Source organism: Peromyscus eremicus, chromosome 13 (genome assembly GCF_949786415.1).
Source record: "Peromyscus eremicus chromosome 13, PerEre_H2_v1, whole genome shotgun sequence".
Classification (NCBI taxonomy): domain Eukaryota; kingdom Metazoa; phylum Chordata; class Mammalia; order Rodentia; family Cricetidae; genus Peromyscus; species Peromyscus eremicus.
The window spans coordinates 29,777,810-29,921,988 of NC_081429.1; the positions used below are offsets into that span (position 1 = coordinate 29,777,810).

Consider the following 144,179-nt stretch of genomic DNA (forward strand, 5'->3'; position numbering starts at 1 on the left):
ATCTCCATGGGTATCTGCATGCACTCAGGCACATGTACATACACATACAATCAAGTACAGTTTTAGAAAAGATGCAAAGAAAATTAAAATGTAAAAGGAAATAAAAGTTATTTAGACAAATGTCACGTATGGACTTACCTCTGGGGGGGGGGGGGAAGTGTCAATCAGTACAGTTCCCGAAATGGAAGAAATAAATTGCAGCATTGAGTTTTCACTTTATTTCCCTTTCCTCCAATTTCATCCACATGCTTATTTCATGCTTTTATATACCCCAAACTGATAGAAGTTTTGACATTGTTGAGGGGATTAGTATATTTCTGAAATCCTGGGTTAGCACTCAATGCATTTACTCTCCCTGAATTCCCCAGGACACAGTGTGAAATCCAGACTGAGAGCAGAGATGGATTCTCAGCAGCTGATTGCCAGTAATTGATTTTTCTCAAAGCTGCTATGAGATGCACCCAAGCGTGGGTCATTGCCTGCTCCATCCTGCTGTAGTGAACAGCCCACAGATAGAGACCTTTAGTAGGTAAGCTGTGTATGTTCATTTAATTCCATAGCACCTAATTAAAAATTTCCCCTTTGTGCATAAGCCAACATTGCTTAAAGTTTTGTCTAAGTAGGAGTCTCTTGCAACATTGCTTTTAGATGAGGATATTTTTACTACAACATGTTGGTTTGGGGCTTGGATGAGGCCAGAAATCTGTAGTATTTTAATTGCACCTTGGAAAGAATAATTCTCCATGCTTGATAGCTGTGATTGAATAGAGAAGTCCCCAAACAGTGAGCGCTCAGTTAAGTAGGATGTTTATTGCTGTTGTTCTCTTTGAACATGCATAACGCTGTGAAATAAGTACCCTGCTTGTATTTCATAGCACCTTACTATGGGGCCTTTCAATTCATCATCAGTAATAGAACTCCATGGAATCAGCAGCACTGGGAACATGTTAAAAACACAGGCCCTTTGCCTCCCTTCCTAGGATCTTCATTTAAAAAAGATCCTGGGGGTCAGAGAAGCCCCAACTCAGCATTTTTGAGGCTGAATGTGATTTTACAGCTTTTTAAAAATTATCTTTTCTAATCCAAATGGATGGAAGATTTTCATGACAAGAGGGAAAGTTATAAAGGGTAGAGGCATCCATGATTGTAAAACATATTTGTCTACAAATGATGTCTTATAAAGTCAGAAGGCAATTGCTTGCTATGTGATCTTAGGCACCCGTCCCTGCTCTTCTACAGACAGGTCATTATGTCCAAAGAACTCAATACCTGGCCTAATGCTGGGAACGCAAGTAGATGTTCCAAGCACTGGAATGAGGGGAAAAAAATCTGCTAATCACTTCATGAGTTACAGCCACCCTTGGAGTTCAAGCTTGTGGCTCCTCTCCTTCATGGAGATTTTTTTCTTCCGTTTTTCATCTACGTGGGTTCTGTTGCCTGAGTTAATGTCAGGTACTTGATATTTAGCATGAATGTGCATACACACCTTTTATATGCCAGTTATTTTGTATCTCTGATACTAAAGCTACAAGAACCTGCCTCCTATGTTTTGGATCACTTTTGCAGAGGAGGCTTTCAGACATTTGTAACTAAGCATGTATATTAAAATAATAATAGTCCTGCAGTGAAAAAAATGCACAAGTTTTCGTTTTCCTTTCAGCATTGTTCCAAATTGCCAAAATTAATCCTGAGATCCCAATGGTTTCTCTATTGCTGATCCATTTATATTAAGGAACCTGTCTGCCGATAATATAAAGTGATTCTATAATTTTCAAATGAATAGTTATATCTTCACTGTTCTTTTGTTTCTATGCAATAATGTGGACAATTTTGTGATTTTCTTGGTAGCATCACATTCAGGCTATTTTCCCACTTTAATGGTCATTGTAGCTATATTAATCAAATATGCACCAAAGATGTAAAAATTTAGTTCCCACAACCATGACTGTATTCAAGACATTAATATGCCAGTTTAGTTCTGGCAATATTTCTAGTCAACGTTTTAAAATGCAGTTTTTCTGTATTGTTTTCACAAGTGGTCTATAACTGTCCTAGAGATGGCAGCATTGAGCAACTTATTTTGGTAATCAGTTGCTTGCCGGGTCTGAATTTTCTGTTAGGTGTAAATTTTTCTTAGAGAGTATTTCATTACAATACACAAGACTAATTTAGGATAAGGTGACAAGATAATACATGTATCTGCTCAACATGACTTCACTTAGATTCCACAAAAGCCTACGTTCCTATTCTGTATATTCACATAAATCAAATGTGAATTTGCATTTCCAGAGTTATCTCAACCTGTGAATTAAAAAATGTAGAAAACTGAACATATTGTAGTATAATTTAAATATTAACTACCTCTAAGATTGGCAGTAAGATTTGTGTGTGTGTGTGTGTGTGTGTGTGTGTGTGTGTGTGTGTATGTTACTGGGGATCCAACCCAGGTCCTTGGACACTTCAAGATATCTGTTCTGCTATAATAACAATTATTTTCATATCATCAAATCCCTAAACTTTTGTGAAGATGACTTGTAAAAATTTTCCAAATTAAATTTTTCTTTCGGTTGTCCCCTCCTTCAAGAAAATAGTATATTTTCCTCATAGAGGTACATCCCCCCTCCCCCAGCTTTTATTTGTTCTTGGTTGGGGATAGAGGGCAGGAAGGAAGTAATTTAAAAAATGAAAGTCTATGGATTTGGAGTGCTTCCCTATAAAATGGGAATTACAGGCCCCCTCCTGTAAAAAGTCCTTTTGGCCTAATCTAAACCTTGCTGTTGCTATCCAGCAGCTGTTTATTATCTTTCTTTTTTGTTTGTTTTGGGAGGGGTCTTGGGCAAAACCTCCCACTATTACTCTTCCACACTAACTTCAGGCATCTCTGCTTCGCATTCTCCCCTCCCCCTATAGCACATCAAACCTTCAGAACCCGAGTCCTGTTATTGCTGCCTCGGTACCACTTCCAAATTACTTGCTATTTATAGCCTTGCTGTAGTGGGCACGTGTACCCGCATCACCAAGCTGTCAGAGGGAAAAAGGGAGGGCTTTCAATTCTACATGTGTACCTAGATAATACATTAACCAGGTTGAAAAGAGCCTGCGTGATGAAGGAGAAGGTGAAAAGAGACACCCGAGGCTCCCAGGCTTTCGTGAGGGGGTGGCATCTGCAGATGCGGGATACCCCAATTCAATTACCGCAAGCCTCTGAATGGCGCCTGCACCTACGTCTGTACCCTCACCCTCTCTCCCCTTTACCGCATCTGTGCAAGACGGGAAAGACAGGCAACTCCACCAATCAGCAGGCTGCCCCAGGAAACTCACCCCGCCTTCCCCCCCACCCCCGCGTTAGACTGAGGCACGTTCCCCCCGCCCCTGACTCCCCCACTCCAGGCCCCGCGGTCTAGTGGATTGAGCATGCCCAGCACCTTCAGTGCTGCGTCTCCCTGCGAACATCCTGCAGTGCCTGAGAGCTAGAGGCTGAGGGGGGTTCCTGGCGTAGAAAAGGAGGCGGAAACCCAGAACCACCCAGGGCTAAAGTGGCTTGGCTTTAAGCATAGGGACCAACGTCACCTTTGTAGGTCTTTAATGCCAGTTGGATAAGACAGGGACATCCTGCTTGATTTATAGGTCATCTTAATAAAAATTAAAAAAAAAAAAAAGAAAAAAGAAAAAGAAAAACTTTGGGGAGCGTCTGCTTGTGGCGAGACCGAGTAACAGGCTTTGCAGCTAGGCTGCTGACCCGTTTTCATCAAGAAGTACCCTTTTTTCTTGTACAGCCTAACCCCTTATCCTTGTGGTCAAGGTTAAAAATTTATAGGGTCGTCCAGTGCACGTGGAAACTATGAAACAAACATTTGCTAATATGTACACAGTAGGGATTTGGACTTAGGAACTCTCTGAACGTCCTTAACATTTTTTTTTTTTTAATTACGAATAGACTTGAGAATGTGGTAAGGGGCGCCTTTTTTTCTTCCGCCCCCATCCTTTGCCCTAATCCATAAGTATGAATCCCTGTTCACCTGCACGAAGGGAGTGAAACTGTGACATTTACATTTTATTTCTTCCCTAATTGACATGCCGCTGATCTCAATACTGCTAGGCGTGAGATCCCCAGTTTTGAGTCTGAGAGACCCTAACCCAGCAACAGTCATTGCCCTTGGGCATCCCTCTGTGTTCGCTCCAGGTGCTTCACCGCAGTACACCCTGAGATTCCAGGTGGAAGGCTGGCCCACAAGTCCTTCAGAAAACCTTACCCCCCCCCCAAAAAAAAATGTAGGTCTCCCCACCAGGGACTCTCACCTAGAAACCAAGATCCAGCTGGCTCCCGGGGATCGCCCTTACCTGTTGGGTGAGAGGCTGCGGGTCATCCGCGTCCCCTCCTCCCCAGCCCTCCTACCCGGGGTTCTGCAGCGGCTGCACACTCTCCCCCCCACCCCGCCCGCCAACTGCCCCCACCCTCACTCCTGCGTCTTCCCCAGATCGCCCCCTCCCGTTTTCCCAGACTCCCCTCCTGCTTTCCGGTAGCCACCCAAACACGCCCGCCCTCCCGCCGCGGGGATTCCTGCGGGCCGGGGGCGCCATGGGTGGCGCGGGCATGGGAGGCGCAGTGCCCGGGGCTCTGCCGGCCACGCAGGGGCGCTGCCTGAGCGCTGCAGCAAAGGCCCAGCGCCGGCGCCTCTGCGGCACGGCCGGGGGGTGGAGAGGGGCGGGCGCGGGGCGGGCTCGGCCCGGAATGTAGAGCGAGAAGGGAGAGAGAGAGAGAGGGAGAGAGAGACCCTGGCTGGAGCCTCCCGGCCGCGGCCCGACTGCAGAGAGCCGAGGCTCCGTCACGTGTTTTGCTCCTCCGGAGTGAGACGGCGGCGAGGTCTGGGGGCCGGCGCGCAGTGCCAGACGCCGCCGCCGCCGCCGCTTGTTTTGGTTGGGGCTCTCGGCAACTCTCCGAGGAGGAGAAGGAGGAGGAGGGAGGAGAGAAGTAACTGCGGCGGCTGCGCCTCCGGAGGACCGGGCGTCTTCCCCCGATCTCTTCCCAAACCACCACCCCCCCCCCTCGCCTCCCTCCCTCATCCCCTCCCCTCCTCCCTTGCGGACTGGAGCTTGGGGCAGGGATGAGTCTGTCCCTCTGGACCGTCCCCTGCTCCCCTGGCTGCCCAGTAGCGTTGCGCGTGGAAAAGCCACTTTCCCCGCCCGCCGAGATGGGCTCGAGTGCGGGCTGCAGAGGACGCGTCCTCGGGCGGCGGCAGCAGCAGCAACAGCCGCAGCGCCGCGGTCTCTGCGATTGAGCTGGTATTTGGGCGGCTGGTGGCGGCGGGGACGGTTGGAGGGTGGGAGGAGGCGGAGGAGGAGGAGAAGGAGGAGGAGGGAGAACCCCGTGCAACGTTGGGACTTGGCAGCCCGCCTCCCCCTGCCCAAGGATATTTAATTTGCCTCGGGAATCGCTACTTCAGAGGGGAACTCGGGAGGGAAGGCGCGCGCGCCTGAAGGGCCAAGCTGGGACTCCTCGGTCGCCGCTGCGTCCCTGCACCGCACTTGACCAGGGGCGGCGAGGGATGCATCTAAGCTTCTTCTCGGCTGCAGAGACTCGGGGGAGACTTGGTCCTCAGAAGATCGTGCCTGGACTCACCCTAGACACACTGCCTTCCCCTCTGGGCATGAAACGCCCTTAAACTCGGGTCGGGCAGTCTTCCTTGGCGCAGCTACCTCGTCCTTCGGCTGCCCCTCCCCAGCGCCGGGAACAGCGAGGATTTCGGAATCAGGGTTTCTGCTTCCTCCAGCCCGGAGTGCATGTGCGGGGCCGCATCGAGAAGCCTCCCCCCACCCAGTTTTTCGGCACCTCCCTCTGCTCCGCAGCAGCATGGCGAGCCCTCCGGATACCGATGGCTTCTCCGACGTGCGCAAGGTGGGCTACCTGCGCAAACCCAAGAGTATGCACAAGCGCTTTTTCGTGCTGCGGGCAGCCAGCGAGGCCGGGGGCCCGGCGCGCCTGGAGTACTATGAGAATGAGAAGAAGTGGCGGCACAAGTCGAGCGCCCCCAAACGCTCGATCCCCCTCGAGAGCTGTTTCAACATCAACAAGCGGGCTGACTCCAAGAACAAGCACCTGGTGGCTCTCTACACCCGAGACGAACACTTTGCCATTGCGGCAGATAGCGAGGCTGAGCAAGACAGCTGGTACCAGGCTCTTCTGCAGCTGCATAATCGAGCAAAGGCCCACCATGACGGGGCTGGAGGTTGCGGTGGTAGCTGCAGCGGCAGCTCTGGCGTCGGAGAGGCAGGGGAAGACTTGAGCTATGACACGGGCCCGGGACCTGCGTTCAAGGAGGTCTGGCAGGTTATCCTGAAACCCAAAGGCCTGGGTCAGACAAAGAACCTGATTGGCATCTACCGCCTCTGCCTGACCAGCAAGACCATCAGCTTTGTGAAGCTGAACTCCGAGGCAGCGGCTGTGGTGCTGCAGCTGATGAACATCAGACGCTGTGGACACTCAGAGAACTTCTTCTTCATCGAGGTGGGGCGTTCCGCCGTAACAGGGCCCGGCGAGTTCTGGATGCAAGTAGATGACTCCGTGGTAGCCCAGAACATGCATGAGACCATTCTAGAGGCCATGCGGGCCATGAGCGATGAGTTTCGCCCGCGCAGCAAAAGCCAGTCTTCATCCGGTTGCTCCAACCCCATCAGTGTTCCCCTTCGCAGGCACCATCTCAACAATCCTCCACCCAGCCAGGTGGGGTTGACTCGCCGATCTCGCACCGAGAGCATCACTGCCACTTCCCCTGCCAGCATGGTAGGTGGAAAACCAGGTTCCTTCCGGGTGCGTGCCTCCAGTGATGGCGAGGGCACCATGTCCCGCCCTGCATCAGTGGATGGCAGTCCAGTGAGCCCTAGCACCAACAGGACCCACGCCCATCGGCATAGAGGCAGCTCCAGGCTGCACCCCCCACTCAACCACAGCCGCTCCATCCCCATGCCTTCTTCCCGCTGCTCACCTTCAGCCACCAGCCCAGTGAGTCTGTCATCCAGTAGCACTAGTGGCCATGGCTCCACCTCAGACTGTCTCTTCCCGAGGCGCTCTAGTGCTTCCGTGTCCGGTTCTCCTAGTGATGGCGGTTTCATCTCTTCTGATGAGTATGGCTCTAGTCCCTGCGATTTCCGAAGTTCCTTCCGCAGTGTCACCCCAGATTCTTTGGGCCACACCCCACCAGCCAGGGGTGAGGAAGAGCTGAGCAACTATATCTGCATGGGTGGCAAGGGAGCCTCCACTTTGGCTGCTCCCAATGGTCACTACATTTTGTCTAGGGGTGGCAATGGCCATCGCTACATCCCAGGTGCTAGCTTGGGGACAAGCCCAGCGTTGACTGGGGATGAAGCCACCAGCGCAGCAGATCTGGATAACCGGTTTCGGAAGAGAACTCACTCCGCAGGCACGTCCCCTACCATTTCTCACCAGAAGACCCCCTCGCAGTCTTCAGTGGCTTCTATTGAGGAGTATACGGAGATGATGCCCGCTGCCTACCAACCAGGAGGTGGCAGTGGAGGCCGACTGCCCAGCTACCGGCATTCCGCCTTCGTGCCCACCCACTCCTATCCCGAAGAGAGTCTAGAGATGCACCCCTTGGAGCGTCGTGGGGGCCACCACCGTCCAGACACTGATGATGGCTACATGCCCATGTCTCCAGGGGTGGCTCCAGTGCCCAGCAACCGTAAAGGAAATGGGGACTATATGCCCATGAGCCCCAAAAGTGTGTCTGCCCCACAGCAGATCATTAACCCCATCAGACGCCACCCTCAGAGAGTGGACCCCAATGGCTACATGATGATGTCTCCCAGTGGCAGTTGCTCCCCTGACATTGGAGGTGGGTCCAGCAGCAGCAGCGGCGGCGCAGCCCCTTCTGGGAGCAGCTATGGGAAGCCATGGGCAAATGGAGTAGGGGGGCACCATCCTCATGCCCTGCCTCATTCCAAACCTCCTGTTGAGAGTGGTGGTGGCAAGCTCTTGCCTTGCACAGGCGACTACATGAACATGTCACCGGTGGGAGACTCCAACACCAGCAGCCCCTCCGAATGCTACTACGGTCCAGAAGATCCCCAGCACAAGCCAGTCCTTTCCTACTACTCATTGCCAAGGTCTTTTAAGCACACCCAGCGCCCCGGGGAGCCGGAGGAGGGTGCCAGGCACCACCAGCATCTTCGTCTCTCTTCCAGCTCTGGACGCCTTCTCTACACTACAACTGCGGAAGATTCTTCCTCTTCGACCAGCAGTGACAGCCTGGGTGGGGGTTACTGTGGGGCTAGGTCCGAGTCTGGCCTCCCTCATCCCCACCACCACGTCTTGCAGCCCCATCTGCCTCGAAAGGTAGACACGGCTGCGCAGACCAACAGCCGCCTGGCCCGGCCCACAAGGCTGTCCTTGGGGGATCCCAAGGCAAGCACCTTACCGAGGGTAAGGGAGCAGCAGCAGCAGCAGCAGCAGCAGCAACAGCAGCAACCTTCGCTGCACCCTCCGGAGCCCAAGAGCCCAGGGGAATATGTGAATATTGAATTCGGGAGTGGCCAGCCTGGCTATTTAGCTGGCCCCGCGACTTCCCATAGCTCCCCTTCAGTCCGATGTCCACCCCAGCTCCACCCAGCTCCCAGAGAAGAGACTGGCTCGGAAGAGTACATGAACATGGACTTGGGGCCAGGCCGGAGGGCAACCTGGCAGGAGAGTGGTGGGGTTGAGTTGGGCAGAGCAGGCCCTGCACCTCCAGGGGCTGCTACCATTTGCAGGCCAACCCGGTCGGTGCCAAGTAGCCGCAGTGACTACATGACCATGCAGATAGGTTGTCCTCGTCAAAGCTATGTGGATACCTCCTCAGTGGCCCCAGTCAACTATGCTGACATGCGGACAGGCATTGCTGCAGAGAAGGTGAGCCTGCCCAGAACCACAGGGGCCGCTCCCTCTTCATCCTCCACAGCCTCTGCTTCTCCTGCTGCACCTCAAGGAGCAGCAGCTGAGCCGGCTGCTCCCTCTTCCCTGCTGGGAGGCCCTCAGGGACCTGGGGGCATGAGTGCATTCACCAGAGTGAACCTCAGTCCCAACCATAACCAGAGTGCCAAAGTGATTCGTGCAGACACTCAAGGATGCCGGAGGAGGCATAGCTCCGAGACCTTCTCAGCACCTACTCATGCTGGCAACACGGTGTCCTTGGGAGCAGGGGCTGCAGTAGGGGGCAGTGGTGGTGGTGGTGGCGGCGGCGGTAGCAGCAGCAGTGAGGATGTAAAGCGCCACAGCTCGGCATCATTTGAGAACGTGTGGCTGAGACCTGGGGATCTAGGGGGAGCCTCCAAGGAGACAGCTCCAGTGTGCGGGGCTGCTGGCGGTTTGGAGAAAAGTCTTAACTACATAGACCTGGATTTGGCCAAGGACGTTAAACAGCGCCCCCGGGAGTGCCCTTCTCAACAGCAGCCCCTACCGCCCCCTCCCCCTCGCCAGCCCTCAGGCAGCAGCGAGGGCAGCTCCCCCAGACGCTCCAGTGAGGATTTAAGTACTTATGCCAGCATCAGCTTCCAGAAACCGCCAGAGGACCGTCAATAGCTCAACTGGACATCACAGCAGGTGCGTTTTATGGTGGCAGAGTCAGAAGATAAAAGTACATGTACCTGGGTGCTTGAATTCTGTTCTTTAACTCTGTCCCTTTTCACTCCTTCCCACGGTGTCCTTGGGGAGGATACACTTTCAGGAGGTGGGGGTGTGTGGGTCAGGGTACACAGATGCTCACCCCACAGTGACACCTGGCAGAAAATGTGTTGGAGCAGCCACAGAAGGGCTTCTGTATTTGAGAATTCCCAACTGAAGTACCTGTCACGGCATTTTAAAACTTAACATTCTCTAAAACCTGTCCTGAGGTTTGTCAAGAATCATTTTCTTCATATCAAAGTTTTATTTTGAGTAAATATTAAGGCCAGACCTTAGTAGGGACAGTTCTACAAAAATACTTGCTAATACAAAACCAAAAAGCCCTCCTTTAAGATCCTGTCTCAGTGTTCTGAAGGGCAAGCTCACTGAGTGGCTGTGTGCACTTTTGTTCTGTGATTTCACAATACCAAAGCAGTGTAAACAGCAGTGACTTTTATTCAGGCTGTCTTAAAAAGATCCATGAGTAAGAGCTTTTTTAGGCACAAGTATTTAGAAAGAAGTTCTTACCTATCTCAGGTCTCTAAAGAAAGTAATTGTGGGGGACATTTTCTTTTTGTTCTTGTACTAGAATTCATGAAATGTTTTTCACACACGGACCTACCATCTTGCAGGCATGGCTGCTTTTGTACAGAATATGCAATAAACACTATGTGCCTGAGACACATTATGAGTTAAGAGTTATGGAAGTTCACCTCAGACTTTCTACCTTGTAATTCCTTTTCTTGTACTAAGGCATCACACATACCATTTGGGGGCTACTGTACATTTTTCCTATAACATTACTTAACATTTTTCTAGTGAAATGAACAGGCATCATCAAGTCAGGGTAAAAAGGGCGTTTGTTTTGGTGTGTGTCGAATGGGGCGGGGGACTGTGTGGTCTTGATTTGTAGGGTGCTTGCTTTCCTTTTAGTTCATGAGTAGATGCCTCAGAGATGTTGAAAGTTGGCTTTAGGTCATCTGTGGCCAAGGCTGCACTGAAAATGAGAAACATTTGTAATAGGAAGTTAGCCTGTCTTTCGTTCTGGGAGCCTGTTTTCTGGTGGTCATTGTGGGGAGAGGACTGTCGTTCCCAGATAATGTGATGAGTTGGCAAATCAGAACTTTCCAGAATTGGAAGCAGTTTATTCTGACAAACTGATTACCTTGTGAATTTTATATATGCCTCACAGAAAGAGCATTTGGAAAGTATTTGTTTTTCTTAATAAGTCTCTGTTCATAAGAAATTAATTTGTGCCCTGGGCTTTTATCAATAGGAAATAATAATAACAGGGTGATTATGTGATCAAAATGGCCCTGATTCTGCCTCCAAGAACTATCATGCTTTGTTTTGTTGGACCAAATAGAGGCACATGAACATTAAAACTAAGATTTTACGTGATGTTAAGAAAGCATCTATTTATTCAATATGTGCTTTTATCACCGGGGCAGAGAGATTTTTTAGTGTATTGTTGTCAATATAAAATTCTTGGTTATTTTTACCGTGATTTTTGAGGGTTGGGACTCCTATAATACTTGCATTGTAAACTGCTTACTTATTTCATAAGGTAAGAAGAGCCTGAAGCAAACAGATCCAGCAAAAATCAAATTTGGGCTTTACAGGAGGTAAAAGAAGAAAAGAAGACACTCCCCCCCCCCCATTTGCTTTCTTACTTTGTATAGCTTTTGTTTTACAAAGTAGAATAAGCAGTGTTTGGTCTTTTGAAGAAAAAAATGAAATGACCAAACAATCTCCATGGTTTAAAAAGGAATTTAAAAGAAAATCCTGCTTATGTGGAAAACACACACACACACACACACACACACACACACACACACACACACAAATCCCTCCCTTCCTTCCCAAGACTTTAATGCTCAACTTTTCGTTCTTAACTTTCTTAGGGAAAATACGATAATCCAGAAAAATCAGTCCTGTCTGTTACATTGCTGGAATAGCAGTAGATATGCTTTTCCAAATGTCAGAAGCAGTCTTCTACGATGTATATCTAAGTTTTAAGTGTGTGTGTGTGTGTGTGTGTGTGTGTGTGTGTGTGTGTGTTCTTCAAGCAGAGCACCTAGTGCTACCTGGTGCTTGTACACCCTCAATTGTGCTTGCTTTTGCTGAGTTTAAAGGTTTTATTTGCTAGTCAGTTATCATCAGAAGCTGGGCGCAATCAGATCTGCCAGTGGCAAACAGCTTCTGCTCACAGTGAGTTATCAGTTAGCTATTATAACCTCCCCTGCCTTTGCTGTCTCTGCTGCTACTTCCCGTCTTAGAAAAAAACCCTGAAACACGGTTAAAGGAATACGGCTGCCTCAAGGGATGTGTGTGCGTTCTGGGAGCCCCTCTTAGACATCTCAGCTTGTTTACTTTGTTTCAATGTCAGTTCAAGGAGAGCCATTAGGAGAGAGGAAGAGAAGCATTTAGCTCCTGTGCTCAGGACTTGACCGATTCAACAACCATCTTTTCTGTGTCTCCCTGGGTTCTCTGGTGCATGTCAGGGTCACCTCCAACTTACGTACTGAACTGCTAGATTGTGCTGTGGAAAGATCACCCCTTCCCCTGTTCCTTTGTCCCCACCTCCTAGTGCATGGTCATGGCATTAGTACAGTCATTGTGGCCTACTGTATGTACCCAGAGCCTCAAGAGGAGGGCTAAAAGAACCCTCTGGGCCTCAACACGACCGTCCAAATACCTTTAACCAGCATTTGCCTAAGATTTGACTTGACTGTTGTAACTGCAGCCTGGCAGCCAGAGCACACTTTTGCTGACACAGACTGGAGTCATACCTCCCGGGGTCTTTTTTTTTTTTTTTTTTTTTTTTCTCATCCTTTTGTTAAGGTACCCTTAAAAAGAGAATTTTACCATCGTTTCCGACTCTGTTTTTCCTCTAGGACTTCATGCCTCTCTTTACCCCCTCCCTCCATGCTCTCCTCCCCATGGCCTTTGGAGCTGGCGCAGACCCGCGGGCCCTGGCACTTTCCCTCTTCCCGGGTCACCTCCGCTTCCTGCCTGCGCCTCCCCTTTGCTTGGCTCTTGGCCCCCCCTCTTCCAAGCCTCCTTCCGCCCAGGAGTCGGCCGCGAGGAGGTCGTCCAGGCTCCCGCCCCCGCCTGGCTCGGTCCTCCCGGGACACTGGGGGCCCCTTCCCAGGCCTCGAGGTTGGCGGTGGCAGCCGAGCCCCCGCCCCTCTGGCCGGCGGGCCGGACGCCGGACGCCGATTGGCTCTTGTGAGAGCCAATCAGCATGAGTGATGGCCGGGGCGGGGGCAGGCTGGGGCCTCGCTGGGGAAGCTCTCTCACCCCTCCGGGTGCTGCAGAGCTGATCCAGGTTCTCCCGCCCCCAAGCCTAGGATACGGATGCGCTTCGTCTCTAATGTATCTCTGCCAGAATCCTAAAAATGAAAAAAAAGCCCAGCAGCGGGCTGACAGAGGCCGGAAACACCTCACTTCCTCTTTTTTTTTTTTAATTGAGAAAAATTCAGGCCGCGACCATGTGACATGCCCCATTTTGTTTCCCTCCTGTCTTTACTATGGTTTACTACGACGACGCCGTTCCTTCATCCTCCCACTCTAGTGTGCAAACAGGAGCGAGCGGCAGACGGCACGTGGTGTGGGATTGACTGGGCTGGCTCCCGCTTCTCACATTTATGTCTCTTGCTAAAGGGGAGGAGAAAGGAGAGACACAAGCCTTGCTTTGGGGTCATTCTAAGGAAAACTCCTTTGCCTTGAAAGAGCCCGAGGCTCTTTCCAGTAACTAACAATATACACTTTACCGAGCACCTGCCGCTTCAAACGCACCTGAGCTGGATAAGATCAAGGAAAATTGATCCTCCTCACTTCTCTTTTGAGGGAACCCAGAGAGTAAGGAAACCTTAGGCTACAGTTTGCACGTTGTAAGTGTCTAAAGATTCGCTTGAAGAGTACATAGTGTGCTCCTTTACCAAGATTTTGAGGACGAGTGGGTGTGTTTTTCAAACGTTTGGTATTTGACCAGTGACATCCCACCAAGGCAGTCTGGGTCGATTGTTAAGACTTGCTCTAGTTGTATTGCGACCTCAGAACGAAATTTCATGAGATGTGTTGTTATAGGGATGAAAAAGGAAAGAAAGAAAACTATGGGAGTATTTTCTACTTCCCTTACTCCCAAAAGGGTTTCTCAGCAGCCAGCATCCCTCTCCATCACTGACTCATAAGTCACAGGGGTAATGTTTTTCTGAGGTGCCCACGGAAAAAGCACAGGTGAAAAATCAATGTGCTGACAGCTCTGGTATGAAAGAACTCAAATTTCTTGAGATCAGCAGAAAAGAGATACGGCAGCATCTAACTTTTTATTGTCTGCCATTGTTTAGGTTGCCTATATTTTAAAAAAATATATCCCTGTATAATAACCATGTATTTGAACAACCGTAATATTGCCTTACAGGGAAGAACTTGAGCTCCAAACCAGCATGCTACTTCTTAAACTTTTTTTTTTTCCAGTTTATCAGAATTCCTGGAAAATCAGTTTGTGCTATCTCGAATGATGCAATGGAAAAAAACTGTTCCCAGGAGTAAGATCTTGAGTTCTAGCCTCGTGACCTTGATCAAGTCACTTAATTTCCCTTGGTCTATTTCCTCATCAGTAACTGGAGAAGTTTGTTCCACATTGTTCTAATCTTTGCAGCTCTAAACATAGGGATATTTTGGAGCAAATGACTGATACTCTTTAATGAGTCATATGTACTGAGCATTATTTCTCCAGAAGCCGTAGTTGGGGGTCATAGTAAAGTGCACTGGGATGCTCTAAGCTGTGCTGCTCTTACATATGTGTCAGATCCTCTTTTTGTTTCTGTGAGACAAGGTTTCTCTGTGTAGTTTTGATGCCTGTCCTGGATCTCGCTCTGCAGACCAGGCTGGCTTCGAACTCACAGAGATCCACCTGGCTCTGCCTCCTGAGTGCTGGCATTAAAGGCATGTGCCACTGCCGCCGGGCTGTGTCAGATCCTCTGTCTCGGCAGATGGAGGCTTGGAAGGAAGGCTCTTTGATTTAGGACTGGCTTTTGACCTTTCTTGTTTGGAGAGGGCATTTTCACATTTGTTTTTCTCCAAGACAGGATTTCTCTGTGTAGCCCTCAAACTCAGAGATCTGCCTGCCTCTGCCTCCTGAGTGCTGGGATCAAAGGCGTGCGCCACCACCGCCCATTTTCATATTTTAACAGACTTTGAGGCAAACCCTCCTGATAGTATTTATCTAAGTTTTGGAGCCATCTTCAGACTAGATGAGTCTCCTCTTACCTCATTTAAAAAGAACACGTCCTATGTGAATGTAGGTCACCTGCAACTTTTCTCCTGTCTAAAGTCACCCACCAGGAGAATCATACTCGACAGTGTAGATCAGGCTGTAACCAATGTAGGTCTATGACATTGCTCAACATAACTTCTGTTGGGAATCTCCCCCTTCTTAGAGGTAGTTAATTCACGGATAGTGTTTCTCATTTGTAGCCTCAGAATTCTCCGGTGAGATACCTATATAAGTTAGTGAACAGGACAGCTGAGAAACCCCCTGGGGACTATGGGATGTCTTGCAGGCAAAGTGTGCTGCCCCAGGACTCATCTGTGCTGTAGAATTTTGGAGTTCTTAGCTGAGCTATTAGCATATGTATTCTGTTGACCGACCCGATGTCGTCTTGGCTGTGGAGTTGTTAATATATTCAGAGGCTCTCAGGGTATTCGCATCTCTACATAGGCTTCATATATCATGAGAATCATAGTCTGTAGACTTTTCATTTAAAACTATTCACTTCATCTTTTCCCACCTTCCTACTACAGTCATATCTCTTAGCTGAATTGGAGATAAATGTTTCCTTTTATTGTGATTAAGTTGGTAATTCGGTATAATAGGTCTTCATGGTGTTCAGATTCTGTTTTGTTGTTTTAAAGAAAGTCTTTTCCTAGATTATTTCCTCATGCTAGAGAGTTCCTGGAAATAACATTCAAGGAAAATGACTTATGAATTTGGTTTGAAGTCAATTTCTCATTAAAGACTCTGTGACTTTTTTCATACTAGTACTTTTGGGGGAGCTTTAAAAATGATAGGTATCCTCACATTTATAATTATGTATTTGATTTAATATTTATTTCATTACCTTATGGATTCATAGCTATAGGGCCAACTTTAAAAACTCCTAAAATGTTATGTTTGAAATATGTTTGAAAAGCATAATTATGAATTTTTAATGGAATCACATCTTGATGCTGCATAGTTTAATTCTCGTGTGTTTTGGTCTAATATGAAACAATTTAAGACGTGAATAGAAGGCTATTTGAAATGATAGGCTCGTAGGAATCATCAGACGGCACCTACTTTTGTCTTACAGAAGTGGTATCTTTACCAATCTTAATTCACAGAGAAAGGGAAATGATGGAATAGGCAAAACTAAGTTACTGGTCATCCACAGTGAAAGAAATATTTTTTTCATTTCGATAAGATTCTTGCTACAGATTCTGCTATAATCTATTTGTTAAAATAAATTTGGTTGGATGAATGTCATTTGTGCCTTTTCCATGAGTCACTGATCTTTGAATAATAGGGATTTTAAAATAGTATGTTTATTGGGAGAAGGTTGTGCCTCTCTTTTAGCCCTTGTCCTGTCTAAAAAGTCCTGGTGGCAGGTGAATGGAATCCTTGGGTCAGACATTAATGTAGTTGTGACAGTCTTCAGTAGAGAAGAGGTCTAGTGGTTTTACTGACAAGTTGAGTTGCGTCTGTTGTTCCTTTACCATTTCATGTTTTAATTTTGTTTCTTGCAGTTACATGTTGCATGTATATTCTTCTGTTCCGTTAGTCGTCTTGTTTATTTGACCAGATACTCTCTGATGCAAGTTCTCCGATCTGCCCTGACATATTCAGGTCATGTTGCTATCAGTATTGTTTAGTCTTTAGAGTACAATAGTTGTGTTTACTGAAGTAATCAAAGAACTATGAGTTCATTTCAAATGTATGTTGTATTGCAAGCAAATTATGTCTTATGTGGGAAGTTCTAATTCTTGCTTTCAGGGAAGATATAGACCATGTTAAGTTGTTTTTAAATTCAACATTAAAAAAAAATAGCTGTTGGGCCAACAAGATGGCTCAGTGAGCAAAAAAGTGCTTGTTGTCCAAGCCTGATAGATGCTTTGAGTTTGATCTCTGGAACCCACAGTGTAGGGGAGAATTGATTCCCAAATCCCAAAAGTTATCTTCTACACACACACACACACACACACACACCATACACTTTTAGAAAATAATAAAATATAGCTGATATATACAGGCCAGTAGAAGATTTGGTAATTACTGTATAACCCAACTATCTTTCATCTGATCTCCAAAGATCACTTCTCTATTCATTCTCAAATTATTTGGAGGACTCAATATAGAAATACATTTATCTTTGTGTGTGTGTGTGTGTGTGTGTGTGTGTGTGTGTGTGTGGGTGTGTGTGTGTTTGTGTGTGTGTGTGTGAATAGAAAAGTCTGATGTTGGGCATCTTTAAGGGCTCTCCATCTTACTTCTTGAGACAGGGTGCAGCTCACCGAGTCAGCTAGACTAGCTGCCTAGCAAGCTCCAGGGGTCCTCCTGCCTCTCGCTCATACATACTGGGGCTCAAACTCGGGTCTTCACTCTTGCACAGCAAGTTACTTTGTCGAATGAACTATCTCCCAGCCCCAAATCATCAGAAGAACTGTAACAACTCCAGTGTAGTCTTGGAAACTATCCATTTGCCAATTTCAACATAAAATATTTGCTGTTGACCAAATGGGCCCCGAGCCACATTTGTTCTTCCTCCCTACTTTCTCTTTCCTCAGTCAACATCACTGAGCACTGTGATGCTTCAAATTGTTCACCTTCTATTAGAAGAGATTGAAGCTAGATGCATGGCAATAGTGTAGAAAATGGGAAGGAGAAGTCCCCAAAGTCGTTTCCAAATTTCTCATGACATACTTCATCTGGGACAAAGAAAGATTAAAATCCAGAAAGTGTAATCCATGTAGGTAGCAATTTTCATAACTCCTAGGACAAAAGTATGAAGCTACCTTACAGTTGAAGGCCTTTAAAAAAAATCAAAATAATCATGACTTCCTCCCTGACAGTAAAACCAGATACACAATTAGTTGGTGAGGTTGTTGAACTTTCTCATTTGGAAGAATGGCCCATCTTCGGACAGCTGGGAGGAAAGCAAGAGGCGGGTATCTTTGGTCTGAAGGAAGCAGGAGGGAAAGGGGACAAGCCTGAGATGAATAGAGCTTGAATGTAGGATTCCTCATTGGTTGGCTGGCATTAGGAAGCATGAGGACTACGAAAGCAATTGATAATCTTTCTTTGTATGTTAGCTTTGCTATTAAGGGACTCCTCTCCTTCAGGTGGGTTTATTGTATTGTTTGTTTGTTTTGTTCTGTTTTTAGTTCTGAAAGACTGTAATCCTTGGAACTATCCCTCCTTCTGGTTGGGAATGCAATGTCCTTTGAGATTTTTTTCATCACTCTATTATTTTTAAATATGTGATAGTTTCCTTAAGGAACTAAAAGAAAACATGTTTCTTTTGGGCTACCAAGTTTTAAAAACATCTCTGAATCTACTCATATGATGTTTTACTTTTATCTCTAAAATTTTTATGCTACCATAAAAAGTATTATTTCATTGTGGCATTTGCATACATATATATGATTATACTTTTTTTTTAAGATTTATTTATTTATTATGTATACAGCATGTATGACTGCAGGCCAGAAGAGGGCACCAGATCTCATTACAGATGGTTGTGAGCCGCCATGTGGTTGCTGGGAATTGAACTCAGGACCTCTGGAAGAGCAGTCAGTGCTCTTAACCTCTGAGCCATCTCTCCAGCCCTATACTTTGTTCTTATACATCTTCTCCTGCTTCCCTTCTTCATCCTCCCTGGCCTTTCTCAAATAATTCCCCTTCTATTTACATGTCACATGTTTTCCATTATGTCCTTCTTTCTCCTCTCACCTCTTTTAAGGTCTGTTTCTCCGCCCTCCTTTCGCTACTTCTTTGACTTACACACACACACACATCAAGAAGTTGGAGCGAGGAGGGGAAGAGGTCTGGGGAGGCACTTGAATTTGTCTTTCTGAGTCTGGCTTGTTTCACTTAGCGTTATGATCTGCAGTCCCATCGTCCATTGGTCTGGTGATAGACATCTATGGTGGTTCTCATCTTTCGCTGTGGTAAATAGTGCAGCAGTGAACATGAATGTGCATGTATCTTTGTGGTATATTGACTTCAGTCCTTTGGGTTTATGCCCAGGAGTGGATATGGCTAGGTCATATAGTAGTCTTATTTTTAGTTTTTTGAGGAACCTTCAAACTGACTTCCATAGTGACTGTATTGTTTTACATTCTCATGAGTAATATATATCTTTCCTCTTTTTCCACATCCTCATCAGTGTTTGAGTCATTTGTTTTCTTGGTGGTAGCCGTTTGGACTGGCAGAGATGGAATGTCAATGAAGTTCTGATTTGCATTTCTCTGATGGACAAGGGTGTTGAACACTGTTTCAAATATTTATTGGCCAGTTATATTTCTTTCAAGAACTGTCTGTTCAGTTCCTTGACCCATTTATTGACTTAATTCTTTTTTGCTGTTTAAATTTTGCAGTTCTTTATATAGTCTAAATTAATTCCCTGTCCGATTATAGTTGATAAAGTCCTTCCATCCCTCATTTTGTAGACTTTCTTTTCACTCTGATGATTGTTCCCCTTGCTGTGAGTCACTGTTTTTAAAATTGAGACCTGCTGGAGCAATGCCTCCTCTCCTGGAGGAGCTGGGTTTGATTCCCAGCCCCCACACGGTGGCTCACAACCATCTGTAACTCCAGTTTTAAGGGATCCGATGCCTTCCTCTGGCCCCCAAGAGCACTGCATGCATATGGTGCATGGGCATACATCTGGCAAAATGCCTGTATACATTAAACTAATTTTTTTTTGAAAATTAAGATATGCCACACATTTCTATACTTTAATTTTTAAGTGTTTTTCTTTTGTTTTGAAGGTGGAGAGTGGAAAATGAGTCTTCCTTCCAACAGCTTCATCTATGGTCTCTTCTCACGGGCCACCAGTACCATGGCCTCTTGTTTATTTTCCAGAACTGAACTATCTGTATATTCTGAAGCTTAATAATAGAAAGCTGATTAAATGCTCAAGTCTTCTATGGAAGAATATACTCTTCTTCCAAGTTTGGGTGCTAAAGAAGCACAGCAGATTAATAGACCCGGTGTAGCAGGCTCCCTCTTTTTTGTTTTGTTTTTCCCATAAAGGGAAAAAGAAAAATAGACTCCTTTGAGTTTTTAGGTACAAACAGTTGCTAGAGATTGTGTATATAGTCCAATACAAATGAAAAGACATTAGTTAAGAAATGATCAACAGCCAGGAATGGTGACACACGCCTCTAATCCCAGCACTCAGGAGGCAGAGGCAGGCAGATCTCTGAGTTTGAGGCCAGCCTGGGCTACAGAGAGAGTTCCAAGTTTCCAAACACTAAAATTGCAAATGTTATCACTTTTCTGTTTCTCTTTACTGGGACGGTAGTACTCATGAGTCCTTGCTGCTCCTTAGATGGAATGGATTATAATTCTTCATGTAATGTAGCAGGACCAAGTATAAAGGTTAAGAATTCTTGTGGAGTGGAGGCTTTCTGGGCACCAAGGGATCCTGTTTCTGGGAGCTAGAAAGGCTTGGTACTTTTTACTGGAATTGGTTTTTCTGGGAGCAGTGTGTTTTCAGCACACAACTGTAGACACATAAATTCCTTTACCTTAGTGATCCTGTCTCACTTAGGATCTCCACAGGATGGGAGTGGAATGTAGAGTGTCTCTCCCATCCCCAGTGGTAAACTGCTCAAACAACGTCTAATTTGAACTAAAGTGAGACCTTCTCTAGTTAGTGCTCAACACATAAATGACTGATGTCCTTTTTTTTTTCCCCCTGAGTGTGGTTCAGGATGATTATTGTGGAAATGAGATGGCTCCTGATACAAATAGAAACTTTCAAGAATTTGAGAATGTATAATATTGATTCAATAGTCATCAATGTTTGCTCATTTTTGATGATTTGCCCACAAAATTATACTGGTAGTAATCGTGTCCATTTTTTTCTAGTTATCTGCAGTAATAAGGAGTGAAAAGTCTTACATGTGAGATTATGAATTTTTTTAGATATGATATATGTATTGTTTAGCCTTTGAAGTAAAACAAACCATTCCAAAACCAGATTTGTTAAAATGCCAACTATTCATTAAATCTCAGTTCTGTGGGCTGGTGTTTTGAGCAGGGCTCTCTTGGGCAGTTCTTTTCTGTGTCTGCCTGGATTGTCTGAGGTGAGGTGGAAGTTGTCCTTCTTCATATGATGGTCCAGATAGCACTTGCTTCTGATATGTTCCCAGGAATGGAGCCTGGACTTCATATGGTAGTAGGTGGATTTTACAGACAAGGGAAGCAATACTTGGGTGTAAATACTTTCTAGCCTCTGTGCCTATCACATTGGCTACTGCTCTGTTTACTAAAAGCTTAAGTCACACAGCCATGCCCAATTTTTAAATCATTTTTTTGGGTCTGTATAATATGTATGTACATATGTGTATGATGTGTGCATGTTCCTGTGTGCAGTAGTGAGTGTGTAGAAGTCAGAGGGTAGCCTCAAGTGCTAGTCCTTACCTTTCTTGTTTGAAACAGGGTCTGTTTGTTCTTTGCAGTGCATACCAGGCTAGCTGGCCTATGAGCTTCCTGACTTAGCCTCCCATCTTGCTTTAGGAGAACAAGGTAGCTCTGACTGCAGCTATCCAGTACAAAATTATATAATTATTTAAAACTTAGGAGATTTTTTTTCCCTTTGGTAATTTGACTGTGCAGTTATACAACATGAGCTTTGTAGATGACGACTTGTACGTCACCATGTCAAAAGGTTGAGGTCAGTTGTGCCTGGTAGAGAGGAACATGTTTGCTGATAGCACTCAGGTGGCTGGCATAGGACCCAAGAGCCAAGGTATCAGTGGAAGGGAACCTAAAGCCAGAAAACATCTTCCCACCATCCATTTCCCAGTGGCTAACCTGCAGACTCAGCAAGCTGGGCCCGGTTATAACTGCCTGGGTGAAGAACTAGACTGTGGGGGGAGAGGTGGGAGGCAAGGGATGTAAAGGAGTGTGGGGCTTTTAAGTGGGTTGGGAGACTGCCCCCACCTGAGTACCAGGGAAGGTACTGGCAGCCCAGAGGTTTTGTTAAGTCTCACCCGGGGCGAGTACTTTACTGAAACGCTGCCCAGCCCTCCCCATGGCCATTATGCATGCTTTTCTCTTACCAGAATTACAAATGCCTTAAATGTTCCTGAGCTCAGAGAACAAAACAAAACAGGGCACTGTATAAAATACAGTGGTGGGAGGGCAGGGTGGCCCCTAAAGTTTTATGCACAGCTAGTGAACTGGTGCTATTTATGTTGTGATTTTGGTGGCTCCTATCCACTCATCCCTCCCATGTGCCCCCTACTTGCCCACCTGCCCCCCATTCCCAATTTAAACACACTCTTTGAACTGCAGCTAAACAATAACTTCCTTTCAAAGCGGATCCTATGCCCTCTACTTAGGTTAAGGATTATAAATAAATAGCTTATTTTTAAAAGAATGAATAATGAAATAATTTCTGCAAGTGTTAGTGGAATACCCTGGAAACCACTGATAATGCAATTAAAACATTTTCTTTTGCCTAAACTTCCCCACTCATTTGTGTGTGTGTGTGAGAAAGAGAGAGAGAGAGAGAGAGAGAGAGAGAGAGAGGAGGGGGAAGGGAGAGAGGACGAGTTTGTTTGGGGGTTGGGAGGAAAGTTAAGTTAGGAGGTGGGAACTGGAGTGTAATGAAAAGGTAGCATTCCTAAAACTGGGTCTTTAAAAATATTTTGTAGCTTAAGCCTTTGGTCCCTCACAAGTCCCTACAAGGGACGACCTTCAGAAAGAGCGTGTGGGCTTGTTGTCTCTCTGCCTTTGAACTGGGTGAAGAATGTGTCTGGAGATGGAAAAATGAATGGCTGGTGCTTTTAGCCTGCAGCGTGAAACTCACTGGAGGAATGTCTATGTCTTCAAAGCCCGCTTCCTACTGCATTGTGTTAGATGAGCACTTGAAAAGTGTTCTTGCATTGTCAAGAGTCACACACACACACACACACACACACACACCAAATCCAAACCAAACCAAAAAAAAAAAAAAAAAAAAAAAGACATGCCACCCAATTCACTGGATCCTTTAGGTAGAATTTTTTAATGAATGGACCTCCTTTGTAAGAATAGAGCTTCATTTGGCTCCTTCTCTACCCCACTGATAGGATTGTTATTCATAGATCAGGGACTTTCAGGCTCCCTCCCCCACAACAAGTGAAATTTTTTTTTTTAAATAGTGACAGAGGTATTTGGAAAACATCATAGATATAAAGAGTTCTGAATGAATTTCCAGCATATGTAAATTGTGTTTATAAAATATAAGATTTTATATATATACGTATATATAAAATTATATATATTAATTAAATATATTATATATATATATATACATATATTTAAATGACCAGAAAGGCAAAGTAGTATTTTATGTTCCAGGTTCAAGCATACTTAGCCCCAGCCTCTCTTTCAGAAAGATCATCTTTCCTGAGGGACAGTAACAACACTTATTCTTATGTGGCTGCAGGCTTCCTGGCATTCTTTTCTTACTACAAGTTGTGAGCTGTGTATTAGTGGGCTCCATTGTCCAAGTTGGTACTCATAAAACCCCGGTTAAATTGAAAACTTGTCATCAACAGTTCACAGAAGAGCCTTTGATTACAGAAGGAAAAGGGTTTAGGAAAATCCTCAGCAAAAATCAATAACATGAATATGTCTTAGGGAACCTAAATCATTTCATTTGTAAAACATTAAAAAAAACCATAAAATTAGATTTAGTAATATCATATGTACTCAATATAGGCAAAATTATGATAGTCTTTATGATCTGATATAGATATGAATGTGTGGGTAAAACCCATTACAAATGTCTCGTTCTGAAGTTACAATGTTTCTTGTGTGTGTTGGGGGTATGTGTGTACAAGTCCTTGAGTGTGTGTGCCTGTGAGTATGTGTGTTCATATGTGTGTGTGGAGACTAGTGGTTGAGAGTGAGTGTCTTAGTTGCCACCCATCTTATTTTTTGAGATAGGGTCTCTCACTGAGCCTGGAGCTTGCCTATTTGGGTAGACTAGCTGGCCAGCAAGCTCCAGGAACTCTTTCATTTCTGCCTTCTCAATACTGGGATTCCAGACATACCCTACCTACCACGCCTGACTTTCTGTAGATGCTGGGGATCCAAACACTGGTCCTCACGCTTGTGTGGCAAACATTTTACATACTGAGACATCTTCTCAGCCCCTGCAGTGTAGCTTAAAGTCTTGGATACTTCTCCTGTTCCCCAAACCACTCATTTGAAGATTGACAGAAATTCCACTGTGTTGTGACAAGATTTATTTCTCAGCCCCAACAGCGGCTCATCAACTTGTATTCTATTAATATAGTTCTTCTGATGTTAATTGTAGCTCACTGATCTAGGTCACAGCATAGTATTTTCACTGAGGTTTAAGATATCAAAAGCTCTGGGTGTGGTGGCACATGCCTTTAATCCCACCAGACTGGAGACACAGGCAGGTGGATCTCTGCATTGGATGCCACCTTGATCTAAATAGTGAGTTCCAGGACAACCAAGGCTACACAGTGAGACCGTGTCTCAGAACACAAACAAATAAAAAGACATCAAAAGCAAATTTACTTAAAAAGTAAGTAAGAAAAGAAAATTACTTACAAAGTAACTATGTATCAGTTATATCTATTTTTAGAAAAGGCCGATTATTCAGTTTGTGATTCATAAGCCCCCTTCTAATGCGTCATTTCACTCCATTCCTCTTGGGTATTGCCAATTAGACCCTCAGTTAAAATATGTGGGGAGGGCTGGGCAAAGCCATTAAATTTAAATGACTCCATTTGGCAGTATGGCCATTTTTAGCAACTCTGTTAAGTGTCTCCTAGGTTCAGGAAACTGATCCCAATTGCTAAGATGTGAGGCTTTCCCCTTTGGTTCCCTAGAGATCATTTTAGTATTTGCTTTTGAAGTCAGTTAGTATCACGTCCAAAGTAATGCAATGTGTAGTCTAGGCTTAATTACCAGCTGTTACAGCAATTCTTTTCTGAAACATCATTTGATGGCTGAGTTTGGTGGTATGTGCCCAAATTCCAGTATCGGGGAGGCAGAGGCAGGTGGACCTCTATGAGTCCCAGACTAGCAAGGGCTATCTAGTGAGACCCTACCTCAAAAATGGGAAATAAATAGCATTATTTGACATTTCAAATATTAAACCTGAAGGTAAGCTCCAAGTAAATGTATATATAACAGCAAAAATGTTTACTTTTTACATAAAAGTCTCCAACGCCTCAAGCTTGGAAATACTTTCCAACAGGTATGTATCGATTATTAAGGGAGGTGGCTTCTCTCTCTGGCCACATTGTTGGTGGCTTCAAATACTTGGTGGAATGAGCTTGGCATTTGGTAGATCCTGTTTGTGGTATCCAGGTATGAAATGAATGGATGTTGCACCATGTTTCAGTATGGGAAATATTCAGGCAGGTTATCATCTGTAAACTAGATCCTACCTGTTGAGCATAGACATTTGCTTAAGGACATTTTTTTCCTGACACCATATTTGTCTGAACATTGTCTTAAATATCTCCACTTCTTGCACATTAAGCTTTTGTATTTTCTGTACGCAAAAGTTAGATGACAAAATCAGCTTTCAGAAGATTGTATAGTGTGTGGTGGGGAATTTCTAAAGACTCAAATATTTGCAGACTGAGATAGGAAGGAATACTCTGGTTAATGACTATAATGAGGCGTTAGTGAACTATTGCATTCTAAAAGTGGTTCTCTGGAGTGCACACTTCAAGCCCTGTTAAACAGGTCCTGAGAACAGGTCAAATGAGAGAGCTATAAAGGGTCAGTTTCCCCAGGGGACAAATAAGATGCACTGAGAGAAGGCACAAGGACTTCTGACCCTTTCCATGGACTGGAAGGCTTGACCATAGACACTAGTTCCCAGTTTCCTTATAAAACTCATGACCCTGTATACTGCATGTATATAAGTATTTCATCACCCTTGTGTGCTTGTGGCTTTAGCAACCATGATTAAGGCTGTTTCCCCATGAAACAAAGTCAGGGTGTTCTGATGTCATAGAGATATAGAATAAGGATATAGAAGGATATAGAACAAAAGGAAGGATCTAGAAAGATAAGGATATAGAATAAAAGTAAGTAATATTTGAAATCTGTGTTTCTGCTTGAGAGAAATTGTCCAAGGTGAAGAATGATCTGAAACAGGTGGCAGCTGGGAACACCAGTGCATATTAAACCACATGTTCATGGAGGTCATGAACCCTAGCTTATGTTCCAGGGTTGGATGTTAGGAATTTTCAGGGATATTAAGTTTTCTTTTAAAGATTATAGTCAAAACTGATAATCTATATATTAATCCTTTTCCAAAATTTTGTTTAAAAAGTAATGTGAGAAAATTATTTAACACATTTGCTTTCCTCTGCTATATTTCATACACAAATTGGAAGGAAAGATTAATGTCTTGAAATCTGTCTTATACAAGAAACTTTTATTTTGATATCACTATGTATTTTACAAGTAAAGATCTTCAGGAATATTTCTGTTAAATCTGTACCTGGCTGGAGAAAATATTGCAGCTTTTGAGATTATTTTCTGTAGGGGTCACAGCTGCTATGCTAGGACATTCCTTCTGACATGACTCATTTTGATTTTGTTAGTGTTAATGCATGATATGCCTGGCATTTAAATTTTTTGAATTGAGGCCTTTAAGTCATCATTTAAATCAAGAAGTTCAGACTATGTTGTATGACAAAACTTTCCCTGGGGAGATGCAACACACACACACACACACCTACTCGCCCCGGATGGGATCCTATGACCATCCAAAGAAAGTACAGATATCACCAAAGTCCAACTTGTTGAAACAATGAATTTTATTGGGATTACTTACAGGAGCAGAAATTACTGAAAGACAGCTGTATCACCAAGGCCCATTGTTGGAGAATATTATTTTAAGACGTGTTACATTTGTTTATGCTGTGGAACATTTGTTTTAATGATGCAAAGATGTGTTGCATTCTTTTATGTTGCATTTGTTTGACACTGTGAAGCTGTGTTACTTTGCCTGTCTAAAACACCTGATGGTCTAATAAAGAACTGAACAGCCAGTAGCAAGGCAGGAGAAAGGATAGGCGGGGCTGGCAGGTAGAAAGAATAAATAGGAGAAATCTGAGAAAAATGATTGGGAAAGAAGAAAGCAAGAGAACAAGGAGATGGAGGATTCTAGGGGCCACATAGCCACACAGTCACACAGTCAGCCACAGAGTAAGAGTGAAAGTAAGATATACAGAAGTAAAAAAAGGAAAAAGCTCAGAGGCAATAGGTAGATTGGATAATTTAAGTTAAGAAAAGCTGGCTAGAAATAAGCCAATCTAAGGCTGGGCATTTATAATTCAGAATAAGCCTCTGTGTATGATTTATTTGGGAGCTGAGTGGTGGGCCACCCAAAAGAACAAAAGAGCAAAACAACCAACTACATTTTGGTGCCCAACGTGGGGCTAGAGTAAAAGAAAAACAAACAACAGCCCACATGACTGTGGGAGACAGCTCACAAAAGGTGGGAAACCTGGAGAACACTGCAGAGCCTGAAGGGAGCACTGAAGTCTCAAGAGTGTCCTTTCCAAGTGACACTGTTCTAAACCTTTCCCAGGTAACTCTGCTGGCTTCTGCTTCTTCCGAGCTGCTGATCTGGTCTCAGGGGCTTTTAAGCTTTGCTCTTCTGAGAGTCTTCTTTGCTTCTCTACTTTCTTCCCTCTGAGGGAGAACTATCAGCTTTTATTGCTTAATCTGTCAGGGAGGGGCTTAATGAATCTGGTCAGTTTCAGGGACTTCCTGAAGCTATTTTGAGTTGTTTACCTTCCTGTTTAAAGGGCTTCCCTGTGGGATTGAATTTTCTATCTTGAATGAAACGATTGCACTAGACCTTATGATTGTTGTTAGTTTATATTCCTGAGAAGCAAGTTTAACGACTAGAAGTCCGTGCTGTGTACGTTATCATTTGCTTCTATTCTCATGAACTCCCTTTTCCCTTTAATTTCAAGTTACTCAGGTCAGCTCTCACCCTACCTGCTTCCTTTAGTGAGGTCACTTCATGTATCTGCGATATATTCTGAGTCCTTTGTCACATTCTGAATTCCATCCCAAGGTCATTGAATTTGCAAAGGATTTATTTAAATCTGCATTCACTTGAGATTCTCTATGCTAAGTGCTTAATGTCTTGTGTTCAGTACTAGACTGCCACACAGAGTAATTTAGTCTTAAGATTTTCCCCTATCAATATTTAACTCTCCCCAATCTTACAGCGATCTGTGTTACTTCTATGCTATGGTAATTGTTAATGTATGTTAGTTACTTTACCAGACTGACTCCTTTTACTTAGCAGTATATGCATCATTCATCTGTATCTTTCCATGGCTTGGAATGTACCCTTTGTTTTATTGCTGATTAATAACCCATTATGGCTGTACCACAGTTTGCTTGGCCAGTCCTTTGGCCTTTTATGACATGTTTCTTTTTACATGTGTTTGAAGACCCTTGTGATGCCAGCCATCGGTTTTTCCTTCATTTTAATCATTTTTAGTTTTCAGTCATGGCCCTTCTCAAATTTCGATTAACCCTGTGGTTGTTTCTGCATAGTTTTCATGTCCTGCATTGTTGTATGCTGTTCCCATTGTACACTGCTTCTGACCATCCTATGCTCCCATTGGAGATTGCTTCCCATTTCCTGTGTCTCCTGACTTTAATATCTTCTATGTCAATGTTATTTGTTTACTGACTGCAGAACTCTGTGGATTTATGGGTCATCTTATGGTAACTGTGATTCTCAGGGATCCAGGGTAAAATTTTTTCTACACTTTTTGGGTAAGATGGGGTCAGAGGAGACAGAGGAGAGGAAGTAGGGAGTCGCCGGGGTGCACAGAAAAAAGTACTACAAACCCCAAGCCATCCATTTGTGCTCGCTAGTGCAATTCCACATACTCCCCCGTTTCCCTTTGAAAACACAGAATTTCTCTCCACCCCCTCTGAAATGGTTTCAGATGGTTCTGCAATTCTAGCAGTAAAATTTCTGACATAGTAGATCATAAAGATTATAGCTGGCATCTCTTACAACTGTGTATGCGAGAGAGGGAGAGGGAGTCTCATATATTTTAACCTTGGATTACACATGTAGTTCTTTGGACACATTTCCTTATGATCAGTTTTGTGCTATATACTAGTTGACTGGAAAGTTTGTTTTCAATAGCAAACCCAGAGTTTTGCTTTGTTTTCTCTTTTCTCCCTTCCTTCCTTCCTTCCTTTCTTCCTTCCAGTCTTTCTTTCTTTCTTTCTTTTTTTTTTTTTTACAAAGCCCTTTCACTAAAATTAATCACTTGGTCAAAGTTGTTTTTCTTTAACTAAACATCTTAGGGTCTCTTGTGAGCTGTGTGCTGAAAATAGGAATGTATGTCTCCTAATGGCTTGTATTTCAAAGTTTCCTGAAATGGTCTACATGGAGCCCCATAGGTCATTAGCTCACAGGCATTTGTGGTATCCTCTATAGCATTTCCATCACTGCTTGGTTGTGCATATTCCATATTGTCACCAGAGTCTACAGGGATCTGTGTGACTGGGTTGTGTTTGTGTGCAGAGTGTACCCGATGCTCAGGAGTACATATGCTGGGCTATTTATGAAACGATTTCAGCTGACAGCTAAAGATCAGAAGATTCTATTTGGGGGAGTGTCCTAACTGTTGAGTTTCTGCGGTGAAAAAAAAAAAAATACAGATAACACATGAAACGGCTGCAGCGGTAACTTATTGCTTCCTGTTTTGTTGATAAGGATACTTAGAGCAGCTTAAGTCTTGAGTTCTGCTTTCCTGATCCAAGAGTTCTTGTAATCATCTTCTGTAAGAGGATTAGCAATTTCAAAAAAGTGCCTGTGGAGGGAAACAAGAGTTTACCTTCGTTTTTTTTTTTTTTTTTTTTTTCCCGTCTTGATAAGATCCCTCCATTTCCTACCACTCATTGTCCTTGTTAAGTGAAAAACTGATTGCTGATGTCCACTTATTCCCTGACTATGTATTGTGACTGGAGAGTACTGACCGACCAATTCCATATATAATGCAATACCAGGGTGATTGCTATAGGTTAGCGGACCCAGTGACAGAATTGAACCAGCGTGGTCAGAAAAAGAAGACGTGTGGATTTTCTCCCTGCTCCTGTCTCCTCGGGGAAACCTGTCATTCTTTGACCTAATTTTCTGGTTCATAAAACTGGAGGAAGCAATATTTCCCCAATCCATCTTCCAGTGTTGTCTTGAGGGTCAAATGAAAGAATTAATGAAAGCATGTTTGTAAGCTGCAAATTGCCTGTGGAGGTTGAGGTTCATAGTGGTCTGCATACATCCCACCAACTCCTTTTCACCTTCAGATCACAAGGAGACTTGGGGTGTGTGTTCTTTCCTTATTAGAAATATTTTCCAAATTCAGCTGGCTTGCCTGATTTCTTGGCTGCAGGAGTGTATCATGATTGAATGTGTGAAGAGATGCATCGCTGTTGATTCTGCAGCTCAGATCTTTATTTCACGGAATGAGCATGTTGTTCTGGTACATTCTAGGAAATTGGGTTGCATTCATTAGCATGGCATAGTAAAAAAATAAATGTGCTCCATGTGAGTTAAATTATTTTATAAGCTATAACTATGTTAGGATTAAAGATTGAAACATGTTTATTAAACTTAAAAAGATGTGTGTGTGTGTGTGTGTGTGTGTGTGTGTGTGTGTGTGTGTGTACAGTCTATAGTTCCTGTGGATTTAATTACATATTATCTATGGAAGATAAAAATAGTACTGAGTGTTCTTCCTTTTACAAAATACTTGGTGATAAATATCTGTGCTCCTGACTCTCAGTTTTCCTCAGTGGGGAGATCCCCTGTTACAGTCTGGGCTGGGCAGAAAGGAGGACCATCTTGAAGAGATGGATAAAATAAATACCATAGTTCACCTACTTACTAAGCAAGCTAGATCAGCTCTTCCCTGTTGGCCATAGAATCTAAAGTGTACATGTCCCAACAAGAAGGATCTGTGGGGAGCAAGAACTAGCCAAACAACCCTCTGCAATTCTATGCTCATTGTTAGAGAATAACAGATAGTGTTGGCCATGTTGGTTGTGACTTTCAGATGTGCCCTGTTTTTATCAGAAGGGTATACATTATGTACAGTTGCATGCTTGTCAACATCAGAGATTTCCGAAAGGATAATGACAGCATGCAGCATGGGTGTTGAGGGTGTCAAAGCAGAGCCCCCTTTTCTGTGCTTAGGTGCTTGGTGTTTGGCAGTTGTCCACTAGCTCCCTCTGCTTATTTGTGTTTCAAAGTTATTTCTGGTAACTTCACTAGACCGGGAAAGGAAAAAAGAAAACAGAATGAGTATGAAGGGAGGAACACTGCTAGATGTGGTGGGGTTCATAACATCAGGTTTACAGGTGAAGCATGGTTGGTTAATGATGTATAATCTCCTAAGGGTCAGGATTTAGAATTTGTTCTTTCTGTCCTTAGTGAGTGGGTTATAAAAATTGTTGACCATGTCTCTTAAATTTATTTTGGAAAATGTTAGAGCTAAAAGTGTCCTTAGAGGTAGTTAAAATGTTTCTATTCCTAAATAGACTCGGGGTCAGGGATGTTAAGAAACTTGCTCAAGATGGTACAGTCATCTCATGGTAGAATTAGAGAACCCTAAAATTCTGTTGCTGGCTTCACAGTCCCTCTCATGCTTGGGCTTCTAAAGGGATGCTTGTTTCTTTGATAACTCTGCACTCCTGTGCTGTATAATCACATGTATGTGTCCAATGAGAATGTGTTATAGGCTTGCTTGTTTCTTCATTTATTCCTCAAATGGTTATAATGGCAGACACCATTTTGGATGCTGGACACATTGCTGGAAGAAAGAGTGTGGTTATTTGTAGCTGGAGTTTTCCTGCCTGGCCCACAGTCAGGATAAATCTCTCTCACCTGCCAGTCCCACAGCCTCAGACCTAACCAAGTAAACACAGAGACTTATGTTGCTTTCAAACTGTATGGCCGTGGCAGGCTTCTTGCTAACTGTTCTTATAGCTTAAATTAATCCATTTCCATTAATCTATACCTTGCCACATGGCTCGTGGCTTACCGGCATCTTCACATGCTGTTTCTCATCGTGGCGGCTGGCAGTGTCTCTCTGACTCAGCCTTCCATTTCCCAGCTTTATTCTCCTTCTTGTCCCGCCTACACTTCCTGCCTAGCCAATGGCCAATCAGTGTTTTATTTGTCGACTAATTAGCAACACATTTGCCATACAGAACTTCCCACAGCAGTTATTTATGCCTGTAATGCCAGCACTCTGCAGGAAGGACAATGTTGAGTTCAAGGCCAGCGTGAGTTAGACTCTAAGACCTTGTTTAGAAAAAAAAAAGAACTTGTTTCCTGCCCTCTTAAGAGTTTATGTTCTAATGGGAGAAGCATGTAATAAACTGATGACATTCTTTCAGATAGAGGCGGCTGCTCAGCCAAATGCAAAGGTAGAAGAGTTAATGGTCAAAATGCACAATCTTACAAATTTTTCAGAGAAGCTAAGAGGACCGCATTCAAATGTATTATTATTATGGTGATTATTATTTATGTTTATTCGTTTGTGTGTGCATATGTGTATGTGTGCTTGTGTACGTGCACTCTTGTGCACCCTGACGCAGGTGAGGGCAACCTGTGGGAATCAGTTCTTTCCTTCTACTATATGGTTTCTGGGGATGGAACGCAGGTCATCAGGATTAGTAGCAAATGCTTTTATCTGCTAGGCCATCTTGCCAGGCCTTTTAATTATTATTATTATTATCATTATCATTTTAAATTTAGGTTTAAGTTGATGTTTTTTAAGTTTCTTTTGAAAACTTTTATCAAGTAAGAAGCCATTCAGGTTTTCAAATGTATGGTTGGAAAAAAATAGTTTATAAGAATAATTAAACGAATTAAAAGGTAGCTTGTTAAATGATGTTTCTCTTTTATATGTAGAGTTCTTGATTATTAGTTTTACCTAACAGTAATTTGTGAGCACTGGTAATTATCTGTCTATGACTTAGTCAGCTTTAACCATGAAGTTTTAAAACTGCATTTATGGTTCATAGGACTTCATTAGTGTCCTTTTTTAAACCTTCTGTTTCCCTTCTGGGAGATGAATGGACTTCTTGACTGCTTATCAGATGGTGAGTGTTGATACTGGGATGTTATATTCTATAAGATTGGAAATGCCGGACCTTCTACAATAGTGAGGCAATCCATGGTTGGAGTTTATGCTCAGTGAAGAATCTAGATTCATTTAGAAATTTTTGAAGCTTCTATTCTACTTGATTATGATTGATTGCTCATATACATGTTTCCTGGAGCCTTGATACAACATTTTCTGGCAGAGAAGTCCATTATCTTAACTGTTCCCACTAACAGGATAGTTTTGCTAAACTACTCTGATATCATAATGACAGGTCATGGTAGGTCCATAAACTACTGGTTGTCAAATGGAACTTGTTTCTAAGACTCCTTTGAATGTCTTAGGAAGGCAAAAATGACATCACTAACATGTCTAGGTTCTTCCATACATGTGCTGATTGGCTGCAAGGACAGATCCAAGAATAGCTCTGTGCTTCCATAGAGTTCTGGAGGCTTAGTTACTTTTGCCTAGCCTTCCTTAGAACTCATTGCTTCTGACGACAATCCAGTTGTTTTTCGTTCAGCTTTACCTTGCCCTTTGGTCCCTGAATTGTTGAATCTGGGTTGCCCTGAGTTCGGGGTCCACATACTGCATTGTTAGTGACTGTCCTTGGCAAGGCAAGGGGAGTGGCCTGACTTGTCTTCTTTTTTTCCTGATGTCCGTCACAACTCTTTTCCGATGGTGCTCAGGGGACTGTCATCATCCCCGTGCCTTTAGAGCATTTAGTGGGAACTCACCCTCAGAGTGATTCAAGGCTAGCTGTCCCGTTGACGTTGTTAAGGTTCTATGACCAGTTTTTGTTCTCAGTGTCTCCTCAGTTGCATGACACAATGCTGAAGTACACTGAGCATCACTGCATGAACCATAGTGACTGTGAGCGGCCTCGCGGTGGAGGTGCTCCCTCATTGTTTTTGGAGAGTGGGTCACATACTAGGAAGAATTGAAAGTTTAGTAAACCTTCAAGGCCATTCAAATTGGCTTTATAACAATAAAACCAATGGATCCAAATGGATTTTAAAGTCAGCAAATACAGGGGCATGCTCACTGAAGTCTTGGTAGCTACTGTTGCATACAAAGAATTAAGTTTTTGAGTAGCTCCCTGGGTTTATTTCTTTTCTTTCATATATATTTGTAAAGGGAGAAAGAAGAAAGGATAGGGTGGGCTATTTTTGAGAGAGAAGGCAGATTTAAGCAAAAAATATGTGTGTAGTTGAGGCAAGGAGGTAGAGCTGTAACTGTATGCCGGTGAGATGGTTCCGGGGAGGCTCAGTAGCTGCAGTAGGTTGCAATGAGAACAAGTCTGACATTTCCCAATACATCTGGAGGAGCAGGAGTGAAAGGAACGGAATGATAGACTTGGGCCAGACCTTGGAGAGACTGTGAGACCAGAGTAAGTTAGGTTTTGTTCAAAGTATGATGGAGAAGGTTGGCAAATGTGCCAGGACCACCCACCATGCCATCAGGTGCTCTGGTGAAGAGAAGCGTGGTTCTACATGATCTGTTATTCCGTGTCTTCATGTTGACACAGCTCATGAGATCCCAGCTAAACCTAGATGTAAGCTAAACCTACTTCTGATCTAGACTGCCATCAATTCGTTCGTAGAACTAGCCAGGCACATGCTAGGTGTAGCTTCAGCAACATACTGCCCTAGCCTCTGAACTGCCCATTGGCCAACCCAGGCCTGTTAAGAATTGCCAGTAGAGTTTGCTCTTAGATCTAAGCCTACTTGGACACTGGGCCACTCTGGAGTGACTCTTGACACATACCTTACCAGACATACCTGTTCTAGTTTCTTCAGGGTTGGATCGATGATGAAGAATAGCCAGGTCTTTACTTCTGAGGTCAGATCATTGTTTTAATCCTCCAAAAGACATATACCAGCTATAAATAATTTGACCCAGTTTTTAATATGTCTTGAATTGGTCCTTTTTATTCTGGAGTCCTTATCACCTGATGTGACCTGCTCACTTCCTGGCCCGTTTTACCCCATGCCCGTATTTCAGCACTCTTTTTATTGGAAGTAGTTTTTAGGTTATGGGATCTAAACTTAGCCTTGCTGATAACACTTGGCTACCAGTTGACTGGCACTGTGTGGAAGTCTCATTATGTTTTAGGAAGTACAGTGTTAGTTCATTTTAATCCTTTAATCATCCCGTGTGCTAGATAATAGCCAGCTTCAGCTTCTACACCTACATTTCAAAGCATTTTTTTCCCCCTTAATATTTAAAGCCCACAGTAGAAACATGTAGCACCAATTAGGCATGGTAGGTTTACTTTGGTTTTTATTGTTCTCTATCCCTCTCTCATTCTCAAATCCTGATACTTCCTACTTTCTAGAAAATTACGTTGGTTGAATTAACTTTCAGTGGCTTTTTTGAGTGCGCCATTTGTCTTTAGGCACTAATTCCGTGGCTATTCCTGTTTTGAGCGGCTGTAGACAGCTGTTACTAGGAGTTTCAGGGAGGCATGCTAGAGGGGGATGACACGAAATCCTACCATATGGTGGGGGGGGAGGGAGAGAATGATCTTCATTACTTGAGTTCCTGCAATTGTAAGGCTCTAGCAGGGACGCAGATATAAAAATATTCAGTAATGACCTAACCATTCTTGTCTTCTTAGCTCACTCTATTTAATAAGTGGTGTCTATTTCTCCATCCGTTCGATTCCGTGGGAAAAGGGGACATTTTGAAAACCTGCCAGACTTAATTAAAGTTAGTGAGAGTGACATTGGAGAACCATGCATTTCACAAAGCGGATGGCAAGTGTTGGAACTAGCATAGTCAGGTAAAGCACATAGGGAGGCAGGGAGGCACAGAGATGGCCACTCTAGTGCTTCTGATACCTGAGGGCGACTGGGATTAGGATCTGTCACAACTTTTGGATTACCTTCATGAGATAATTATTTAAGTATCAAGATGGATTATTTGTAGCTTAACTAAGACAACAGATTAGGGGAATTCCAAGCTCATTATCTACACAACTCTAGTTGTGTTCAGATTTAGTACCCAGATCACATACAATTTAGTTTTATCTTGAGGAAGAGGAGTACTCGTTGCAATTTCATGTAGGCTTTACTCCGTTAAAGGTTGGATAAGAAGCAAAATTTTCAAGTACAGGTGCCTATGGACTGGAGTGGAGAAGGTGGTCGGGAAGAATTATTTAAAGTATCCATCATGCAGTAGGGTTCTGAGGTGCTTTTGGTTTAGAGTGGCTAACTAAAATCTGCAGTCACATGGTCTGTGCATGGCACAGTTTTGTGGTGTAGTTGGTATTGACACAAACAGAGGCGTACATAAGCATCCCCTGAAGTTGCGTGGCCAAAAACTTTAGTTACAACAACAGCTAGGTTGCATTCCAAAGCAATTATGTTGTCAAATACCTGGAGGGCTGGATTTTATTAGTCTGTTTTGCTCATTAAAACCAATAGTTAAGAATTGAATTCTCTGAGTCGTCACATTCCTGCCCACAGTGTGTTAGGTGGTAAGGCTGGATATAGAACCCAGTTTAATGTCTTAAGTTGAGCCTGGCATCCTGAGCCAGTAGGGTTGGTTTGCACAGAAGCAGTGTGGAGAACCTTAGCAGTTCCTAAATCTTTACTGAATTGCATGTATGGGGGTGCTGCTCTGAGAAGAAATGAAGTGTAGCCTTGGGTTTCACACCATTACTTTCACAAGTTGGACTTTGCATTATACATGTTTGGTTCCAAGGCTTCTAATGGGCTGTGATAAAGATGGCACCTTGAACTTCAGACAGCTTTGATCACAAGTTTTGAAGCTTTGTTCTGCAGAATCTTTCAACAAAGAATAGCATTTTGTATCTGATAATGGTACGGAATTCCATCTTTTAAGAAAGCATATGTCTCCCCTAGCATTATTGGAAAATGAATAGAAGTGGGTGCTAGGGGATTAAAAGTTGGAGCCATGTGCATACATGGATAAAAGTGCTTGTCCTCATACGTGCACAAGTTTTTGCCAGCTGTGTACTTTTGTGGAGGTGGAGGAGCCAGGGTTTCCTCCAACGTGGAAACATTCCAGATGGACAAGAGTGTAAATGCCAGGTTACATTTTTAGGGGCTTACTAATGGAGCCATGAGAGATTAGGAGGTTACAAAAACATGGCTGTGTATATTTGTAGAGAAGTGTGGACTGGATTAGATTTGCTATCTGTGAGATCTAGTTTATTGACATTTTATAATTTAATTGGGTATTTTCAAAGGCTGGCTTTTGAGAATAGTATTTCGAGCAACGTTTTAGTAAAGGCACTTATTGAATCCTAGTTTTTAATCTTGTCATAAAGTGTAAAATAAACCAAACAAAATTCATTGTTCCACATAAATTAAAAGTCTTGTTTGGAGGGTGGGTGAGCATTTTCTTCTCCCCTTTCTTCTAGCAGAGTGTTAGGAGGTGAAGTTCCTGGATGTATTTTCTTTATTAACTCTGCCTATTTGACTTCTATTGTGACTTTTAATACTCCAAGTTTTCTGTGAAGGAGGCAACAGGTTTTAAATTGTGCCCCCAAAAAGGTTTTAATTATATTCTCTTCATAAGAAACTTGGAATCAAATTTCTACTTTGTTCTTTATTCATTTAAAAATTACCTTTGAAAGTATGTATCTGCTTTGATCCTGAAAGTTCCTGTTTGATTCATTTGGCTTTTGGGAGGACATGTGTTTCCTCGCATGCCAGCATTTATCATGCTATAGAAAATAGTAGGTTTCGGAATGTGCCTTGATTCAGCAGCTGTTTGGTGGTTGATGGCTCAGGACATTTGCCAGCTGCCATAGTTCTTCCATGGTTTATCGGAACTGAGCCAAAGCCCTTGAAGTTTTAGGTTCCAGAAGCCAGTACGTATGTGTCCTTTTTTATCAAACTCAAGTGCTATGTTTAGAAATTTGTTTGCTGAAAAAAAAGTCCCTGTAAAAGTTTTTCTCTGAACAAAACATTTCGTTTGTAGAAAACACTTTTCCATCTCAAAAACCTAGCAGTTGTTTCTCACGGTTACATACATAAGCCTTTAGAATTGTCTTTCAAAAGCACATGGGTACCTAACAAATATTACTTGCTGGTTGTAATATTTATTTGTGCTATGAGCCTATATAATTCCCCTTCTTAACTGCAGTTTTGGACTGTGGATTTTGTGTTTTTGTTTTTTTGTCATTGTACTTCATGGGCCTCTTAAATCACACTCTGGCACAGACCAGAGGGAATGTATAATTGCAAAGCATGTCTTATTCCACAATATCTAGATGAAATCGTTTGTAATGTGGAAGCAACATTTTTGCTAGAAGATCTTTTAAAATCTCTTCAAAGATAATATCAGTATTGTTGTCCATCAAGGCTTAAAATTTCCCCCTTTTTTTTTGTATATTTTAGGACTCTGTGATTGGACTGTGTCCTACTTAGCTAATTATACCATTGTAACCATTTGTGTCTGATCAGTTCATCTCAGTTCCCCATCACTATGCCCTTTATGGTTCAATTTTGTCTCAACAGTGGAATATAATTTAGGGGTATAAAGGTGTCTTCGAAAATATTACATATCATCCCAAACAAGGCAAGAAGTGAAAGAGGAAATCAAAACACTAATCTGATTGACTTTAATTATTTCTGTGTGATATCCGTTTCCCTGAAGATTTAAGAGAATGAATACCCTTCCCGCCATCATATACTTGGAGGAAAACAAAAGTCATATTTAGAATTCTAATTTGCCACTATTCAAGAGATTAGAATGCACTTACTTTCAATTGTCCTATAAATTATCCCAGGAAAATATATGTATGTATGAGTGTGAAAGACAAGTAGCTATTGGGTATTTTTCTTTATCGTGCTCTGTCTTACCTTTTGAGATAAGGTCTCTCGATGTTTCCTGATTCTGGTAGACTGGCAGGCCAGCAGGCCCTAGGGATCTTCCTCTCTCTGCCTCCCCAGTGCTAGGGTTACAGGTGCACAGTGTTAGAGCTTTTTTACGGGACCTTGGAGCTCCAAACTCAGACTTTTGATTGTGTAGCAAGCGCTTTCCTGGGTTGAGTCATTTCCCTGGCCCCCAAGGGCAGCTTTTCATTAGATTAGAGTTCTGATGCTTGAAGGCAAGAATTTTAACAAGAACAACAAAAGCAAAAAGAGGTGGTTGGTATGAGGCCACCCAGTTTTCTAAACCTGATCATCTGACATGAGCTGACCGTATTTATGGGCGGTACTAATTGAAAGAATGCATTAAAGGGAAAGGAAAAAGAAAAGCTGAGGGGAAGGGAAGAGAGAAAAAGGAAGTAGGGGGACAAGGGACGAAAAGACAGTGTATCAGGTAATGTACAATCCTACCTAGGTTCACCTAGACCAGACCACCCCTACGTAGGCTTTCCAGCCAGGGTGGCCTCAAGCTTATGTTGCTGAGAGTGACCTTGGGTTTCTAATTCTCTTGTCCCTCACCTTAGTGCTGGGATTCCAGGCATGCACTACCATGTCCCGTGTATATGGTGCTGGAGAGCAAACCTAGGACCCCAGGTATGCTCAGCAAGCACACACTCTGCCAACTGAGGCACATCCCCAGCCCTCACTCAGACCTGAGAGCACAGCACCCAATTTCAACCTGAAAAAGCCTTTTTTTAAATTATTATTATCTAGACGGGTGGCTGGAACTTAGGCTCATGCCAGATATCATTTGACAGTGTCATAGGTAGTTTTCTTTTATTTTTCTGGAGGAGATGATTAGCACACTTAATTATAGGTCTCCATTTGATCCATTCAGTTCAGTTGCTGCCAACTAGAATATTCTGCATAAACTTAGCCCCGTTTATGTGTAAACTGTGTAGTAGTTTAAAGCTAACGTCACTGCTTCCCTCCTCTCTAAGCGCAGCATGTTTTGATCTACACAGGGGATATTTTTAAAAACTGGATGTCTAAGAATGTAAACAATTGGAAGGGAGATGCAGCTGTTTATAGTTTACTTTTTAATCTTATGTTCTTTTGTGGCCTCTGATGGCGAAGGACTTTTATTTACCTATTATAGTGTATGGCTCATGACTATATAAGTATAGTTTCTCTGTTTTTTTTTTTTTTTATTTTAGCTTTCTAAATAAAGGAGAGAAGGACTGAAGGAAAACTACTGGATAAAAATATCCCCATGGCCACTAGGTCTTAACCAGAAGCAGTGGGGGAAGCATAGTTGGGCCCCTTACAGGGAAAAAAGGATTCTCTCTTATGGGGTCCATAACTGGCAGACCTCAATCTTTGCCCGTGGCTTTCCTTGTGCTTGTTTGTTGGGATCTGTTAATCACACTCCATTCTTGTGTCTGCCACTGTCTCGACTCCCCAGAAATGAGGGCATTGCATTTTCAGTGCCCCTCCCTAGCCTTTCCCACCCGCCACCCCCTAGAACACATAAGAAGGGATAAAAGCATGCCTTGGCGATGGCAATCTCATTTGGAGACGCTTTCCAACAGGGAAGGTATTTCTGATATGCAGGTGCCTCTGCTGTGGACTGTTGTTTTAGTTGCTGTTTATCAGTGTGGCATTTCAGCATGTAATTTCTCATTACCCTCTGTAAACACGAAGAGTACCCTTGGTTTCCTTTTATAAAAATAACTTTGTATATTCCAGTGGACTCTATTTAGATGAAAGGTTTAACAATGCTTCCACCCATGCTTTTTATAGCATTGTCTATGAGTTTGTGGCTAAAAGCATAGGGTTTCCCTCCCAGTCGCCCTGTATCCTAGCTGTGAGATCTTGTGGAATCTTACTCACCCTTTCTAATCCTTCTTTTACTTGTTTTAAAAACAAAACGGTAGTGTAATCTCAGTGCTGTTGTAAGGATCAAATAAAATAATGTACATTAAGACCTTCAATTGGACTTGGCATGTAACCACTATAGCCTGCAATGTTGATGGAGAGTCCAAATTGCTTTATATATGTTTATGGGCAAGGCTGGATTACACTTGACTCCCTTTCCAGAATGGGAGGGAGGAGGATATAAATATAAACTGAAAACAGTTATCCTCAACATTAAGATTACTTTATTTTCTTAATCAGAATTCATGGTTTGTGGCATTAAAAATCAGAGTTTTTTTTTTTTTTTTTTTTGGTTTTTCGAGACAGGGTTTCTCTGTGTAGCTTTGCGCCTTTTCCTGGAACTCACTTGGTAGCCCAGGCTGGCCTTGAACTCACAGAGATCCACCTGGCTCTGCCTCCCGAGTGCTGGGATTAAAGGCGTGCGCCACCACCGCCCGGCAAAATCAGAGTTTTAAAGAATTTTATTGAATTGAAATGGCACTGGGGGCCACTGCTGAGAATCAAGCACTCTTGTAGGCTAGTCAAATAGTTACCCCTTAGCCATACCCCAAACAAATCCCTGTCTTCAGTTACTGCCAGCTGTGGGGGTCTCTTTCCCAAAAATTGAAGCCTGTTACTTTTGCCTTAGCTGAAATAACTTAACCAAGCCGCCTGGCCCTTAGGATAAATGAATGAGTACATAAAGATTTGTCTATATATGCTTGTTTAGGCGGCAAGCACTGTTAGAAGGTTAGATATAAGAAACATAAAAAAACAGACTAACAAGGGTACTCATCAGTTGCAAGCTTATTTCCAGCTTCAGAAAATTATATGTTATGGCATTGTTGGAATATTGTCTGAATCTATAGTGCCTAGACATGATTTTGTCGTCTGCATAAATGAAGTAGAAAAACATTAGTTCTACAAATAAAGGTGCTTTAGAATGTCTCTTTTAGTTTAAGGGTAGTGCAATCCAAATAATGGTTCATGGATACACATGATGGGCTAAAGGCAAGACAGGAAGGACCCTCATACCCAGTGATAAAATGGTAAATTAAAATAAGGTCTGTTATCCTATGATGTGTGTAATTATTTTGATGCTTTGATTATTTTTTTTTTTTGAGGCTCTTTACTCTGCAAACATGTGAAATTGCCAAGAGACAAAAGTTCGTGTCAAATAAATGTCCCTTTCCATCTCCTTTCCCTTTCCAATATCCCCTCTCTTTATGATGGTGTCTAGCCTCGTGCTAATAATACATTACTTGTGCTATAATTGCTGAATTGTCAAGCTCCATGCTTCTTGATCTGCAGTCCCCATCTCTTTCCGGCCACACTTTTATCCCTGTGTTACTAGGATCTCACAGCTGATTGAAACTAAGCAGCTGCCTGAGGTCCACTAACTAGTAAGTGGAGCTGAGGTCTTGCAGTGGATCAGTCAGTGGCTGTGGCTCACACAGAAGGTGTCTTGCGGGTGGCTGACATTCCTGTTGTATCCCACAGTCCTGGATAAAAAGCATTTTCACTCTGCCCCAACTTGTTAGGAAAAGAATGCATGGGAATTGCTCGACATGTCAGTAGCACAGGTCGGCAGTGGTTTGGGAATCAGTATCTCTAGCCACATTGTCATTTTCCTACCATTTCCTAAAATCTTTCAAAGTGTGTGCCTTGCCTAGATTTTTCTTCCAGACCGACAAAACTGCACTTCTGATAAAAACACAGACACAAGCCTTGTGGGGGAAATCGCCATCAAACCACGAACACCTGCCCAATGCTGTAAAACCTCTCTGTCTGGAAGACAGACTGTTATTGCTGACATCAGAATAGGTCTGGAGAGCAGGGCTTCCTGCTCTCCTGTAGAAACTGGGATCAGTTTGTCACTTTCTGCTCGTCTATATGGAGTTGGTGTGCAGAATAAACCTTGTCTGTTTGCTTTAGTGTTTAATCTTTGGCATCTTTGCATCCTCATGATGTTATTGCTTCCCCCAATTACAAAACAATATGTTGCTTCTAGATTTCTGTACAGTCTGGGTCCTAGGCACCTACACAATGAATTGTCTTTGCCCTTAAGAAAGATGGTGACTGGTGTTCAGGGAAGAGGGGAGCCTGTTTTGATATGCACACCTGTGAAGTTTCAGAATTGAAGATTGTAGGTATTTAATTGTTATCTCCTAGGCTGAGGGTAGGTTGAGGTTGAGAGAGCTTATTTAGAATGTGAGGCCTAGGGTTCAATTCCTAGGACCACAAAATCCAACCAAACACCAAAAACCTAAACGAATTGCTCATTTGTTATTTCAGTTCTGCTTAAGCTTTGGATGAACCCCAAGTCTGTCTCTTATGACCTGCTAGTCTCCTTGGATTATCAAAGTGTGGTACTGAGAGCCAGACTCATGTGGTTTATTTGGATACAGATGACCACAGTGCAGACTGTATGTATCTCACTGAGTGGTGGGCAATGTCTGCTTAGTTCTGCTTCTTTTACCCAGCAACTCATGCATAAGCCAGTCCTCAACTTCTCTGAGATGAGGCCCTCTGATTCTAAAGCAATCTGCGTTCACTTTGTGAAGACCAAGATGTATTGAGTCACTGTCTTAGTCAGGGTTTCTATTTCTTTGAAGAGACACCATGACCAGGGCAACTCTTATCAAGGAAAGCATTTAACTGGGGCTGGCTTACAGTTCAGAGGTTTAGTCCATTGTCGTCATGGCGGGAAGCATGGTGGCACACAGGCAGACATGGTGCTGAGAGTCCTACATCTGTATGGTCAGGCAGCAGGAAAAGAGAGTGACACTGGGCCTGGCTTGAGCGTCTGAGATCTCAAAGCCCACCTTCAGTGAAATACTTCCTCCTTCAAAGCCACATCTGCTCCAACAAGGCCACACCTCCTAATAGTGCCACTCCCTATGGGGGCCATTTTTATTCAAACCACCACAGTTAACCATTTTCACTGCTCTCCTCTGTTCCAATTTCTTCAACTTTAGGCATTTTGTATTAGTCTGAACCCTAAGTAGATTTATTTTATTTTAGTTTTTTTTTTTAAAGTCTATATGAAGTCTTTTTATTTATTTAAATGTGTTACCATAAAAGAAAGGAGAGAGTGGGCAGGACTGGCTGATAGAATGCTTATGACATGTACATAAGAAAGAAACTCTTTCTGGGTTTTAGCTGAAGGGTGATTCTATGTATTTAAACAAAAAGTCAGGGTCACAGCCATAGAGAAGACTTAAGATTTGAGGGTTGGATCTATTAAACTGTCATGTCTGCCAGTATCCAAGTCAGAAAATCTACTTGAAGGTCCATTATATGATTCTTGATGGAGATAAAAATTAAGAGACTGAGGAGGTAACACCTTAGAAATAGACTTGATCAGCTTGACATGGGAAGAAGGGAAGGGGGTAAATAGAGAAGGGAGTACATAGGAACAGGAAGAATCAAGCTAGTATGTTCTGGAGAATTCTGACTTTTGACCCTAGGATGATCTTCAGTCATCTAAGTCTGGGCTGTTCAGGAGTTCCCAAGAACAAAGATTTCCTCATTCTTTTCTAGTCAACACTTCTAGAACCTTCTTGGAGATTTTTTTTTTTGTTGCTTATGTCTCAGTTGAGCACTCTCTGCCACTGAAGCTCATTTTCCTTTTGGAGGTAGGGAACATGGAGATGGCTTAACCCTCTTATCAGCCCTTCAGCTGGGCCTTCTTATTCTTCCAGACTTTGCAGAGGGGGTTTCTCCCTTCCTTGTAGATCCCTCCCTCCTTTGCCACGAAGTGGTCCTCCCACCAGTATCCCTGGCTCCCATTGGATGCTGGTTAGAGATGATGGAGAGACTTGGGTGCTGCTTCAGACCTGCTCAGTGGAATCTCTGTTTTAACAAATTCCTGGGGTGGAGGTGCGAGTAGGGGTGTGTTTGGGGTATTCTGATGTGCTTTAAGTACACTAAAGTGTGAGAAGCCTAGTTCCCTCCATCTTCATGACTTATTTTCCTTGTGGTTTCTCCATTTTGACTTAGAGGTGAAGACCCAAGCTAATTGTGATGTCCTAACAAGAGCTCAGAAAGTACCAAGTACAGTGGACAGATTTTTGACTAAGTATTTGTCTTGAAGCTCTGTTCATTTAGTGCCACCAGCGTTACAACGTTGTAAACTGTGCCTGTGAACAGTCTTACAGCATTCTCATCCCCTTTCCTCTGTAAATTTACCTTCATAATAATCCCCGTTTTGTAATTGCTTCATTTGGCTGCTTGAAATTTACCCTGCCCTTACTGTGACAATCGCACTGCCTTGTTCCCTCTCTCAAGATGGTTTTACTTTTCTGTACAGCTATGCTGGTAAGATTAGTGTACGGCTAGAAAGTGCATTGCTTTGGGGAGCAACCGGACTCCTCGTCTTCCCCAGGGTTAACTGCCAACCAGTGCCATGAACTTGAGCAACTCATTTAATGATTCTAGTTCTGCACAATATGACACAATCGAGAGTGTCCCCAACAGGACTGCTTTGGTCGTTCCTTTCATATAGCCCACGAGCTCTTAATATGGTAGTGTGGTCATTTATAGAAATAAGAGGGAGACATTTAAAATGAAAGTTGGAATCAGTGTCAGCCACATTCCTTTAGTGATTGTGCTCATGCGCGCGCGCGCGCGCGCGCGCGCGCGCGCACACACACACACACACTTTTTTTAAAACCATTTTTTACATCATTTTCAAATGGGAAAAATACGAAGTTAAATTTTATTGAACTTCCCTTTTATCTCTTGGCTCTCCCCCTGCAGGAAGTTCTAGTAAACCACTAAGTGATCAAAGGCAGAGAGGAAAGGCCATGAGGAAGGGTCTCAACTTGTACACTAAGGTCACATGGCCCACTGCACTGGAGGCAGGAAGTGAGCCACATTGGAGCAATGCCAGTTGCTCTGTTTGGGAGCCTTTGGGAAGGAGATCCTGTATAATGGGAATGTCTGGAGATCCCAGAAGCTGTGGTGAAGGTTCCAGAAGGGCATTGCTTATAGGGGAGGGGAGTGAGGCGTGTTGCAAAGATGATGATCATCTCCAAAGAACCAGCTTGTCACGGAGATTGACCAATCACAACTCTTCCTTCTATCTTTATGGGAGGAAAACACCAAGAGACCACATGACCAGGAAGGTCAGTTCCACTAGTGGCATGGGTTTAGGGCAGAAACCTCAGGTGAGTTCCTTTTTTTTAAAAGCAAAATTAAGGAGAGCCTAGTTTTGGGTTCTTCATAAATTATTCATTACAATCCATTCATTAGTGCTTGATAATAAGGCAAAATTGTGTGACATTTTGTCAGCATTCTGGGCTACAGTCTGGAAAGAATAGAAGCTGTCACTTTCTTGTTATATGCTGGGACCATGGCAGCTCCTGAGGCCGTATTTAAGGAGGATCTATTATTACGGTTATTACCTTAGGGATCAGCCTGAATAGCTAACTGTTTAATCATCTACGAATCAATTTATTCTCTGTGTTTATTGTTTTTGTGTTTGTGTGTTTAGAATGTTCAGCCCTTCCTAGTCTCATCAGGGATGCTACCTGAATGCTCAGCCGTTGACTCCTTTTCATATTCTCCTTTAAGAGAAGCTTAAAGAAAACAGACCTGAAAGTGCCTTCCCAGGCAGAATATGATAGAGCAACTGGAATTCGGGTCTCAGTCTTACATAACTCTTGTTTGCTTGTTTGTTTGTTTGTTTGCCTTTGTCTTTTGTTTTTAATAGTACTTCATCTTTCTAGGTGGATACTTTGAACATCTAGGTCACAGCATTCTGATTTAGATGTAGTCTAAGATTTAAGTTGGAACGGGGATTGATTCTAAAAAGTCAACTGATTCTGGAACAGTGAAAATCTAATTCACAACTTTATTTTTACTCCTAGACACGTGAGGACAAAACATAGAACTAATAGTCACAAGTGGCTTAAATAAACCATCTCTTTGTTCCCAGTATCCTTCTCTTGTTATCTCCCTGCATCTGCATCTGATTGTGGGGACAGGCATTTTCTCTTCCTTACTGTGGAAGCAAATAGAGGCCCTGTTCAAGACTGGTGAGTCAGTACAGGTTAAGCTGGGTGAAGACCCAGACTTGGGAGGACTAAATGTATCTCCTGGTGGAGTTCCCCTCTTTTTTCTTGGTCAGGACAGGTAGTCCAGTACTTCACCCTGCTCCTCTTCCCCAGACTCTGTGGCCCTGTCCTCTGGAGTTAGTGCTTTGCTATATGATACTGCATCTCTAAGTTTCTCTGGAGGAAGAGAAGGGAACCATAGCTTTGGACTGATTGGATTAACTAGCAGTCTTCTAGCAAAAAAAAAAAAAAAAAAAAAAAAAAAAAGGTTACTGAGGAAACAGGACCTAGCACAACAAGTTAAGATGTAAGCAAGCATAATAGTTTTGAATAGGGTCTGGGTATAAGGAGGGGCATATTGGGACTCTAAAGTAGCATGCCAGTGGTGGGCTCTAAATGTAGGAAGTCCTCAGACCCGGAACTGGCGAGGCAAGCACCTCATGCTCTTTCTGAGGGCTTCTCAAATCCCAGAAGCAGTGCACAAGCCACATTTGGATCACCCACCCCCCACTTTTTCGGCTGGAGGCAGCAGCCCCAGGGCAGGATTTCTCAGGCAGTACTGGCGTTTTGAAGCCAGAAAATTCTTGCAGTTGACTGTTCTGTCTATGGTGGGGACATTTAGCAGAAGTTGTGTCCTCTACCCAAGAGAAACGAATAGCCCTCCCCCCACCATACCCTGTTTCAGTTAAGACAACCAGAAGTGTGTGCAGATATTACCAAAGTCCCCCGTGAGCTAAAAAAAGTTTCCCACCAACCCTGTCTGAGAACATTAGTCTAGAAACTGAGTGAAAGGCTGGGAGATAAGAAGGTAGCTACACAGAGATGATATCAGCCTCCAGTGCATGTTTCAGCTGAAGCACAGAGGCCCCTGGTGTGGATATCAGTGGTCTAGAAGGCGACCACGCTTCTCTTCCTTGTTACTGTGAGTTCCTCAGAGTTTCTGTCTTAAGTTCTCGCTAAGGTACAAAAGAGAGTGGGTGGCTGTAGACTAGTTACTCATTTGATCGCTACGACAGAACACCTGAAGAAATAAGAGAAGAATTGAATCTGGCTTATCGCTACAACAGAACACCTGAAGAAATAAGAGAAGAAGAATTGAATCTGGCTTATGGCTCCATAGTCAGTCACGGTGAAGCAGGTATGGTGGCAGAAGTTGCTCGCGACTGTGGCGATGGACAGTGATGGTGGCTGATGGCATTGTGTCCGTGGCCAGAGTGTGTCACTAGTCAGGAAGCAGACAGGCTCCTGCAGGAGTGCCGTCAGACTGACACCCCAAAGGCTCTCCTCCCATTGACCCACTTCTTCCAGATCTGCCTTACCTCCCAAACTAGTGTTACCACGTTCAGACCAAGTGTCCAAACACATGAGCCCACAGAGAACGTTTCCATAATGGTGGTTAAACAAGACATGCCTGGTTCTCACAGTTCTGAAGCCTGGGGAAGCTGAAATCCAAGATACTGCTGATCTCTTGTCTCGTGAGGCCCTTCTTCCTGGTTTGTTGGTAGCCTCGTAGGCCACAACAGACAGCAAACTCTCGTGTCTTATATAGGTACCGTTGTTCCTTCGCCTTCATGATTTAGTGACAATCCTAAGGCTCCGTTTCCTAATACCAGCATGTGAAAAATATAAAGGAAGCCACAATTTGTCTATAACACACCGATGCAGCTCTATAACAATGTCACCGCCTACTTATTAAGAATTGGGCACATTAGTCCTCAGGGATATTTGGCTCAGCCAGACCTCCCAGCCAAGTAACTTCCAAGCCAAGGACTTTTCCAAGTTAGAAAGAACAGGGGCCTGGGGAAATAGCCAGGTTAGGAAGGTGCTTTGGAAAGCGTCCGAACCTGTTCAATCCCTCTCAGAGCCAATGTGAAAGTGCTGGGCTTGGATCACACACTTATCATCCCGGTGCTGGGAAGGTAGAGACGGGTGGATCCCTGGGGTTCACTGACCAGCCAGCCGAGCCTGTTGGGCGAATCTCAGGCCATTGGGAGACCCTGTCTCAAGAAAACAAGGTTCATGTGGTGTCTGAAGAATGACACAAAGTTGATCTCTGGCCTACATATGTATGTGCATGCAAGCAAGCAAGCGCTTGCACACACACACACACACACACACACACACACACACACACACACAGGTGCGAGAGGGCCATTCTCTAGAACCAAGTAGAAGTGAGACTTGGAAGATGAAAGCAAATGCAGACACAGGACCTTTGGAGTCAGCAGGTGAAAGGTCACCCACTTTGCCAGCAGAGAGAATTTTGCTTCTTTGTGTGAGACAATAAAGAACTGTTTGCAGTTAGACAGGAATCTACACCAGCGTCTTCTTCCAAGGCCTGGGAGTTGCAGGCAGCCATGTATGCATTATCAACTCTTTCAGATTATCTTTCAAAGCACCCCCCCACCCCCGCCCCACTCCTCCAGCTGCCAATGGTTAGACTCCACTGCATCTGGCATCGACTTCAGCTTTTCAAGTTGCTCAGGCAGCCCTGACTGGTCAGGGCACTGTCCTGTTCAGTTCCTTCAGATGAGAGATTGAAGGAAGGAATTTAGAAACCCAAGCCACCCAGTTCCTCCCCCACAATGGTAAACATGCTTTAGAAACTAGAAACGCATTAAAAGCACCTCCGTGAACACCCCTCAAAGCTTGATCTTGTAGTTTCTTTGTGAAAGGCTTTATTATCAGAAAGGGCAAGGGGCTTCCAGCTTCTAATTTCTTTAAGCAGCAGAAGTGACCTTTTGCAGATGGCATTAAGACCTCAAATGAGTGTGACTGTTCTGCTTCTTTAACTACTGCTGTGCCCCGTCCATATATAGATCATACCACAGGGCATAGTGTGAGCGTCTCTACTGCCGTCTGCCTTTCTTCTCTGTTCTGTCATTTCCCATGCTATCTCCCCTTCTTAGTAACTGTATCTCTCTTCCAAAACTGCATCCTGCTTCTGCCTCCAGCTCTAGCCGGTCGCTGGAGTGTGGTCTCTGGATCTGTTTGTGCTTGCTAGTTCCATAAGCTAGGCTCAGCTGGTATGTTTTCAGCTATCATGAGGATATCTGAGTGCCAACGATTTCTAGTTCTTAGTCAGAGCAGCCACAAAAGAGTCACAGATTAAGGACTTCTGTGCTGTGCATAATAAGAGGATTCCATGTATCACCTCACTATAGCTCCATGATAACCCTATGCAATCGTTATTGTTATTTCACGTTGTAGATGAAAATATTTAAATGTCAGAAGAGTAAGTAACTTGCCTAAAATCACAGAGCATAGAACAAGGAGAGAGGTAATACGCGTCATCTTAGTTTCCATTTCCATTTTAATTTGTGCATAAGTTTGGAGTTAGACACAACGATCAGTTATTAACAGACAGCAAAGCTATGCAATAGCTCAATTTTCATTCTCAAAGTATCCTTTGGCAGGTCGACTTTCTAATGCATTTTAGAATTTATTTCTATGTAAGTTACTCATTTATCTCTGGGGTAGTGGCAATCCAGGGTGTTCTTGTTAATGTTAACTGTCAACTTGACACAACCTAGAGTCACTTGAGTAGAGAGTCTTAAGAAATTCTCTAGATCCAGTTAGCCTATGGCCAATATCTCTTGATATTGACTTAATTGTTAATTGATGTCAGCCCGTTGTGGGCAGTACCATTCCCTAGTCAAGGGGTCCTGAACAGTATGAGAGAGGAAAAAGCTGAGAACAAGCAAGCAGGCAAACAAGGACACATGCCTTTGTTTCTTTCTTGACGGTGGATGTAGTATGACTTGTTTCAAGTGTCTGCCTTCACTTCCCCTCAATGATGGATTGTTGCCTGGAATCGTCACCCAAATAAGGCCCTTTCTTTTCTAAGTTGCTTGTTGTCAGTGTTTTATTGCAGCAGTAGAAATGAAAATAGAACACCGGACGAAGTACCCATCACTGATTTATTGTGAGGAATATCTGTAGCTCATCTTTAACACTACCCATTCCATACGAGTCTTAGATGTGGACTTGTGTTTTCGAACATGGGTGGTGTGCTTTTCCAACTTCCCTTATTTCGTTTACGCTCCATCTTAGCTAAAAGGCCAAGGAGTGATAAGAGTCTGTTTAAAATTTAGCCTCATACTCCAAAAGCTTGTTAGCTTGTATTTCCTTAAGAATTCTTTAGTTGAGATCAGTGAGAACTGTGGGGTTTAATGCATTTGGAAATAATGCCATATTCTTATGTACTTTCAATTAGTTTCAGAAAGAAAGTGTTCTTTTATTAGTTCAATTCCCACCCCCCCACCCCCATTTTTTGGAACTGTTCACTTAATTTCAAACAAAGATCAAATTCACTACAACATGTCTTTCCCCACCCCGGCAGTCTCCTCAAAGTAAGAAGGGAGCCAGGGCCACCCAGACAAACTTTTTCCTTGCAATTTGACATCAGGGTTCCTGGAGATGTTAAACAGATAGATGTGTGTAGTGGGGAAAGCAAGTCTTTTTCCTGACATTGAACTCCCAGGAACTGTTGGGAGTGGTGCTGTCTTCTGGTAGACCGGTTTAAACCACCTTCCGTGTGGGAATCAGGCCACACTGCTGAGGTGCTCTGTGGTTCCTTTAAAAGTCTCTTGTTTGGCTCCATAGACTTTTCCTGCATTACCAAAATCTTTCATAAAGTCAACCACAAGCATAATACCGGGGACTCCGGCTCACATTTGTGGCAATCAAGAAGTAGATTAAACACAGGTTTTCCTATTTCTCCAGCTGCCAGAAGTGATGTCAGTTGTGGTAACGATTGTTACCTCAGTTCCCTGCAGATCCAGGGCCGTCTGTGTGAATGTATGCTCTGGGCCCTGTTCGCACGTTGTTATGGAAAAACTGACGATGGTTGGGAAACAACTGGGTATCCGGATGCTGGGAAACAACTGGGTATCCGGATGCCCACTCACATGCAGTCAGGGGTTTGCTTTCTTGGAGCAATCAGACTCGAGGGACAGAGCACACATGAGAAACTTATTTAGTGATGAGAGCCAAAGAAAGGTTGTGGTCTTAGGTCTGCCTCCTTCCCTTTTGTCCAATTACAGAAACTGTGTTGCAAACACTTTTTATTCTCTCTACACCACATTGTAAAGGAAGCCGTGATGTAATTTACATCCACTGGTTTGTATCTAAGCCAGACTTATAAATTCCGTGTCTTGTATTCTGACCATTATAAACAAAATAAAACCCCAAACCCAAAAGTGACGTGATGTTACAATATAAATTTCAGAACTAACTAGACTGTAATTCCAGTAAGAGAGAATATGCTGTCGAAACAACCCCCACGAGTGTGAAAGACTTCCTGCCCCATGGCACTTATGGTCAGCTATGGGTTGTAGAAGAATTTTTCTAAGTCTTTCTCCTTTGATTCTGTCATATATGTGGCCGTACATATTACTTATTTCATTGCTCTGACAAAGGCAGCTTGGGGATGGAAGGGTTTATTTAAGGTCATGATTCAGGGGTACAGTCTATCATGGTGGGAAAGTTGCCGCAGGAGCAGGAGGCAGCTGGTCACCTGACGTTCCCAGTCAGGAGGCAGGGAGAGATGGATACTGTTGCTCAGCCCACTCTATGGTTTTCATTCACTCCCAGATCCACGTCCACATTTAGGGTGGGTCTTCCTGCCTCAGTTAACGTAATTGAGAAACTGTCTCAGCAACGCACACAAAGGATTGTCTCCTGGGTGATCTAGATCTGTCAAGCTGACAAAAATGATTAATCATAGTAACATATGGTCTTGATGGGAACATCGAAGGCATTTTGATTTACCCGTTTCCAGGGACACTGTGGTGCCCTTGATACCATTTCCTTTATTTTTGTGCTCCCCCTTAATTAATTAAAGGAATGCAAAATTACTTTGGTTTAAGAGGATTTTTAAAATTAATTTTATTTTATAAGAATGAGTGTTTTGCCTGTATATGTGTATGTGCACTACATGCGTTCCTGATGCCTACAGAGGCCCAAAGAGAGTTCTGGGTGCCTTGGAACTAGAGTTACAGATGCTGTGAACTGCCATATGGGTGCTGGGACTCTGGGTCCCTCTGGAAGAGCACCTAGTGTTCTTAACCCCTGAGCCATCTCTCTAGCCTCAGTTTAAAATATTTTTGAATTTTATTTAAATTTGTTATTGACAACACACCTTTACTTATTGGGAACTGAACGTCTTCATTTATTTTTTTTTTCCCTTGTCCCTAATCATTTTGAGACGTTTCCAGAGCACAGTGGCAGCCAGAAAAAGAGGAACCCACAGTGGGGCAGCATTCACCCCAGCAGGCCACCAAGGAACCAAAAGGCTCCGTTGCCTCCTTGGTAGATCTTGATTTCTCCTTTTTAACACAGCTTGCCTTTCTTCGTTGGTGGTCTCCTGAAGTCACCAACCCTGCTAGAAGGTCTTTTGTGGGCACAAAGGAGGAATTGGAGCGAGATGGCCTCTCACATGTTGGCACTTCATCCTGGATTTTCTCCCTGGCAACCCTGTGCTCATGGAGGTCTGGCCAGCAACTTTGTTATTTTCACCAGCTCTCCCCATGTGACTGGCACCAGGCACGAGCACTATTTAAGCAGCTCCATTAAAGCATGCGTTTGGTCTGGTTGGTTACCCTTTGCCATTTAAGACCACGAAACCCAGTCTTGCCAACCCAGTCTTGGCTAGTTTGAAAAGAAGTTTTCTTTCTTCAGCTTAAATGCCTTTCCATGTTTCAGCGTCAGGTAACAGCTATCTAAGTCCTTAACTAACTTTCATTCAGCCCTAACTATTTTGGTGTGGTCACTGGGAGGCACTGAAATAGACAGTACTTTCTTACTATCTAGTTTCACCTCCTTCCAAAGCTTCAACTTGTCATAATACTTCTTAACTCCACCTTCTAGAGACCAGATAAATTCTCCTGTGCCCCAACCTTTCGAACCTCTCTGGACTTAGCTTTCCTTTTCCTTAAGTGGACAGTTGGTAGGGTTGGCAGAGATGACTCTCCATCTGACTCATATGTTAGAGCTCTGTCAGTTACAGGATCCTGTTAGTAAGTGTTTCACGATCTACCAAGTAGATCGGTGCTCCCATTTCTTCATCTAAGATTGTGTAGTAACAAATGTTACAATTAAGGAATATCTGTTTATTGCAGTGTGACAACATTTGCACCTGGTGTATCTGGTTTTTGTTTTGCTATTCTTCCATTTTCTAGGTTCATCTACTAGATTGAGGAATGATTTTTAAAGTCTTCTTGGAGTATGTTATTAATAGATCAGCATTCTAGAAAATATGATATTTAAATTAGTAGTACCAGGAGTTATTGCTGTAGCAGCACCAGGGAGAAAGCTGGAGGAGTAAATGACAGTGGCATGAACTTGGATGTAACTGTGTGGAAATCAGGACACACCCCTTTAATCCCAGCACTCAGGGGGCAGAGGCAGGCGGATCTCTGAGGCCAACCTGGTCTACAGTGTAATTCCCAGGACAGCTAGGGCTACATCTCTGAGGCCAACCTGGTCTACAGTGTAATTCCCAGGACAGCTAGGGCTACACAGAGAAACCCTGTCTTCGAAAAGCCAAAAACAGACAAACAACGAAGAAAACAGTAGACCTGCAAACCCAGGGAGATGTCTCCCTGATAAAGTGCTTGCTCTGCAAGCACAAGGATCTCAGCTCAATCCCCAGAAACTCTTTTCAAAAGCTGGGTATGGTGGTGTGTACAAGTAAACCTAGTCCTGGGAGGCATAGGCAAGAGGATCCCTGAGGCTTGCTTGCTGGGCAGCCTGTCTGGCAGAATCTGTGAGCTTCAGATTTAGTGAGAGACCCACTTAGAAATATGAAGTGGAGAAGTGATGGAAGATGATACTGGATGCTAGCGCTAGCATCACAGCTGCATCTTGGACCAGAGACCAGTGCCCAACAGGAATGTTTGAACTCTCAAACTTCTACTTCTTCCCTCTCCGTTTCCTAGTCGGGAGAGCAAAGCCGGGGAAGCATCAGCCTACCCAACTTCCAATTACAAAAAAGTGAATTAGGAAGACGAGAAAAAGGATAGGACGCAAGAGGGACTTTTAAAACGGGCCAATAATTCCACATGACTCCCTTCACATGTTTGCAAGACTGAGAAAGTGCGGAAGGATGACTTGAATGTTAGTTTTCTCTCTCTCTCTCTTTTTTTTTTTTTTGGTTTTTCGAGACAGGGTTTGGTTTTCTCTTTTTTAAAAAAAACATATTTAAAAATTAATTCAGGGTTGCAAAACCTCAAACCTTTCATGTAAATTGTGAAATTAACATGAATTAACAGTTACCCATGGGTGCCCAGCATTATAAACAATGTTTTTTCCTTCTTTAGATCTCCCTGTATTTTGTAGTGTTCTGTGTTATAACTTTTCTAAAAACATGTATTTATGTTCAATGAAAAACTAATGTGCTGTTTAGACACTATTTTTGACATTCAGTGGATTGAATTCAGGACCTTGTACATGCCAAAAGAACCAAGTATCTCTCTTCTAAGCAACATTCACAGACCCTGACACATTTAAGTAGAGGGTTTAATTGATAGGAAATTGTCTTGCTAAATACACAGTGCGATTGCAAACAGCCATCTCCATGGAAGGAAACTCAGCCCTTGCAGACCTTTTAAAAATACCATTAGATGAGGGAGGGTTACTTTGTGGCCATTTTTTTTTTTTTTTTTTTTAACTCCTGTTTCCTAAGAATGAAGACTAGTAACCCTGGTCAGACACTTAATACTATTTTGCACTTGACTCTACAGAATGGCAACAAGTTTCAAAACATGCCAGCTCTGATTGAAAGTGGGTTGCTGGAAGAGTACAGACCCTTCCCCTGCTCTTCTGTTTCAGCTGCATGCTGTTTTCAACGATCACAGTCAGAGCTGATCAGCCGGCCAAAACAATGTGAAAGGAGGCAAAAGCTGTGTTTGTTTTTCAGCCCGACTAGGCCTAGTTTAAGTGGGTATAGTTCCGGAAGATGTAAATTCTTTCTGGATGCAATAATGCAATAATCTGTTGGACTCAAGTGGCATTGCTTAAGTGTTGACTTATTTGATAATGCTTTAAAATTACATTTTTCATTTTCTGGCAGCAGGATTAGGTGGGTTTTATCTTACAAGAAGATACACACAGGAGGGCACAGTAGATGCTGATGTGGTGATGAAATTTTGTCAAAGTGTAATTTCCTGCTACTAAATCTCATGACAGGTGCATAACATTTCTGGGTTCAGAAGTTATTCCCCAGAGATGTGACTGGAGAGAATGTATGACAGAACATCACCACTTGATATTTGCACAGTGTCTTCTGCTGAGGAAATGTGTTGCATTTGGTTTCCACGTTATGCATAGGACCAGTGAGCTCTTGCATTTGGAAAGCAGAGTGACCACATGGTATGGGTGACTGGTGTCTGCCAGTAGAGGCTGTGCAGATCAAGGACACTGCATGTACATATGGCTGTGCCATCTCTGTTGTTGCTTACTGTGGTCTCTGTCATTGCATTTATGTTTGTCAAAGATATTTTATTGAATTGAATGATGATGAGAATCCAATGCGGTTATCCTTTTTTTTTTTTTTTTTTTTTTTTTGAAACATATTCCTAAATTCCAAAGACATACGCACCTAGAGCTTACCCTTTCCTTTCCGGTACATTGGGTGTTGCAGGTTCAGTCTGTTTAGATTGCAAGAGTGTGGTGATAAGGATGTGGAAAGATGAACATAAGTCCCATAAAGCCTTGGAGAGGTCTGTCTGAAGTGTGTAATCTCTACCTGGTGTACAAAAAGAGCGAAAGCTTTTGAGCTTCAGTCTTGAAGCTCTCTGGCTTTAGATAATAGGTCATGGGGAACCATCAACCCTGCTTATTCGCCCCCCCCACCCCCCGCCCCTTTATTCACCATATTTGGCTATGAAAGCTTTTTTGGCTGTGTCTAAAGATCAACTGTGCTTTCCAAGAGCTAAGACTGGCTGCTATAGAGACCATGGGAAAGACTATGCCTGAGATTGAGAAGGCAGTTGCGGAGAGAAAATGGGAACTTGAGAAGGCATCCCACGGGTACCACTGCAAACAATGGCTGCATGATCGGAATAAGTATGCCGCCTCCAAAAGGACCACAGCGAAGGACGGTTTTCACTGGCGTCGTCTGTGTCGTGACCCGGTGGCTACTTGCCTTTCTGTGCAGTCACAGGTTCACACCACTGTGCAAAGCCAGGCAGGTGTGCGCTTCAGACTCCCTCTGTTCCGTCCTTCCCACATCAACTCCCGTTTTCACTTTTCCCTGTACTCGTAAGTTGGCGTCACCAGTAGGTGATACTTGTAGCTGACGTGTGTGTTGGTAGGTTTTATATCCAAGACTTTTTAAAGCAGTGGGCTATGACTTTGGGAGGAAGCTATTTGATGAAGGTATATGTTCTTCTTTTATTTCCTGCTTTTTGGACATGCTTATGTAAAGTTACAAAACGGGCTCCTGGTGGTGCAGAGCAGTGCATTTAAGCATACAGCAAGGCCGTCTTTGTGTCTCCCCTCCCAGGGTCCCCTAGTCTCTGCCCTATATACCCATGATGCAGTTTGGCATGTGTGATGATAAACCTGGGTACAGTTTGTTCCCAACCTAAGCTGTTCGTCAGCCTTCTGGAGGAGAGCCAGATATGAAATGAAAAACATGCTGTATGCCCTTCATTCCCCCACTCCCTCTGCATTGTATAGTTGGCAGTTTCTTTTCATAGGTTGTTTAATAGCGTGTGGCCCACCTCATTTTAGGCCCAGAGCTGTGAATCTCTGTCTAGCTGTCTCTTGATATTCTGATAGGAGTTCAGAAGAAATTGAAAAGTAAATGAGAACCCCAAAACTTGGCTGTGAGTATCATAGCCCAGCTGGGGTTGTTGGAAGGATGGACTGGCCTTTTATCCCCATGAAGTAAATTCTATCTCACTGCAGTTAAAGGGAGAAACTCAGGACATTTTTATTTGTTTGTTTTTACTTTGGCATCTCTATGCTGGAGTCTTTATTAGTAAGTAAAAAGTAGCTTGTCTTTTAGAGGCAGAGTTAATATTTTAAAATAAATAGAAACCTCCTCATAAAATTAGAGTCTTCGTTTGGTAAACTTGGACTTATCTGAAATCCAGTATGTAAATAGTAAATGTTAATGGATCAGAGTCATAACCAGCCCCTTAAAAAGGAGATAGAGGCTGGGCTTGGGGGTACACACCTATAATCCCAACATTGGAAAGGATGAGGCAGGAGACTCATGAGTTCAAGGACATCCTGGGCTATGCAGCAAGACCCAGTCTCAAAAACAAAACTAGGGAGAGCCGAGGGAGAGAGGGAAAACAAGTTGTGTTGGTCAGTATTTATGCGTGTGAGTTTTAGAGAGCACTGTCCTCCTCCTTGTGTCTGCTGGACCTCGGCCTTATCTGAAAGCTTTGCCTTTGTTATCCCTGTAATTAGATAAAGACCTCCTGGACTGTTCATAGAAGTTTCCACCATGTACCTGCCCTAGATCTGGATATTTACCTCTGCATGTTCTTTACCTCGGCAGTCCTTCTTATGGCCTACCCATTGCTGGTCTCTTACCGCCCTGAGCCTTGTTCTATCATGTCTTCAATGGCAAGTCTGTGGCGTGCCTGCCCTTTGTTTGGCTCGCATTTGTTAAGCCCCTGCTACGTGGCAAGCCTTGTACAAACAGTAGGGTGACAATCCCTGTTTCCACATCCCCGGATTATCCCTTTTCTTCCAAAGGCAGCCAAATGTGTCAGTGAGGTACTTAACTAATGTTCTTAGCTAGAAGCCCTCTTCCTCTCCTTTGTGCACCTAGAATGTTCCCTGTGTGCACCTGTTGTGAAATTCACCTGTTTGCTTCACATTCTGTCTATTTATAATGAAACTCTCCTGCCTTTCTGAGACTGCTAGATGGCAAACTTCAGCACGATTTAACTCTGCATACTCCATGGCACTTAATGTAACCATTTTTCTCATTCAACAAGTATTTATAATAATCCATTCTGTTGCAGACTGTCTGGGCGCTCTATAAATATTGATAAGTATAGATTAAATTCTGAGTGCATGAAAAATAGGTACTGTCTGATGTAAAACTTGAAAGCAAGAGATGTTTTCAGGGGTTCATAAAGGGTCTCCTATCAGAAGGAGAATGACAGATAATGCCCCGCTGTGGTGAGCTTTCTTGAATTGCAGAGAAGAAATGTAATGCTTTTCCTCAATAAATTTCTATTACACCTAAATGGGAAGTTTGAGTGTAGGCTCCAACTGTTTGTTGTGTTTTATAATATTTTAAATGAGAACTAGAATGTACATTTTTGCTTCAAACATAACCCCAAAGAATTGCTAAAACTCTGAAATGTATGGATCACATTGGTTTGTTGGCTGTAGTATTGACTACTTTAGTTTGGGACTGCTGTAAATAAATACTTGCATTTTGAAAGAAAACTTATATACACTGTGTTAGTTTTATGTAGGTGCACACTACTACTTATGCCTATAATATCAGTTGATCTCATACATTCTTCCTTCTGAAAGGGTTGAGCCTCCCATATTGTGATTGAATACACATTTTCAGGTGCCTGTGATAACGTATTTTTTTTTTCCATTTCCTTTCCAGAATGAAGACCTAAATGACCTCAGAAAATCCTCCTTTAACTCATGGGTACCCAGACTCAAACTATTTCACAATTCACAAGCAGGACCTCACGTCTTCCTCTTCAGTAGATGGTACGATGCATCCATTACAGTTTGTTTACTTTGTACAATCCTTAGGAGTTCATTGACGGAACTGCACGTTCCATATTGTGCCAAGCAACAAGAAAGCACTGTGACACTGGGACGATGAGTCTGCGTAAACTTCGTCTTGAACCTTAAGGACTTAGCTGGCCACGATGAGCTGGTGTGCCCACCATCATGCCGCAAGAGAATGGGTTTATTCTCGTCGCATCTACAATGTACGTTTCATCGACTCTGAAAGCGTGTTCCATGAAGCACCACTGTAAATTATTTCATACGGAACTGTTCACATTGGGTGGAGAGAGATTATTAAATATTTAACATAGGTTTTGATTTATATGTGTAATTTTTTAATGAAAATGTAACTTTCCTTACAGCACATCTTTTTTTTGGATGTGGAACTGAGATATTCAGTGTTCTGTTGTAAAGAGTGGAGCAAATGCTTAAAATGAGGCTAAAAAGAGTAGTCTAGGGTATGATCCTTGTTTTAAAATTCTAATTCAGAAAAATAATATAATAAGAATCATAGTGCCATAGAAGGTTCTGTACTGGATAGTTATACTTGCTGATACTGTCTCTTGTAATATAAACTTGATGTTGAGATGAGTTTCTTTTAAAAATTAATCTTAGGGTTTTTTTTGTTTTGGTTTGGTTTTTGTTTTTTTGGATTTTTTTTGTTTTTCGTTTTTTGTTTTTTGTTTTTTTTTTCAAAATGGAAGGAGGATGTATTCTACTGGGGTGTTTTCAATTGTCAGCTTAGAGTTGGTAATTGAATGGAAGCAAAATTGTAAGAAAAGGAAACCACAGGTTTTCATTGTATATACTGTAGAGAGAAGGAGACATGAGTGATCCCTTCAAGTCAAAAGCTCTCTTAGGAATGAAGAGTGTGGGTGTTTTTAAATTCTGGAAATGTCTTTCTGTTCATAATGAACTAGACACTGTTGATCTCCCCCTTCCCCACTCCTATAAGCTTTTTCCTCCCACCCCCACTATTTTTTCTGTGTACACATCATGTTTCATTTCATACATTGTCTTGAAAAGGCTGTTACGACAAGTGTGTTCTTGCTAGCTGGAAATTAAAATTCCAGACTCACTCTTTCTTTCTTTCTTTCTTTCTTTCTTTCTTTCTTTCTTTCTTTCTTTCTTTCTTTCTTTCTTTCTTTCTTCTTCCTTCCTTCCTTCCTTCCTTCCTTCCTTCCTTTCTTTCTTTCTTTCTTTCTTTCTTTCCTTCCTCCCTCTCTTCCTTCCTTCCTTCCTTCCTTCCTTCCTTCCTTTCTTTTTTAAGTCATAACCAGGGCTCTATGTTATGTTCCCTAAGACACCTATCTTATGTGTTTTAAGAACTTCCAGTGTTACATGTGTGTTTTAAATGAATGCAATTGGCCCATTTGCCCTGGTGTTTGCTGGCCTTTTAGTGGTTATCTAATAAAATGCAATTTACAGAGAGCACATAAAAACATAGTGACCTGCTGTTGAGGCATCTAGCCAGCAGTGAAAATATTAATCCCTTTCCTTGTTTGGAAAGTCTTGGAATTTTTCCCTTATCAAATAGAAATGGCAATGAATATACCTGAAGATGTTTCCTCCAGAATTATAAGTTATCTTGCCATGAAATTTCCAGAAGGACAGTGAGTTAATGCAGTGATCAGGCTCCCTGTGAGTCCCTATAAACTCAGCCCTGCTGTGGGGGAGGAGCAACTCTACTTCTGGGAAGGGTTGAGCTGCCTGGGTGGGGCTGCCAGGAAGGAGCAAGGATTGAAAGGCACTGCAGTGACCATTGCCCTGATCTACTGGTTGGGGACCCTTTGCTCTATTCAAAGAGATAAATAGACACCCCCCCCCCCCGACTGCTGAGGCCAGTGTTAGTGCTCAGTCAGCCAGATGGCAAGTACCTCACAGACTGTTGTACAGTGTTCATTGGTGCAGATCTTAATCATTTGCATGCTCATCAGTTTCTAAGGTAAATAGGTCTCTAGTCATAAGAATACGCTGTTTTCAAGGAACTTGCTGAATGACATCATTTGCTGTCAGTAGAAAACCCCACTGGCTTTGCAAATCTGATGTGAAAGTTGGTTTTTTTTTTTTTTTTTTTACAAATGTGTAAGAAAAGACTCATTTATTTTTTAAGCATTCTGACTCAAACTTTTGCTAATGTAAGAAGAAAGCAAGCTGCTTGCTCTCTCTATGCAAAGATCTGAGTAACTAAAGAGAGAACAGTAAACAAAGTCAGCCCCAACCATTTGCCTGTAAAGCCGGCTGTCATTTCTCATGGAGCCTAGGTGGGGTTATTGACGTTTGGAGTGAGAACAGAAAAGAGCAGACTGGACAATCGTCTCCTAGTTTCTATATCTCTTGCTTTTTATTGAGTCAATCGTGCAAAGGTAGACATGCTTAGTTCAGCTTCTTCTAGAGTTACCTGAGCTGGGTTTGATGAAATGTAGCTGACTTGGAACTGGAAGTTGCTGGTACCCAGGCTGAATCCCCACGCTCTGCCTCCTTGAAGGGTTTACTTTAAATGCATCAGCTGCTAATTTCTTATGTTCAATTCCTATTTAAGGGAGTTGGCTTTTCTCTATTTCCGAGTATTTGCAGGCCAACCAAGGGCTTATGTTAATGGGGCTTCTAGTGGCCTCTGACTAGTGTGGATGTTAGTGGCTTTTTCTTTATGAGACCAACCTTTCAGAGCGTTCTTTCTTAAAGACATGTTAAGACAGCGTTTTAAAATTCTCCTTTGTGAAAAGAATAAGTATGTTCCCTGGCTATGATGATACCTTTGTTTTTGGGCAAAAGCTTAGCTCTAGAACCAGCTGGAAATGAGGGGATTTCATTAATGTTCAACCACCTGGGTCAATAATGACAAATCAGGACTGATGCATGGCTATTTCTTGCTAACTTTCAAAGGTCAGGGCCACCCTTGACTAATCTAGCAACTACAAAAGTGGATCTGCTCAAGAATCATCTAGCCAGAAGTAGAGAGTTTTAGCCTGTCTTCCCTTGGCTTTCATCTTCTAGCTGTCTTTTATATGTGAGACAAAGTGTTAAGAAACAATTTTACTGTACTGTAAGAAACAATATTTTATAGTGCGGAAGCCCTATTGGATTCAATGGTACATCCTGAGTGCAATAGACCATGTAGTTGGAAACATCTTTAAAACACGTGACTTAAAGATAGGGGAAGGCGGCTCACCACGTGATGACAGTGAGAGCCATGAGGGATAGTACAGTTGTGATGTGCTGTGGCTGTGGGTGATGATGATACCATGTTTACCTCAAGATGCCTTGGCTGAGCTCTGTAGGTGAGATGGCCATACAAAGAGGCCCTCTAACAAGATACCCAGGCATTAACACCAGCACTGGGGAGACAGGGCTTCTTTGGAAGGTACGTGGAGGACAACTGGGGGAAACAAATAAGAAATAGTTTCTTTGTAGTGACAAGACAGGAGGGTTAGTGCTGCCAGGACAGGGTTATGTAGCAGGAAGTGATGCTATACTCATATGTACGGGCTGCTGAGAAATGTGTAGTAAGCAGGCTGTTCTTCCAGGGGTACAAGCAGGCACAACCTTGTCAGTCTACAGGAGGACATCCAGGCTAGGCTGTGGGTTTCACTATGGAGAGCAAAGACAGTCTTCCTTGTAGTTAGTAGAACCAAGTGTTAAACACCGGGCCTTTGGTTAGCCCAGAGCCAAGCCTGAGATTGTGAAGGTTCTACTGGAGCTCTGTCCATTGGTAGTCTCTGTGTGCCTGCAGAAAGTGTGGCTCAGCTGACGGGTTGGGTATCTGTCACTCACTACTTGCGATGAGCGCATCAAATAGATGCTGGAAGGAGACTGAGAGGTGCTGGAGGTGTTTGGCCCGACTCTTAATTAAGAGCCTATAATTAGCCAATATGATTTTAAAATGTATGACTTGGGTAAGGCGTTATCTCCCTTCCCTAGCTTATCAATGACTTGGCATTTGTGATGTCTACACCAAGAGATGGTGTGCTATCCCTTTGCCATTCACCTGCTATTTAAACCTCTCTTTGTTCATTTGCTGTCTCTTTCTCCAGTGTTAACCATTATGCCATATCATAGAACAAATTCACTACCCAGGACAATGTGTCTGTTTGCATATCCATCTGTAGTGCTAGCATTTTTTTTTTTAAGTCCATTTTAGAACTTTGCCACTGGCCTAAGAATATAGTTTCCAGAATAATCTTTCTTGTGTAGTTACTTTCTTTATACCTCTTGGCTACAGGGTGGGCCAAATGAATGCCATCTAGCTTTCCATTTGCTATGTGTGGTTTGGTTTATCATCTGAAGATGGTGGTGCTATTGATGGTGCTACTTCATCTGTGTACAAAAGACCGACGCATGGTCTCTGTTGCTACCAAAACATTTACTGTATATATGTGTATAACGTATTATGTATATACGTAATGGGTACCAGGCCAGGTTTATATTTTTTTTTTTCTTTAGAAGTGTTTCACTTTTCCAAGCTTTCTTTATAGTGTTATGCTTGTGTTCAATGCTTTTTACCCCCAATTCTGTCTGGTACTTAGAACTGTAGTGTCTTCATCGTTAATTAAAGAAAACTGTCTAAATGAACCCACGGATGTGCGTAGTTGTCATTCTTATTGTCCTTCACTATGGGACCTGGAACAGACATGGGTCACTGGTTGGGTATGGGCAATTGACACTGTGACCATGCTTCCGTAAGTGCTCATCGGGACAGGTAGTTTTCTATTTCTTTCTTGGACTGTATTCAGTGGCCGAGTGTATTAAGCAAAAGAGCTCTAGAAAGATTTTTAGCTGCTTGATGGCTGGTGGTACCAAAAGAAATGTGGAGAGGAAAAGAATGTGTCTTCTGGGACACCGTTGTCAACCTTGAACCTGCACTCAGATCCCTCTGTTCAAATGGAGGTTATGGCCCCAGGAGCTGAATCGCTTGTCCCAGTAGACAGATGACACTGAGAAGTGAGACAAAGATGCCTCTTAAACCTGGCTCCATATCATCTGGGCAGATTTCAAAAAGTAACCATGGCTGGAACAACTCTAAAAATGATGGTCCACTGGCCCTCGGGGTGCTTTCCATGATCCCTGGGAGATGCTAGCAAGCCGTCAGAGTGAGAACCTCCGCTGGGACTTTTTGCCCAAACTTGTCTGCTCATTAGAACTGCTTATTAGAAATACCTCCTGGAGTGCCGGACCGCTCCAGGAATGTGTACTCTTTTTTTTTTCCCCCTTAGTATGTGGCTTTTCTGATGGGCAAGTTTGGAAAATCCTGATTTCTGTATTGATGGAAATTTTGGATTAATTTTGCCACTAGAAGGCTTAACAGTACTGTATTAGTTACTTTTCCGTTGCTGGGATAAAATGTCGTGACCAAGGCAAGTTAAGAGAAGGAAGAATTTGCTTGTGCTTATAGTTCCAGAGGGATAAAAGTTCATCACCATCATGATGGAGAAGCATGGCACCTGGCAGACGTAGAGAATGGAGCAGCAAGGTGAGCGTTCACATGTTAAACTGAGAGAATGCACACTGGGAATGTCCTGAGGCTTTTAAACCTCAAAGCCCACCTCCAGTGACGTACTTTTTCCAACAAGACCAAACCTCCTAAGCCTCTCCAAATAGCACTGCCCATTCAGGACCAAGCATTCAAAGGTCTGAGCCTATGGGGACATCTCCTTCAAACCACCACACACACAGATCTAGAACTTTGGGAGAGAATTATCTGGGTTGCCAATGTCAAAGCAGCCAAGTTCTTTTCCCTGCTCCTTTGATTATTCTTGCTTAAAAACATGAGAGAGAAGATCACTTTCATAGCTTGTTTGTCAGGGCTAACTCAAGCTACTGACTGACATGTTGGAAACAGATTCAAAGTTAAGTTGGTTTTTTTTTTTTTTTTTTTTTTTTTTTTTGGTTTTTCGAGACAGGGTTTCTCTGTGCAGCTTTGCGCCTTTTCCTGGAACTCACTTGGTAGCCCAGGCTGGCCTCGAACTCACAGAGATCCACCTGGCTCTGCCTCCCGAGTGCTGGGATTAAAGGTGTAAGTTTTTAAATGCATTAATGTTTTTTTATGACCATGAGGCTCCAAAGACTTATTTGGTACAGAGGCTAGAGAGAGCTGCCTGACAGGATAATTGATATTTTCGTTGTTTAAAAGCAGCACACAAAATTGACTTAATACATGCTTGAAGTTGTAGTTGATCTTCATTTTATATTGCTTTCTTCCATTTATATTAAACAAAAAACCAAAACAATTCCCTTGTAATGGAATTGCAGAATAAATAGCACTTTATCTCCTATTGAAATCACATCTGAACATCACTAATTAGCATTAATTAGAGGAAAGTCTAGTTGGAATGCATCAATGGTGTAATTTATAGCAGAATTGTCTTCTTACCTTTGCACACAAACGAAGTATAGTGAGTAAACTGTTGCCTACAAAGACCATTGAGAAGTAATAGCCAAGAGAATTTGTAAGGAGCTCACTGATACTATTAAAATCAGTATCAGTGTTTATTATACACCAGGATTTGCATCAATTATCTGGTTTCTGACAAACCAGAGCGAGACAAGGTATGTGTCTGGTCACAGGTTCTTGAGAGGTTGAACAGCTTCTCACTGAGCACTGTTTGTTGGCATGTTTTATGTTCTCACTGATAGCCTCCTAAACCTCTCATTTGCAGGTGCTTGAAAACTATGTTTCAAATATCGAAAACACTACTGAAATAGGCTACAGTTCAGTGACAGAGTGCTTACCTAGTATGCAAGAGGCCCTGAGTTTGATCCCTAGTAACACATACACACACATACACACACACACACACACACACACACACACACACACACACCCCTCAGCGTTATTCCAACTGCCTTGTATTAATGACTTTGCAGAACAAATATCTGATTGCACTTGAGGTTGAAAATGAGGCTCTGTGCAGCATATAACTTGCAAGACCTTGGTCTTGTTCTTTATGTCTAGTTTAGTCCATTCATGTCTATGGTAGTTTCTTGCTTCTCTTGCTTATCTCGCCTCTTTTTAGCAACAGAATAGAAACATCTAGCTTTATTTTAGGAAGGCATAACAGCAGTGAGTTAAATGTGAAAGCTGCATGCAGTTTGAGCTGCATTTGTGGGGATTGGCTTTTACACATCACCTCCACTAAACCATCCTAAATGAGAACTATTAATTAATATTGTCTGATAAGGGAACTGATAAATAGAAAAATAACCAATGCTGACAATGGGAAAAATGGGGAGGCCGATGCCAGAGTCATCTGGGTTGGAGAATGAGTCCTTACCACTTGAGAATGGATGATTGATGCTCATCACAACTCAGAAATTTCTCTTCTCTGATAGATGACCAGTGCAGCTCAAGGCCTAAACTGGGAACAGCCATGATGGGATTCCCAGAATTATTATACAGATTTAACAAGGGCCACAGGAAGCTCTGTTAATATCAAAGTGGTTTCCTAGCATCCACACATGTAAGGTAACCTGAACCCCAGTTTTATAGGAATGTGTTACTAGAGTTCATTAGACAATATCCTTTCTGTTCCTTCTGAGTGTAAGCTGCTCTGAATCTCAAAGACCAATGTCTCCCAATTGTAAAGTCAGAGAAGAGATGAAATAGTTGGAGTTCTTCATTGCCCTGATACCAAAGCTGATTTTTAAGATAAAAATCAGTTAAATCTACCTAAATTTATGAAGAAATTGAATGAAAATAAAGGTATCTGGAAGATCCATATACATCATTACACAACATTACAACACTTTACACAGATGCACATACACACAGACATGCGTACACACAGACATGCGTACACACATGCCTACCCCTCATACACAAATGGGAGACTGTGTTCCAAAATACTAAGAATGAATATGTCCGATAGCATTTTGTGTGGTTTTTCTGTAAAGTTTTGCAAAGATTAGATCTCATTTTTGTAATGCAAAAGAAAACAATAAAATATTTAAAATATAAAGGATGTTAGATGAGAATCTTATTAATGAATCCCCACAGTCTTAGCACCCCATGGTCTACAAATCAGAGGTTGGCCACCTATGGATGGAAGTTTCAAATCCAGTCTGTTCAATATTTTTATTACCAAAAGTTTCATTGGGGTGTAACTGTGCTAGTCCAATTACACAATGCCTGTACTCTTCAGCAGCACGGTTGAGTGGCTATCACAGAGTCTCAATGGCCTATGAAGTACAGTACTTACTACCTGGCCCAATGTTTCTCAAGTGGGAGAACTGGGATGTGAGGCAGCACCCCTGCCCTGGGCTTCTGAAATTCTCCAGCTCCTACTATAAACACTGTTAGAGTAGATGCTGAATCTGTTGCCACAGTAACCACAGTTACTACACTGTTGGATGGAGTTCACAGTCCTTGATGCATCTCCATGCCATTGACTGGTGAAGACCCTTCCAAGCAGCTTTCTGTGTAAACTAAAATACTACTTTATAGTTTGTCAAGTAACTCGGAGTGAAGTAGAGCTAAGACGGTGCTTCTGCTCGCTGCCTCAATATTTACAGAACAAAATATTTTAAATGGTAGAAATCAGTTAAAGGCTTTCTTTTCAAGTAGAGGTTGGATTTCCTTGAAGGCCAGGGTAACTTCAAAGGAGACCATGGCATCCAGAATAGGAAGACCTCAATAAAGATTAGGTATAAGCAACAGTTTGCTAACTTGCCACCAACTACAGAGTGGAGGACAGGTGTATCCATTTTGGTTGGGGAGATATCTGGTTGCCTAGAGGATGAAGATAAAATATGTGAGGATTATTAAACAAACAAACCAACCGTTGCTCTATTCTGGCATTAGATGAGACGGGAAGGGCAACTCCTCTGCATTTTCTCTACACTTCGATGTTCAGTGTTGTAGAGGAGCTGCTGTAGGTGAGGTAGGAGATTTGTACCACAGAGAAACTGCTCTGTGGCTTTATTTTAAAGTCATCAGCTTAGTTAAAATGTATCTTGGCTGGGCGTGGTGGCACACGCCTTTAATCCCAGCACTCGGGAGGCAGAGGCAGGCGGATCTCTGTGAGTTCGAGGCCAGCCTGGTCTACAGAGTGCATTCCAGGATAGGCTCCAAAGCTACACAGAAAAACCCTGTCTCAAAAAACCAAAACCAAAAACAAAAATGTCTTCATGCCCTCCTCTCAGCCAGTTTCGGGGATACCTGCCTGGACCCAGTATAAAGCTAATATACAGATTTAAGAAGTCAACTTCTGGGAAGTTGCTAAAGTCAGTTAGATAACCAGCCAGATATAGAGAAGACAGATTCTTCACTAAAGGACCCACAGGCTGAAATGAAGAGAAGTAGAGGAGGCATGACGGGAATGTCCTACAGGAGATGTTTCCAGGGTCCAAAGCATTGGAGACTCCCACATGCCTTCTTTTGGGTAGACTCTTCTATTTGTCATCAGGTGTAACTTCTTATTCTCCTGTGAAGACAAGAGGCAGAGGTCACCAGGCTTGTTTGTGTGTTCAGAAGTTCTTTCTAGATCAGATATTGTGAGCACCCAGGTAGCACTCCCAACTCATCTTTTTTTTTTTTTTTTCTTCTAAATCTTTGTCATGCTACTGTTGCCTGCAAGGAAGCAGTTCAAGGGTTTTCCAAATAAGCCTTCAGCTCAAGGTATGGAGAAGCCATGACACTACTTTAGGGATTCATAGTTGTCAAATGGGATTCTAACTCAGATCCATTATTAATGGAAAGGCATGGGAACTGAAATAAAAAAAAAAAGAGACACATCCTTTGAAATCCTGATGAACATTAATAACATCTGGAAAGTTTCATGTTTCATACTTCAGATCCAGTCTGCTGTATCTTGCCAGTTTCTCACCCTTGAGTCCAGCTTCCTTCTCTAGTCCTTTTGTGGTTAAGTTAGGACAGAAATGAGTCTTGCTGTCTTGTAAGCTCAATTCTTAAGGGTTTTCCCCATTGAGGTCAATGCAGCTTTCCCTGCCAAACATATGCAAATGCACACACACATACCCCAGCTCTACTCATGCCTTGCATTCATAGCCCTCATCCTAGCCCCTATTCCTGTCCTACCTTGCCCATAGCCACCCTTTCCACACACATACACAATGCAAGGAGGAAACAATGGTGCATTTAAAATAGCATTTAAAAAACCCATCCGTAGTGTTCTCTACTTTAAATTTAAATTCTTTACTTAATTTTACATCCTTCTCATATCCCCATCCAGGGTATCTCTTCCAATCTTCAGGATTCCATGCCCCACATGTGGGGAAAAAAAAAAAAAAATCCGAGTCTGGTTTACGTCATCCGTTGAAAAACAGAATTGGTTTGGCCAAGCTAGACAAACTTTTTCCCAGAGTCTAGCAATCTTCCCATTTTTATTTGCAGAAGTGTCTGACCGCTGTGAGTCTAATTTCTTTCCCTGACCATGTGAATTCTTCTGTTCTCATCTTGGTCTAGTAACAAACTGTGTGACTTTGGGCAACGTTCTCTCTGGCCCTCTGACTATTTGATGGCAGGAGGTGAGGAGCGTTAACTCCTTTCAACTCGGGACTCTGAAATTTGTCAACACCTCCCAAATCAAAGGCACTGTGTCTGCATCGTGGTGTATGTTTTCTGTTCCTGAGGAAAGGGTTTATAGTTTATTATGGTATCTACTAAAGGTTCTGTGATGACCTTAATAAGAAATGGTCCCTTTAAGTAATCCTTGGAGCCAGAGGATGGCTCTGTGTGGGTAAAGTGCTTCCTGTGCAAAATGAGGGCCTTAGTTGGGATCCCCAGCACCTGTTAGATGTGGTGGCACTAGCCTGTAATCTCAGGCAGAGGCAGGAGAATCCCAAGGGATTCTGGCCAGCCAGTCTAACCACCTGTAAGCTTCGAGTTCAATGAGAGACCATGACCCAAAAACTAAAGTAAAGATAAAGAAAGACATCCAATGCTGACTCCTGGTCTGCACACACATGAGCACATTCATAAACCATTTAATCACATGATTTTGTCTCTCTAGCTTGTGTTACAGAATCAGGCACTGGCCTAGGACAGAGTAGGACAGGAAGTTGAGCCTATTTCTCCACTTATGGCTAGGAATTGGTCAAGGGTTGACATGCTATCAAATGTTTTCATGAGATTGGGTCTTCCTGGAAAGGAGAGAACATGATGATTTTATATTTGGGAAGGTCTATGAAATTAATGTACTAGTTCCTGGGAACATTTGCCTCCACAAAGAATAGTCTCCCAATGGAAGGAGTGACATTTTGGCATGGGGAACAGATTGTTCTTGGTGGCACTTCAGAGATCATTGCTTTAGTGATAGAATCTGACCAGATCTAAAACTTTCTAGGAACAGGCTCTGAGAATCATGAAAAGATCATCCTTTCCCTTGTATGTAATATGCCAAAAAAAAAACCCTTTTCTTTTTAAATGGTATTGAATTTGTATATTTACTAAGTGAAACACTTTTTTTCTAGATATTTTTTTCTGAATCATTTTAATTTATCTGTATAAACACATCTAAGATTTTTTTCCCTCAAAATTTGGGGCAGAAAATTGTGGAGGTGACTGATTGCCTGGTGATATCATGCACAGCCTGACTCAAGCTCCCAACATCATCCTCTGTGGATGACTGTTTCCCACCAGCAATACAGCCTTGGCTCTGACCTACTGAGACAGCCTCTCATACTTGTGTTGGCTTGAAAAGAACTAAATCAGAAAAGGAATTGACTCTGTCCATAGCAGGTCATATTTGCTGCTATTAATGGGAAGTCTGTCTTTTACTCTTCTCTGTCCTCAGTCAGGAGTTGATTTTTCAAGTCACAAAGATGAGCTCAGTCAGAAATGTGGAGAAATGTGCAACCCCTCACAGACTATAAATTTAAAATATATTCTCTCAAAAGCTACACGACTATGTTTCAGGTAGGACCTCGGATCTCTGTATGCTTGTTCTTTGTGTGAACATGTTAGGAGCATGTAAATGCAACCAACCAACAACTGAAGATTTTCTCCAAAGATAACCAGGAAATAAAAATCTGCTGCTTAAGCTTTGTGTGTGCACATGTGCACATTTGTGTCTGTGTGTGTGTGTGTGTGTGTGCAAGAACACCTCATTTCCATATATGATTGGTACTCAGGTGTCATTCCTCAGATACCACCTACCTTTTATTGATTTGTTATTTGTTTGTTTCAGACAGAGTTTCTGTGTGTAGTTTTGGCACCTGTCCTGGATCTCACTCTGTAGACCAAGCTGGCCTTGAACTCACAGAGATCCAACTGGCTCTGCCTCCTGAGTGCTGGGATTAAATGCATGCACTACCGCCGCCCAGAGATTTTTTTTTTTTAAAGACAAGGTCTTTTACTGGTTTTCAGTTTGCCAAGTAGGCTAGGAAGGATGAACAATGAACTCCAGGAATCCACCAGTCTCTACCTCCCCTATGGTGAGATCACACAATCTTAGGTCCTTAAGTTTGCAAGGCAAACATTTTACCAACTGAGGTGTCTTCCCAAATCCTTCCTAAAGCTTTTTTGGTTGGTCACAAGGAAATGAGTTTTTATTTTAGAAAATGACTTTGGCATTGGAATTAAATAGCCCTGGGCTAACCTAGAGATTGCTAATTTGCTGAGAACATGGGAAAACAACTTAAGTTCTAAGAGCTGTAGTTTTCCTGTCTGTATTCAAGGATGCTGTTGCTCACAGTGCCGTTTGATGCTTATTGGGAGCAGGCTGTGCTTCGTCCCCAGTTTACACACTGTATGTCTAGCCTTGGAACTCAATTCTAAACATCTTCACAAAGACCAGGCAGAGTCTCTTACCCATGACAAATGGTGAAGTTAAATGACTTTCCAGGAGGGACAATTCCCCACTGAAGGTCCCCCTCCTCCTTCCCCTCCTGCCTCTGCCTTCTGGTAAAATAAAGTTGTGTGCTGAAGACAAGTTTAGAATTAAGCCAAAGACGGGATCTTGTCATGGGTGTGTTGCTTTTCAGAATGCATTCCTGAGACTTCCTGATCTGCTGTCTCCCCCACCCCACCCCACCCAACCCCTGTCCATGGGGAAAGTGAATGTGGGCAATAACAAAGCTGGTTCTACCTCTCATTCCAACTACTGCATTTCTCCCATAAGAGCAGCTATTAGTAGAAACTCCAACTGAATCCAACTCCTTTACCTTTATGTTGGATATATATGTGGTCCCCAAGTCTAGCACCTTCACACTTCTGGATCATCCAAATGCTGCTGTTTTGTTCAGAAGTGCAAGCAATTGTTTGAAGATGTTGGTTCAGGAGTGGACATCTTCTAGACCATTTATTTAGGTTATCGTGGCTGGCTAGGTTTGAGTTCTGTGATTTTTTTTCCAATTAAGATTAAAAATTTAAAAGAAAAAATATTTAAGGATAGACTGCTTTTCTTCTTCATTATGGTCTGAGTTCTCTCTTCCTCCTTCTTTCACTCCCTTCCTCCCTCCCTCCCTTTCTTCCATTTTTAAAGAGCAGAGGGTGTACAGAGAAACCTTGCCAAATCAGACTCTATTGCCCTGCCTGGAGAGATGAAATGTCTCCCAGACCACAAGGAGTTGGAGGTCCTGGAGAAACACTGTGCTGAGCAGTTCTTAGCCTGTCTTGAGTGTTACCTGCTCCTATTGCCTCCCAATCCTCTTTCTCTCCATTTTTTTGGGGGGGCTGAGCCAACCTTGGCAGCATCATTTTTTAGTTTCCACATGGTAACAGTCACTTTTTTCTCTCCTCATTCTTGGTTTTTTTTTTTTTTTTTTTTTTTTCCTTTCTAAAGATGGATGATGACTCTCTTGCTTGTGTGATCAAGGGTGCCAGGGACGCTGTGTACTTCACTTTAACCCCTTCCATTTCCCCGAGGTGCTTTGTTCATTCAATTACACATGAACTTTTAATTCTTTCCAGGCCTGGGTGTTTTGTCCAGATTTCAGCCTCTCTGGAGCTTGGCTTGCCTCCTTGTGTAAAGGAAAGCTTGCTGCTTCACAGTTAGACCATCTGACAGTTGTTATCTGCGACCTGAGACACCGAGCTGGCAGTGACGAGTGCCAGAGACACTGATGAGCAAGACCTCCTGGTTTCCCAGGCCCTACCACCATCTGGGTCCACCCCAGGAAAGAGATCAGTAATGACAACAAATGTTCACAGGAGTGGGGGAAACCCCCCACCCCCATTGCCAATCTCATTGTGAACTCCAGTCCCCGAAAACCATGAAATCCATCCGTCTGGATGTCTCCTCTGATATTCCCGCTTTCCGTTTCAGCTCTTTTTCCTTCCCTTTCCCCCCTCCTCCTTCCACCTCTGCTTTGCACAGAATCCTGAGTGCCAGCTGCTGGGCGACATCTCTCTGGGAGGCAGACACAATGGCAGACGTAATGCAGAGCACACCCAATGAGCCATGCTTTACCAGAGATCCCCCAGGTCCAGTGGGAATAGAACCCCACGCTGCTCATCAGGCCAGCTGGGCCCTGCAGGGGCGGAGCACTTTGGTTTCAGAGTCCCTCACAGGTGTTCCCTTCCTAGCCTGTTCTCAGCTCAAAGGCTCCCGCCGGGAGTGGCCCTCTCTTCATCCTTGGACCTCCTACAACTCTCCACCGTACGTCTTGTTTTCAGTTTCTCTACAGCACTGTCTTCCTCTGCAGTTATCTGTCTCCGTGTATTTGCTTATTCACCTCCCCTCTGTATATCCAAAGCTCCCTGTGCTTGTTTCCATGTGGTCCCTGCTGCCTGGTATATAACTTGCAATCAAGACGTATCTGCCAAACAAGTGGATAAGTAATTAGAGGATATAAGAAATAATTAAAATAACATCACCAGTAACAATCCAAATAATGATACTCATTGCTTTCTTCCTTTTTGCATTCGACCAAGCGCTGCTTTATGTATATTATTGCGAATTCTCAAATCAGTTCTGAGAGAGAGAACAATTTTGTGTTTTGCCAAAACAAAAAGGGGAAGCTCCCAGGAGTTGGTGCTTTCCCAAGGCCACCCACCAAGTGAATGATGGACCTGGGTTCCATCCTCAGATGTGTCCGCCTCTACAGCTTTTGAAACGGGCTTTGTTTCTTCTTATTCTCCCTGTACAATAACATAAGCAACTGTCACATGGGGAAGAAAGAGATAAGCTCCTTGAGAGACAGAGATGAAACATCAGGGTAGTTCAAAGGAGAAAGAAGTGGGGTGGGACTGGACAGAGAAGTGTCTGTGATGAGATGGCTGTTTTTCTAGGTTTTATTGGAAGGCCACTGGGACAGCTAAAAGGGGAACAAGAAATTCCAGGACATGGGGCTTAGGGAGTTGGTTCAGTGGGTGTGAGGCCCCAAATTTGGTTTTCCAGAACCCACAGAAATCCAGATGCTGTGATCCCAAGCTTCCCACAGTTAAATGCGAGGCAAAGGCAGAAGAATCCTGGGAAATACATGGTGTAGAATACGGTGGTGAATGAGAGAACCTGTCTCAAGGATGGTGGAAGGTTAAAGCCCATACTCAAGGTAGCCTCTGACTTTCACACTCACACTCACACAGTGCATGTACACACACACACACACACACACACACACACACACAGAGAGAGAGAGAGAGAGAGAGAGAGAGAGAGAGAGAGAGAGAGAGAGAGAGAGAGAGAGAGAGAGATCCTAAGACACATTGTGGGAAAATGATAGAATGCTATCATGGTAAGTGAGTGAGTCTGTGTGTACATGTGTAATGTGTGTACATCATAGAATAGGACAGAAAGATGAAGACTATAAAATGAGGTTCAATTCAATTCAAATGAATTAGTGTTTGGATAAACAGTTTCTTCTTTGTTCAAATCCTGACTTCAGTTACCAAAGGCAGATGTGCGCATCTGTATGTACTGTACAAGAGCTCCATATGTGCACAATGACCCCCCAAATTTCTGCTCAAAGAAACCTCACTGTTTATCTATGGAAAATGTGTTTTGCCATCAAGTCACATTTAATTTTAGATGTTGTCTAAATGTTCCAAAACTCATCTAACCTCAGGGTCACCATGACCACATTATTACTGGAACTATTTAGTGATTCAGTCTCCTCACTGAATCAAGGAAGCCCCTGAAAGGCTCTGCCCTGATTCTTTTGCATCTTCAGGGCACGTTGGAGTATGTTTGCTGGCAAGCCTGGCTTGCTCTGCTCTACCATTATCATGCTGCCGGTACCCACTTTCTGCCTGCGGGCAATGCTATCTCCACAGTTTTTAGGCTTCTGCTTTCAGCCTAACTCTATCTGGTTTCTCCAAAGCTAAAGTCCTAAGGTTCCAAACTGGCTACATTCCTCTTAGTTCTCACAATCATGGGTTCTATATGGCATTCTCACAGGATGGCAAAGGTGTCTTCATTTCTAAGCAACACAACCCATGAAGGAAGGCTGGACCCAGATTGAAGGGACAGCTAAAGGATAGACACACACAATGGAGTCAGTGTAGACCAATAACGGTGTTGCAGAACTGAATGGTACTTCTTTGATCTCTTGGGTAAAGAGGTGAATTGTATCACTTATAGATGATAAATCAATCCATAGAATTGAAAGTGTGTTTAAAGTGTAATTAACAGATTTTATAAACTAAAATTGAATAGCAAGGAAACGATGAATAGGAAGGAAACAATTATAATAGGTCCTGTCAACTGAGCATCTTAACAACTGTATGAATCCTTTGATGTCATGAAGAACATGATTCAGAATGAGGATTTAACAGTTGGGAGTGTACTAATGCCGAAGAACAGAATGTCTGCATGCATACAGAAAAATATTTAATATAACAAGGCATGGGTGGCATATATTTTAAGAAGAGATTCTTGTGTATTTTCTTAGTTCACAGTAGACCTAGGTAATAAAAAGTAATGTAAAAAAGTAGAATGTCTAAAGAACACAAATAACAAGGGAAATCTCATTAGTGTATCCAGTCAGCCCTCTCATTCCTAAGTTCCACATTTATGCATTCAGCTACTGATGGATTGAAAACATAAGAAAATGGAGAAGTTGAGCTGGTGCTTTCCTATAACATTTCACCCCTACAGTATTCATTATACTGGAAGGTTCTCTGCATGCTACCAAAGGAGAAAGGTAAACACCAACCCAGCTACAAACCCTTCGGTCTACAAGAGTGACCTGCCTTCAAGACATGCTGTTGCAATAGTGGCACAAAGCATGTGGGAGTCACCAACCAAGATCTGATTTGAGTTAAGGCCCATTCCATGAGATGGAACCCACACCCAACACTGTTTGTGTGGCCAAGAGCCTGAGACTAGCTAAGTCAGGGACCTAGGGGAAAGCTAAAGACTACTGTTCTGCTAAAGGAACATGGCAATAAAATGACTCCTAATGATATTTTGCTATACTCATAAATCTATCTATTCCTTGCTCAGCCATCATCAGAGAAGAAGCAGATGGGAACAAATACAGAGACCCATAGCCAGAAAATATGCAGAGAATGAGAGACCTTGGAACACTCATCCATAAAAGAGATGTCTTTATCAAATCCCTCCCCTCACGATTTGGGGAACTCTGCAGAAAAGGAGTCAGAAAGAGTATAAGAGCCAGTGGGCATGGGAAACACCACAAAAACAAGACCTTCTAGACACAGTGGGACTGATGCACATACAAACTCACAGAGGCAGTGGCAGTATACACAGGGCCTGCACAGGTCTGTACCAGTTGGGGTCCTAGAGCTGAAAGGAGAAGTGGACACCCCCACCCCCATCTCTAAGCCAGAAACTATGGTGGTATTTTATTCGTACTGAAATGTGATTTTAATTGTATGTTAATAAATAAGTTGCCCGGGGGTCAGAGCTAATAGCAAGCCATAGCAGAGCCAGGCGTTCGTAGCGCACGCTTTTAATCCCAGCACTTGGTAGGCAGAGCTAGGTAGATCTCTGTGTGTTCAAGGATACAGCCAGCATTGGAGACACATGCTCCAATGTGTGTCTGGAGGTCTGTACAGACAGGCAGTGATGAGGCAGTCACATGGTTGGGTTTACAACCAATGAGAAGGCAGAACAGAAAGTCTATATAAAGACAAACAGACAGAAAGTAGGTCTCTTTCAGAGAGGTCTCTTGGCTGAAGAGGATAGCTGCAGCAGGCAGGTAAGGCTCTTAGCTCTGATCTCTTGCTTTCTTCTTTGCATTGGTTCTGTGTTTCTTATTTAATACGATGGTCGGTTACATCTACAAGAAACTATTTACAACAGATAGCCACTAGCAAATGAAAACTTAGTTTTCTCCAAAGGAGTCTCACTGGGGAAACAAACCATTCTTAAGGGCAGTTCCCATGCCCAGAAGTATATATTGTATGAAAAAAAAAACTATTTTCAATAAAAGAAAAATGCAAAAAAAGTCTAGAACATTCCAAAAAGAAAACTTTGAGTTTGCCAAATGCCAAGCACTACGTTGAAGCCAGATGAAGTTCTGTGTGAGAATACAAAGCTGTAACCTCTGATTGTTCACAATCCCTAATCTCTCTTCAGCACCCCTTTGAGCATTGTTTGGCTCATGTCTTATTCATGTACCATATAGTTAGAGCTAAGAGGGATGCTTCTGTCCCCCAGATGAACAAACAGTCCTTAAAAATACAACATGACAACGGTTTGCCTACCTTTAACATTGCATTAGGTACTGTAAGTAACCTAGTGGTGACTTAAATTATGGAGAGGATGTGAGGAGACTATGCGCAAATATTATGATGCTCCATAAAATGGACTTGAGCTTTCATGGACCTGTGTCCATGAGGATGCTGAAAATGTTCAGCAGATACTAGAGCATGGTGACATTGAAGATAGAATATACATACATATTTTCCCCTGTGGAACACACACAATATAGCCAAATATTAGGACACAGAGACAAGAGAGTTAATTTCAAACAGAATTTATACTAAAAACACCCCATAGTGTAGACGATTTTTTAAACAGTCTTATTAAATAAGAAACACAGAGCCGAATACAGAGGTAATGGCCAAAGAGATCAGAGAACTAGTGAAGAGCCACGACTACCTTATCTTACCACCTCACCGCCATCGCTTCCCCAGAGAGCTTTTTCCTGTGTAAGCTGTGTTTTCATTGCCTTTCTGTTCTGCTTTCTCATTGGCTCTAAACCCAGCCACATGACTTCCTTATCACTGCCTGTCTATACAGACCTCCAGGTCTCTATGGTTGGTACTGAGATTAAAGGCACGTGTCACCACACTTGGCTGTGTTCTTGACTACTTAGAGACTCTGCCTGCCATGTGATTGGATTAAGGGCATGTGCTACCACCGCCTGACTCCTGTTTATGGTTCACTAATGACCTCTGATCTCCAGGCAAACTTTATTTATTAACATACAAATAAAATCACATTTCAGCACAATTAAAATATCACCACACCATAGTCATTTAATTGAGAAGCTTATAAAAAATGAGAGTACCACTCAGTTGGAAAACATTTTATGAGTCTCATGTAAGGTGGAAAGAAATAAAGGAACATCACTATCAACTGTAAACACTAGAGTGCCTATACACAAGCATGCGTGCACACACACACATACACACAAACACACACACAAAGATCAGAATACTTTACAAGGTTATGTCTTTTTGTTAAGCATCTAAACTTTAACAAAAATAACTTTAAGTGAAAATACTTTCCATGACTGGTACTTTATGTATATTATGCCCATAAATAAGACTAATACGTTGTTATGAAGATTTTTTATAGAAATTAATTATTAAGAATTGGAATATCTCAAATGACTTTAAAAAGAATTAGTGCTTTATTGTTTTCAGGTAAAAATAGCAAGTCAATAATTCATTCCCTAATAAGGATGATGAGGATCTCTTCTAATACCTAAGGATGATTTGTAGTGTATGTGAAAATGGATATTTTAATAGCTATTTTAAAGTGCACACAGCATTTTTCTTTGTTAGTATAGATATTCTCTTACTGCAATTTAGTTACAAGAGTATTATTGATCTACTTATGCAACAAAAATGTCAAGCTGGGGGTCTTCTTTTACATTTAAAAATCGATTATATTAGCATAATTAATTATATACAATAATGGGTCCCATCATTTTCATACATGTTATACATGCACATAATATCAATCATATTCATACACCCCCTATATTTCTTGTCTTCTCTCTCTCATTAATCCTCTTCTTCCTAACTGTGCCTAATTATAACTATCTCTCTCTCTCCCTTTCCCTCCACCCCCCTGTGTGTGTGTGTGTGTGTGTGTGTGTGTGTGTGTGTGTGTGTGTCCCAATGAGTTTCATTAGGGTTGTTTATGGGAGCATAGGTTAGAGTCTGTTTACAGGAGCATGGGCACTTTACCATCGCCTACACACTGAAGAAAATGTCTCTCTCTCCCCATCAACAGTGAACTAGATCTAAATGCTGAGCTAAACATTTGAATGTTATCATGCCAATTTAATTTGTTTATATTTGTGCGTGATTTGTCTGCATGTGTGAAGCTCCCCCATTAGAGCCAAGAAAGAAGTTACAAGGTGACCTGTCCAGAGGATGTTGTGGGAAGTTTTACCGGAAATCCTTATTTCTTTACAGCTTGGGGTGGTGGGGGTACTTTCTCCTGTTTGCTATGTCTAATATCACTCAGAGGGTTGTGTTCCACCCCAGAAGTTAGCATACTGGCCAAGCGCCATATACAGATCTAAGCAAACCTGGAAGGTCCTGCTAGAACAGACGCGACTTGGTACAGGAGGCTCCACTCCTGAAAACTCATCTTCAGGATGTGCAAGCAGTAGGTCTTGAAGAAACGCCCCCTCGGTGAATCACGGATGAGGGAAAAAAGAGTTTGGAAATTCCCTTAGTCCCAGAGAGCCCCATCACTCTTCAGTAGCATCGAGTACATGGGCACTTTACATCTGGCTACTTCCTGTCCCTTCTGCTTTGGTTTTGCTGAGGCCAGAAACAGCAACTGGTGAGGCAGGAAGGAAGTAGGTAGAGGCATCTGAGTCCGCATTTCATGAAGTTCCAGCATAGATATAGGGAAATAAGTGGCTTATTTGTGGTCTTCTATTGGATACTGTGGATAGTTTTGGGCAGATCTGTTCTGCAGGCCCTTGAGTCCTGTGACTCCTGGCAGTTTATTTAGAACAGTCAAGAAAGGCAAGACAATAATGCTCTACAGAAACAAAGGCAAGATGTTAAGGAGTCAGGAAGGAAACCTTGGACAAACCCATAGACTCACTCGCATCTCCAAGCTTCTGGGCCCAAATTCTTGTACACAGAGGGTCTTTCTAACCCTCCAGTCTGGCTTTTAGAAGTCAAACACTTTCCTCCTCAAAGATGAAGAGGAAGGAAGCCCTTGCAGTGTGAATCACACAAAGTCAACAGCTTGATGGCCTGTGAACGCACTTTCTACACAGGTTTAGGATGGTAGGGATATTCACTGATAAGTTCTTTCCCACCTGTGGCACCTGTGGACTGAATTCGTTAATTCTGTTCATAGGCGGCAATCAGCACTTTCCACAGAGTGTCTCGATCTTTAGAGATGTTCCCGGTTTATTCTGGAAGGTGCTTATACACAAGAGTATGTCTCAATATTTTCTGAAAAACTTTATACGGTTCACTAAGGCTCAGTGAAAGAGTCAACAAAGCAGGCACGTATTTCTACTTAATGAGGAGCTTTAAAAGAAGAATGATCCTTGGTTAAACATTTGGTGAAATACCATAAGACATCAACTATTATAAATGTGACAGGTACCATAGCAGCTGGTATTATCCTGGTTGCTTTCTTTAAATACTCCCTTTAAAAATAGCGTCTCCAATTTAGAATTTGAACAGCAAACGTTCTACACATTTTGCTCACCAAAAAGATTCTTGTCACATATATAGTCTAAAACGGCAGCACAGTTTCTAAGCTATACATTATTAAGCAGTAATGTCTAAATATTTTGACAGTGCAGGCAAGGCAATCAGTAAATAGATTTGGCTTGCATATACTAATCTAATCACCAAGGGCAGTGTCAAGTATCAAAATGGGTTCATCTAGCCCTAATACCAACCTATTTTTTACCAATCAGCATTCCAAGAAGAGCCCAAAATGCCTGGGATGTGGCCAAACACTGTTTATTAAATACCTTGAACAATTTTCTCAAAGTTCTAACTCAAAGTAAGCTGGACTCCCACAACAGGAATGGGTCCCAGTGGCTGGCTAATCTTGTTCTATATTGGCTTTCCTGCCCTCTTATTGAAAAAATGAGTGGGCAGAGTTTTACATATTTCTCTTTTTGTTTGTTTGTTTGTTTTTGTTTTTGTTTTTCAAGACAGAGTTTCTCTATGTAGCTTTGTGCCTCTCCTGGATCTCGCTCTGTAGCCCAGGCTGGCCTCAAACTCATAAAGATCCGCCTGCCTCTGCCTCCTAAGTGCTGGGATTAAAGGCGTGTGCCACCACCACCCGGCTACATATTGCTCTTGATGTGTGGACAGCACTATCATTTTGCCCTCTCCACATTTACCTGAGGTAGCAAGGCAGGCAAGAGGTGGTGTAAGGATGTGCAATCCAGTACAATGATGGGTGAATTTGTAGTGTTTCAATTTATTACTGCTTCTGAGGGAAGAGAAGATCTTCTAAGTGTTAAGATTCATGGGTTCTATTGACTTCTGCCTTGTGTTGCATTGATACCTACTTCCAAGCCAATGCAGTGACAGTAGCATTTGACTGGCCAACTGTGGCCACTCTTTGTTTTAGAAGTACCTTATCAGTTACTAAACAATTAAGGAATGAGCTGTTGTTATTCATAAATAGGCATGGAGACACATATATCTTGCTTTGCTGTAGATGCTAAAACAAACTTCATGTCTTAAAGCAATGCACACTTATTATTTAACAGTACCAAAGGTCACTGGCCAAAATCAGAGCGTCAAAACAGGGAAGCGTCAGTTTTCCAGGGAAGAACCTATTTTCTGTGTTTTCTAGCTCTTGAAATATTCTTTGTATTCCTTATTTTGGACACTCCCTCATCTTCAAAACTAGCACATTCTACCTCACTCTGGTCTTCATATCATGTCTCTACAGTCAACACCCCTCTCTTTGTTTTTTTTTTTTTTGTTTGTTTGTTTGTTTGTTTTGGTTTTTCAAGACAGGGTTTCTCTGTGTAGTTTTGTGCCTTTCCTGGGACTCACTTGGTAGCCCAGGCTGGCCTCGAACTCACAGAGATCCTCCTGGCTCTGCCTCCCGAGTGCTGGGATTAAAGGCGTGCGCCACCACCGCCCGGCAACACCCCTTTCTTACAAAGATATTTGTGATTGCACTTAGGTCCCCTAGACAATCCAGGACAATCTCCCCATCTCACCATCTTAATTGCATTATACTTACAAAGTCCATGATGCTGTATAAAGTGACACTCACAGGTTTGAGGGCATATTAGCCAAATCCTCTTCTGCATGGCCAGTTAGATTCGTCCTGAAAGCTTGTGTCAAAAAGTAAGTAAACCAAAACAAATCATATTTAAATTTTTTTCCAGACAGGATATTTCTGTGTGGTTTTGGTGCCTATCCTCGAACTCACAGAGATCTGCCTGCCTCTGCCTCACAAGTGCTGCGATTAAAGGCATGCGCCACCACCACCTGGCCTATTTTAAATTTTTTAATGGCATTTCCAAATGATCACATTATTGCAAATTTAAGAAGCAAATCCTAAAACAGCCTTTATAGCGATCTCAAAAAAAAAAGTTATGTATTGTTAAAAGAGTAACAGTTGGCTGCATAGATACATACCAGAACATTAAAGTTTTGTATATATGAGATTTGAGGCAGCAATCGTTTCCAGCTATGGACCTGTTTCTCACAATAAGTATGTTTTAGTAGGTATTGGGGTTGTGTTAAGAAACACAACAAAGCAATTTGTATTGGCCCACAGGAAAAATGTGTATTTGTCATGACAATAAATGAATACAACTTGCTAGGGAAGCAATCTACGTGCTGATCCTTTCCCTCTGTCCAGTGCTCCTTGCATGGTGCAGGTCAAACTATTCAGGGAAATGGAACCTGTACTTGTGAGGGAGGGCAGCCTCCTTCCTGCCAGCTGTCTCCTGTGAATCGAGGCCCATGTGGCACCTGCTCTGCAAACTCTCTGACGCCACGATGCTTCCCTAAGCCTGGCTTGTTCATGTCTATAAACTTGTTGGTCCTTGAAGCTGAACAAGTTTGGTTTCCCTGTAGCATCCAATTTCGAGCAAACTTGCCACAGTAGTTCCTAATCCCTTCCTGTTCTTCCAGAATGGCCTCTCTCTGTGAGGCCCCTCGTTGAGAGGGCAGCAAGAAGTTGTAACTGTGTGTTCGACAATTGTTGGAGCAGTGATCCAGACTGTAGTAAGTAATGACATGCCAGCTTCTCCTTTCCTGTAGGTATAGACCCTGCCCAGAAGGCTAACGCTCCTGTTAGACCAAAATGTTGAACATAGTCTGCTTTGCATATGAACAAAGCATCTGAGATTTACTTTTCTCTTCAAAGTGTTGATTAATCCATTCTAAACACTTCAGAAAAAAAAAATGATACCCAATTTTCTCTCTACCCTGTATTCTACTTCCCCCAAACCTACTAAAAATGGTTCCATTATGTTTCATCCATATATCATCACTATTGCTCATTTTGAGTGCTATTATTTTAAGTTACATTCCTCTTCTTCAGGTTATTTTTTATATACATATTTAAAATACATACACATACAGGCAAACAACAACAGATTAATTAGATGTGACTATTCATTTGGTAAGCCATTTCAGGTTTTAAAAGTAAGACTCTATATTCAGATTACATCATGAATACTTACTTATACATTATATATTAACACACACACACACACATACACACACACACACACAGCCTTGATTTTCAAACAAAAATCAGGACACATGACATGATATTTTTCTCCCTAGAATTTAAGTATGGATTTGGTTAAAAAATAATAATAGAATATTTAGTTCAAACATTGGCAGTATTGACAGTAAAAATGTTGTAGAACCTGTCCAGTATCCAGCTCCGTGTGGATATATATATATATATATATATAATCCTGTATGCGTGCATGCACAGACACATATATGTATTGTATTTACAAATGCTCAATCTATTTTGTATACAAGTAACATTATACAAATAATTTCATGGGTATTAAAATACGTAATATCTCAACACACAGTTTACACTTACCATCAGTTCGTTCACTTATCATCCCAAACATAGTTGACAATGAGCAGCCACCAGTTACGGCAGGAGCTGCTTGCTGTTCTTGGCTGCTGGATAAAGCAGCGCTGAAAGGGGCTGTGGGGACTGAAAAGCCCAGACTTTCAAAGGAGCATAGACTCTGGATAGAACGTTCAAGGGTTCTTGCAGCTCTAGTGTGGGCATCCCTCGCTGTTCTATTTCCTCTGCTGGTTGATTTTCTGAGTATAAAGATCGTTTACTGGGGCCTGTGAGATGGCTCAGCAGGTGAGTGGGCTTCCCAATGAGCCTGAAAACCCGAGTTCATCCCAAGGTTCCACACAGTGAAAAGAGAGAATCCATCCCAATCCTGCAAATTGTCCTCTGGCCTCCACATACGTGCTGTAGCTCATACACAGTTGTTTTTTTTAAAGTTTATTAAACATAATTAAAAAATAAAGTGATATGGAGCCCCAAAAATGACTCAGTTTCAACACCCAGATGATTTCTACTAGATTTTTGACTCAGTAATTTTTCTGTAGCCACATGAAGTAGGTTATATAATTTTGTCCTTTAGAGAAGTTTTTCCATGCTCTTATTATATACCTGAAAAATGTCAAGAGCATATATTTTGAATTGTATAAACTCTTATAAGGAAGAGACATCTTTTTTTGCTACCTGCTGCATAGTTAGCAAAGTGATTGGACAGCGCAAGCAACACATATTCTGGACAATGTAAAAATATGTATTTGTTTTAGAATGTGCTTTAATTGACTTATTCACTCCTTAGTAATAGGTAACCTTTTAACAAATTTTATTGTGATGAACACATTTATAAATCATTAGCTCTAAATATTGATTTCCTAACAGTATAAGTGTCCAGTCAAATAATGCTAATATTTTTATGGTCTTTGATGGAACTGTTTTTCAGCTGCGTAGTCAGCTTCAAGAAGGCTAGGTAGAGATTACAAAAGAAACTCTACATCTGGGTCATTGATAATCAGTTAATAAAACAAGCAAACCATGGCTCGGCTGAAACAACTTAACCAAGATAGCTTAGTAATAGGAGTTTATAGGGAACGGTTAAATCAGTGGCTTTCAGTGTTGACAACCTATAGTCAACACTAAGAGGGTTTATTCATGTAACTAATAAATACACTCTGTTATGTTTGGGGGATAAGTGTTGGCATTCTGGCCTGTCCCTTGGGGACCTGCCCTGTGTCCTGACATAATGCCTCCTTTAAGAGGAAATACCCCTCACCCTCTTTCTTCTTCTTCCCTTCTCCCTCTCTCTTCTCCACGGGCTGCGCATACCTCTGCTTTTCTTTCTTCTCTCTCTCTCTCTCTCTCTCTCTCTCTCTCTCTCTCTCTCTCTCTCTCTCTCTCCTCCCTCCCTCCATGCCCTCTCCCCCAAAATAAACTTTCCATGTGGACATGTGTCTGCATGGTGTGGGTGACTTTCCATCACTGCCCACCGCCTCATCTGCATGGCATGTCTCCTTCACCCACTCTGGGGCACCTTGGCCCAATCTGCCAAGGCCTCCCGCGGGCCATATCATAACAATAAATTCTCTGTGTGGGTTGATTTTAAATGTCTACTTGACACAACCTAGAATCATCTGAGAATAGAGCCCCAGTTGGAGGAATTGCCTAGATCTGGTTGGCCTGTCTGTGGGGGCTTGTCTTGATTGTTGATGGGTGTAGGTGTAGACTCAACTCATTGTAGGTGGCGCCACATGGCCCTGAGCTGTGTCAGCTGGCATCAGCTGGAAACCAGCATTCTCCATAGTTCTTGACCTGATTCTTTGACTGTGAAGTGAGTTCTTTGCTGGGATGTAAAGCCGTAGGTGGAAAAGCAACTAGTCTTGCCTTTAAGTTTCTGCTTTGACTTTCCTCAAAGGACTATGATCTGAAATGGTAAGAAAAGTAATTCTTTTCTCTCTCGAAGTCGATTTTGGTCAGCATGTTTTAGCATAGCAACAGAAATAAAACTAGAATACGTAGTTCTTCCAACTAGACACAGTTCCCTTTTTAGCTTTTGATCCCCCTGTCTATATCTCCTAAATGGTAGGATTACAGGCTTGTATCACCATAGTGGACTCAACAAAGACATGTCCATACTACAGAATGGAACAAGATGTACGGAATGGATTAGCAATGAGAGGGAGAAAGAACAGTGTGGATGGGTATCTGTATAACAGCTCTTTATAGGCATCTTATTCCTCTGGGGATTGACAAGGATTACCATTAAGAGCAACAACTGTTAAATGACCATGTACTATTAATAGGAAGCTGGTCTTCCCTTACCGTACAACTCCTGGTTCTGGAGCGTGTGTAATGGACCCCAAGCCATACTCTCTCCTCCTAAGCTCTTGGAAAAACTGTGAAAAGGCCACAGTTAGGTTTTGAATGATACCACATGAATGGTCTGGGCATGCTGTACAGAATGTAATTAGAGTAGATGTTATGGATTAGAAGAAATTTCCTTACGATCTTTTTTTTTTTTTTTTGCCAGGAGTCTCAACAACAGGGAAATTGGTGTCCTTTTAGGATCTCCAGTGGTTAGTTGCCTTTTCTCTAGCCATTCTGGACAACACCTGGCTTCTCTGGCTTGGGGCTCTAATAGTCAAAAGGGAGAGAGGATAAGAGAAAAAGAAACTTCTCCACCATGATTGGTGTTGGAAGAAACTGACATTCTCCACATTCCTGCCTATAACTTAACACAAGGAAGAAAGTTCCACCTCTATACCATAGTTACCCAGGGAGATGGTGGTGTGATCTCACTTGTCTATGGGCATGTGGGTGACTTGAATTCTACCCTTTGTTCATGTTAATAATTCTAGAGCCAAATTAGCACGGTGTGTGCTAGTTGGAAACTCTTACCCAAGACTGTGCCATGTCTCTTAGCACTGGCTGTTCCTCCCTTACGGGAAACGGTTACCCAGTTTCAAATCCATATTTGGTGAGTTCTCCACAACCCAGACAGAAGTGCCAAAAGAGGCAATGGGGGTCTGCTGTTGTAACTTTTAATGAAGTATTTAATTCTTTACTTCAGAGGAAATTTGCCCAGTGTTTATATTTTAAGACTTAAGTATATCTACACACACATCATTTGATTTGAATTAGTATAAGCTATTTTCTGAATTTAGATGGGATAAATTATTTAGCCGAATGAAGATGAATTCAATATTCAGCAAACATTTATTGACTTCTAACTCTCAGCCAGGAATTTTGTTAAATGCTCTGAGGTATATATTGATAAAAAGAGGCAAGTCCTGCTTCAGCTAATTCACACTGTCTTGAGGAAGACAGATGAAAAAAACCAAGCATGTTACACTGTGATTCATATTTAGTCATACATATGTGCAGGGCGCTTTGGAGCCACCCCAAGGGCTCCAGAAACAGAATCTTAGGCTTAACATTGAAATGCCAAAGACTTTTGTGAGGACTCTTATTCCAATCGGGCCTTTCAGATTCTCTCTCTTGTTTTTCATGCCTTGGTAATCCTTTTTTTTTTTTCTTAACTATTTCTTTTTTGCTTGAAATTCTCCCCATTCATCCTGTTTGTAGTTGGACCTTCTGCCCAGGCCCATCCCCCAAGCATCTTCCCTGCTTTATCATTCACACAAAACTAAGACTGTATCTATGACTTGTGCATGTTAGCAATTAGGCGGTTTCTAAACAATACAAATTTAATACTCACAGGACCAGAGCTGGAAGTTCAAGATCACAGTGTCAGCATGGCTGAGTCCTGATGAAGGTCCTCTTAGGGGTTGCTAATTATGGGCTTCTCGTCTCATGCTGTGGGAAGAGAAGTCAAGAGAGTCCTTCCATGTCTCTTTTATGAGGGCATTAATCACTTTCATGCAGGTCCTACCTAATACGGTCACATAGCAGGTTAGGGGTTTTAGCATGTTTATGGGGAATACACAAACATTACTCTGTAAGAAACGACTAATCAACCTTGGCTAGGAATTGAATAAAGTTAGGCTGCTTGATCAGGAAGGATTTCCTCCAAAATGTAGAATTTGATTGTGGATTCAAGAGAAAGACAAAAAAGAAAAAAACCCTCTGTGGGGCAGGGGTGATGGTGATGGGAGCTAGACAGAGGGCATGTTACTGATGTGTAAAGCTGTGGCACTAGGAGAAACACTGGCTATAGAGTGAAATAGACTTTGGGAATTCACAAGAAAGGTCTCTTGGGAAGCTATGCACCAACTGTACTATCTGCCATTCAGTCCTTTTGAGATGGCTATTTTGGAGTTCTCTTCAGAGGCTGACTCCTTTGTATTTGGCATTTCTTGTCATGGGATGTTGCAAAAGCCAATGATAGTTTGAGGCTGAGTTGAGCCAATAAAGATCATGCTAGCCAATGTGTGGGATTCAACTAGAGTATGCTATTTAAATGAATGGGCTAGATTTTTCAGTATGCTTCAGGCACTAAAATGAAGGCATCTCCAAATTAGGGGTTTTCAGGGATTTAAAAGCATTTCAATTCTATGTATAAAAGAGACGACTGATAATTTGACATTGCAGTTTCTTGAAATTTATTTTCATAGTGGACCTTGGTTCGTTCTTTCTTTCTTTCTTTCTTTCTTTCTTTCTTTCTTTCTTTCTTTCTTTCTTTTCTTCCTTCCTTCCTTCCTTCCTTCCTTCCTTCCTTCCTTCCTTCCTCTTTCTTTCTTTCTTTCTTTCCTTCTTTCTTTCTTTCTCTCTCTCTCTTTCTTTCTTTCTTTCTTTCTTTCTTTCTTTCTTTCTTTCTTTCTTTCCTTTTGTGGTTTTTCGAGACAGGGTTTCTCTATATAACAGCTCTGGCTGCCCTGGAACTCGGTTCATAGACCAGGCTGGCCTTGAACTCACAGTGATCCACTTGTCTCTGCCTCCTATGTGCTGAGATTAAAGGTGTGTGTCACCACCGCCCAGCTTCACCTTGGTTTCTTAAGGACAAAATTCCCTGTGTTTTGTTTCACTCTCCAACACTTTTATGGAAGTTTACCTGGGACTGCTTTGAAAGCTGTTGTTCATTTGAATGGATAATTATTTTAAGAAGTCACCAGTGCTATTTCTTCATTAGTCCCTCTTAACAAATGTGACTTTTGACTCCTTCCCATTTTTTTTTTTTCTGAGTTCCTCCTCCTATCTCTTCACACATAGAAACGCTTTTGGGGCTTCTGTTTGTGTCAGAATTTCCACCTTTGGATTTGGGTGAGCTCTGAACGTGAGAAAAGTTTTCTCTGACTTAAGAGCAGCATAGTGCAAGGAGGGTAACCACAGATCTTTGACACCAGTATTTGGTGAGCCCCAGTTGGAGTTTTGCTAGACACTAATTATTATATGAGCTTTATTGGTATGGTCAAAGGAGGCATTTAATCTTGACTTTAACCTTAATCAAAGTGAGCAAGGGTGGTAAGTGGCTCTGTCATGAGAATAGGAAATTTGGGGACAAGCAGTGGCCACTTCTCCTTTGCCAGTGTGGTCTACCACACCCAACCATTCTCAAGTAGACCTTGGCTTGAGTTCTCAATATGCAGGTGATTAGTTTCATCCACAGACCTCTAAGCTTTGCCTTGGCTTCATGCTGTATCTGAGTTCTTTGTCACTTTCATTTTGTTTTATTTTTGAGTGGGAGAAAGATTTAAATTCCTAAAGGTTTTCTATTTTACACATGAATGGGAAGAGCAACATTAGATTTCACATTTACAATCCATAAAGTATGTTTTCATGATAGAAACATGAAGCTCCTAATAAGACAAAATATGAACATATCCATTATTTAAAAAGGCAGACATCATCACTGTGAGATTTGGATATCATCCACCTCCATGCCTGAAACTCAGTGTGGACTGTGAGAGCTAAGTGATATCAATTGGGATATCATTTCATTAGCTGCTGACAAACATGTCTTAAGAGCAAGGGATCACTTGGTAAGAATGGGCCTTGTTAAAAGTGACAAGGTCAAGTTTTAGGAATGGCAGTTTAGTTGACACCTCAGCACTCACCATCCATGGCTCTTACAGTCTGTAAGGCATAATGGAGCCGCCTACTTAGACTGCCTTAAAGTTAACTCCTAAGGCACTAGCGTAGCACTAGAGTAGGACGCATTCATTTCTCCAACTTTACAATTAAATATCGAAAATTTGTCATTGCTGCTTTACCTGGTATAGGTCTGTCCAGGTTACATTAAATTTAGAAATAAAGTGTTTGTACTTGAGTTAACAAGTACTGGAACAACTGTTAACTACTCACGGAAATGTCTGCTGGATTGCTATGGAAGCTTGCTATTTGTAATGGGCTCACGTCGGGTTTCACAATGATGGCAGAAATGTGTTGAAGGAGGAAATGAAGGAGATAGGAGAGTAAGGTAGACACTGCCACAGGCACAGCAACAAGAGGCAAAGTATTCTTCGGTAGACTTTTTGGCCCACTGTAGCTCCCGTAGCACTGCAAGTTGTTTAGGTTGGTGGCTTCGACTCTTTGTCTGTGACTGCTGTCTGATCTATAATTTTAAAAGCAGTGTACAAACTGGTATTTAAGCAGGAAAATTGAGACTGCGGTGTTTGCAAGGAAATGCAGCCGAACAGGAAAACATGAGTAGCTGGTGCTTTGTAGGTCCTTATTACCCTTGCTTAATAAAGTAATAGATACTTCAAAATCGCTTTGAAGTCCTTGCCAGCTTCTTCACAGTACTCTGAAATCCGATCCTCCTGCCTTTTAACACTGTGTGAAAGTGCAAACGGTAATGCTTGTGAATTCATTCATCCGCTTCCAAACTGTAGTGTGGGCAGGGAATGAGAACATGAAGAACGAGAAAGAATGGGCAGTGTGGCCTCCACAACATTCAATGGTGGGACCTCAGATTTGGCTGGTTTTCAGTTAAGCAGACTTGAGCTTCCAGAGATAAACAGTGGTTTCCCCAAAGGTTATAAAAAGAATTAAAGGAAGACAGTTTGATTTTCTTAACATTAAAAAAAAAATTTTTTTTTGACAAGCGTAGGGCCAAGTCAGGTGGAAGGTAGCTCAATGTGCGTTGAGTTGAGCACTTGCCAGGATATTAATTTAATAGATGTATTTAAGAAGATAGAAATTGGCATTCAAACAATGATGAGGGGGCATGGAGAGGTCAGGACTGAGTGTGTTTGGACTGAGGGGCTTAGCATAGAAGACTGGCCCTGCCATCAAAGGACAGAGTTTTGTTATCTGCTTCCTCTTCCTGAGCAGGTGATCCATGGGCTGAAGCTCTTGGAAATGTCAAGAGACATTTTTACAAGTACCATAAATGCCATACAGGAAACTAGGGAAGCTTTATCCCCAGCTCTGTGACATGACCTTGGCTGTATATACGTAATCCCTGTTGCATTTAGGGAGACTGTGATAACTAGATCTTAGGTCTTGCCCAATGTGCCTGCTAATATGTGGGTTAGAACAAAGGTTGACTCCCTCCTTGCCTGCTGGATTGTGTAAGAGAGAAGTTTGAATCTGTGCCTTTTCATCTTTTGGAGGCAACAAGGCACCCAATCAGAAAAGCAGGGCTCTGACTTTCCTGAGCTCACATTGGGACACTTAAGATTTGTGTGGTGAAATGCAGATGTCTTAGTTGGCACATTGGCTTCAGTGAACACTGGTCAGTGGGCTTTCAAAGTGTAGGTGGTTCCATTTATTGCTCATGAAGCAGCAATGCCAATTATAAAAACAAGGCTTGTTTTTGAAAAACAAGGTCCTTTATAAAACAAGACAAAAATAGAAGAATGAAAAGGAAAGGAAACAAAAAAAATGAAGGCTGCAAGTGTTTCTGGAGAAAGATGGATGATTATTGTCTGACCAAATATTTTTTTTCTGATGAAAAATGGTACTGTCTTGACAAGATAACCACCCTTACATTATGGATCACTTCTGGATGCTGGGTTCTTTTACCATTACCAGTGTTGGAGAGCTGTTTTCTAAGCTATGTCTTGAGGAGGCGGGGGAATAGAGAAGAGACCTCAAGGTATCCATCCACTCCCTGAGGGTGAAAACAGAAGCCTGTAGATTCACATAAAACTGTCCACCTTGCGAAGCCCTCATGCGCCTGCCCTGTAATACTACCCACACTAAGTTGAGAAGCTGATGAGATGGGGGTCGGTACTCTTTGCATCCTTTTGAGAAGGGTAAAAAGAAGTGCTGAAGCCGGGTTGGACAGGTTGCAGGTACTGCAGGCAGAGAAGTTTGGAAATGAGTTCTGGTTGGTGAGGAGTGAGATAGGATTGGTGTCAGGGCAACTAAGTACTGGCAGCATGTCCTGGGGGTTTCACGGGCCTGGAGTTCCAAGCCCATGGAACACTTCTCTTGGCTCCAGTGTTAATAAAAGAGGAAGTACTTGAGATAACATGCAAAGGTCAACCAGGCAGCATTGCTGGGAACGTGCTGGGCAGTTTGGGAGATTTCATCTCTCACCTTTTTCATACGTTCGCTTCAGTGAATGCTCTCCATGTGTAGTTATATAACCCGATAGTCATTCAGCGTGTGGTAGCTGCTATCTTTTGCCATTCCTTCCACTTTCTATGAATATTTAAAGAGCTTCTGATATGTCTTGTGCATTTATTAGTGCTACTAAGTGTGAATATTAGTTCCCCATACTGGGCAGTGTCTTCCAAAGGTTGTATTCATGTGACTTCTTATTGTAATGCAAGGCTCCCCCTCCCCCGGCTTTTTGCCACAGTTTTGTGTGGTGTTACAACACTATTGAAAACCCTTGTAGTATATTTATAACTTCCTCTAGATGTAGAGCTTCATGATAGTGGAATAGAAAGCTAAATATAACCTGTGTTGTTTGTGTTTTTCCTCAGAGGCCCTTTGGGCCTTAAAAAGGAGGGAGAAGAATGTGAGCTTTGTGGAAAAGGCTTTAGTGTGAATGAGCAGCTGTATGCACCTCCGAGAGAGAGTTTGTTACTAAAAATAGAGGCTGTCTAAGGATAGCAACTCAAAGCATTTAATACGCAGATTCTGCATGGGCAGAAATAAATTCCAGAAGAGTATGCGATTAAGGAATGGGACTGTGGAAATAATCAGAACTGTGGCCTCACAGCGAGGCTTGCATAATCCCACACCAGCTTCAAGCAAATGTGCTTACTACCGGCACACCAGCCTTTTCTAGTCTCACCACAAAAATTGGGGCTAGGTGTAACAATGAAACTAAAAAAGAAAAAGACACCAACAGTGCACAAAGGGTATTTTTAGCGCCCTAAGCCAAATTGTTATTCAAATAAAGAAAACTGAGATGGGAGAAGAGGAGGAAGGGAAGGAAATGAAATTGCTCAAAACATCAAGAAGATGTAGACCGTTTGATGTGTAGTAAGAGTTAACTAAAGCAGCAAGGTAGTTCAGAACAACTTTCCCAAGATTTAATTTAGAAGGTTTACACTGGAGCTGGGAAGATAGCTTTAGAACTCACATTTAAAAACAAAGCAGGACTTGGAGGCTGAGTCCCCACAATGCCCTTGCTGTGGCAGGCAGATCCCTGAGGCTCACAGACCAGCCAGCCTACCTTACTTTACAGGTTCCAGGCTAATGAGAGACCCTGTCTAGAAGAAAGTAAGGTGGACAGCAAGTCGAGTGGTACCGGAGGTTTTCCTCTGTCCTACACACACACACACACACACACACACACACACACACACCCATACATATTCATACATGTACACACAAATTGGTACACATAACAAAGAAAGGAAAATAATATCCATTTACGTATTTTTAAGAGAACTTACCTACTTTTATTTGCTGTATATGAGTGTTTACCTGCATATGTACACTACTTGTGTTCCTAGTGCCCTTGAGGCCAGGAGAGAGCATAGGAATTCCCTGTAACTGGAGTTACAGATGGTTGTGAGCTGCCATATCAGTGCTGAGAACTAAACTCAGTGTCCCTTGCAAGAGCAGCCAGTGCTTTTAACTGCTAAGCCATCTCTCCATCTCTCCATCTCCCATTTCTGTATTGTGTCATTTGCTAAACTAAGATAGCTGGGATATAATGTCCAGTTGCTCTCATTTATCATCTGTTCAATTAAGATCTCCAGGGCGCTCTAAGATGTCGTAGGCCCAGGGACACAACCAATCCCCAGGAACCCCCACTCAGCTCTGCCCCAGTTGCCAGGCAGCAGGGAAAACTCCTGAGGGCAGGATCCCCCACCAAAACCCCCCATTGAACCCTGCAACCTACAAGACCCATGCCCTATCCCAATACCCATCCCCCTGTGACCCCAGTGGCTTCCAAAGGCATGGAATCTGCCAGCTCTCATTGGACCAAGAGGTGAATGACTCTTCTCCAACCCAGAGTCCTGCCTCTAGGACCTAGGCCATGGGACACAACCAGTCCCTGGGAATTCCCACCTATCTCTACCCCAGTTGCCAGCCAGCAGGGAAGACTCTTGTGGGTAGGCTCTCATACCCAAACCCCCATCAGACCCAGCAATCTACAAGACCCATGCCCTATCCCAATACTCATCCTCCTGTGACACCAGTGCCTTCCTGAGACATAGAATCTGCCAGCTCTCATTGGACCAAGAGAGCCTTTCTGAGACACAGAATCTGCCAGCTCTCATTGGACCAAGAGAGCCTTTCTGAGACACAGAATCTGCCAGCTCTGACTGGACCAAGAGCCTTGATAAGACCAAGAGCAGCTCCCTGAGATACAGAATCTGCCAGTTCCAATTAGACCAAGAGCTAAGACTGGACCCAGAGGGGCCTCCTGAGACAGACACAGCAAGCACAGGTTGGACCAATAGCAGCTTGCTCAGACAGAGGCACCTTTTGCACCTATTGGAAGAAGAGATGGGTTGATGCCAGTTCAAAAATATATACAACAACATAAAGAGCAATATGACAGCACCAGAACCTAGCCCTTCTACAACAGCAAGACCTGAACACCACAATGTAGAAGAAGCAGAAGAAAGCAACCTTAAAAATAACTTCATGAAGATGCTAGAGTCCTTTAAAGAGGAAATGAAAAATTCCCTTAAAGAAATTGAGGACAAGACAAATAAAAAAATGGAAGAAATCAATAAATCCCTTAAAGGAAGCCAAGAAAACCACGAAAAAGCAATTAAACATGTGAGGAAAACAGTTCAAGACTTGAAAAGTGAAATAGAAACAATGAAGAATGCCAGGCAGTGGTGTTGCATGCCTTTAATCTCAGCACTAGGGAGGCAGAGCTAGGTGGCAGCCTGGTCTACAGAGTGAGATGGGCACCAAAACTACATGGAGAAACCCTGTCTTGAAAAAACAACAATGACAAAATAATAAAAAATAAAAATAAGTAGATTTGTCAGTCAAAGAAAACACCAAAGCCAAAAAAGTCATAACACAAAATGTCCTGGAAATCTAGGATACCATGAAAAGATCAAACCTAAGAATAATAGGGATAGAAGAAGGAGAAGAATACCAAATCAAAGGCACAGAAAATATATTCGACAAAATCATGAAAGAAAACTTTCCCAACTTAAAGAAGGAAATACCTATGAAGATACAAGAAGCGTATAGAGCACCAAATTGACTAGACCCCCCCCCAAAAGTCCCCATGCCACATAATAATTAAACCACTAAACATACAGAATAAAGAAAGAATACTAAGAGCAGCAAAGGAAAAAGGCCAAGTAACTTATAACGGCAGATCCATTAGAATAACACCTGACTTCTCAATGGAGACTTTGAAAGCCAGAAGGTGCTGGGCAGATATAATGCAGACACTAAGAGACCATGGATGCCAGCCTAGACTAACCCAGCACAACTTTCAATCACCATAGACAGAGTGAACAAGACATTCCAAGACAAAACCAGATTTAAACAATATCTATCCACAAATCCAGCCATACATAAAGCACTAGAAAGAAAATTCCAACCTAAGAAAGTCATATACACCCACAAAAACACAGGCAATAGATAACCCCACAGCAGTAAATCCCAAAGAAGGGAAACACACACACACACACACACACACACACACACACACACATACACACACACATACACACACACACTACCACCAAAAGATAACAGGAATTAACAATCACTGGTTATTAATATCCCTTAATGTCAATGGACTCAATTCACCTATAAAAAGACACAGGCTAACAGAATGGATAAGAAATCAGGATCCATCCTTCTGCTGCATACAAGAAACACACCTCATCTTCAAAGTCAGACAATACCTTAGAGTAAAAGGCTAGGAAAAGACTTTCCAATCAAATGGACTTAAGAAGCAAGCTGGTGTAGCTATCCTAATAACTAACAAAATAGACTTCAAACTAAAATCAATAAAAAAAAATCAGGAAGGATCTCTTATATACTTATACTCATCACAGGAAGGATCCACCAAGACAAAGTTTCAATTATGAACATTTATGTCCCAAATACAAAGGCACCCACATATGTAAAAGAAACATTACTAAAGCTTAAATCACACACCAAACCCAACACATTAATAGTGGGAGACTTCAACACGCTACTCTCACCACTGGACAGATCTGCCAGACTGAAACTTAACAGGGAAATAAGGGACCTAACAGATGTTATGGCTCAAATGGATTTAATAGATATCTACAGAACATTCCACCCTAACAAAAAAAGAATATACTTTCTCAGCACCCCATGGAACCTTCTCTAAAATCAACTACATACACAGTCACAAAGCAAATCTCAACAGATACAAAAAATTTGGAATAACCTCCTGTATTCTATCAGACCACCATGGCTTAAAGTTAGATTTCAACAACAACAAAAATTATAGAAAACGTACAGTCTCATAGAACTGAATAATGCTCAACTGAATCACCAATGGATCAAGGAAGAAATAAATAAAGAAATTAAAGGCTTCCTAGAATTCAATGAAAATGAATGTACTACATACCTAAACTTATGGGACACTATGAAAGCAGTGATAATAGGAAAATTCATAGCACTAAATGTCCACATAAAGAAGTTGGAGAAATCTTACACTAGTAGTGACTTAACAGCACACCTAAAATCTCTAGAACAAAAAGAAGCAAACTCACTCAGGAGGAATAGATACCAGGAAACAATCAAATTGAGAGTGGAAATCAATGAAATAGAAGCAAAGAGAACAATACAAAGAATCAATGAAACAAAGAGTTGGTTCTTTGAGAAAATCAACAAGATGGACAAGCCCTTATCCAAATTAACCAAAAGGCAGAGAGAGAGAAAGAGAGAGAGAGAGAGAGAGAGAGAGAGAGAGAGAGAGAGAGAGAGAGAGAGAGAGAATCCAAATTAACAAAATCAGAAATGAAAAGGGAGACATAACAACAGACAATGAGGAAATCTAGAGAATCATCAGGTCATACTTCAAAAACCTGTACTCTACAAAATTGGAAAATCTAAAAGAAATGGACAATTTTCTGGATAGGTACCATATACCAAAGTTAAATCAAGATGAGATAAACAATTTAAATAGACCAATAACCCCTAAAGAAATAGAAACAGTCATTAAATGTTTCCCAACCAAAAAAAAAAAAAAAAAAAAAAAAAAGCCCAGGACCAGATGGTTTCAATGCAGAATTCTACCAGATTTTCAAAGAAGAGCTAATTCCAATACTCTTTAAATTGTTCCACACAATAGAAACAGAAGGAATGTTACTAAACTCCTTTTATGAGGCTACAGTTACTCTGATTCCCAAACCACATAAAGATGCAACAAAGAAAGAGAATTACAGTCTCCTTCATGAACATTGATGCAAAATTACTCAATAAAATATTGGCAAACCGAATCCAAGAACACATCAAAAAATTATCCACCATGATCAAGTAGACTTCATCCTAGAGATACAAGGATGGTTCAACATATGAAAATATGTTGATGTAATACACTATATATACAAACAGAAAGAAAAAAAACCCCACATGATCATTTCATTAGATGCTGAAAAGACCTTTGACAAAATCCAACACCCCTTCATGATAAAGGTCTTGGAGGGATCAGAAATACAAGGAGCATACCTAAACATAATAAAGGCAATTTACAGCAAGCCAACAGCTAACATCAAATGAAATGGAGAGAAACTCAAAACTAAAATCAGGAACAAGATAAGGCTGTCTGCTCTCCCCATATTTAATTGAAGTTCTAGCTAGAGTAATAAGACAACAAAAGGAGATCAAGGGGATACAAATTGGAAAGGAGAAGTCAAATTTTTACTATTTGCAGATGATATGAAAGTATACATAACCCAAAAATTCTACCAGGGAACTCCTACAGCTAATAAAAACCTTCAGTAATGTGGCAGGATACAAGATTAACTTAAAAAAAATCAATAGCCCTCCTATATACAAATGATAAATGGGCTGAGAAAGAAATCAGAGAAACATCACCCTTTACAATAGCCTTGTATAGCCTTTATTTTACAATAAAATACCTTGGGGTAACTCTAACTAAGCAAGTGAAAGGCCTGTATGACAAAAACTTTAAGTCTCTGAAGAAAGAAATTGAAGAAGATATCAGAAAATGGAAAGATCTCCCACGCTCATGGATAGGTAGGATTAACATAGTAAAAATGACAATCTTACCAAAAGCAGTCTACAGATTCAATGCAATCCCCATCAAAATCCCAACACATTTTTTCACAGACCTGGAAAGAACAATACTCAACTTCATTTGGAAAAACAAAAAACCCAGGATAGCTAAAAGAATCCTGGAAAATAAAACCACCTCTGGAGGCATCATCATCCCTGACCTCAAGCTCTGCTATAGAGCTACAGCAACAAAAACAGCTTGGTATTGGCACAAGTGACATGTGGACCAATGGAATAGAATTGAAGACCCTGACATTAACCCACACAGCTATGAACACCTAATTTTTGACAAAGAAGTCAAAATTATACAATGGAAAGAAGAAAGCATCTTCAACAAATGGTGCTGGCATAACTGGATGTCAACATGTAGAATATTGCAAATAGATCCATATGTATTGCCATGCACAAAACTGAAGTCCAAGTGTATCAAAGACTTCAATATAAAACCATTTACACTGAACCTGATAGAAGAGAAAGTAGGAAGTAGTCTTGAGGACATTGGCACAGGAAACTACTTTCTAAAGATAACACCAGTAGCTCAGACACTGAGAGCAACAATTAATACATGGGACCTCTTGAAACTGAAACGCTTCTGTAAGGCAAAGGACACAGTAAATAAGACAAAATGAGAGACTACAGAATGGGAAAAGACCTTTACCAACCCCACATCTGACAGAGGGCTAATCTCCAAAATATATAAATATATAAAGAACTCAAGGAACTAGACATCAAAATAATGAATCATCCAATAAAAAATGGGCTATAGAGCTAAACAGAGAATTCTCAAAGGAAGAATCCTTAGTCATCAGGGAAATGCAAATCAAAATGACCCTGAGATACCATCTTACACCTATCAGAATGGCTAAGATCAAAAACACTGAAGACTGCTTATGTTGGAGAGGATGTGGAGCAAGGGGAACATTCCTCCACTGATGGTAGGAGTGCAAACTTATACAGCCACTTTGGAAATCAGTATGCAGTTTCTCAGAAAATTGGGAATCAATCTTCCTCAAGACCCAGCTATACCACTCTTGGGCATATACCCAAGGAATGCTCAATCATACCACAAGGAAACATGTTCAACTATGTTCATAGCAGCGTTATTCATAATAGCCAGAACCTGAAAACAACCTAGATGCCCTTCAACTGAAGAATGGATTAAGAAAATGTACATATACACAATGGAGTACTACTCAGCAGAGAAAAACAATGACATCATGAAATTTGCAGGCTAATGGATGGAACTAGAAAATATCATCCTGAGTGAGGTAACCCAGACTCAGAAGGAAAATAAGGTATGTGCTCACTCATAAGTGGATACAAGATGAAAAGCAAAGGATAACCAGACTACAACCCACAACTCCAGAGAAGCTAGCTAACAAGGAAGACCAAAATGGGATGGATGAATTGCCCTGGGATGGAGAAATAGATGAGCTCTCCATGAGTAAACTAGGGATGAGGAGAGGGTAATGGAGGATAAGGGAGGGGGGATGAGAACATAAGGGAAATGGATGGTTGAGATGGAACAGGGAAGGAGTGGGAAAGCAATGAAAGAGATTCCATGACAGAGGGAGACATCATGGGGACAGAGAGAAACCGGGTGCTAGGGAAGTTCCCAGGAATCCCCAAGGATGACCTCAGCTTGGACTACTAGAAATAGTGGAGAGGGTAACTGAGCTGAACTGGTTTACCCGAGTGACCAGATCAGTGAATACCCTGATTGTCATCACAGAACTTTTCTCCAGTGACTGATGGAAGCAGATACAGAGATCCATAGCCAAATACCAGGCAGAGCTCCAGGAGTCCAGTCAAAGAGAGAGAAGAGGGATTCTGTGAGCAAGTGCACCAAGATCATGAGAGGGAACCCTGCAGGGACAACCAAACCAAACTAGAGGGAACTCATAAAAGTTGGATCAATGGCTGTGGAGCCTTCATGGGACTAGGCTATGCCCTCTGCATGGCCAGACAGTTGTGTAGCCTGATCTGCTTGGGGGCCTCCCTGGCAGTAAGATCAGAATCCATCCCTGGTGCATGAGTGGGCTTTTTGGAGCCCACTACCTATGATGGGATACTTCATGCAGCCTTGAGGCAGGGGGAGGGGCTTGGACTTCCTTCTACTGGATGTGCCTCCCCATGTGATGCTTTGCCTTCTTTTGGGGAGGAGTAGGGGGTGGGTTTGGAGGAGGAGGCTGGGGGGTGGGTGGGATGAGGGAGGAGGGGGATCTTTAATTGGTGTGTATAATGAATAGAAATATTTTCTTAATTTAAAAAAATGTGTGTGTGTGTGTGTGTGTGTGTGTGTGTGTGTGTGTGTGTGTGTGTGTGTGGTGGGGGGAGATCTCCAGGGCTGGTATATACCAATGGTAGAATGATTGCCCACCCTGATGGTCAGCTGTACTTGTCAGCTCAACATTACCTGGAATCACCTGGGGAGTCTTCCTGAAGGATTGTCTTTGTTGGGTTGGCCTCTGTGCATGTCTGTGGGGGATTATCTTCATTCCCTTAATTGATGTGGGAAGACCCACCTTAAATGTAGGCAGAACCTTCTGGTAGCAGTCCAGATCAAAGGACATGAGAGAAGAAAAACGTCACCATTTTGCTCAGCTGACCTTTCCACTTGTTGATGAGTTCATCATTCTGCTGCTGCTGCTGCTTCTGCTGCTGCTGCTGCTGCTGCTGCTGCTGATGATGATGATGATGATGATTCCTTTGCTGACATTGGAATTTAGCTTCTTTAGACTTCAAACATGGACTGAATGAAGATCAATGTTTTTTTAAGAATCTTTCAGGCCTTTGGCAGATTGAGACTGATAAGACACATAGTCTTGTAGACTGAGCATTACCAGGCTCTTGGGTCTGTGGTGTGACATGCCATTGCCAACCTTGGTTTAGTAAGTCAATCTAATTATCCTCTTTTAGTATCTAGTCACTGTATCATTTCCATTTCTCTGAAGAACCTTGACTAATATACCTACCTAAGGAAGGGCTCTGAGTTCTTGTCTATCCCCCCCCCCCCCGTGTGCCACTGAAAACAAAATAATCTAGAACTCTGCTTTCTGTGATGAGTTCTGATATCTATGACTTTTATTTAATTATTTAACTGCTACTTCAGATTGAATTGTGTTCACCCTCCAAAATTGTTTTTAGACCCTAGCTATACCGATGTGATGTTTGTAGAAGGTTGCCTTGGAAACCAGTAGGTTCCCATGAGGTTGTGAGGTTTAGATTTTCATGCTGGGATTAATGGTTTTACAAGTAAACAAAAGAGTTACAAGAATGTCTGTTTATTTCTGCTTCTCTCTGGTCTCTCTTTACTCCTTGCCTTTCCTTATTTTTTTCTTTCTCTCTCCCTCTCCCCATTCTTCTTCCCTGAGCAGGTACAGTGAGAAGACAGGTAACCCAACACTTTTATATCTTGCTCCCAGCCTCCAAAAACTTTGGGAGAGTGGACATGTGTTGTTTCAGCTGCTTACTGTGCTGTATTTTGTTATGGCAACTTGGGCAGACTCATATAATCTCCATTGCCACAATTGTGTGGAAAATAACCACAGCATAGTAATGACTTAGTAACGAAAGCCCAGCCAAGAGAGCTTGTTTATTCCTTTCCATATTTGTTTCCCTCTGTAAAAGAAAAAAAGACTTATTTTATTTTTAATTATACGTATGTGTGGATGTGTGTGCATGTGAGTATAGTGCAAACCAAGGCTAGAGGCATTAGACCCCTAGAAGTGTGGTTATAGGAGGTTGTGAGCTTCCTGATGTGGGTACTGTAAACTGAACTCAGGTCCCCTATAAGAGCAGTACATATGGGCTCTCAACCAGCTGAGCCATTTCTGAAGCCCCATCCTTTCTCTCTTTAATTAAAGATAACAGTGGTTTGAAGATGTCAACAGGTGATGGCATTACCCTGTCCATTCCCTGATCCTAATTGACCTGATATAATAGTTAAGGCATTTACCCAATGCATACATTTAAAATTTAATCAAAAGGCGAGGTCAGAAGTGCCAAGCATTTTTGCTATATTGCAGTTCAGAAAAAAGAGAGAAAGTTGAGGGCTGCTGATATTTAAACTACTCATGGTCACACTTTGGTTTTGAAATAGTAAATTGTTCAGATTTGGGTAATGGAGGAGGATCTAGGTCCATATATACAGGCAGATACATGAAGGAAATATGACTTCCCAAATTGAACATACTTATCATGGGAAACTTACAAAGTATTTGGTTCATACCCTCCTTGTGATGAAAATAATTGAGATAATGTATAAATTAAAATTATATATACCACCCCCAGTGCTAGGATTTCAGATAGGCCTAGGATCATAGCCAGCTTTCTACATGAGTTCTGGGGATTCAAACTCAGGTCCTTCTGCTTAGGTAACATGCAGTTTTTACCTACTGAGCCATGTCCTCAGCCTCTAAACCAACCATTCCTAAGCTCTGTGAATGAACCTTTTTGTGGTGATGAAGGACCCAGAGTGGAGGTTAAAATTCATTCTGAGGTGCATGGATACACACAGGTGGAAACAAAAGGAACATTTATCACACAGGATGTTGTTGGATTCTTCTTCATTAAAAACAGAATGAAAGAAAGTAAAACCATGTGGGCCACCTTCATCCCTTGCTGGCAGACTCAACCAGTAGCTGGATTGATTTTTGTCAGTTGATTTCCCAGGGTGTTTTAATGCAAGACATATCATATTAAGTTACAACGTATGAAATCATTGCTTTTTGTGGGCCAGAAATGGTCAAATGTTGGCAATTTCTTATGGTCATATTTATAGATCTAAATTGCCTGGGGTGATTGAAAAAAAATGATCAATAATGATTCAAGCACTTAAGCTTTCTCCACGTGTATCTCCATCCCTTTTATTATTATTATTCATTGATATTCACAATTATGAAAAAGATTTTCTCCCTCACCAAACTCTAGCCAGTTGAACTAAGGCCTTGCCTCAATGAGGTCTTGACCTTGGCCTATGAAGATTGCAATAAAAGCTAACATAATCTCTAAGAGCTCAAGGCCAGATCCCTAAGATGGCTCTAGCCTCCCTGAAAGCACCTGCCTTGAACACTGAAGGCTACCAAAGGAATATGTGATCCACACCCCAACCAGTGCCTGAAGGTAGACTTCATGCCCCCCTAGCCTCTATGGAAGGCTAGAACCCTAACTAAAAGGAGCCGGTTAGGAAGTCTAGCTTGGTTGCACACCTGCCTTTCTTGTTCGGGGCAAGTTTTCACTTTCCTGACTTGATTGAACACCACTCAGTCTGATACTAAAATGCTGAGTTACCTCTACACAAATAGAGGTTGAATTCAGTCTATTACTAGTTAAAAAATCTGTCTGAAGCACAGGAATAGTCTCTATCTTCGTTTTTCTTTCATACCACTCATACTTACTGGTCATTCAAAGCACAGATGGGTCTCATTGCAATTAATATTAAATATGTGGCCACAGAGAAATAGGCCACTAGTGCAAGGAGGTATATAACTGAAGCATTCATCTAAATTGTTCTATTATTAATAAAAACTCAAAAGTCAGATATTGGAGTAAAAACTTGATAGATCAAGAAAGTAGAGGAGGAAGGACCAGCTGATCTTCTTTCTCCACACTTCCCAGATGGAAGGGACCCTGGAATCTTTCTAAGGCCCTCCCTGCTCTTTCCTGTGCCTCTCTATCATATCATATCCTGTGTCCTCCAAAATCTCAATGGCTAATTCTGGCAAGCTAGTCATTGACTCTGTCCCCTGCTTCAAGGTTAACTTTATTAACAGTCTTGGAGGGTGACAGAGCAATCAAATCCTGCAACACAGAACTCCAAGATATGGGATTCCATGAAACTCTCAGAAAGGGGCAGAACTAGCGTCTGAGAGCAGGAGTCCACCTGGCTATGAGTTTCCCCCAGATCTTCAGTAAGAAAGATCTGTTAGGAAGTAAATACTACATCTTCATTGTATTGTATTTGTGGTTTGTTTGCTGGGTGTGGTAGTGGTACATTGTGTGTGTGTGTGTGTGTGTGTGTGTGTGTGTGTGTGTGCAAGCCTGCGTGTGCATGGTTATATTAGTCAAATTTCTTGTTATCTCATAGTGTAGATTTTGACACTTTTAATGGATTCTTTATAAAGTCTTGGGTTAATCAACCTATTCAGATATATGAATATCTGTAACTGTTTGTGTCCACTGGTAAGCTCATGAGAATCCAGTCCTTCAAGGAGGATGAGCAAACTAACAGTTCCCCTCCCTGAGTATGTTCTGGGTAAGGTTACTCCAGTCTGGGTAGATCCATGTGACCCCAACTCAACCCTTTACATTTGCTAGTGGTCATGTGCTCATCGCTTCTGGTTGGCAAAGAAAGGAGAAAAAACTCATTTACATATACTTTTCTTTTTGTACTCAAATCAGATATCCAGGAAGGGAATACTCCAATTCAGGTTTAAAAAAATAGCTATATAAATGAGCAAAGTAAATAGCATGGCATGATGACTGAAAGGGGATAAAGACTTGAATCTTGGGATCAAATACTTGGGCTTACTCACATGGAAAAAATAAAAGCAAAAAAGCAAGGGATGGTTGGAGACCCCTCTTCAAGAGTCTGCTAGACTAATAACATATATGTGAATGTTTATCCCTGTGTTAGCATTAAATCAAGTTTTTCTTAATTTAAAAAAAGATCTCATACATGTATACAGTGTTGCCTGGTTGTATCCCCTCCTCACCATCCTCCTTCTGATTCCCTCCTCAAGACATCTCCCTCCCATTTCATGTCTTCTCTTTATAACCCTGTGAGTTGAACCATTGCTGCTCATATGCAGATGGATATGATGTCATCCACCAAGGCATGGACAGCCCACCAATGGGCATCTCCCCACAGAAAAGTGATTCTCTTATTCTCAGCAGCCATCAATTTTCTCCGTTAGATAATGAGAAACTAATCTAACTCGAAAGAACCACAAACTCTGCTCCATCTTTTATACTTGGAGAAAAAAAATCATATTTGAGCCCTACCAAGAGTTCCAAAAGGTGGCAGACCAAAAGGTCAGACACAAAATCTGAATCTAGTTGGAGAGAATTTTCTTTGTTTAATCATGTAACTCAAATATGGGAGTGGTATCTAGAGCAAGCATGTGGAGTCTGTTTTTCATCTCAGAGGTGAAGCATCCCCACTGTTGGAAGAGATGGTTTCTTTGCTGTCTCTCTGGGAGAGAACCCTTGCCTTGTGCCTGTTTCTCAACTGAAGGTGGAGCTTGAATGAGAAGTTGGGACAAGGACATGGGCAGTTATAAATGGGTAAATAGTTAATCACTGAAATCAATACTAGTGCATTTTGAGGATCCCAAAAGACATCATTTTAATAAGCCCCAAAGTGTTTTTTAGAACAATACAAAGTAAAAATACACAATATACATTTCACACTTTTTCATAGTTCAAGGATTTTATGATTAAAGGCAGTCATGATAGAAACACACACAGACATGTACGCACACACATGCACAAACACAAACTTATAGGTCTAACAAAACATTTCTGTTGAGCAGCCTGTATCGTCAAGATGTCTGACAGAGAGGTATGCCTACATTACCAGACGGGAGGGAGACACCCAACTAAAGAAATGAATAATGTAGTGACATGGAAAAAACTTTTAGGGCAGGACATTGGGAGGGGGGATTCCGTTCCTATTGATCCAGTGTGCAAAGGTGCTTATGTTTTTAGAGTTTCCTTAAAATACTGGAGAAGTTTACAAACTTCTCTGAATCACGGTTTGAAATGCTTACAATACATAGGATTGCTGAGAAAATTAATTATAAAGAGAAGACATGATCAGGACACTTAAAAATCTAAGTTTACAATGGTGTGTATTATTATTATTGCACTGAATACCAGGATCCATTTGCCTTTTTCTCATTTTGAGGTATCAAAGCAAGCTTGTGAGATTCCAGACATTTCATGGTTCTAAGGAGGCAGGACAATTCCTGAAACTTCTGTTGCCATCAGTCACAATCCTGCCTGGCTTATTGCCTGCTTTCATAACCGGATGTAAACCTCACCTAGAGGTGAGTAGGCCAGATAGACGTCAGTGGCAACAAAGAAGCCATTTTTTCCCCTGTCCAGTTTCACGCCCCCGAGTTTTCCTGAGGGACTTCTTGTCTTACTTTCTTTACTTCTCCCTGAACTCTAACCAGTGGTGTTGAAAAGACACTCAGCTCAGCTTAGCCTCTCTAGGACTCTTCTTTCTGTGAAGCCTGACTACGCAAGGCGCTGCTCCAGTCTACTGTCCATCTTTCAGGAATAGTAGGTGTCCACGGGGCCACCTGCAGTGGTCTGGTGGTGCTGGTGACTAAATGGAAAATCCACCCCCTCCGGGGATGTCTACAGTCCTTCAGGATGGTACTAAGCCGTGTGTTCCAAGTGGCTGCCATAATGATCTCCGGATATCTTCTGTGGCTTGCTTCCTGCATTGATCTGCCAGGTACATCCCTAAAAGTTTAAAGCTTCTGCTGGAAAAAAAAAAGGCAGTTTATATGACACCTGGACTGTGGTGAGGGGTGAACTGACAGCTGGCTAAACTATGTTTCTAGGTAAGTCTGTGAGAGTGTCTCAGGAAGAGATCAACCTTTGTGTCTATTGGCTGAGTAAGGATCACCTTCCCTGTGTGGGTGAGTGCCAGCCAATCTTACTGAGTAGACTGAAAAAGTGGACAGAGGGCAAATTTCTGTGTGCTTAGAATTTCCATCTTCTTCTGCCCTTGGACGTTGGCACTACTCTTTTGGGCTGCAGGCTCCTAACAAACTTATAGGATCCTACTGCTTCTCACTGGTGTGGGGGACTTCCAGTTTGAACCAGAATGACCCCAGAAGCTTTCCTGGTCTCCAAAGTGAAAAAAAGCGACTGTGGGACTTTTCAGCCTCTGTAATCATCCGAGTTAGTGTTTCATGGTGAATATCCTTTGGTCTATCTATATGTATCTTATTGGCCCACTGTCTTTTGAGAACCCCGACTTATAGGTGCACAGGCTGTAAAGACAGACAGTTTGAGTGGAAAACCAGTACTGCTCATCACATGCCTGTGGCTTTGGATGAGGATGTTTCTTCATCCCAGGCTTTTTCATTGATAAAATGAGCAGATGCTAGCCCGTACCACAGGAAATTATATGAGACTCTAAAGTCTTCAAAAAATATTGGCAACCTAGAGCATGCTTGATAATGATTACCAGTTTTGAATGAAGTGTGGGGAAATGTGTACTGTTGATTGAGCACCAATCATAGTAAGTTCTAGTTATGATTCTAAACATCTGGTGGTCTGCATGGGCAAGTAAGCTATGTACCTGACAGGTAACACCTATGTATGCAGGATACAAGTAACTAGAGAGCCAAATCATGCCCATTTGTGGAGAGAAACTATATTTGATTTCTCATATATATATATATGTATATATACACACACACACATACATACAAACTTATATACACACACATACTGATATGGCCCAGCAGGGTATTGAAGCTATAAGATACCAAGTAATACTGTAGAAAGTGACTTTGGAAAGCCCTAAATGGTTAAATATTAGTGATTTCCTGTAATTTAACCTAATAGTTGCATCATAGCTGTTAAATAGCCTTTGACTTCTACTTGCCATCCCCCAAGAATCTCTAGAACTCTTTGGTCAATAAGACCCTAGGGATCTTGCTGTGGGGCCAAAGCTGTTCAGTTCCTTACTAAGGGGAAGGTTTTTTTTAAAGAGCCTATTGATTATTTGTTGACTTGTCTTAATGCTGAGACCAGGCATGGTCCTCTTATGGTTTGGATCCAGTGTTTTTGATCTGTCATTTTTATAAAAGTAGGATTCAAAGCCTACTTTGAAACATGGAGTCATTTGGGATATTTCTTAAACCTCTACGTTGTGTCCCTAAACTTCTAAGTATCTCTTTTTTGAAATGTATGAATTACTGTCTATTTCTCTTAGGAGGAGCATTGAATGAGGACTGATTCAGCAGAGGCCCTAAGAGGATTATCAGCAGGCACCTGGCTCCAAATACCCACCAGCTGTGGGCAGCCTCTTTGGGCTATGAAGTCCCAGTGTCCCAGCTAGGGGTGAACAGACTGAACAGGGAATCCTGTCATAGTGTTATTTCCTGGCACTGTGGTAGGTCATCTCATACACACAAATGACCTGACAGCCAAGGTCGGGGGAACAGAACACAAAAGAATAATTATTTTGGTTTTTAAGTCTCTCTAGGATTTGGCTCTGTTCCCTGTTCTCTTCTCCAGCAGACCCTCCCAGCAGCTTTCCACCTCTACATTTTTAGTAGAACTCTTATCCACTCCTAAAGTATTTTTTCCTTTCACTGCTCCTTGCTGAGTTATACAACCCAGCCATAATGCCAGTCCTTTTAAAGTCACATAAGGGTGGCTAGACCACCACACAGACTTCTTTCATATGGACGCACAGATCAAAACTTCCTTCTTTGAAAGGTTACAGCTGTACGAGGAAGAGGCTTGATAAAGATAAACGTGAATCAAGGCCCCGCTAAGAAACTCATGCTTCTGGGAAATACTGCTTACCATTCACAAGGCCAACATTTATTTGCCAGGAGTGGTCGAGGCAGTAGAGAAACAGTCCCTGAACTCTAAGAGACAGTCCTAAAGCTAGAACTTCCTCTTTGTTTATAAAACATGATAAGGTCTCTCTCTATGTAATTCTGACTGGCTTGGAATATGTTATATAGTCCAAGCTGGTCTTGAACTTAAGAGTCATCATGTGCCACCACAGAAGGCACAACATATAGTTTTATAATTTTTTTTTTCTTGAGACAGGGTCTCAGTACATAACCTTGACTAGCCTAGAACTCTCTTTGTAGACCAGGCTGGCCCTGAATTTACAGATCTCCTTCTGCCTCTGCTTTCCAAGTGCTGGGATTAAAGATGTGTGCCACCATAGGCAGCATGAAGCATGACTTTTATAGCGATGTTGTTTGCTATTGTGGAGGGATAAGGTCGTGCATAAAAAAACAAATACTTATGAAACGAGAACCAGACATATTTATCTCACTGGAAAATTTCCTCCTCCAGATGAAGAACTGTAACTCTTACTGTTCCCCCTACCAGGTATACACTGGTGTAAGACAGTAGGATCATAAAAACAAAGAATAATACTGGAGCCAAAGGAACATGCCTCTGTTTTTCTCTTGTTACTCAGACCCATATCTCCATGGGCATTGAGGAATAACACCCATGATAGCACCAAGCATTTGTCACTGGGCCACAAAGGCGGTGCATGTGCAAGGAAGGCCACCTACTTGGAGAAGACTGCTTAATTTACCAGCCAGCATGCGTAGATAGGGAAAAGGGCCAGACTGAATTCAGTAGCAAACTCACTCTCAGAGAAGTGAGGGCAGGTGTCCTTGGGGGCATAGACAGCTGCGCCAGAGGCAGCTAGTTGCAATCTCACAAACAGTGTACAATCTGCTTCTTGCTGTCTTTGGGGCCTGGGTCCAGCATAGTTCAGTGGAATTATAACACTCCTTTGCTGAAGGGAGAAGAAAAGCCCCGGCTTACTTTTTGGAGGCACGGTAATTTTATTAATGTAACTGGTTTTGAATTTTATCGTCCCCGAAGGCAAGTGGGATTCTTCTGGTTTTGCCTAATTTTGTGCCCATTTTCATGAAGTGTATTTTATGAGTAAGCCACTGTCACATATAAATAAGCAGTTCCTTTCTTAATGAAGGGTGAATAACTGGTGTTTGTTGCTATGTGGATTCCTTACATGTGAAGTATGCTAAAGACTTTGGGTCTAAAGATATTTCAGGTTTGAATTGAAACGCGAGTGCAAAGTTGGCATTTAGGTGAATAGGATAGTTAAAAAGAATTATGCATATTAATGTAGTAATTCCTAATTAACAAAATGACTTTCAAATAAGCCATTGAGCTAGGTGTCTAAGGAGCAATATCTTTAATTGCCCCAAGATAAACTACAAACAGAACCCACAGCAGAGTAACAGATAGCAATAAAAATCTGTCAATAAAACAAACATTGCTCCACTTCTTCGGCTCTGCTCCCTTGTCAGAGTGCTGCGAGCAGAGTTTTAATGAAGAATTATTTAAAAGACACCGAGGCATGCTGGGACACATTTCTGCTTATGTACGGTGTGGTGGAATATTCTTTTAATCCTTCAAAGCTAATCATAAAGGAATGTAAAATATTTAGGTAAAAGTTGCCTCCTTTGAAGACTTACGTGTCTACAAGAAGCCGGCCAGGATTATCAGCCTTTGGATCAAACATTTCTTGTGCCGGTTTTTCATGCGAACACTGTGTACCAACTAACTGTGATTACCATCTAATTAGGCCAGACATTGCTGGAAGTTAGTAAACACTTTCATCACAGATGTGTTCTTGGTCTTCTCTGTCATGTTTATTCTTAAGCAGTTTTTAATAGTAAATTCACTGAACTCTTAAATTATCTACTAGGTGATTTTTAAATCTTATTCTGATATGAGTGGATGGGAATGACCATGGTCATATCTTATAGCATGATTAAGGGTGGGACCTCCTAACCTATTTCAGTTACCTTTCCTGAAGCCACAGAGTAAAGACTAAGACACACAGGATGAGTAGGACGGTGGATGAGAATTTTGGCCTCTTGGTGTCATATATTTTCCAGAGTCCTTCTGATAGAAGCCCCCGTTCCTATTTTGGTGTCAACTCTGCACATTTCAATGGGACTGGAGGTTGTGGTGGGATCCCTGTCATGGCCAAGGTCTCTCACTAAACCTGGAGAGCACCCATTTGTCAAGTCTAGCTGATGAGTGAGTTCCAAGGATTCCTTCTGTTTCTACTTCTCCAGTGCTGAGATACAGGATTGTCACCACACCTGACTTTCTATGTGAGTGTTGGGAATCTGAACTTAAGTCTGTATGTTTGAACAGCAGGTAGTTTACCAACTAAGCCATCTCCTCAGCACCCACCCCTGAAGAATTTTAAACTCTACTTTCACATGATTTCTCCTCAAATGGGCACTGGATAGTTATACAGAATTCCTTCTGGGCAGAAATAGTTGATTCAGTTTGTGAGTATACATACAAAACAATATAGAGGCAAAATGGAAGACACCCCTCCTCCTTTCTCACTTGGAAGTCATAAATATATCTCAGTTGACCAAGTCATGTCTCAGTATAGGTTACAATCTTCAGGCTTTCTACAGCTCTTCCTCATCACCTCTTGGACTCTAGCCTCACTTGATGACCTTCAATCTCTAAGCTTGATCAGCATTAACATTTATCTTGTCTTTACTTTGAATCCCCAGTCTTTGGATTTCTTCTTTCCAAACCCTAACCCAAGTTCTCATCTCTCCCTCTAGGCTGGGTCTGCTTGATTGACATTCTTATGGTTCAGTCATCCTGTACTGGCTTATACTCCAGGACGTAAGATTCTCTTGCAACAACATTGGAAAAATGTCCTTGACTCCCCAGTCTCACCTCTATTATCTCTAGGATACGACATGATAGTGTGGTAGAGGCACATTGTGTGTGTGTGTACATAATTATATTAGTCAGACATCTATTGTATGCTATATTATACACATGTATAATGTTTGTCACAAATAGATCTCTGAAACACAAAATTTCAATGATTCAGTACTGTCTTATTTCCTCCTTAAAAAATACGTAGACTTTGTAGGGAAATGCAAGGTAAGAATTCTCTCATCAGTAACGCCCACATTTGAGCAGACCAAGGAAAAGAGTATTGCTCTATTTGACTCCACAATAGCTCTTTCTATACACCTCTGTGAGTACAGTACAGGGAAATAGGAAATGAACTCAGCCTCAGCAAGGAGGGGATCCTAGTCAGCATCTGCTGATTAAGGTCATTAACATCCTTACTGAGGATCTCAGAATAGGGGATGGTGTACATAGTTTATCAAAGGGATGAATGCTGTATGTTGGTCCAAACCACAGAAGGAAGTCCTTGATCCCATGGCTTGCTACAAAGCAATCCCCCAACCCCTCCCTAGGCCTTTTCACCTCATCACATCACTTCTTAGGCATGAACAAGAGACAGAGGGCCTTCACTGATATATACACAACCATCTTATAATCCCACAGGAAAACAGAAGTTGTGTTTTACAGCCGAGAGGTGAATTGAGCCTGAGTGTTTCTTGACATTTTCCAGTTACCATGTCACCCAGCCCTTATCAGGACTCCTAGATAGGCCAGTCACACACATTCTTTGTTGTTTAAAACCCCTGGATCAAAAAACCTAAGTTAACCAAGATGCTGAGTTCATTTCATTTTCCTTCCGAGCTGGGGATCAAACCCAGGGTCTCTGCACGCTAAGCAAATTTTGCTATTTATCTCATGCAATGTGTTTATTAGTATTCTTTTGTGTAATTAGGTTTTGAGTAGTGGAGAATAAACAGAATAAAATGGAAATATTTCTCAGCTAAAGAATGAAAAGGGTCAGTGTCTGAGACGGTGCTAAAAACACTAGAAATGTACTTTTCTTATTTCAAAGCATACCTGAGAGTCAATTATCTGAGTGTAAAGGAGCTAGGATTACTTTGTCCTCTTGATCATGGATAAGAGCCCCTTCTCAGAAAATTTCCTTGAATCCTTTCAACTGGTACTATGGGGATGCAGAGATTCCTGTCTCTAGGCTAAGATCCTAAAGCCCAACTTCAAGTCCAGGAGCAGATAACTGAGAGCTATCATTAACATCAGAAAGTCACTTCCTGCTTCCTGAGGGCAGCCACTACCTGATTCCATCAGAGCCTTAGAACAATTCCCTGGAGTCACCTGTTATCTTCAGACGAGGCACACATGATTCTGGGCGAGGCAATAGGTAGACTAGAGACATGCGGTTTGTAACATCAAATCCAAGGCTAACTGGGGAGCCCAGACTCTCAGGCCACCCCTCCTACCCCTGTGCTGTTCCTCATAGTCTCCACCTTTTCCTGTATAGGGGTGCTTCCTCTAAAGTGACAATCACATTTCCTTATTGGCATCTCTCTGGGAAAGAAGCTTCTGGTGCTTCCTTATTAGTCTGTGGGTTTTAGATTTCTCATATCATGAAAAGGGCTGTATTTCTTGGCCTCTACTTGGCTTCCTGGTCCATTCCCATTTCTTCCTTACTCACTAGGCTTTCTGTTGGTTTTGAGTTATGGACCCCCATCCTCTACAACTGGAGTTAGTTTCTGCATTTGCTTGAAAGGCAACTCGAGTGAATGAATTCTTTACAGTGGTGAATTTAATGAAACATTACATCTTGAGTCATTCCCAAGAAACGAGATGACTCTATGGCATACTTAATCCTAAATGACATGAGCTGAGAGTGAATGAGGTCTCTTTTTATGATTTATTCTTTATATATGGGCTTGTATAGGGATATTTGTGTGTGTGTGTGTGTGTGTGTGTGTGTGTGTGTGTGTGTGTGTGTGTACAGGGGAGTGTAGCTGGAGTTTTCTCCAGTCCTGCCCAGCCCCATGGACCCCACAACTACTTATAAGAATCATTCAGAAGCTCACATTGATTAAAGTGCTCAGCCGTTAGCTCAGGCCTATCACTGTCTAGCTCTTACACTTAAACTCAGCCCATTTCTGTAAATCTATATGTCGCCACATGTTCCGTGGCTTTACCTGCTGCCTTTACATGCTGCTCTGGACAGCAGGCTGGCGTCTCTTCATTCAGCCTTCCACTTCCCAGAATTCTCTTCTCTGCTTGTCCTGCCTATCCTATACTTCCTGCCTGGCTACTGGCCAATCAGCGTTTTATTTATCGATCAATCAGAGCAACACATTTACAGCATCCCCAGCAGGGGAGTATGTGCATACGAGTGCAGGTACCCATGGAAGCCAGGAGAGAGCTTTGGATCTCTTGGAGTTGGTGTTACAAGGGTTGTGTGCCATCCAGCATGGATGCTGGGATCCAAATTCTGATCCTCTGCAAGCCCAGCACATGCTCTTAACTCCCGAGACATCACTCCAGCCACCTGTCTTGTCTTTTGTAACTAGCTGGCAGCCCTGTTTGTTTAGGGCATTGATGAATACATAGAACTCCAGGAAAGGAATATGGGACTTATCCTACTTTTTTTTTTAAGGTGAAGATGGTACTTAGAATCCAGGAATATGAAAACAAACCAACAAACAACATAATGGGGGAATGTACCTTCATAATTTCATTAACAGAGCTGTGAGAGTTGCTGAGGAAAAAAAAAAAACCAATAGTTGGATTTGACACAAACCTAAATTGTTAATATGTAGAAGGCATTAGAAAGAGAAGATTTTAAGTGAGATAACAGAGTGTTGAAGGGTTGCTAAGTGAGGACTGACGTCTGCAAAGTTTAGACAGGTATTCGGTTATCAAGCTGGACATTTGTGTAGTAGAAGCTAGTTAAGGGATCAGAAACCTTCATATGCACATTTTAAGTGCTATTTAGCAGTTTCCTTCCAGGGCATGTTGGTACCTGGAGCAGCGCCACACATTGCGCAATCATTCTGAATTTGCATCCACGCAGGAAATGGTTTGGATGTCTTTGTTTGCCTTTCCTTCTTTTGGACTCTGTGATTTCTACCTGACTACCCTTGTGTGCATTTGCACACTGTAGCTCAACTGGGGAGGTTCCCCTACCCCTTTGTCCAGTCCAAAGTGAAACTTGGAGGAGGACTGGATAATATTAGCAAATCATTATTAGGGGCAGAGGACACGAGCAAGCTGAGCTGCTACCTCACTCTATTTACAGTGACTCTTCCTGAAGGCTTCTGGTCTCTGTGTGTTTGGCAATGCTGAGACAAACAGAGGTCAGAGGTCATCCTTAATTTCTGTTGCAAAGGAAATCATAGGCACAATAGCCACATAAGTACCCTCCTTAGTGGCTAGAATATAAATGAATTTATACTATTATCTTGCTTTAATCCTTTCAATAACCTAGGAAGGAAGGTAATATTACTGTATTTGATAGGTAGGGAGAAAAAGGTACATGAAAGATAGGCAGTGATCTCAAAGCTGCACTGTCTGTGAACGAAAGAGTCACAATTAAAGCAGATTTGTCGCTCTGTGAAGCACGTGCTTTTGCTACTCTACCCAACACTCAAAAAAAAAAACCCAATTCATTTATTTTTTATGTGTATGAGGTGTGTATTTCTCAGTGCATGTATGTGTGTGCAGGAGCAGGAGAAGATCCAGGTCTTCGGCAAGAGCAGTATGTGCTCTTAACCCCCTTAACCTGTGAGCCGTCTCTCCAGCTTGGGCACAGCACCATTTAAAAAACGAGATGTTGGGAGGGCAGGGATGAGATGGGGGATGTTCTCCCCTCCCCCTAGTGCATGTGTGTGTGGAAGGCAGTGGTTGACATCAACTGTCTTGGTTCTTTTCTACCCAACATCCTTTTTTTGAGGTAGGGTCATCCACTGAACCTGAGTTTCACTGACTGACTGGACGGGCTGGCCAGTGAGCTCTAGGGATTCTCTTTGACTCCTCAGAGCTGGGGTTATAGATGCTCCAGGATTTTATGTGGGTGCCAGGACCCAAACTCAGATCCTCATGCTTGTGTGGCAAGCGTTTTACCAACTGAGGTATCTCCCTAGCACCTTTCTTTGTCTCTCTGGTAACCATGCTAAGCACAAAACAATGGAAGCCACCAAAAGAGACATGGGTTATTGTGTGTCAGAAGTAGAAGAAACTCGGGCCATGTTGTCAGACACTTTAGTTTTTTTTTTTTTTTTTTTTTTTTTTAATGCAGTGGATATCAACAGAACACTTTAGAGAAGAACTCACCCCAAATCTAGATAAATCTTGATTCATAGTTTTAGGTACAAAGGGCCCCGTTTTCTTCGATTTGCCTCTCAGATTTCCTTTGTTGGTCTGAACAAGTGGTCCTCAGATTTTGGTGTGACAAACTACTGCAGGTGGGGTATGTGAGGTGAGGATCTACTACTGTTGATTGGTTATAAGCAAGAGGAATTTTCCCTTTATCCTCTAAACAGGAGGATGTAGGCTACTCTTAGAATAAAATAGAAATCTGGTGAACACGGTCAGGAAGGATCAAGACCGGGAAGCTTCAGGGTTCTCTGGAGGAAGAGATTAATTTTCTGTTCTAGCTACCTTTAATTTGGTAATCTCATCTAAAGGTTTCAGGTAATTTCTATAGTGTTTGACATTTTAAGATGCTACCAAGACTCCTGGCCCTCTATGTAAGTCCCTGGGTAGGTGGGACATGAAGATGATGGGGTGTTAATTCTGGGATTAGTTCACTCCACACTTGACCACGAGTTAATCAAAAGGGACATTTGAGTGGTTTGATCTAATTGGCTGAGCTTTTCAAAGAGGGACTGGGCCTTTGCTAAAGTGGAAGACGCTGTGAGAAGGAGATTCTCCAGCTGGCCTTGAGGAAGAAAGTAGCCAGACTGTAGAAAAAACAAAGCAGCAGAGAACTGTGGACACCTAGGAGCTGAGAGTAAGACTTGACTGCTGGCCAGCACGAAAATGGGCTTTCAGTCTTATGGTCACTGAGACCTCAGACACCAACTGGTGATCTTGGAAGAAGACCAGTGGACCTTTGCTGGCGCACTTCCCTCCCCTCAATAGCCCCATCAAATACTTTGATGTTCACGTGTAATAGCTGAAGCAGAGAAGCCAGTCATGCTGTGCTGGCCTTGTTACTCACAGAACTGTGGGGTGACCAGCAGGTACTGTTTGAGCTGCTCCATCTGTGGGAATTTGTTATTAGCGATAGAAAATTAATATGTCACCTAAACACCAAAGACTAAAGCTTAGCTGTTCAGTCCTGCCTAGCTACTGAATTCTGCCTGATCTCCATTGGATGACTCTACCTGCAAGTGGACTAGGGACCACAAGATTTATAGTTTAAGTTCAGGTTATTATTATGTTTTAATTCATATTTGAGGTAGCATGCAAAGGAATGGGTTTCAGTATAACATGAGCTGCACTTTTTATCCCTCCGTCATCCTTGTCTCTCCTTCTTCCTCTCTCATGTCTTCCACTTCAACACATAAGTCTCTTTGCTTACTCTCCATCTTCCTCGGTTTACCCCAGCAAAGGCCTCTGCAGTCTCTGCGCTTGCTGCCTGAGCTGGAATCCGTCTCTCCTCATAGCCTCAAGGCTTCTCTCTTGGCCTGCAAGTTTTCACCCAAATGTCACTTTTTCAGGAAGAACTATTTGTGCTTTTCTCTCCTCTCTTGTTCTATGTTTCTTTACAGTTTGTATTAATTCCCCGCTGTCTGCCTGCCTCTCTCTCTCTCTCTCTCTCCCCGTAGTATATATATGTATGTGTGTGTGTGTGTGTATGTATATACACATAAAATTAAAAAATAATAACATATATTTAAAATGTGAAGTTTGTGCCACTGTTGGGGGAGGAGCAGTAAGGGAAAAAATACATCCTTCTCCTAACAGTGGCAATTTCATTGAGAAGTGTAGGGAATTTTGTCTGGTGTATTGACTTCTGAATACCTAGCTCCTAAAATGGTATGCAGTAGTAGTCACTGAATAAATTCAGCATAGATTAATTGATTTCTGATAGCCTTTCCAGGATGCCACTTTATCCCTCTCATTTTCTAACACTGTACCTAGAACACGAAATCTCAGGTAAGGTGAGGCTTGACTTGGATACAGGTTATCTCTTTGGCCACAGTAGGATAGCACAGCTCCCTTTGTAGCACCCCAGTGGAAGTCCTGTAGAAGAATTGGACATGTTATGACCTAGCCAGTGGCTAACAGACAGCTAAGGTCAGGGTGTGGTCCCTACCTGAACCCAGACTTATCTCATGTTACAGTGGCCACCTTGGAGTCTGAGGGTAACAGACCGAGAGATTGTATTTGTGTAGAATGAGAAGAGAAAGTGGCATCTGAATCCTGAGCCAGATAAGAGTCTCAGAGCTGGGGGACAGGGCATCTCACAGGACAAGAAGGCAGTCAGGATCTCCAGGGGGATCAGCCTTCCTTGGTTACTCACACTGGAAGGTCCTACTAAGCCCTTTGTCATCTATCCGATCTTCCCCTTAACTAGAGCCGCTGTAGAAGACCTCACGGGTCCAGTGGGTCTCTGTTCCCACGTCCTGGCTATCTGGGAAGAGGTGAGAGGGAATGGTAATTACTTGCAGGCCTGCAGTGTGGGGCACATGCTGTTCATGCTGTGCAAGGCTGGGGGTTGGGATTCCAAGCCTGGCCACACTTCAGGTCACTGTGTTTACACTGAACTTCAGCTCGTTGGCTTGAGGATCAAACTTGCACCATAGAACTATGACAGAGCATTCTGACCAGCAGATACAAATTAGCTGACTAGTTGTTAGAATACAGGACTACAAGTTGGAAACTGCTAGAAGGGAAAATGACACAGCTTTCCAGATAAAGTGACCCAGTACTTAACAGGTTCCCCTTCAACCTCTTTCTGTTTGATTTGAACATTAAGAAAAACTAGTTCTATATAGTCTAAAAACTCATTACCAGCTTGCCTTCACCATAGCTTAGCCACCTACTTATGCATCTATAATGTTTCCTGTTCAATGAAAATAAATGTACTTCTGATCTAGATCGGTCTTGGAGGCATAGATCAAAGAGGAGAAATTACGCATAGCACCGAGTCTTTTCAAATAATTATTATTTAAGTACATTTATTTATTCTGCTTTTATATATTGAGTTTATTGGCTTGTTAGAGTCTTATATTTTCATATTATTTTGCTATTGGTTTAGGTCAGATAATATTATACTTAGAATTTGTTTGTTTGTTTGTGAGACGGGGTTTCTCTGTGTTGTTTTTGGTGCCTGTCCTGAATCTCATTCTGTAGACCAGGCTGGCCTCGAACTCACAGAGATCCACCTGGCTCTGCCTCCTGAGTGCTGGGATTAAGGCGTGTACCACCACTGCCTGGCTATATTTAGAATTAATGCCGTATGTGGGTTTCTCTCTCTCTCTCTCTCTCTCTCTCTCTCTCTCTCTCTCTGTATGGTATATGTACTTGTTACTGTAAGTGTGTGCATTTATGTATAGAGGCCAGAAGTTAATGGTGAGTGTCTTCCCTATTTCCACTCCACTTATTTTTTGAGATGGGGACTTCTCACTGAACTTGAAGCTAATCATTCTGCTAAGTTGCCTGGCCAATGAGCCTCCGGGGCCTCCCCATCTCCACTCTCCCTCAGTGCTGGGGTTGAAGGAGAATGCCACCATGCTTTCTATGAACTCAAATCTTCATGCTTGCATGAGGGCACTTTTAGGCATCTCCCCAGTCACACCATAGCCAATTCTAAATAGTGGGTAGTAGATTTGAAGAGTTAATCTTTGAATAGTGATAATCATAATAATAATAATAGTTGTGACAATAATAGTTATCGCAATGACAATAATTTTGGAGGAATTTATCATGTGCTATGGACATTGCTAGACACATCATTCAACCTTTCAAATTCCTGTTTGTTTGTTTTTTCCTGGAGGTCGTCAAGTGGGTGTAAGTTTAAAGAGTTTTGATTTGATTTTGAGATTAGGTGAATGGGTCTGACTCCCACCTGTGGGAGATGGTGGGTTCATTGCTTTAGTTCTCTGTAAACTATGGATTGCTATCCCTGTCTATTGGAGACTTGTAAATCTAAAATGGACACAATGCTGTATAAGCTTAGAAGATCAGATATTTAGTTATAGTCCTTTCTTACTAGATAGTGGAACTCAATAATGACAATAAATCCATCCCATGTCACACAGATAGAAACTCCAAATCTGCATGAATAAATGAAACAAGCATGGGAAGATTAGGAAAAATACCTACTATCCTGGGCTCATGGAGACAATGGACATGTTTGGATTTTTGACTGATAATGTTAAGTTGCTAATCATTGACAAATGGAAAGATGCTAGAGCTTATTAAGGTTCTGTCCTTCACTATATGCCCAGATCTCAGATGTGCTGTCCTCCAATTATTACTCTTGAGCACTATGTGACTTCTGCTTGGGGTTTAAACTGAGTTGTGTGACAAGGTACAGAATGCTTTAGTATCATAATGTACGGGAATGGAGGCTTGGTGGTGATTTTCCCACAAGACGTGTATCTATTTTGGAAGTCTCGGTACTTCACTACTTTTTTGACCATGGGAGTCAATGTAGTTTTGGATTACTGACTCACTATCCCTGGAGAATTTTCTTCAGAATTTTAAATCAGAGAAGTGGGTGTGTGTGTGTGGGGTGTGGGGTTGGGGAAGCAAACAAATGAAAGAAGGAAAAGTTCAGTGGTCTAATACAGAGATTTGGTTTTTTGTTTTTGGTTTTTTTTTTTGGTTTTTCGAGACAGGGTTTCTCTGTGTAGCTTTGCGCCTTTCCTGGGACTCACTTGGTAGCCCAGGCTGGCCTCGAACTCACAGAGATCCGCCTGGCTCTGCCTCCCGAGTGCTGGGATTAAAGGCGTGCGCCACCACCGCCCGGCCAATACAGAGATTTGGAAGTTAAAATAGAACACTTTATTTTGTACCAATTACATAAAATATAAATTTAAAATACTGTGCTTATTTAAGACGTTATTTAAAATAGTTCAAACTTAAGATTTTTTTTTTCTCAGTGAATCCACTATTAACTTAATGGTAAGAGTTTTTAAAACAATTATTTGTTGCACTTATCAATAAATTTCATTCTGGTTGGAGATATAACGAATTAGAAAATCATCAAATTAACAAGTTAGAAAATATCCTGTAATTAAGAATCAAATTGACAGAAGTCTGGTTTAGTTCTAAAGGTTTCTAAGAAAACACACAACTAAATGAATAAGAAAGAGTGGCCAAAATTCTTCTTCCAGTACAATCAAGGTGCATATTGGAATATTGTTAAGACTTGGTTCTGGAATGCCTTCCAAGGCCATGGACTAAAGACTTGGTCTCAGCTTGTGATATTTGGGAGAAGAGGAAGGTCTTCATAGTTGGAGGAAGTGGGTCCTTGAGGGAATGCCCTTGAAGGGGATATTGAAGCAGGAGCTCCTTCCTCTAGTTGCTTCCTGGGTACCATGTGGTAAACAGCTGTGTTCTCACATACTCCCTCCTCATAACATCTGGCCTTACCATAAACCTGAGTGAGGGGAGTCACAAACCATGGGGTGAAAATTCTGAATTGTCTTATCCTGGGTTCCTACATGAAAAGAACCTGATGAGATGGGCGGGATGATCAGAAACCTCAATTTTAGAGAGCAAAGGCAGGGGAGGGGAAGAGCAGAGGGAAGCTAGGAAGAAGCACAAGGATTTGTGATCCTGTCAGCCTCAGCCGAGAATACCTGGTACTTGATGTAGAGAGCCTTTTGTCTGGAAAACAAAACCAAAGCACAGGAAACCTCGGACAATAAGGGAGGTGTTCAAGAAACAGGGAACCGAATCTTGGGAACTACTCAGCAAAGCTCTTACAAATGTCTCAGCATCATCTGCTCAGGAGATGGCAAGGAAATGTTTCTCCATGGGCTCCTACACAGCTGTGGCTCTGAATGACTCCTGTTGCATAAGGGCCTCTCTGGTTGCTTCTCTGTGATGACCAAACAGTTCTTGTAGAAGAATTGTCTTGTGGTGTCAGAGAGGCCCCCAATAGAAAGGCACTGGGCTCTAGGCACTGGGCCAAGGTGAGGCGCTGTCAACCGGCACCTACATGAGCTTAGTCAGAGTCTCACAGAACTGGGCTCTTCAAATAATAGGAAGACATGGCTTAAGACACTATGCATAAACATTGGTCTCTCTAGACCTCCGTGAAAATTTGTTCTCTTATTTGTTATCCTACTCCATTACTATTCTGCCCAATGTCCTTTGTAAACACAGGGGTGCTTTTCTTTAACAGTCTAGTTGGCATAGGTTCAGGACTGTCTGACCTGATTGCCCAGATTGACTACGCTGTGGCTTTATTCTTCAGCAGGTTCCTTTTAACCAGGAAAGGGAAGATGGATCTTGGATCTTGGCAACATCTATTAATTCACTTGTCCCGTGTTTCTCTTTACTTGTGAGCACACAATCAGATTTCATTTGAAGCTACCTTTGCCATTAGGTGTGAGCGTGTGATGATTGTGACTAAGGCCTAATGGGAAGAAATGGCACACGCTCCAGTCCATCAAGTGCCTTACCTCACTGTCTCTTAGTCTCCTTACCCTCCTGACTATTGCTCGCAGGGAATCCAGTGAAGACTTCACACCTCTGAGATGGACAGACCTTAGGTTCCTGATTCACATAGTAGAAGGCACCTGGCAAACACCTACATTGATCTGTTAGATGAGCCAGTAAAACACACACACACACACACACACACAAAAAAAAAAACAAAAACAAAAAACAAAAAACAAAAAAACAAAAAACCCAAAAACCCCCCAAAATCAAACAAAACCAACCAAACAAAAAACCCCAAAACAAAAAACAAACAAACAGAAACAAAAACAAAAAACCCCAAAAAACAAACAAAAACAGAAAACTCAAAAACTGTAGCTGGAGTTTTCTTGTATCCCACCCAGTCCTGAAGCTGCTGGAGCCCAATTAAACACACAGAGGCTTATATTTCTTACAAACTGTATGGCCTATGGCAGGCCTCTTGCTAGCTAGCTCTTATATCTTAAATTAACCCATTTCTATAAATCTATACTTTGCCACATGGCTCGTGGCTTACCAATATCTTTACAACTTGCTTCTCCTGGTGGCGGCTCACAGCCTCTGCTTTGCCTCTCCTTTCTCTTCCTGTCTATCTGTTTGGATTTCCCGCCTGCCTCTAAGCTGCCTTGCCATAGGCTGAACGGCTTTATTTATCAACCAACCAAAGCAGCACATATTCACAGCATACAGAAAGACATCCACAGCAAAAACCAAACAAACAACCCCAAAACTAAAAAACAAAACCTCTCTATTGTGTTGAGCTCCCATAGTTTTAAGATTTCTTGTTAGAGTAGTTAATTCACTTTCATGCACCTTTCATGGTCTGTGTGTTTTTAACAACTTCCAAAATTATCCTCATTATCTCATTGTGAGTCATTTGACTACCCACTGGACTATCTGAGGATCCAAGAAAGGTAGTGGCAACAATTCTAGATTCCTACTGAAACACCCAGAGTGGTTAAGAGGGTGGTTGATAAAGTGGGGGGATGAAACAGGAGGGAAGAAGACAGTTGGCAGCGGGCAACCTTCCTGGTGGCCCTCTCTCAAAAGTTCCAGTAGTCAAATGGAGGAAGTGGCTTGTCCTGCTCACATGATGGATACTTAGCTCAGAAAACAGATGACAGAGGAAGGTGAGTTCTACTGTGGGCTTCCATGCACAAAAAAGTCATGTGGTCAGAACTGAGAATGGAGGGACCCCATCAAAAGTGTTGAAGCAGGAAAGATGTTTCCAGAAGCATAGTGGTGAGGAACGGCACTTAAAAACATTTATAGGGAGGGAAAAGCACGGCACAAAAGACTAATAATTATCAGTAATGACCACATACTGAGTCACATCAGAGGCATTGGCAAGTCCATGTCTGCCACCCTAAGAGCACGGCAGGGGGTACAGTAGAGGATTGTGGGCAGGGAGATAATCTGTATGGACAGACTGAGGTACATATGTCCTACTACATGGTTCAGGCTAGATGACCTTGGCCCCATTTCTGTCAGGAGGGACCCGTGGTTGCAGAGAGTACACAGGGCATATTTGTAAAGTGAGTCACTTTGATGAGATCTGTTTAGTTTTCTTATGCCAATTCTTTCCTGGGGCAAGTTCCTCTTGAGGACTCTGATCAAATATTGACTCTGTGCCCGTGGTGTCTTCCCTTTGGATCTAAGATGATCCTTGACATGTTTGAAGATTTCTGGAGTAGAACTCAGATGAAGTTTCACATGAACACCAAACTATGTCCTGGGTGTGAGATGACGTAGGGAGAAGGTCTGGACTTGTGTTCTGTAATCAACAGAAAATAACTCAGTATTCTGGGGCAGAGTGAACAGATGGGAGCTATTGTCACGGTGATGCTTTGGGAACAGATCTTCTACAGTCACATCTGAGTTTGTAGAGGACACTGTCTGACAAACCCATGTAGAGAGTCATAATTACTGACAACACGTAAGACATTTTTTTCCTTCCTTAACCAAGAATCCATTGAGTGCTTGCTAATGTTCCAGGCTTCTCGTCTCCGGGCTACAGTGACTGACACCCAGCCTTCTTGATCTTTAAGAGTGTGAGACCTCTGATGTGTGAGGTAACACAGCAAATGTCCGATGGTGATAAAGAAATAATTAAGTTCATTGAATGCAGCAGGATTAAGGGGCTTTTGAGTAAAATTTGATGATAAGGAGCCAGCCATTAAAGGAGCAGAGTATTTTTAGGCAGTGGGAACAACAATTGCAGAGGCCCTTGGGAGAGAAGAAATTGGCATGTTCTGTGACTGGAACAGAGGCCAGAGATGATGAAATAATAATGAGTGGGGTCAGAGAGACCGGAAATGAACTGGTCATTTAGAACATGATTTCTCAACTGTAGCGATGCTGTTGACATGGTAGCAGGGGGTGGGTGGTGGCACAGAAAAGGCTCTGCTGCTGGAAATCATCCTAATACAGGAGAGAGTATCGAGCATCGTTTCTATAAGATGCCAGCAGTTTACACAGAGGGAATAGCCAAAAATTTGCTGGGAGTTGAGAACTATTGGTTGAGACTCCAAGCCCAATAAGAGGAAGGTGGAACACTGAAGAGGGTCTCCAGAATGTCAGACAAAGGGAGAGAAGAGCATGGTAGTAGACATTTTACGTGCCAACTTGGCATCTTGACACACAGCTACCTAGCTATCCCATCAAACATTATCCTGGATGTTCGGGTGAAGGTATATTTGAGGTGGGATCAGCATTTAAATCAGTTGACTTGGAAAACAAAACAAAAGGAAATGACAATAGCAGCAACAAAACACCAGAGGATTTGTGGTGAAGCAGATGGCCGTCTTTAGCATGTTAGTTCTCATCTGTCCAACAGAAGATATGCTAGAGAAAGATATGAAAACAAAAACAGTGGAATGCAATAGTGAAAACATCTCAAAACATGCAAGCTGAACATAGCAAAGACATAGAATTACCAAAGAAAACCCAAACTAAAATAAAAGCAGAAATGAAAAACTTAAGGTGTTGAACAAAATCTCAAAGGTAAGCCTCACCAACATATTACAAGACATGGAAGAGAGAATTTCAGGTTGTGAAGACAAGGGAGAAGAAATGATTATCTCAGTCCAAGAAAATGTTAAATCTAAAAAACCCAAGCACAAAGCATCCAGGAAATCTGGGATACTATGAAAAGATCAAAGTAGCAGGATACAAGACTAACATACAAAAATTTGTAGCCTTCCTATACACAAATGACAGATATACCAAGAAAGAAACCAGAGAAACATTACCTTTCACAATAGCCCAAAAAAACAAAACAAAACAACAACAAAACTTGGGATAACTCTAACCAAGCAAGTACAATAAAAACTTTTTAAGACCTCGAAGAAAACACCAGAAGATGGGAAGATCTTCCACGGTTATGGATCAATAAGATAGGATTAATATTGTGCAAATGGCAATCCTACCCAAAGCAATCTACATATTCAATGCAATTCCCAAAAATTCCAACACAATTCCTCACAGAAATTGTAGAAATAATCAACTTAATGTGGGTTTTTTTTTGTGCGTCTTGCTTTTTTGTTTTGATTCATTGAGAGAGAGAGAGAGAGAGAGAGAGAGAGAGAGAGAGAGAGAGAGAGAGAAGAAAGGAAGGAAGGAAGGAAAGAAAGAAGGAAAGAAGAAAAGCTTGAAAAGTAGGGAGGATATGGGAGGAGTTGGGTAAGGGAAAAGCATGATCAAAATATATTGTATGCAAATTTTTAAAACTAAAAACATTAAGTACAAATGGTTATTTTGGGCCCATTTCCTACACCTTGGATCACATGAAGAAGTGCTTATGTTGCCAAATGAATACACCTGACTGCTCATGGGCAAACCAGAGATTCATCGTCTCCTTGATTCTTCAGAAGTTTAATTATTCTACAAAAGAGCTGAGCATGGGATAGAGAAAAGATCTTCCCGGTTTCCTGTCAGGAAAGTACACAGGTTTGATGGGGAGGGACACAGGAGGAAGCTTCTTTTTATAGATGTTGGTTTTAGACAGAGTGCCAGCATTCATTACAGCACCCATCCAGCCTTCACAGTAAACTCACTGTGACCTGGCCTTACGAGGAAGCTTGGCGGCTGTGCCTCCCAGGACATGTTGCTGACCCAACCTGAAATCCTTCTTTAGGTTGAGTCAGCAACGTATCCCATGACTTCTGGGTGATAGATTCTTTTATATAAGACCATAAAGCAAAAGGCTGTTTCTGCATCGTGTTGGATTTCCCAGAGGTTGTGACCAAGGGATTAGATGAAGGTAGAAAAGCCTGAGAGGGAGTGTTAAACAGCTAAGAGGCCTGCATTCCTTGGCTTAGTCATGCCTTGTAAGTATTTGTGGAAAGCAAGCAAGACCATGGGTAACTGATAACAAAATGTGTTGACTTTACCCATTAGAAAAGCTCAAATGAAATGAATCCTTTTAAGAATTTAATTTCGGTTCATGGTATAGAAGGTGCATACACAGGCCATTGGACAGAAAGACTCTCTCATGTTCACTATTTTGGTTTGTGTTATTTCTGCCATGACTTTAGCTATATAAATAATAAAAGTTTTTCTTAAAAAAATTTTCCAATTCATAATGTAAATATACAATCTCAAGAAAGGGCTACATTAACTAAGTATTAGTAATATTTACTATTTTGGCTTTTGAGTGTTTATAGTTTTGATATTTTCATAATTATTTGAGGTTCCCAGAACTGATAGCTACTTAGGGCTGACCTTCCTCTTTCTTGGTAGTGGTTGCCCACACTTGGTGCTGCTTGACTAATACTTTATTATTACCTCTAAACTTTTCTTATGTGTTGATCTCAGAAGCATCAATACCACAATGACACAACATCACAGTTGACAACTGCTTATCCAGTTTATTTTACTGTCAGTGAGATATGACCACATTGGATATAATAGCTTTGCATCACCCAAGTATGTTTATTTTAACATTTTATTTAAACAGAAGGCATAGGCTTGCTAAGCATTACCCCCAAATTTCTACCTTTAATGAGGGAGTTTTTATTGTGGGGAAATCCATTTTTGGTACTTCGGAGATTTCAACTTGTAGTTAAATCCAAGAAGTGTGGGACAAGTTTCTCAAATGTGTGGAGTTTTGTTATTTATGAAATGGGGCTAGTAATCTGCTGTCATTCACATGCATGGTATGATTGTCATAAATACTATGAGAAAAAATGATTTGTAAATTTCAAAGCACCAAGGATATATGAGATTTCGTTGGGTCACAAGCAGTTACTGAACACTTACTGTGTGCTCATATCCACCATGTCATGTGTCTCTCAAAGTCTTGTCTTTCATAAATGATAAGACATAAGATATCGTCTTATTCTGAGGTTGAAATGATCAGGAACTAAAATCCTTTGGTCTTCATGTAACATGTAATGAGGATTCAACTCCCCAGGTAACGAGCTGCACCAAAATTTGAAGAGCATTGAATGAATTTTTACATATTGGGTTCAGTTTTTGTTTTTGAGTCAAGTTGGTGAGGTTGGCACATAATTTACAAAAATTTTTCTCTTAAATTATGATACTATTAACATCCATTCAAATGAAAGCCTATGGGACTGCAAAATGTAAAAATTATTAGTCCCTCGATGTGAACTGGGCTCAAACCCAGTCCCACCTTCATTAGTTCTCTAATATTTTTGCAATTTTCTTATCACTAAACTGGAGTTAAGAATAGGAAACCTTGTGACAATTTAAGAAAAAAATTATTTAAAATGTCAAGGACAGGATTTGGTATGTAATGAATACTTGATGTCATGTTTTCTCCTTGTCTTTACAGTTAATTGAGTAGAATTAATTATATGTAGCACGATATTTTGAATAAAGCCCAACTTTTCATGAATTCATATCTGCACATTTCAGGCTTCATTTGTGCATTAACAGATGCCTCCACATTTCCAGTGTCCAATCTCAAAGCCTTCCTCATCATTTTGCATATCAACTGTCTTTCAGCCTGTCTATCCTTAACTCTCTGGAAGTGCCTAGTCCCTAAATTATTCTGGCTTATGTCTCACCAACATGAGTGCTTAAGCAAGGACTACACCAAAAGACATGCCAGAGTGAATGGGGGGAAGCCCACAAGGCCTACACCCTACCCAAAGAACCACAAGCAACTAAGGAATCTGAGGATTGGAGACACAGTCTTATTCAGGGGAGAGCACACCAATTAGTTATTCACTACCAAATGGTCAGCCCCGAAAACATACATACATATGAGTAGCATACATATCTATGTATGCAACAGCAACTAATGAAGAAAGAGGCCACGGATTTGAAAAGGAGCAAAGAGCAGGATAGAGGAGAGTTTGGAGTAAGGAAACAGAAAGAAGAAATGATTATATTATGACCTCAAAAATAAAAGGAAAACAAGAACAAAAATTATTCCCACCAAAGCTCATGTTGAAATTCAATCTGCCTTGTAAGATATTAAGAATTAAGACCATGTGAGGCCTTTATGGCTCTAATGAGTTGAGCCTCTCATTCATGGACTCATGGATTAATAGAATTAACTTTATATGTAGCACCATATTTTGGCTGGTGAGATGGCTCGCTGGGTAAAATAACTTGCCATGCAGGCCTGATGACCTGAGTTTGATCCCTAGATCCTAATGTGGAAGGAGAGAATAGTCTGTGACAATTGTTTTCAGACCTCCACATGCCTGACACAGCAATAGGCATGCCCCTCTACCCATATATCCGCAATAATGAATAAATACAAATATTAAAAATTATTTTTGTTTGTTGAATAGCTTTAACTTCCTGCCACTATAATTTCCCTGTGAGTAGAAACATAGTAAAGGGTCCATTTTTTAATATTTAAAGGCTGAAGTGAGCAAAATGAATAGGTAGGAAGCACTCACTTGGATTATTCTTCAGGAATAGTAGAATTATAAATTGGGGAAAGGAAGTCTGATCATTGGCAAAGCAGCAGCAGAAGTTTTATATTTGATTCATGTCTCAAGTGCTGTGACTTAGGGCTCATGAGATGAGGTAGTGTCTACACTGGTGAAGGTAGACTGTCTTTGCCTCTCTAAGTAGCAGATCTCAAAGAAAAGTGGATATATATATATATATATATATATATATATATATATATATATATATAATCAAAATGTATTGTAAATCTTCAAGGAGTGAGAATAGATTTTTATGGTGTTCATAAACAGGAATGTCCTCTCTTCCTTGATCCCTCTCTTCCTCTTCCGCCCACCTTCCTGTGCAAGGATTAGCCTGATCCCAGACTTTGGTGTCTTAAGAACCAATTTCCCAATGAACTCTGCGTGATGTCTCTGGTCTGCACACAGAAGCATGAGGTCTTTACATTTCTTCGTACTCTCTGTGGCTCTAATTAGAAAACTGAACATCTCTCATGTGCTTTCTCCTTTGAGTTTTCAAAACAACCCTGGAAAATAAGTAGGCCCAGATTTAGTATTTAATAGTATTTTATAAATAAACAGTGCTTAGAGAGGCGATGAAACTTAGTTACCCAAAGTCATTTGGCTGGTGAAGGAAAATGCTAGAAGGCTCAGATCACTGGGCTCCTAAGTGTCTGCTTACCTCTTATGTGTTGTTGGTTCTCATCTCTTCCTGGAAATGAAAATGGAAAATAGGCATATGTTGCTTCCTTTCTGATGATAACTATATCAGCCAGGGTTCAACTAGAGAAGCAGAGCCCCCATAAAATTCATTACAAGGAACTGGCTTAGGCAACTGTGAAGATATACTAAACGGGCTTGCTCCCATAGGACATGATTTTGGCAGACCAAGAGCATAGTGTCAACACCTGCTTGGCCTCATCTTGGGCCATCCTGCTGGATCATGACATGGCAAAGGGCACCATAGGCTGAGACAGAGAAAGCTAGTCAGGCGGAGAGCATTTCCGTAGTAAAGCCACTTCCAAAGTAATTCATCAATCTATTAATCCATGAGTCCATGAATGAGAGGCTCAATTCATTAGAGCCATAAAGGTCTCACGAGGTCTTAATTCTTAATATCTTACAAGGCAGATTGAATTTCAACATGAGCTTTGGTGGGAATATTCAAACTATAGCAATATAGAAATATAAGCTGAAATGTATGGTCTCTGACATTAGGGAGGGTCTATGTTCTCTTTTTAGGGGTATCCAACCAATTAAGTAGGATATACCAGGACAACCTCTTTATTCATTAACACAAGGTCCATTAAAATGGATTAGAATCCTTAATTATACTTGTAAGATCTCTTCACAACAACAAACACCTTTGAAGTTACTTTGTCACCAGGAAAAGTATCTGTATGTGCTACTGTGTGGTTGCCATCTCCTTTCACCCCTGCAACTTTCAGGAAAGGGCATTCTGTTTAGCAGCCCTAAGGAAAAATATATTAGAAAGGGAATTCTGGGGACCACAGTTCAGTTGAATCATATTGAATCATATTGAAAAAAAGAGAAGCTGTAATGGTACAGTCACAATCCAGACCCCCATCTGAAATGTATCTCTCTGGTGATGTATTTCTTAGCATTGTGCAGACCTTCTGGTCACTGTGGAGACAGGTGAACAAACTTGGAAGCTGATTGGCCAGCATGAGTTCACTCTCAGAATTTCTTCTACCAGGTTCCAAGAACAGAGCATTTGTGCATACTGGTTCCAGTGGATCGAATTTCTGAACGTTTCTTGGAGAAGCTTCACACGGGAATGCTTATTGGTGGGTGCTGCCAATACATATTCTAGGGTTGAATTTGAGGTGTTTTTTTTTTTCCTTACCATTTTAGGCAAAACTAAAGCAAAATAAAAACAACGAAATCAAGTGAAAGTTGTGGCAGCTTCGGCATACTAAAATCAATAGTGACAAGGAGGTTGTTTATTTCTTTTTAATCAGGTAAAGGTTTTGATTCTTCCCTTGGTGGCTAAAGTGATTTGTTAATGCTGGAAGTACCAATGGTTGACCCAAGGACCAACTAACCATTTATCTTTAGCAGGAATCAAACAGTTCTTTGCTCTTGTCACGCACAATTTTCCAGTAAGTAACAGTATATAAGATCCTCTAGAGAAGAAGAACCAGTGTGTGTGTGTGTGTGTGTGTGTGTGTGTGTGTGTGTGTGTGTGTGTGTATGCAAACAAAGATTCTGTGCAAGGAAGTGGCTCATAAAATTATGGAGAATGTCCAGTCCCAAGTCCAGTCCTCAACTGAGTAAGGAGAAGTCCTATGAAGACTTGCTACTTTCAATTCATTCCAAAGGTTGGAAACAACAGGGGTCCCAGCTACAGGCAGTCATGCAAGAGAAGTGACTGTTAGCTGAGTTTTTGTTCTATTCCAATCTTCAACTAATTGGGTAAAGCCCACCCATGTTAGGCAAGACTATCTACTTAACTTTGATGTGAATATTAAACTCATCTCGAAACACCTCGAATAACATTTGTCTGAATATATGGGTGTTCCTTGGCCTAGTTCAATTGACATAAAATTATCTATTATCATAAGTTTAGTTTGAGTCTAAGCATGAAAGACAAACTGTGGTGATATTTTATTTGTGCTTTAATAAAGCTTGTCTGGAGATCAGGGGAAAAGGCCAACCATTTTCAGTAAACAAGAAGTCAGGCAGCACACGCCCTTAATCCTATCACTTATTAGGCAGGGTCTCTGTGTGTTCAAGGCCATACTAGGGAACAGAGCGAAGCATGGTGACACACACCTTTAATCCTAGTACCAACCATAGAGAGCTGGAGGTCTGTATAGACAGACAGTGACAAGGAAGTGAGGTAGCTGGGCTAAGAGCCAATGAGAGAGCAGAAGAGCAAGGCAATAAAGGCATGGGTAAGACAGGAAGTAGCTCAAATTTGGAAGCTGCAGAGTTGGTGAGGTAAGGTTGGCTGGTGGTTTTCCCTATTTCCCTGATCTCTCTAAGGCTTTCACCCCTATATTTGGCTCTGTGTTTTTTTATTTAAAAAGACCACTTAGAAATTTGACTACAACAAACCTCATTGACCTCAGGGAGGTTCTGATTCTCTCATCAAGGCGTCTCCTGGGTTTTCATACGGCTTGGGGCATTGCTGTCATGTGCTTTCCTTCCAGTCCAGTCACTGGTTGAAATGTAGAGTTGGACCTATTGCCCATATAACTGAGAAAGCCACCTCACTACCTTTTCTTCAAACTGGATCCTGGTTCTCAATCTTTAGATCAAATGACCCTTTCACAGGTCGAATATCAGATATCCTGCATATCAAATACTTATATTACTATTTATAACAGTAGCAAAATTGCAGTTATGAAATAGCAACAAAAATAAGTTTTGTGGTTGGGGGTCACCACAACATGAGGAACTGTATTAAAGGGTTGCAGCATTAGGAAGGTTGAGAACCACTGTATTAGAGGGAGGACCAAACTGCACGAAGGACCTCCACCCAGGAGTATTGGGCATTTCTGTTACAGCTTTATAACTTAGGTTAATCAGAAAAGGCATCCTTAGCGAATGCTCAGATTTACTCCTGTCTCAGTGAGTTTGATTAGCTTGGCAGTATTGAGCATGTCAGTGATAGTTTCTGTGGACTGCACAGAGAATCCCAATTTGTGCCTAAAATCTAACTTGGTAGCTCCTCTCATCAATATGTAAACTTTATTTCTGCATTTCTTGAGTCCAGATTGATGAGAGGAGATGACAGTGTGCTAGCTCTGAGCCTGGGCTCCAGGAGGCCTTGCCCACTTTGAGGATTTCTCTTGGAATCATGTCCAAATCATCTATGAACTCACCTTGTTGCAAGATGAGTGATTATGTTAAACACATATCAAGCACAGATATATTAATAAACCCAGGTGAATCTAGAGGGGCAACTCAGGTAGCCCTGAATGTAACTCCAATGCCCACCCACTGCCACCTTGCAAAACTGTGGTTAAGATCAATGGCTACTGTCTCAAGCCACTGACTCTGGAGCGGGTTTCCTCTGCCACAAGATCTAACTAATACAGTTACCATTTTATTTTTCAATTGACATTCTCTTAACTGACTCCTGGAGTATTTTGTACTTCCCAGTTTTGGAGCAAAAAATGGACAGGATATTTCTGCAAAGTGGATACCTTACTCTTCCCTGGGATTTTCCTAACACAGCGTAGCTCCTAAACTCTCTGAGGTGGCATGTGTACACCGAAAAGAGTTCGGCAGTGTCGTGACGACTTAGCACAGAAGCCAGATGACATAAGCCACTTACTCTCAATATTTTTTAAGAAGCTTTTCCTGGGATCCCCTAAAGGGTTTAAAGAGGGCTTCCTTTGACTTTTTACCCAAGGGAAGGAAATGCAGGTTCTAATAGACCAAGTGGCCTGAGCTGGTGGCAGCTAGACGCATTTCCTACCACATTCCTAGCTGACTGCCAAACTTCTTTGACGCTAATGGTGTTGGAGAAGTGAAGACTCCCAGAGCTGTTCAGAGGAAGTTAGGGAACAATTTCAAAGGATGGTCATAGGTTTTCACGACTGTGAGTCATCTCTTAAGACTCTGTGGCTACCTTTGAAGCTCTGAACCACATGACGTATCTCATTTATCCAGCATCTGTGCAGTTCTTGTGGCATGGTCACCCAAAGTCCTGACTGAGCTGAACATGAGCTGTGACCACCTAGAAAATCATCTGTAAAAATCTTCGAGTATGTTAGTCTGAATTATCTGGCCAGGCTACCAAAATCTTGCTGAAGTTGAAGTTTTCTTAACTAGGAAGAAATTTTTCTCCCAGGGAACTTATGAGATCAAAACTGAGTCTTTCTTAGAGATGTGGATTTTGCAGTGACATGTATTTTCGCTTAAAGTAGACTCAGGATTCTTCACAATAGGCTTATTAAAACTGAGTTTTCCTTGTGACTAAGAAGGCCAAGTAGGGCCGGGGAGATGGCTCAGTGAGTAAGAGCACTTATGTGAAAATGTGAGGGCTTGAGTTCAAGTCCTTAGCATCCATGTAAAATCAGGGCAGAGCTACTGTTTTGGTGGGAGCTCCACCTCCACCCCTGGCACTCTGGTACCCCTATACCCAAAGAGCCTGGAATGTTTGGGAGGAGTCTGGTAGAAGATCCACCCCAGCTCCCTTCCCCATCTCTTTCCTTAAACCTGCCCCTTCAGAGCCAGCCAAACACAGCTCCTCCCCGAGAGAGGCTCAGGACGACTCCCACAGGGGATACTTAAGAGGCATCCCTGAAAACAGAATCATGGTTCTTCAGGCCTCGCGTCCCTGTCTCCTCTCTGCAGGGCCAATTTTTTCGAATTTGGTCTGATTGGGTTTGTTGCCACGGCAGAGAGGCCTTCAGCACGCCTAAAACTTACCAGCTACGTGTGCCTGTAACCTTGGCATTGGGGTTGGAGGCAGAGACAGGAAGATCCAGGGAGCTCATTAGCCAGTCAGCCTTGCTCAAACAATGCATTTTAAGTTAAGTTGAGTGAGAGACCTTGTCTCCAGGGAATAAGGCAAGGAATGATGCAGCAGGACACCCAAATATCCTTCTCTGGCCTCTGTGCACACACACGAGTGCATGTACTTAGCCATACATGCACATATCACACACACTCATACAGAAGAATAAGTACAAGTGACTAGCACTTAATAAAAGTGTTAAAAATTTTAATCTCCCCCTCCCTGTGTGTATGTATGTGTGTGTAGGTCAAAGGGCAGCTTTCAAGAATTGTTTCTCACTTTCCATCTTTATGGCTCTTTCATGGGTTTCGAGGAACAAAGGAACTCAGGTTGTCAAGGACCTTTATCCACTGAACCATGTTGATGGCCCAAGAATGGATTTTGGAATGGATTTGGTTGAGCAACTTCCTTCTCTTTTCTTTTCCTTTTTTTTTTTTTATAAGAGTGTAGAGAAAAGGAATCCCAGAATTTTTCTCCTATAAGACTACTCCAATTTGTCTTAGGAAAACAAAGTGTTCCTGGGTATATTTCCCTCTTTTCTCACATCGCAATTAACAAAGAGAACTTCTGACAGTAGACTCATGGTGGGGAGAGGAGTTCTGTCCCACACCAAGCAGCCGTTTCTTTAGCAGGAGACTCCCTATATAACGAGAAGCCTGAGAAATTTAGGTGCTTTTGAACCTTCGTGGAGGATGTCTTCCCGAGCCTGGTTTTGCAGCTAGAGGGTAACCTGGTGAGTCAATATCTTGGTCAATGAGAATGGCTCTGAAACTACCCACGTGGATCTTGATTTTGCTGAGCCAGGGAATCCTGTGGTGCTCAGAGAGACTGGAGAAATGGGTGCCGAGACTCTCAATCTAAGTATATCATCTACAATCTGGCCTGGCCCTACATCATCCCTTCTCCCTGGCAGCAGCCTCCAAGAGAGAGTTTATTGACAAAGGAGAAGGAAGCTCGCAGCTCCCTAGTATGACTCATTCCAAGTCTGTGGGGTGGTTCACAGGGCCACCCGCCTGCCGGAACAGGAAGGCCCTTATTGTGCTCAATAGTTTTCCTGAATGCCTTTTTCAACAACAGCAAAAGGAAACATTACTGTTTGGCTCCCAGCCAGGCTGGCCACTTGGTACTTACAGCGCATAGCATGCAGAAGTCCGGCTCAGCCAAGACACACAGAGACACATGGCTGCAGTTATTTCTCTGTTTCAGAGGAAATACTACATCCTGCAGTAAACAATCCTGGGTGATTTAGGACAACTCCTTTTAGTAGCAGCAGCCCTAAACTGAACCTGACAATTTGTTTAATGCACCTGTTTCACATCCAAGAGCCCCATGGGGGCCTTGACACCACTACCCATGGGATAAAATATGAAAGATCCTGTCTGTTGGCTGCTGCTGGGTTCTGATCACTCCAGACAGACTGGGAAGGGCTGGGAAAAATGTAGCCAAGGGTTAGAGAAGAAGAAAAACAGAAGGCAAATGTATAAAGGGAGTGCAATTAGAAAGCCTTAGGCTTTCCAGCCTCTGGGTGCAATTACAGGCACACAGCCACACGGCAGAGGACTCCAGGGCCAATGGATTATTGGGTCATCTCTTCTACTCAGTTACAAACCTGGGCTCATCAGGTCTTTCCCACTCTTATCAGCTGCTACTGCCTTCCCTGGGAATGGTCTTCTGCTAGGCTCAGGGGCCAATGTTATGTTAGGACTTGTGGTAAAAAAGGGCACAAGAGGTATGGTAGCCAGGACACTTTTCTCTTCAACTCACTATTGCTCTTGGCCCCCACAGGCCCCTGCTGTGTCTACACTTTCACAGATACTGTCCTACCATGGTTTCCTGAGCTTTTCTTAGCTTTTGTTCCACAGAACAAAACTGGAGGTGCAGAGAAAGGGGAGTATGGATGGAAGACCCAGGAGGAGGCTGCTGTTCCTTCTAAGGCTCCCCCCATCTCACTTCCTCTGCCTCCTCTAGAGTCATTTGAGAAGAGGGGGCCTCAGTAGAAGAATTGCCTTCACTAGACTAGACTGTGAGCCTGTCTGTGGTGCATTGATCACTAATTGATGTAGGAAGGCCCAACCAGTGTTGTCATGAAGCAGTGGTCCTGTACTGTGTAAAAAAGGCGAAGCACAAGCCAGGGAGAAAGCCAGTAAGCAGCAGCATTCCTCCTGGTTTCTGCTTAGTTACTTGTTGCTAGATTTTAACAGCTCCCTTGGGGGAGGGGGTAAGAAGGCACAGTGTCAATGGCAGAGACACTGGGAGTCAGTTGAAGGCAAACAGCAAACTTGTTTATTCAGTAATGAGGAAGGTCTTATATACCTTCCTCTCAAGCTGTGTCCCAATCTGGTGGCATTGCATGGCCCTCCTTTATTGGCTGGGCATGATCAGGAACTCTGACAGTGACCAGGAACTCTGACAGTGCCTGTTGCTAGGTCCTTAGGCAGACTCCAGCTGGCTCATAAGGGAGTATGTTATGTACATGCCTCGGTAACTGGTTTGAGCTAATTTCCTTGACCCTATGGGCCTGTCCTACTACATATACACCCTTTTATTTTATTACATGGGCACCTAGTAGGAGTCAGAGTTCCTTGCTCCCATCTTGTTGACTCCTTCTCAGGGGGGCTTAGCAACTGGACTGTGCCTATCTTAGGTTGACTTGCCAAACAAGCTCTTACCTGTCATTGACTATCAGCTCTTGAAGATCATTCATCCCTGGGGAGTCACCCTGGATGGGGAGGGATAGGCCTTTTGAATTTCAGAAAACCAGGCATGCATAACCTCCTGTGGAGGGCTATGAGCTGGATATCTAAGAGCCATTAACACTTGTAGAGTCACCTTTGTGGCTGCCTGTTGTTACCAGATGTGCTGTAGGAGACACTTGAAAAGGAGAAAGATTAAAAGCACCACCCCGCCAATCAAAACATAAGTAAAAATCCAGGAGGGATCAAACAGCCTTTTTATATCATTCCAAACCTTTTCAAAAAATAAAGAGTCAAAGGCCATAGCCTCTGTCCTTGTATGATTTAATTGGAAAATTTTGTGTGTTAGCTGTAATGAGTAATATAGAAACTTAGCTGTCTATGGGCCCTTAATATATTTAGCTAGCTCCAGGCCTGCTAAACTAATGTTCCTCTTCTCAAAAGGTGTTGTTAGCACACTGCCTGTCAGCAAGAAGAGTATCTAGGGAAGCAGCAGTAAGAGCAGCAATGGGACTGGTGATAGGGTCGAGATCTCTGAGGGCCTGCACCCATTTATGTATGTCCTTATTGTGCACAGCTGCAACCACATTATAAGTTTGTTTATTGAGCCCCTTCCAAGTCAGCTGTTTAATCAATATATCTCTAGTGGGGCCTGCATTTACTCTGTGTACTTCTGCCTCATTGACATGGGCCAGGAAGCTGGTGAAGAGCTCCCCTGGCTGTTGGATAAGATTGTGAAAGTAGCCAGGCAGTGGTGGTGCACGCCTTTAGTCTCAGCACTTGGGAAGCAGAGCCAGGCAGATCTCTGAGTTCAAGGCCAGCCTGGGCTACAGAGTGAGTTCCAGGAAAAGATGCAAAGCTACACAGAGAAACCTTGTCTTGAAAAACAAAAAACAAAAACAACAAAAATCCCCCAAACCAAACCAAAACAATAAAGATTGTGAAAGTAAGCCAAGGTGCCCTGGGAAGTATAGGCTCTGAGGACCTCAAGGGCCAGGTCTGAAACCTGTTGGAAATAGGCATTCAAGTCAGTCTGTGCCTGGTGCACAGGATGGACATATTCCCTGTGCCCTGTGAGCATATCATAGGTCACTGGGACATTGAGTAAGATGTTCATCTGGGACTGGGATTCTGCCTGATCATCATAGGCCAATCTCCAATTGAGAGAGACTGTAGACTTCAACATAGCTTTAAGCAAAAGGTACCAATTGAAATAAGTTTGTAAGTGCAGGGACCATTGAACAAGGACCTTCTGAAAGTAGGGGGAATCTGGGCCTGACTCATTGGCTGCCTTCTGGATGAAGGAGAGATCAGCTATGGGGATGGGAATCCAGGCCTGGGTATCAGCATTTGGGCCCATATTGACTGGGAAGCCTTCTATGGGCCTACAGACTGACAGTGGCACAGGCTGTGAGGGTTGTAAGATGCCTGGCACCACAGGAGAGTTGTCACCTCCTGAGGCAGGTGGGTATTGGGGCAGAAGAATACCGCAGTGGAGGTGTGGTTGTCCATGGTGGTTGTGGAGCAGAGTGGGGAGTAGTGTATGACTTAAGGACAGCTGCATCCTCTTTTACAGATATCTCAGAGCCCAAACTGACAGCTGCCTTCTCCTTGACATGTTTGTATGGTCCAAGTTGTCTGTCTACTCATCACTGGATATCATACAGATATCTAACATGGAAGTGATGAGAGTGATAAAAAGACTACTTTTGGAGGGAAACAGCAAACAAACAACAGTCAGAGAGAAAATGAAAGTCAATAGGGGTGGAATTTGTATTAACCCCTTATGTCTTATGCTTAGCGGTGGACTTCCATGGTTTTTTAGGCTGTAGCCATATGTCCACATGATATCTCCAGACAATGGATGGCATTTGGAAGCTGAGCCTTGCTTCTACCTCTTGGGTGGTCAATTATTATGTGGAGGCACCAGGTGAACCAAAACAGAAAAAAAAATGTGTCTTCTGAATGGAATGGGCAGACAAATATGACAGACAACACAAGCGAAGGAAAGAAATGGGGGTCCCAATGTTTGCATGCTGAAGGGACCAAAAGAACACCACACTGAGGGGCCTTCTCACCAAAACACACCATCTTGGGGGCGCTGTCAAGCACAGTGAGTGAAAGGAGGGAGACTATCAGAATCTTCACCAGGAAAGAGAAAGTAACAGAAGCCCACATTGGGTGCCAGACGTTGCTAGATCCTAATGGCTCCTTCAGGGGAGAGGATGAGAAGCCATGGCATCAATGACACAGACACAGAGAGTCAGTTGAAGGAAAACAGCAAACTCATTTATTCAGTAAGGGAAAGGCCTTATATACCCTCCTCCCAGCACCTAAGCTGTGTCCCAATCTGGTGACATTGTGTGGTACTCCCTCATTGGCTGGGCACGATCAAGAACTCTGACAGTGCCTGTTGCTAGGTCCTCAGGCAGACTCTGCAAGATCAGGAACTCTGACAGAGACCAGGAACTCTGACAGCACCTGTTGTTAGGCCCTCAGGCAGACTACAGGTTGGTTCATAAGGGAGTATGTTTTTTTTTTTAAGCTGAGGATCGAACCCAGAGCCTTGAACTTGCTAGGTAAGCACTCTACCACTGAGCTAAATCCCCAAGCCCCATAAGGGAGTATGTTAATGTGCATGCCTTGGCAACTGGTTTGAGCTAATTTTCTTGACCCTGTGGGCCTGTCCTACTACAGTTACTGACCTGATTTTCCTCTATGATGGACAGTGACCTGAAAGTGTAAGATGAAATAGCCCCACCCCAAGTTGCTTTTTGACAATGTTTATCACAGCAAAGGAAAACAAACTAGAATAATAGCTAAGTATTAACTTTTTGTTCTTAGGGAGGAATTCTAGACTGGTGTTTTCCCATTGCCTGAGCGAGCCATTGTAAGAATACAGACTCATCAGACATAACTACAATCACAACAAGCTTTGTGGATGCCTTCAATTTTCAGTCTGATGGGGCCTGAAGATAGACTTGAACCTCTGGAGAGGTATAGATTTCTTAGCTCCAATCAGGGTGGTGTGCATGCTGCCTGCATTTGGGACCCGTCATGTCTATTTAATGTGTGTTATGTCATCTAGGGAAATTGGAGGGGATAATCATTGTGATGTGAAGTTCTAGGCAGAGGAACAGCAAATACAGTCAGGCTGGGGTCTGTTGTTACTGGCCTCATCTGTGTGGCATTGCTGCTGAGTAGAATCAGGGTTCCCACTGAAAACCAGTTCACAACCATCAACAACCATATCATTTTCTGTGATGGGTAACCTTGATTGATGGGATTTAGAATGACCAAAGAGATAAGCTTTTGGGCATGTTCGTGAGGTGGGAAGACCTATACTAAATGTTTGGTACTATATGGAAAAGATTAAGTTAGCTGAGATCCAGTGTTCATGGCTCTTGCTTCCTGACTATGGATGCAATGTGGAGAGCAAGCTGAGGTTTCTGGCACCATGCTTTCCCCAAGATGACAGACTGTATGCTCAAACTCTAGCCAAAAAAACCCCTTCCTTAGGGTGTTGTTTTGTTTTTTTCTAAAACAAGGTATTTTGTCACAATAGCAAATAAGTGATATACAACATTTTTCTTCAAATCTCATATTTGCTTAGAGTATACTCTCTCAGTGTATGTGAGGCAGATGGGGTCATATGGCTTATTTCTTGGAGTCAGAGCAAAACCTCATTACCGGTGAGTTCTTGCCTAGAATACCCAAACCTTGGGGACAGGGCAAAGAGTTAAGGTCAGAAAAATAGTTCATATATAATCTTATTACCATTGAAGCCACCATTGCCTGCTTTTAGAAAAAAAATTAAAGATGCATCTATAACTAAAATATTTGGAAATAAGGTTTTGTGGAATCCTCCTCCATTCCAGTGAGGAAAATCCTACATGGTTTTCAGTGTTGTTTGCTTCCTTTAACACTGAGACACACATGACAGCAGTGAACTGAACTGAGCCTTATCTAATCATGTGAACACATGAGCAGTAGAGACTAAGAAGCCCTTGTCTTCTTTTTATGTCACATCCTAAGCAAGGAGATAAAAGGCGGTCTATAGAGGGAGACAGGGGAAGGGTGGGTGGATATTCAGAGGACAGCTGTGTCTGGTGGAGAGAATTCACCCAGAGCAGGAACAAGGGGAGCAGGATGGTTTTTTTGGCAGAGAGGAAGACAGTGAATTCCTTTCAAGAAGGCTGAAGGTATATCTACCTGAGCAGGCAGATCTGAGCGTGGAGTTTAGAGCAGTCTGGATAGAGACATAACTTTGGACCAACAGGGAATTTAAGACCTGAGTGAACATGAGATCATCAAGGAATATAGGTCAGTGTGAGAGGTGGCCTGGGCTTCCTACAAGAGATAACTGGACAGAAACAAGGCAGAGAGGCCATAGGTATAGGACCATGGGAACAGAATGCCTTTTCAGTCTGTTCTCAGCAGATGTGCCAGATGTGGACCAGACAGTGAAACTCATATCCAGCTTTAAACAAGGCCTTGCTGTTTTTTTGTTTTTGCTTCTGTTGTTGTTTTTTTTCCTTTATAATTTCCTTTATAATTCTACTTGTCATTTATATCCTGAAATAGTGTCATCAAGGATCTTGTTTTTCAAAAATTTTATTCTTAAACTAATTAAGAAGTCATAGAAGGTGCTATGAGCCCTGTTTTATTTTAATGAATAGTCATTTATTGTTGTTCTTTTACTTTACATTTAGTTTCTGGGCTCAATAGCAAGACCTGTGTCTTAGGACTTTGTTATGTAACTGCAAATTACTTGATAACTTGGGGGAGGTAGGGCACGCAAATCAATAGTGGGGTTAACGTTTTCATGTTCTAAATGTACGGGAATATTCATTCACAGCACAAGGGCCCCTTCCTTCTTGCTACAATGAAATTGACATTCAATAGGGAATTTTTGTTATAGCCAGCATTAAGAAAAGGAACAAGAAAGAAGAGACAATTCATTCCTTGGGGTTTTGATACAATTACTTCAATACATATCATTTAGATCACTGTATTAGTAACTGTTTTGTTTCTGTGATAAAGTCCTTTATGGAGACCTTTAGGGAAGAGAAATTTAGTTCAATATAAAAGTCCTGGGTCTAAAATCCTGTCATGGAGGTGAAAGCCTGGTAGCTGGGGCAGTTGAGCATCACGAGCTGGCTGCGTGTCTTGCTCACATCTTGATTATCAAGAGGAGAGGGGGGACAGGAAGCTGAGAAGGTATCTAAGGGGCCATTCATCCCTAGTGATCTGCTCTTCCAGGTAGTTCCTATGTCCCAAAGGTTCTACAACCTCTCCCAACTGTCCCACCAGCTGGAATGAAATATTCAAATGCATGAGGAACATATCCCATACATACCCCAACAATCATTATGGAGTTTCACACAACCATCCTTTGTTCCTATTCTCCCTTCATCACATATGAGTTCATGGGAATTTAATTTTGAAGCAGATGAGGATGATGTGGTGTAGCTGTCTTCTTTCGTTTCTTTAGTTTTTGGAAACAAATCATTCCTCTATTTCTGGACTAGATTGTGTATAATTTTCAATATTTTTGCTCCTGAATCTAGGTGACGGATGCATTTCCTAATAGTTGATCAATTTATGTGCTGAATATGGAGAATGAGGGAAATCCGTGGAGCACAGAGAAAAGAGCATGGGTGTTGGCCCTAGTAGTTCTGCAGCAGATGCTGAGTTACCTTAGGCAAGTTATT

The 144,179-nt window shown here is 42.3% G+C and overlaps 1 protein-coding gene across 2 annotated transcripts; it reads left to right on the forward strand.

Moving 5' to 3' along the window:
- Positions 1–374: 374 nt before the first annotated feature.
- Irs1 (insulin receptor substrate 1) lies at positions 375–59,933 on the forward strand. Of its 2 annotated transcripts, none has more exons than XR_009382636.1 (2): positions 375–529; positions 59,488–59,933. XR_009382636.1 is itself a non-coding variant. In XM_059278554.1 (2 exons), the coding sequence occupies exon 1, from the start codon at positions 5,852–5,854 to the stop codon at positions 9,569–9,571; it is 3,720 nt and encodes a 1,239-aa protein (XP_059134537.1). In that variant the 5' UTR covers positions 5,458–5,851; the 3' UTR covers positions 9,572–9,592; positions 59,488–59,933. The 2 variants fall into 2 exon arrangements, 1 of the variants encoding a protein (XP_059134537.1); XM_059278554.1 differs by lacking the exon at positions 375–529 and adding an exon at positions 5,458–9,592.
- The last annotated feature ends 84,246 nt before the right edge of the window (positions 59,934–144,179 follow it).

Bases quoted from the DNA above. Each gene is read 5' to 3' on its own strand.
- Irs1 (XM_059278554.1), top strand. From the start codon at position 5,852: ATGGCGAGCCCTCCGGATACCGATGGCTTCTCCGACGTGCGCAAGGTG.